General features: G+C 47.6%; 8 protein-coding genes across 30 annotated transcripts in view; 4 read left to right on the top strand and 4 right to left on the bottom strand.

Moving 5' to 3' along the window:
- Window positions 1-16,589, top strand: part of depdc5 (DEP domain containing 5, GATOR1 subcomplex subunit) — a 27,422-nt gene extending 10,833 nt beyond the window's left edge. For 4 of the 11 annotated variants that reach the window (XM_063462982.1, XM_063462978.1, XM_063462980.1 and 1 more), the window contains 19 exons: window positions 349-408; window positions 1,180-1,363; window positions 2,234-2,394; window positions 2,913-3,033; window positions 3,700-3,867; window positions 3,985-4,207; window positions 4,650-4,786; window positions 4,936-5,026; window positions 5,224-5,286; window positions 6,619-6,716; window positions 6,947-7,027; window positions 7,334-7,466; window positions 11,075-11,174; window positions 11,252-11,506; window positions 14,250-14,419; window positions 15,067-15,238; window positions 15,315-15,375; window positions 16,040-16,122; window positions 16,196-16,589. In XM_063462982.1, the coding sequence (XP_063319052.1) occupies window positions 349-408; window positions 1,180-1,363; window positions 2,234-2,394; window positions 2,913-3,033; window positions 3,700-3,867; window positions 3,985-4,207; window positions 4,650-4,786; window positions 4,936-5,026; window positions 5,224-5,286; window positions 6,619-6,716; window positions 6,947-7,027; window positions 7,334-7,466; window positions 11,075-11,174; window positions 11,252-11,506; window positions 14,250-14,419; window positions 15,067-15,238; window positions 15,315-15,375; window positions 16,040-16,122; window positions 16,196-16,494 (2,660 nt within the window). In that variant the 3' untranslated portion in view covers window positions 16,495-16,589. Of the gene's footprint in view, window positions 1-348; window positions 409-1,179; window positions 1,364-2,233; window positions 2,395-2,912; window positions 3,034-3,699; window positions 3,868-3,984; window positions 4,208-4,649; window positions 4,787-4,935; window positions 5,027-5,223; window positions 5,287-6,618; window positions 6,717-6,946; window positions 7,028-7,333; window positions 7,467-11,074; window positions 11,175-11,251; window positions 11,631-14,249; window positions 14,420-15,066; window positions 15,239-15,314; window positions 15,376-16,039; window positions 16,123-16,195 lie in introns of those variants that run through there. The other 7 variants (XM_063462981.1, XM_063462986.1, XM_063462983.1 and 4 more) reach the window with 6 other exon arrangements.
- Window positions 16,590-17,992: 1,403 nt separating this feature from the next.
- Window positions 17,993-27,191, bottom strand: LOC134617659 (major facilitator superfamily domain-containing protein 12-like). Of its 5 annotated transcripts, XM_063462988.1 has the most exons (12): window positions 26,977-27,024; window positions 26,297-26,706; window positions 25,600-25,719; window positions 23,521-23,731; window positions 23,043-23,166; window positions 21,735-21,929; window positions 21,456-21,548; window positions 21,266-21,358; window positions 20,802-20,972; window positions 20,629-20,723; window positions 19,545-19,675; window positions 17,993-19,408 (listed from the first exon to the last, which is right to left on the bottom strand). In XM_063462988.1, exons 2-12 carry the CDS (start codon window positions 26,442-26,444, stop codon window positions 19,365-19,367), a joined length of 1,425 nt encoding a protein of 474 aa, XP_063319058.1. In that variant the 5' UTR covers window positions 26,445-26,706; window positions 26,977-27,024; the 3' UTR covers window positions 17,993-19,364. The 5 variants fall into 5 exon arrangements, 4 of the variants coding, with proteins under 4 accessions (XP_063319058.1, XP_063319060.1, XP_063319057.1 ...); XR_010091564.1 differs by lacking the exon at window positions 26,977-27,024 and having other exon boundaries at window positions 19,545-19,743; window positions 26,297-26,970; XM_063462990.1 differs by lacking the exon at window positions 26,297-26,706 and having other exon boundaries at window positions 26,977-27,191.
- A 1,447-nt stretch (window positions 27,192-28,638) lies between these two features.
- LOC134617660 (casein kinase I-like) lies at window positions 28,639-51,807 on the bottom strand. 4 transcript variants are annotated; one of them, XM_063462992.1, is made up of 12 exons: window positions 51,675-51,807; window positions 46,795-47,614; window positions 46,353-46,422; window positions 44,332-44,480; window positions 44,005-44,239; window positions 43,506-43,591; window positions 43,298-43,382; window positions 43,070-43,218; window positions 41,467-41,547; window positions 34,778-34,879; window positions 33,333-33,439; window positions 28,639-29,634 (listed from the first exon to the last, which is right to left on the bottom strand). In XM_063462992.1, exons 2-12 carry the CDS (start codon window positions 47,068-47,070, stop codon window positions 29,580-29,582), a joined length of 1,395 nt encoding a protein of 464 aa, XP_063319062.1. In that variant the 5' UTR covers window positions 47,071-47,614; window positions 51,675-51,807; the 3' UTR covers window positions 28,639-29,579. The 4 variants fall into 4 exon arrangements, with proteins under 4 accessions (XP_063319062.1, XP_065325664.1, XP_065325666.1 ...); XM_065469592.1 differs by lacking the exon at window positions 51,675-51,807 and having other exon boundaries at window positions 28,640-29,634; window positions 43,070-43,215; window positions 46,795-46,987; XM_065469594.1 differs by lacking the exons at window positions 34,778-34,879; window positions 51,675-51,807 and having other exon boundaries at window positions 28,640-29,634; window positions 43,070-43,215; window positions 46,795-46,987.
- Window positions 51,808-67,401: 15,594 nt separating this feature from the next.
- mrpl37 (mitochondrial ribosomal protein L37) lies at window positions 67,402-72,425 on the top strand. Its single transcript, XM_063462812.1, has 8 exons — window positions 67,402-67,896; window positions 68,243-68,426; window positions 69,754-69,869; window positions 69,948-70,136; window positions 70,239-70,393; window positions 70,481-70,612; window positions 71,747-71,821; window positions 72,117-72,425. The coding sequence occupies exons 1-8, from the start codon at window positions 67,527-67,529 to the stop codon at window positions 72,192-72,194; spliced, it is 1,299 nt and encodes a 432-aa protein (XP_063318882.1). The 5' UTR covers window positions 67,402-67,526; the 3' UTR covers window positions 72,195-72,425.
- Window positions 72,426-80,026: 7,601 nt separating this feature from the next.
- LOC134617090 (acyl-coenzyme A thioesterase 11) lies at window positions 80,027-99,032 on the top strand. Of its 6 annotated transcripts, none has more exons than XM_063462267.1 (19): window positions 80,069-80,129; window positions 80,381-80,515; window positions 84,087-84,278; window positions 84,363-84,432; window positions 84,512-84,572; window positions 85,014-85,118; window positions 86,040-86,175; window positions 87,009-87,100; window positions 87,647-87,708; window positions 87,914-88,033; window positions 88,147-88,285; window positions 88,494-88,541; window positions 89,328-89,383; window positions 89,480-89,546; window positions 92,046-92,129; window positions 92,204-92,337; window positions 97,885-98,052; window positions 98,126-98,249; window positions 98,517-99,032. In XM_063462267.1, the coding sequence occupies exons 3-19, from the start codon at window positions 84,095-84,097 to the stop codon at window positions 98,643-98,645; spliced, it is 1,779 nt and encodes a 592-aa protein (XP_063318337.1). In that variant the 5' UTR covers window positions 80,069-80,129; window positions 80,381-80,515; window positions 84,087-84,094; the 3' UTR covers window positions 98,646-99,032. The 6 variants fall into 6 exon arrangements, with proteins under 6 accessions (XP_063318332.1, XP_063318336.1, XP_063318337.1 ...); XM_063462265.1 differs by having other exon boundaries at window positions 80,072-80,129; window positions 80,381-80,457; XM_063462262.1 differs by lacking the exon at window positions 80,381-80,515 and having other exon boundaries at window positions 80,027-80,129.
- Window positions 93,484-97,863, bottom strand: LOC135932178 (collagen alpha-1(I) chain-like). Its single transcript, XM_065469539.1, has one exon. It carries the CDS (start codon window positions 97,498-97,500, stop codon window positions 93,484-93,486), a length of 4,017 nt encoding a protein of 1,338 aa, XP_065325611.1. The 5' UTR covers window positions 97,501-97,863.
- Window positions 99,033-99,489: 457 nt separating the features above from the next.
- Window positions 99,490-107,275, bottom strand: fam151a (family with sequence similarity 151 member A). The gene is made up of 12 exons (XM_063462363.1): window positions 107,119-107,275; window positions 104,880-105,020; window positions 104,615-104,764; window positions 104,382-104,544; window positions 103,996-104,053; window positions 102,372-102,461; window positions 102,161-102,237; window positions 101,901-102,037; window positions 101,482-101,628; window positions 100,577-100,683; window positions 100,322-100,501; window positions 99,490-99,843 (listed from the first exon to the last, which is right to left on the bottom strand). Exons 1-12 carry the CDS (start codon window positions 107,273-107,275, stop codon window positions 99,508-99,510), a joined length of 1,743 nt encoding a protein of 580 aa, XP_063318433.1. The 3' UTR covers window positions 99,490-99,507.
- Window positions 107,276-109,905: 2,630 nt separating this feature from the next.
- On the top strand, window positions 109,906-138,781 carry dnai4 (dynein axonemal intermediate chain 4). The gene is made up of 18 exons (XM_063462209.1): window positions 109,906-110,066; window positions 111,571-111,775; window positions 111,857-112,022; window positions 112,618-112,772; window positions 113,367-113,467; window positions 113,692-113,848; window positions 113,932-114,071; window positions 115,082-115,246; window positions 115,376-115,555; window positions 131,748-131,896; window positions 132,512-132,598; window positions 132,686-132,840; window positions 132,937-133,097; window positions 133,621-133,745; window positions 134,216-134,314; window positions 135,284-135,510; window positions 138,368-138,521; window positions 138,677-138,781. Exons 2-18 carry the CDS (start codon window positions 111,717-111,719, stop codon window positions 138,719-138,721), a joined length of 2,325 nt encoding a protein of 774 aa, XP_063318279.1. The 5' UTR covers window positions 109,906-110,066; window positions 111,571-111,716; the 3' UTR covers window positions 138,722-138,781.
- Window positions 138,782-139,310: the final 529 nt, after the last annotated feature.

The raw sequence follows: 139,310 nt of genomic DNA, 5'->3' as shown, positions 1-139,310 counted from the left end.
TACATTTATAGATTCAACCCGCTCTCGTGCCTCTGAGAGCGTAACATACGGGCGATGTGTCACACGGCGTCGGCGTGTTACGTGTTGGGATCAAAGGTGTATGTGAGCGGTGAGGTTTAGTCACGTGTCACAGTAAAGATCGATGCTCGGTGTGGCTGACAGCTTTTCCTCTCTGTATGTGTTTGTAGTTTACATTTGAATCTCACTCGGATGATTTTTTCCGTAGAGTTTCTTTTAATGAGCGACTGCACGAATGTGTGCAGCCACGTCTTCATGCTGCTGTGTGTGTGTTGGTGTTTTCACGTGCAGGCAGTAAGGATAACACTGCTGTGTCTTTGTTGTGCACAGGAACTTTCACCAACCGCAGCTCCTCATTTCAAGACTTCTCTGCCACTGGTGCCGATCCCAGTAAGTTCCAGTTGACTTTATAGAAATGAAATGGGACCAGTTGATGAGTATCACAAATTGTTTGAAAACTGCAGGTAGACTTTGGGATCATAATGGCGTTCTGATATTTGAAATCACCAAACTGCCACTAAAGCCTGAGTTCCCTGCGAGGGCTTTGGCGTCTCTCCGGGGTTGGCAGATATAACCGACGCTCACAGGTCACGTGGCTCCGGGTCACCCTCTCTCCCTGTCCTGCTGTTTTCCAGCTTTCTCTCAATACTTTCTGATGACGTAGCTGAAATTAATTCACCCTCCTGTCGTCTTCAAACACCACGACCTACTTGCTCTCTGCAGCCGTGTGTGTCTGTGCTGTTGTTGCATGGCAGTGCAGAGCTTTTGAATCCAGGGTGTTGTTTGCATGAAGGGATAACTTCACGCCTTTGCTAAGAACACATTTTTCACTTTCTTGTGCGCGATGCCAATCACAGCCTGACCGTCACATGACCACAATCTGCATGTGTGATCACTGCTGCACACCATCAGGCCCTCGGGAGGATCAGGCCACTGAAAGTAACACATCTCTTGTTTTTTCTTCCCCTCTTTTCCACTCTGTTTTGTCGTTTGCACCTCCTCCTCTATGCTTTCTTGTCCATCCTTGTCTTCACCCCACCATGCTCCCTGATCCTTGCCCCCACATTTGTACCACTCCACTCTGGGTACCTGCATTTGTCTGTGCTGCGGGGATTTGTTTTTTTGCTCTGTGTGCGTGCGTGTGTGTGTGCGCGTGTGAAGGCCTGCTGCTATCTGCACCCCCCACAGTGCCCAGCTTCTGCTGCACAGTGGGAGTGGACTGGAAGTCCCTGACCACACCGGCGTGCCTCCCGCTTACCACGGACTACTTCCCTGACCGGCAGACGCTGCAGAACGACTACACCGAGGGGTGCTACGATCTGCTGCCGCACAGCGACCTGGACAGGTAGGCTCCGTCCCGTCTGCAGGCTGTAGGCTGGGTTTGTCCCGCTCTCTTTTACGTTTCAGGTTATGACCCGAACGAGCCAGAAACAGCTTCACTGGTTTACAGTGTGTACAGTTAACAGGGTGGATGTTTAAGTAGAGATAATACGCAAACGCTCTGTGGAGAGTGCGCAGGAGGAATTTGTCTGGGCCTGCTGTTCTCACGCTCCTAACAGGCTGTCTGTGTTTTTCCTGTCCATGTTTGCAAGAACAAAGCAGGTAGTCTTGATGTTAGCTATCGACTCAGCCAGCTGTGGGGATGGCTGTAGCTCAGGAGGTAGAGCAGGTCACCTACTGATCGGAAGGTTTGTGGTTCGATCCCTGGCTCCTCCAGTCTGCATGTGGGCAAGACACTAACCCCGAGTTGCTCTCCGACGCATCCATCGGAGCGTGAATGTTGTTTGAAAAGCACTGAGTTTAGAGTCAGTTGTTGGGGAGAATGGGTGTGAGTGGATTAATGTGGCATGTGTAGAGTAGAAAAGCGCTATCTAAGAATCAGTCCATTTACCACTAATATGAGTGTCCAGTCCACACAGACGTGGGTCTAAACCACAGTTGGTATAAAATAATAACTGTGTGACTGAGATTATCGCTGCTACCTGAGTTTTTCTTCCTCGCCTCTGTCAGTGCGCCCCAGGGCAGCTGTGGCTACAATGTAGCTGCCATCACCAGTGTGTGAATGTAGTGTGAAGCGCTTTGGGGTCCTTAGGGACTAAGTAAAGCGCTATACAAATACAGGCCATTTACCATTTTTCTGGTTAAAGAAAAACTTGCTGGTCTACAATCATATTTATGAAACTAGATACGACCTCCGTCTTTGTTCTCCTGTCAGGCGTGAAGATGACGTTCCCGTGATGAGTGCATCTCAGGTGTTTGAGGAGTTCATCTGTCAGAGGTTGATGCAGGGCTACCAGATCATCGTCCAGCCCAATAACAGGAAACAGCAGCCCGTTGTGGCCACGCCCCTTGGCAGCAGTCCCCTGTACTCCAGAGGTGAAAGAACTCTTTGTAATCTATTACATCATCATCATCATCATTAGTTTGAAGAAACACAGAGGATGAATAAGCAGAAACAAATAAAGCAGCTGCAACCGTGTACTTCGTAGTATTCTTCAGAGTATTTGTTTAACAGTGTTTACAGTTGAAAACTGAATTTAAAAGTATTGTTTTTTTCAGTTCTTAGAAGAAGGCTGGCTCGAGGTATGTGACAGTACGAGTTCTGTTTTGAATCACTGGATGGTGGGCGCACGCAGTGATGTTGAATATTGTTCTTTCCAGTTGCACATGAGGAAGAAAACTGTTGTCACAGGTTCAGTCCAGAGGCAGTCTGTAAATGAACTGCGTCTTCTCTTTGGGCTACAGCTGCAGCTGGTTATCTGTCAACACTCCACCTTCAGTCATAATAATCGTATAACAGATGTCAGTGTGCCAGCTGTGGTGTCTGGCTCTTCTTAAAGAGAAACACCAGATGTTTGTCACCACACGTGACCTGATTCTTCTCGTGTCTTCAGGCCTGGTGTCTCTGCGTCGAACAGAGGAGGAGGAGACCGTTTACTGGCTCAGCATGGGCCGCACCTTCCACAAAGTCTGCCTCAAAGACAAGATCATAACTGTTACTCGCTACCTGCCAAAGTGAGTGCACCCGACCCAAATACACCAACACAAGAACCAGCAGCCGTGTCCTGTCAGAGCAGGGCTCTTAGTCCTGTGTAGGCCTGCCGGTGCTAACCTGCCCCCCCTCTGAGGAACCAAACTGTGACACACTGACGTGCAGAAACAGACGGAAGCAGCAGCAGCTTTTATTAATAAGTAATGAGATAAAAATAATAATTGTTTGGCTAAAATCCAACTTTACTTTTTTGTAGATTGATAGCTTAAAGCAGTATTTGGAATTACTAAGTAGAAAAGTAATCCATTACTAGTAAAAGTAACGGATTAAGTGGTTGAAATGAACTGAATGTAATTGTTGGCTGAAGCCAGTGATCACATTTGTTATGTACGATGGAGGTGATGGAGGTGATGGAGGTGATGGAGCTGTCTGAAACAGAGCGCGCGTGATGAAAAACAAAAGTAATAAATCAGTAAAAGTAGAAAAACAGAACTGGTTTAACTGGTGGCTGTGACTCGAGGACTCTGTGTCTGAAGTGAGCAGTTGTGAATGAAATGAAAGAGACAAAGAATCGTTGGCTGATGTGATGCGTGGAGACATAAGTGAACTGTTGTGTTTCTCCATGTTAGCATGAACACTGTGTAGCAAAAGGAGACGCTGGGAACCAACAGCAGCTGCGTGTGTTTCAGGTACCCGTGTGAGTCGGCTCAGATCCAGTACAGCTACAGCCTGTGTCCTCCGCACTCTGACGCTCAGTTTGTTTGCTGCTGGGTAGAGTTTGGACACGAGAGACTGGAGGAATACAAGTGGAACTACCTGGACCAGTACATCTGCTCTGGTGGCTCGGAGGACTTCAGGTAGCAGTGCTGTCACTGACAGCACACTTTACTGTCCTTTTTACTGTAGAAGCATTTGCATAACTTCATATTGTGTATGTAATATGCACACGTCAGTCACTTCCTCTGCCTCCCCAGTTTGATTGACTCGCTCAAGTTCTGGAGAACTCGCTTCCTCCTGCTTCCGGCCGGAGGGGCTCGTCGGGTGGCGGATGGGGAGGGACACTGGGACGTTTATGGGGAGGGAGCGGGTGCTGGAGCGGGTAACAGCGGGGACTGGGTCCTGTTGGACGGCTTCATTCGTTTCCTGGAGGGTCTCAACCGTATTCGGCGCCGGCACCGCTCTGACAGGATCATCAGGGTGAGGTTTCCAGGCTGCCATCACACCGCAGTCGTGTCGTTGGTCCTCTGTCATCTGCGTACATCGTCTAATCACTGATTCCTATTTCACACTCCTCTGATTTACCTCAAGTCTCAGAAACGACAGCGATCACAGTACTTTATCCTGATGATTACTGCCGTGGAGTATTTCTGTCTGCCGTGGGTCTGCCACACTAAATATTTAAAGCTTACAGACTGTGGGGCTCTAGTTTGTTTTATTGCACGATGTGTGACATCCAAACACATCAAAGTGGAGCTCATTACAAACCACTGATCTGTGTTTAACCCAGTGTGAGGATCAGAAGTGAGAATGAGCCCAGAAGGACACGTGAATGCTTTTACTGTGAAGTTATTGAAGACTTCCTGACTGAGTCCAGTGTGTTGGCACTGACGCATCGTTTTCTTATCTGTGCAATATGCAGCAGAAGAGTGCGCCCCTCAAAGGGCTCCAGGTGACCAGCCCGCTCTCTCCATACCCCACTGAGCCTGTGGCGCCACCGCAGGGCAAGAAAGGCACGTCAGCCTTATCAGCCCTGCTGGAGATGGAGCAGAACCAGAAGTGAGTCCTCCCCTGGGACATGTCTGAACCTTGTATTATGTTCATGGTTCTTCACAGAACTTTAGGATTGGACTATATAATTATTCTGTTAGTGGTTTGATGTGGTGGAGCGTGTCGGTCTTTATAAATGTTGTTGTGCTTCGTGTCAGGACACTGGAGGAGCAGGCGAAGCCCTCAGCAGCCGTCAGCGACCCTGCAAGTGTGACCGCAGCTCCCACATATGTAGACAGTCCCCGCAAGGTGAGGATGCTGTGTGCGCCCGGCAGAACACGTCCTTTTGCTTCAGCGCTGAGCTTTTGCAGACACGTGTGCGTTTATGGTGCTTTGGTGTGGAGCTCTTGTTTTCTCTCCTTCCATGTGCTTCCTGACATAATCTGTTTGGTTCCTGTTGCTTTGGGTGTTTGATCCTGGGTTGTGTTCTTCCTGTATGCTGACAGGACGCTGCCTTTATTTTGGATTTTATACGTAGCCCTCGTTCCTCCTACATCTGTCACTCTCAGGTTAGTATCGGGGTTGCTGGGTGTGCATGTGTGTGTCGTTTGCTGTGTGTGGCTGCCTGAGAATGCTTTGCAGCAGTGCTCGTTCACATGTTTGAGACACCCTCGCACTGGGATCACGTTTGTTTGCATGTTTTATAGCTGCTTATTGCTAAAGCATTGACTCTAGTATAAGATTAGTAATAATCCAGTGCAGTATTGTTTCTACTGGTTTTCTGTCACAGAGTTGGTTCTGCACGGTCCCAGCATCACTAACATCTTCAGTTTCTCAGCCTGTCCTGTTTCCATGCATGATCAGGGCGGGCCTCACATGTGGTGCCTGTACATGCAGATGTTTGATAGTGTGCACATGTCTGTGTTATACCTGACCACATCTGTCCATGTGTTGTCCTAACGCTGGTCCATTAATGATGACTGTATAAACACAGAGAGACCAGGACAAAATACAAACTATAGAGCAGGGGTGTCAAACTCGTGGCCCGGGGGCCACTTGGGGCCCATATATTGACATGTAGAAATTAGGGCTGTCAACGTTAACGTGTTAACACGTGTTCATCCGTCGTCACGGTTAACGCAATTCAAATTTTCAACACAATGAACCCGTCCGGAGCGCAGAATGACCCAAAATCCCTGAAATGTCTCTGTCAATGCATTTCAAGCAGTTTGTATAAAGTGTGTCCATTCTGCGCTCCAGACAGGTTCAAACGACTTTTTCGTTTGATGTTTTTGTTAATGTTCAGATAAGTTCTTGAAATGATTTAATATTAGGACACCATGAGCCGAGAGCACAAACATGCTGAGCGATTGGCTGTTCAAAAAAAGGTTTGTGTTGTTATACAATATTTGACATTTAAAAAAACAAAACTACATTTTAGCCAAGCTTGTATCAAAGTTCAGTTTTCATCTCAACTCTTGTTTCCAGCTTAGGAAAGCAGAAAACTGTCATTTAGGCCACAGCTTAGGATGAGGCAACGTCGGCCACACGAGCTCTAAACATTTTATTATCTACAGTGTTGTTGTTGGAAATCGACTCAATACCTGCAACCACAGCGTGCTACTGTGACCTGTGAGCTTGTTTACTGCTTTCTCAGTACCTGAACACAAAGGTAGCTTTCCATCAGCCACTGAAACACACTGGGAATGACATCCTGTCTTGTCCCGTCATGGGAACAGATGATTTTGTGTTAAACGGCTCATTGCTGTGCAGATCCACACGCGTCCTTCGTGTCGGTGTGGCAGAGGCTGAAACCGTCTGCATGTGCAGATACCACCAGAGTGACAAACAGTGTGTAATGTGGGAAACCTTTGTGACATGACACGTGTGCGACTGTGTAGCTGGCGGCTGAAACGAGCGAGGCTGCAGACAGAGGAGTTCAGCCCGGAGCGGCAGCGCAGCCTACTGGAGAAGCTGCAGCCTGCAGCACAGACGTCAGGTGATTTGCTCTTTTATGTACTCGGATACTTTTGAAACATTAAGCTCATCCAAGTTTTCATGAGGTGACTTTAAAAGTCAACACTTGTGGACAGAAAAACAGTTTGTAGAATATTTGTGGTTAAACTGAGATCGTTGCTTTTAGTGGCTCGTGTAGAGGAAACGCCCACGTTATTTTGTATCGTGACTTGAGTGCACGGAGCTGATAAATACTCACTGATGTGTTCACAGTGGGCAGTCTGCAGCAGGAGTCCTCTCTCTGTCCTCGTCCTCCACACTCATGGAGATGCTGGAAGCGATCAAACATCCCACGTAAGATTCCTTTTTAATGTCTCCTGATTTGTTTGGGACCAATGAGTCGGTACGATAACCGAGTAAAAACATAAGCACATATATCTCCCCGTGGGCCACAGCGAGCAGGAATGGCCAAAACTAACGTGCTCAGATAAAACAGGTATAACATACTTCAGGGTTCATGTGGTCCCTGGATATCTCCAGGTGAGATAAGAAGAACATTTCTAACAATCTGAACTTCCAAATGAAAAGTGCCACTGTGGTTTCAGTCGGTATGTTACCGTCTGCTCTCTGCAGCGATTTGTCTGTGTGGTTGTATTACAGGACGGGCGTACAGCTTCTCCCAGAGCAGAAGGGCCTGCCGCTCAACTGCTTTATCAGCGCAGAAGTGGTTCATTGGCTGGTCACTAACGTGGAGGGTGTGGCCACACAGGGCATGGCTGTGGATATCATGCAGGTAGGACTTCCACGTGCCAACTTTGATTCAATGTGACGAGATGGAGGATGTTTGTTGCTGCTGATTAGAGTGTGAGTCATAACTGCAGTGTAGGCCACGCTGTTAGTTTGCAGCCTGTATGTGGCTCCAATAGTCAGATACAATGTAGCAAAGCTGTTTGTTGATCGAGGATCTGCATCAGGAAGGAAAGCCCCGCCGTGTTGGGGGCAGCGCTGAGCCCCCATCGTGTTAGCTCAGCCAGGCTGTGAAGACGAGCCACGAGACCTAAGCTGCTGCTTGAACCCTTGTTGTCCAAAAGAAATCTTTTGCCATCAAAAATGTGTTTTTTTTTTATTCATCAAATGGTCTGAAAATAACAGGAGTTATTCAGTACTATGCTATACATGATTGGAATAAGTTTTAAGTAATTTGATTTATTTATGGGGTTTTTATTGGATTTTATAACACCTGTGGTCCTCAGGGGTCAAAAACGACCCCAAAGTGTTGCAAATGGCCACATTGTCACAGCATACTGCTTTCAAACATCTTTGATCTTGGATCACTGATGTGTGGGGTCAAGCAATGACAACAACAATGACAACAACAACAACAAGAACACAATTTGTTTTTATACAGCGCCAAATCACAACAACAGTCGCCTCAAGGTGCTTCATATTGTAAGGTAGACCCTACAGTAATACGTACACAGAAAGTATGAAAAAGTAAAAAAATTTTACCATGTTGTGCAAAGCAATGACCAGTAGGACAAAGCACATATTGTCCTCTAGTATAATGAGGAGGGAGAATCAATGTTCAGGAAGATCCAGGGTTAGAAGATACAGAAAATATTGTCAATATTTAGAGCACATGCTACCCTTTCTCTGAAAAAGCTCATCACCCACCTGCAGAAGTGGAAGAAGGCTATGAAGTGAAGGAAAGTGATGAAGAATCTGAACTATGTTCAAGTAGGTTCTCAGGCATCCAGGACATGGTAGTCTGAGGAGTTTGGAAAGAAAGTGACTGGGCTTCTGGAAGTTTCTTGAGTTTTCAGAATGTGAAACTGAAATAGAAGATGTGTCAGAGGACTACACGTCTTCCATTTCAATTATGATGAAGACAAAGAATCAAGCAGGAAAGAGGAGTCAGCTGAGACAGAGGAATATTTGCAGTAATGTGAGGAAACATTGATCTGGTCTTCTATCCTTCCCAGTGACAGACGATGCATGACTCTCTCATGCGTCACAGAGAAAGATATTCTATCACAGTCCAAGCACATATGCCAGGTCCCATACTCCTTCAGTTACTTTTCTACTCGAGTACTGAAAGCATTACACACAGTGTATTCTGCTTGTATTCTGCTTTTTAACGTTCACATGCCAATGGATGCATCAGAGACCAAGTTGGGGTTCAGTAACTTGCCCAAGGACACCTTGGTAAGAACTCCAGACTAGAGCACACAGAGATTGAACCAACAACCATCCAATTAGCAGATGACCTGCTCTACAGCCAACTCAATGACAAACAAGGAGGGAAAACGAGAGAGGAAGAAAAATGGATCGAATGCAGCTGTAGTCATACAGTGGCTTGCAAAAGTATTCGGCCCCCTTGAACTTTCCCACATTTTGTCACATTACAGCCACAAACATGAATCAGTGTTATTGGAATTCCACGTGAATCTGAAAATTCATGTGGAATTTGAAAACTGCTGTTCACAAACGCTGTCCATCTAATCTGACTGAGCTGGAGCTGTTTTGCAAAGAAGAATGGGCAAAGATTTCAGTCTGTAGATGTGCAAAGCTGGTAGAGACATAGCCTAAAAGACTGGCAGCTGTAACTGCAGCAAAAGGTGGTTCTACAAAGTATTGACTCAGGGGGCTGAATAATTACGCACACCCCACTTTGCAGTTATTTATTTGTAAAAAATGTTTGGAATCATGTCTCATTTTCGTTCCACTTCTCACGTGTGCACCACTTTGTGTTGGTCTTTCACGTGGAATTCCAATAAAATTGATTCATGTTTGTGGCTGTAATGTGACAAAATGTGGAAAAGTTCAAGGGGGCCGAATACTTTTGCAAGCTAGTGTGTGTGGGTGTGTTGATTCTTACTGCCGTGCATCCAGTAGAGTCGCTACGGCCAGTTTATGACATCCTGAGTCTGGTAGAGAAGTTTTCATGCAGACACAAGATTAATCACAGAATCCCAAAAGTGATATAATCTCTTGATAGAGACACAATAGATGATCATCGTTCATGACACAAACGTGCTCCCATGAGGTGTATGGAACAAGTGTGTGTTTCTCCTGCTGTGATGTGAGATCCTGGTACTGATGTGACTGTATGAGCACCAAGTTCCCTTCAGAGGACTCTGTCTATTCCAACAGAACATCCCAGGTAAACCGGGAACTATGAGATAAAAACATGGGCAGTATGTGATGCAGGTCCAGCTGTACATGGAACATGCTAGTGTACGATGGCAAACCGTCTGGCCTGCAGTCAGGACACGCGAGTTGTCCCTAACATTGCAGGTTTCCAAAAGGAAACAATCACCTGTAACAACTTGTTTACTGAATATGACCCTTGACCTGCAACTGCAGAAAGAAAGCTGTCCATGATGGGACCAGTACAGAGGAATAAACCTGAGCTTCCTCCTGCACTTGTGTCAAATATGGACATGAAAGTTTGCCTTCACTCAGACCCATGCCCTGGTGTCCTACCATGCCAAAATATAGAAACATGTCAGGTAATGAGTTGGAATAAAGATGAATAAAACCTTGAAACACAGAGATGGATGATATTTTATACTTATTGCTTTATAAACAGTCAAAGCAAACAGGGTCATTTTTGAGCCCAGAGGACAACAGATGTGATTATTTGCTGTCAGTAAAAAACTTGAAGTAGTTTAAAAACAGCTTTCTAAATTAACTTTGACATAAACCCGTCTGTGATCATCTGTTAAAGCAACCGACTCTGGTTGTGAAACGATAATCACAATAACTGATGATTTGATTTATTATTTACCTGAAAACAAAGAAACATTTTGTATAAATGAGGTTTTATCAGACTTACATTTGAAATGGAAAAAAGAAATGGTGTCAAAATGTTTGAATTAAGTTTAAATTAAAAGTGGGGGGAAAATCCACTTCATATTAATTATCAATCAAACCAGACGTGGTCATTTTTGACCCCTGAGGACCACAGGTGTGATTATGTGCTGCCATTTAAAATTTATAAATGCTTCAAAAAAACTTTCTCACTAAAGTTCAACATACAGCACTCTGTAGTTCGTCAGATAGTCAAAATTATCTGAACATTTAAATATTTTATTGTCTCGTTTTATTTTTGCTCAAAAACAGACGATACTTTATGTAAACAAGGTCTGGTGGCCCTAAAATGCAAAATGAAAGGTAAATTTTGTGGTGATGTGTTGGTCTTAAGTTAAACTAAGGTGTAACACTGAATTGATTGACAATTTATACTGAGTGATTTTTTGCCCCCTGAGGACCACAGGTGTGTGGAAATCTGGAGGACATTATGAGGGTCAAGCTTGCAGCCACACCCACTCTCCTCTTTCCATGTTATCTATGAATGTATGTTGTGTGGCGTCTACTCAGCAACTGACTTTTATGTAGAAAATGTTGGATGAAGGTTTGGTGACCCACGCCTCAGGAGAAGCCATGCGCACCTTTGTCTACGGCTTCTACTTCTACAGGATAGTGGGAGAGAAGGACGGTGAGTGGACAGGCACACGGACAAACATCGTTTTAACTTTGTGAATACATTTTAAACATGTGGTTATTCTCATACAGCCGTTTCCCCTGTAGGCGCCACCGCCCCGCTCTCCACCGCTGCAGGCGGGGGCTGGTCCACTGCAGCACTAGAGGATTTTTCCCTGTTCCAAAGAAAGTGGTTCGAGGTGGCCTTCGTGCTGGAGGAGCGGCGCCCCTGCGACCTCCCGGCCTTCCTCCTGCCCTGGCTGCCCAGCCGGCCAGCTTCCTACGCAAGTAGGCACAGCTCCTTCAGCCGCAGCTTTGGAGGACGCAGCCAGGCCGCTGCACTGCTAGGTACACCCAGCCCGACCCACACCGCAGAGGAGCCGTGCCCTCCTGTCTAATGCGGTCTGATGCAGATCATACTCCAGCCTGCCTCAGGGGGCCGGCTGAGCCCAGCATCCAAGTGTCACCGAAGGTGAACAGGCTGCATTTATTTAGGGATGTTGGTCCAGTGCTTCAGAAGCCAAAGGGCAAATCCTGAGTGACTCTGATAGTTCTTTAGAATTTGGTTATGGCTGTAGAGTATCACGGGCCAACATCTGCTCAACTCTGCACCCTCAAGCTTTTGGCCTTGGATGCATCAACACACATTGTTTTCAGTTTGTACACATTTTCTTTGTTCCTTCAGTTTTTGTAGCAGCAGTCCTCACACAACATAGACAACTGTAGCACAACAACGAATCGATGTGTGCAGGTGACTGTATGAAATCAGTGGCCCTGGTACACAGTGTGCTTCTGTAACACAGTTTCTTCTTTGCATGTATTGAAAGTTTTAGTAGATTAACAGAGTATCATATGATGCTGTTGATTTGGAGCACCCCAAACTGAAAGCAATGAGCCAACATATAAAACCCACAGACACAAACCTCATTTACCATCATTCATATTTGTCCCTGACATCGTCCTCACCCTGCACCCTCACTGACACAGAGATGCAGGGCTCAGCTGGCCTCACAGTGGCCTGCAGATCTGCATGGGACAGCTGGTGGTGTGTTCTCCAGTGCATGCACAGTACCTGTAGTTATAATAGTATTCATGTGATCAAATAGCCCCCTCAGTGCATGCTGTGTGGTTAGTGCATAAGCAGCATTAGTTGTACTGGTGGTGTGGTGTCTCAGTGCACGCTGTGGTGTCAGTGGCTGTGGTTTACTAGTGCTGTGGTGTGCATTGTCCTCCCCTGTCCCTCTGCTGCCTGCACTCATGCTTGTTTCTTGCTTCCTGCAGCCATTAAATGCATCATTTGTTAAAACATTGCTGTTTTGCAGCTGGACTGGCTTAAATTTTGCATCCAGGAGCTGGAATAATGCACTCGTACCTGGAAACATGAATGATGGTGTTAGCACAGTGATAAAGCTGGTCTGAAGTAGAAAACAAAGGCTTGATGTTTAATGACAGGTGCCAGTTTGCAGTCACAGCCTCAGATGTTCTGGTTCCTGTATCTGTGCAGCCGTGTGCACTAAACAGTCCACATCTGGAGGTTCAGTCTTACATATAATTATTCAGAATTAATAAAGAAAAATAATATATCAATACATTAGTTGGTAATTAGCGCTGGCTCACCGGACTGTATATGAATACTCAGTAGCGGTTTTAGATACGGGCGACACGGGCGGTTGCCCGGGGCGGCATCGTGGTGGGGGGCGGCATCACGGGCATCGGAAAAAAAAAATGCTCGTACTCATGCTGCCAGCGCATATTGGGAATGGCATAGGCACCGATCGGTTTTCTATCGCCCATTTGCTGGGAGTAAGGGCGCCCTCCGTTTGCGAGGTGCGCCTGCTGCTTGCAGCACAGGGAGGAGAGGGCGGGGCGGCGGGGGATTCTCTGGCTGGCTGGAGCAGCGTCTAATAACCCAAAATAAAACAAAATAAAAACAAACCAACAAACACGAAAACAGCAGACATTATGATACAGACTTATAATTTGCACCGATGTTTTTTCGAAATTCTATACGCGAAAAGTGAGCGCGAGAGCCCTCGGTGCGCCTGCGCGCTGCTGAAGTCAAAGTAAACTTTATTGTCATCTCCGCTACATACAGTCCAGTATATAGAGAGACGAGACGACGAGGCTCCAGTTACAGCAGTGCAAGTAAACAAACAATAAATATAAGAAGAGTAAGAAAATAAATATACACTTTAGGACCAGGGGTAAAGGGATCAATAACAATTTAAAATGTATATTTTAAACTTTGTTGATTTAAAGTCTCACACACAACCCGTTTTTAAAGTTTAAAAAAAGAGAAAAGAAGAGGAGGAGTGTAGCGACTTCCACAGTCGCTAGAGGCCGGGGACTGAGCCTATTTGCCTGACGCGCTGTCAACTGTACGCAATAATGCGAGAGGTGGAATTGCTTGCTTGTTTATTAAAGTGCTTGAAAAGTTTACAGAGCAATGTGATCGGCTCGCGATTCAAACTCTTAAAACATCACAGCTCTAATGCAACAAGGGGAAACTCGTTGTGCTGCGGTCAACAAAAACTACGGCTACCCAGCCCTCCTCTCTGTCAAAATCAAACCAGTGAAAGACAGACTGACAACGGCCTCTTAATGTCACCGCTAGCACCCACGTGACTCCCGTTACACATCACCATAGCAACCAAACAAATGAAAACCCAGTGATCATTAAAATTCAATACATTTAATTATGGCTCCTACAAGGAGAAACGAGCAAAAGATACAGGTAAGCAGATGTGTCATTGGATAATGGCAGGTCATGTATCCTAAAACATTAAGAATCAGAATACTTTCTTAATCCCTAAGGAAATTATGTGGATTACCAGAGGGAGTGTTCGCCCAGGGTGCCAAACAGGCTAGGACCGCCACTGTGAATACTTATTCAAAGCTAGTGTGAATATAGAAAACAAAGACAGTGTTTCTTCTAAATCCCTGAGTGTCAGTCAATGTAGATCCAACCTTTGAGGATCTTCCATGAAGCCGTCAGCAGCTGTGCTCTTCATCACGCCCTCAGCCTCTCCTTTTCTTTGCTGCTTTGTCTCCCGTCTTCCTGTTTTCCCACCCTTGTCCACGTGTTCTGTAGCTGCTACAGTTCCAGAGCAGAAGACGGTCACTCTAGACGTGGACGTCAATAACCGCAGTGACCGAACTGAGTGGTGCAGCTGTTATTACCACGGCAACTTCTCCCTCAACGCTGCCTTTGAGATCAAGCTGCACTGGATGGCTGTCACTGCTGCAGTGCTCTTTGAAATGGTAAGCACGTGTCCTGGTTCAAACCAGCACTGCAGTCAAAGCCAGTGTGTCCATCCTTCTAACGTCCAGGAGAACATTCCTGCAGTACAAACTGTGTAGCACAGCTCTGGTTAATGCATCGTGTGCACAGAGGGAGAGTATACATACAGTATCTATATGTCCTGTTGTTGTATCCATCATGCAGAATAGTTTGAATGCTGCGTGAGAGCACAGACACATGTTTATGTTTTGGCTGTGGGAGTCAGGACCAGAGACAGAGTGTCACTTTGTGTGCATTATGTGATGAACCACACCGAGGGGGAAACCAGGCCGAGTTTGCTTCAAACGGGTAAAGTGACTCGTTTGTGTGGCTGTGAACACAGTGACGCACTCGGCTGTGGACCAGGACAGCCTCTCTGTGGGCCGACCTCCATCAGAACAGCTGCCAGCTGTAGGTTGTAGTTTGAGCTCCACAGAGAACAGCTACAAACACACCCGCTGCACTGGAGCACAGTACATGAACTGCAGTGATGTGACAGATTTACTGCTGTGCTTTGAGAGTGTGAAAAATAAAGTCATCATTTTAAGAGCCGTCAGGCAGCCGTAATCTTTATATGAACCCAGAGGAAGTATCTGATTCACAGGTTTTAACGGTCCCTGTCCATCAGGTCCAAGGCTGGCACAGGAAAGCGGCGTCCTGTGGTTTCCTGTTGGTCCCGGTGCTGGAAGTTCCCTTCGCTCTGACGTCCTGCCTGTACGGAGACCCGCTGAGAGCGCAGCTCTTCATTCCTCTGAACATCCACTGCCTGCTGAAGAATGGCAGCGACAACCTTTTTGAAGGTTCCCACCTCTCTGAGCGAGTCTTTCATGTGTGTCCACGTGGCTCAGTGACAGCATGTGTCATGTCATCAAACAGGGTTTGAACCGGAGACGTACTGGGACAGGATGCAGCTCTTTCAGGAGGCCGTCCTCTACAGGTTGTAGTCCCTGTTTGCACTGTGCTGTCAGTTACACAGAGCTGCGTTACTCTTTTGTTGCTTCTAGTTTCATGACACGGTTCCCACGCAGGCTTCTGTGATCTGTTAGAAACACTTCACATTCACAGCTTTAGATTCATCTCTGCCTCATAAATGTTCTGTTTGTTTCAGCCCATTTCAATTTTGCTTTTATTTCCTGTTATTCTATCGATCTATGGCTTTATCTTGTTTGAATCTCACTTGTAAACTTTGGTTAACCCTGCTGCTAACTTGACATTGACGTTGGATACAAGCCGATTAGCTTTAGCTGCTAACTCTAAACATGGTTACTTATGGCTCTAGAATAACAGATAGCCATGAAGCTAAATGGACAGACGTGAGTAAACAAGAACACGTGATGGGGCTGCTTCCATCTTTTGGATACAGTCTATGGCGAAAACACAGGTGATGAAACGATCAGAAGCTGTGGAAGAAAGAGACGAGGCGCTTCCTTCGTGTTATTTTACTGGGAGGTTTGTGCTCCAACGTGAAGCCAGCACTCATCGTGTCATTCTACATTTACAACTCTTTCCTGAAATCACACTTTGAGTGTAAGATTTTCAGTTTAAACTTCTCCATCATGCTTCACAGGACGTTTATGTGAACACTGTACTCTTTCTACCAGGTTTGGCTTTGTGCACGACAAGTTTTCTGCTTCCACCTTTAATTTCCCGTCTGAGAACAAGCCTCAGTACATCCACGTCACAGGTTAGTCACGTCACAACGTAAAGACACGCTCTGTTTGTCGGAAGCTGACCGGTTTCACCGCCTTGTGTTTCAGGCACCGTGTTCCTGCAGCTGCCGTACGCTAAGAGGAAGTATTCGAGCGGGCAGCAGCGCCGCCGTAGAAACTCCACCACCTCCAACAGCCAGGGCCCGTTCGGAGGAGAGGAGAGGGTGGGCTACTACTGGGCCTACAACACCATGCTGACCAAAGCGTGGAGAACCGGAGTGCTGGGCGACGAGCGGCTGGCAGACCGGCTGCTCAGAGACTTCACCGACTTCTGCAGCAACAAAGACAACAGACTTCAGAGCTTCTGGGACAGCTGCCAGGAGAAGATGAACGCCAGCGCTCCCTGACAGCAGCGCTGTGTCTGCTGAGAGCTGCTCATTACTGCTGTAGCTCTGCAGCCTCACACAACAGCAATAAAACTACACAATTCAAAGCAGGTGTAAAAAGCTTCGTGTTGTTTATTGTTCTCACAGATTTCATTTCACATTAACCTTTTTGTTTGTTTGTTTTTACATTTAATCGTTTAGTTTTCCCCATTTTCACACTTTTACCTCCGTCTTTCACATTTCGTTTGTGGACGTGATTCATTCCTTTATTGTGGGATTTCGTTCCCATGTTTAAAGACAGCACCTCTGTCATACAGATCTCATCTATAAAGAGCTCAGCAGGAGCGGCTACATGTCTCTGTCGCTGATGGAGGGCGGTCAGCATCTGTGGTGACACTGGAGAGAAACACAGAGAAAGCACACCAGAGCCGTTTGAGTGTTGATGGAGAAGTACAGTAACTGCACCGTCTACAGAGAAAACACAGGATTGGAGCTACGAGAGGAGCTGTGCTCTGCAGTGACAGAAGCTTGTGAAGGTGTTAGGCACAGTGAGACGGTGCTGAGGTCTACAGTCAAAGGTTTTAAGGTGGAGGTGGGCTCATTTCTGGACAGCTTGGGTAGGAGTTTCTGTGAACTATTAGGTGAGACTAAGGACCTGCAGAGGTGGAGGGACAGAACGACAAAGGAAGGTCAGCAGAAACAGGATACGTGTGTGTGAAGGTGGAACAAGAACAACAGCAACAGTTCAGGCTGCACATGTGCGGAGGAGGGATGGAGCATACGGAGCTACCAGTCAGAGCAGAAACCGGGTGCATGGATGTAGGGAAGGACGTGCGTGCCACTCATAGATGGTCCACGCTGCACCATGTTGGTGATGTGAATAAGTGTGTTTGGTGCTGGGACACGGGAAGAGAGACTCAAAGCTATGATCACGGCTGGTGGGGAGTTGGCTCCAGTCCCCCACTGTGGTAAATCTATGACCCGTATAACCTTCCACGCCTTTCAGGCGTTGCGGGCTGCGTGTGGTTGCATGTGTTGGGAGGTGCAGGTTTCCGGTTGCATCTTGAGTGATGATGAAGTTTAAATCAGACGGAGTGGGAGTGGGTGACAATATCAGTAGTTACACCAGAGGTGTCCAGCTCCAGGCTGGAGGGCTGGAGTCCTGCAGGTTTTAGATGTGTCCTTGATCACAGCTGATTTAAATGGCTAAATGACCTCAACATGTCCTGAAGTTCTCCAGAGGCCTGGGAATGAACTATGTGATTCAGGTGTGCTGACCCAGGGTCAGATCTAAAACCTGCAGGACACCGGCCCTCCAGGCCTGGAGCTGGACACCCCTGAGTTACACAGTAAGCTCTGTTACAGTCGATGGGTCACAGCTTTGCTGCTGCGACGATAAAACTGGCTCTAATTAGAAGCAGCTGTTTCATACTGTACAGTATGAATATTATAATCTGCCAGCTTTTGTTCGGGGACAGAAGTCTGTAGCAACTGTTCAAAGCTAAGAAGAAGAACGTAGTAGAGAAATGAATCCCGTTTAATAAGGGAGTTATCACACAGGTAGAAGAGACAAAGTAAACAAAGTTCTCCTGCTGGACATGAAGGCTGATCATTACAACACAGCTCTGGTCCAACACCATGTTCCCTTTATGTACACATCAAATACACAGATTAGAGCTTTTGATCCCTTTGAAGCGTTTAAATATCAGACACAGCTCTGCTCATTAATTACAAACGTGTGATTCACCTTCCATTTGATTCCAGTTTACATAACAGTCATTTCATGAGGGACAAAATCCAGGACAGCACAAATAGAAATAAGCCAGTGAAGCTCAGCAGGGACTTCCTCTGACTGAGGCGTCACTGAGCGAGTCCAGTCAAACGTCTTCGAGGTAAACGCTTGTATTAGTGTCGTCTGTGCATCATCCTCCTCACCATCAGCCTGCACGCTGTACAGACGGCCTTCGTGTGTCCAATTGTAGTGGCTTATCAGTTTATGAGAGGGGGAGGGAGGGGGGAGAGATAGTGGAATGACTCTTAGTGAAACCTGGGGAAGATTTTACTGCTGAGGACACTGAACATCATTCATGTTCACATCCTCCTCCTCTGGTTCCCTTCGTCCTCCTCCGAGCAGGGACTCTGTTCCCTTTGTCATCCAGGACATTAATGCGACATGCAGCCAGCCCTGCTCTCCTGCACAGTGCACGTGTGAAACAACATGTTTGATGTCTATTTAAGGAGCACAACTGTTTTCTCATCATTTTCCAAACTCTGTGTAGTGGCTTCATTCACATTTAGGGAATTTCAGGCTGACCCTGTGTAGTAAAAGGAAATAAGTGCTGCAGAGCAGCATGTGCACAGTGAGAATGATGAGGGGGGCAGAGGTGAAAGGAAATCAGGCTGCAGCCACTGTGCTCAGGCTGCAGCAGCTTGGAGACGATGCCCTGTGACATGTGCCGGCTTTGTGGCCTCCAGCACTGTTACACTAATCTAACAGTGTGAGCCCACAAAGCAGCTAACAGACTGCAAACCCAACGACTAGCAGACGGTCCGGTTTACTGTCTCGATGCTTTGATCATGAGGAAAGTTCAAAATATATCATCAGAACAAATTCATTACAAAATAGCTTATTGTGTGATTCAATTCTTTAAATCAGTGCAGGTGGAGGTGTGCAGGTGTTTGCTGGCCTGTAGTCCGACATCAGCCTGGATTTTAGATCGAGTTTTGTTGGAAAATGAAGACAAAACAAGGTTATAAAAGGATGCAAATCTCAGTTTAAAAACAGAAAGGCTTCTTGGTTTCAGCAGCGAGGCAGGAAATCCCACAGGAAACTGCCGTTTCCCTGAAACAGGAAGTTCCCCGTGGTGAGATGATGTGTGGGAGGAGCCCGGTCAGTTGATTCCATTTGCTTCACTGGAGATGATTGGCAAAGCACCTGCAAACACACACAGTGAAAAGGTGAAGACGCACAGGCAACACGCTGTGTGTGTGTGTGCGTGTGTGTGTGTGTGTGTGTGTGTGTGTGTGTGTGTGTGTGTGTGTGTGTGTGTGTGTGTGTGTGAGAGACTTACGCCCTCTGATCTTGATTGGCCAGATGAGGATGGAGCAAAGGGCCAAAGCTGCGACGATGGAAACACCTCCCGTTACAATGACCATGACGTAATGGTAGAACCACACACAGGCAGGACAGCACACCACAGTGCTGACACACACACACACACACACACACACACACACACACACACACACACACACACACAGAAGGGTTTACTGTCAGGAATACACACAGACAGATGACAAGGTGAACACACGTGTGTGTCCTAACAGCACAGTCATGTAACTGTTTAACAAACTGCAGTTTTGACTGTTTTAAATACAGGAAACAGGTTTGAAATGTTTACTGTTTGTTTTTATCTGACGCCGTTCATCAGAACAGGTAAGTAACCAAGTCAAAACTTGTTGCTTGGACAAAGTCAACCAAACTGACACTGATCACATCTGCTGAATAGTTTTAGTTTACTGACATTAAGGTTTTTATTGTTAATTAAAGCAAAATTAAAAACCCATAAAACTAATGATTCTCAGCAGACTGTCACCGAGACAGAGAGGCCACAGTGGTGCAGTGTTCACACTCCGGTATCAGGATGGAGGACACACACACTCTGCCAGAGTCTAACAAATTTATAATCTGTGTGTGTGTGTGTGTGTGTGTGTGTGTGTGTGTGTGTGTGTGTGTGTGTGTGTGTGTGTGTGTGTGTGTGTGTGTGTGTGTGTGTGTGTGTGTGTACGGGTTCGTACTATCCTGGTGGGGACCAAAATCTGACTTTTACTATCCTGGTGGGGACTTTCTGCACCGTGGGGACCAAAATCCAGGTCCCCTCGGGGTTGAAAGCAATTTTCACACTCAAAATGCGGTTTTACTGTCAGGGTTACAATTAGGTTATGGTTAGGTTTAGGGTAAGGGTTAGGCATTCATTTTTAATGGTTAGGGTTAGGGTAAGGGGCTAGGGAAAGCATTATGTCAATGGGATGTCCCCACGAGGATAGCAAACCAGACATGTGTGTGTGTGTGTGTGTGTGTGTGTGTGTGTGTGTGTGTGTGTGTGTGTGTGTGTGTGTGTGTGTGTGTGTGTGTGTGTGTGTGTGTGGACTAACTGGCAGGGATGCAGGGCCTGAATGATCATCACTGCCAGTCCATTGGCCACCTTGTCAGTGAAGCTCATGGCTCCGTACACGAACGCTCCGCTTTGCTGCAAACAAGATGAAAACATTGGCTCAAACAACAGGATCCCTTCGTCCTCCGTCTCGGCCTTTCACACACGTCTTACCGTCTGATCTGCGATGAGCTCCGCGGTCATGGCGAGCGATATGACCAGGATGGTGGCGGACCCGGCCCCCAGCAGCACGGCCGCCCCGTACACCTGCTGACCCATGGTGACGTCCAGCAGCACCCAATACGAGAACGCCATGATCAGCAGCAGGCCAACGAAGTATGTAAGCTGGACCAATCAGAGGACAGAAGACACATGACAGTGACCCACTTCTGCCTTTTTGATGAGTGCAGATACAGAAGCAATCACATCCTGTTACTGTAAAAACAGCACAGGCTCCACCTTCCCCATTTCTGGCATGCAACAGTGTCAGTGTGACTGAAAAGAACAAATATGACCTATTATAATAAAAACATTTGTTTTATAAAAGTACAGAAAGGACAGAGTCAGTCCCTCAGAGCCACTCGTGCTGCTTTCAGACTCGTCTCAGCGAGTAAGGAAACCTGACCTGGTTTACTTACACATTTCCCAATGAGTTTGCTGACAGGCTTCATGATGAAGGAGGACAGGAAGCCGCTCACGTACATCACCAATGGGATGGTAGCTATGAACTTCTGTTGGAAGGAAAAAACAAGCAGAAGAAGAAAATGAGCGCGAGTGCGTGACGACAACCCAACGTGTTATGGGTGAACTGGAAGATTTCCCCGTCACCTTTGGCAGCCCCAGAGTGTTGATGAGATACATGGAGATGTACGTCTGAGACAGGTTGACGATCAGCCTGGTGGACATGTAGAGTACGGCCACCTGCAGAGACGCAGCGAGCAGGTCTGTTGATGCATCTACGATATCAAAATCCTACATCGCAAGCTGAACGGGTGCTGACGCCCGCCCAGCCTTTGAAGCGGTTCCTGTCTCATTCTGAAGAGGTTCAGGTGGAGGTCGCGTCAGTGCGTTTGTTCACAGTGGTTTAAGTTATTCAAAGCTCCATACCTGGTAGAAAGAAGGCTGTCGCAGCCAGCATTTCCACTGCAGGAGAGACGAGAAGGTGTTGGAGCGCGGCAGCAGTGGCCTCCGCTCCCCCTCTGCCTCCACCGACTCCTCGCTTGTTCCATTGTTCTCTTTTGTTCCCACGTGGAAAACGACGGAGAAGACGACACCGATCCCCAAAACAATTAGTGACAGATTCTGTAATTACACACAGCGTGGCACACCTCATCATCCGCTGCTACAAACAAGCTCCTGCTGCCCTGAGATAACCAGAGGACACAGTGGGCGGAGTTATCAAACCCCGGGATCACATTTTAGGGACAGTTTATATCGACTGTGGAAACCAGGAGCTGTTTATTTCTGTCCCACCTGTCAGCCCAACAGCTTCTGCTGCAGCCGGCTAGCTTTGTCTCCCCTCTTTAAAAAGCTGATCTACAGAGTAAATATCATCCAGACGCAGCCGAGGCCACCATCTTTATATGCTGAGTGCAAAAGTATCATTGATGGCTTTATGTCGTCTGTACAGTCGTCACCATATAAATACAATACAAAAAAGAAAAGTACACAACTTTGCTGTCACACTGTTACTGCCTGTTCCTGTGTACAAATGCAGGTAATTAGGTTCAAGAAGGCTTTGTTCTATAACAGAGGTAAACCTGGATAATCAACTCAAAGCTTCTTAATCTTGTGACTGCATCGAGGAGGCAGCATTCAGAGAAAGCCAAGTGAATAATGAATCAAACCTGAGGGAGCAAATCTTTGCGTCACAGCCCTGCACAGAGTGTTCTACTAAAGCATGTTTGTCCCTGTACAGCAGGAGGATGTGCTGTGTAGCTCATACAGCAGTGTTTGTGTTTAAAGCTGCCACAAACCCAGGAGAAACTTCACCACTGTCGTGTACACAGAAAACTGCAGGTGGGAGCACAGCAGGGGAGTGTTGGCACTAAGCACAAACATAACATTAACAACAAACACATTTTGGGGTATTTTGAACAAGAATGGAGATCCTGGGTCGTTATTTTCTGCTTGAATAAAAACTAATAGAAGCTTGCACCTTTCTGCAAAAACAAGTGTAGTAAGAGACATTTACAGTTTGGGTTTTTTCCCACAGAACAAATCTACATTCACAGAGTCTTACAGAGTATGCTGACAGAGCCAGAGGCTTTAACTCCAACAGCTTTCAGTCCCACTCTGATGCTGCTACATCAGCAGCAGCCAGAGTCATGCTACAGAACCTCAGCTAGGTTTGTCTGAAGTCTAAAGTCACACCGCGCTGTGCTCGCAGCTATGCCCACGCGTCAGCCTGCTCACCCTGAAGATGGTGATATCTGCTGGTCCTAGTGAATTAGGGTCTTCATCCTCTCCAGCCTGGACGTGAAACAGCAGGTAAGCCACTCCATACACGGTGATGTTGGCGATCACTGTGAACGCATACCTGCTCCCACACACAAAGGACAGAGTGTACATTCACACCTTGATACACGTTCAACCATCCAGGTAAGGAAACATGAAAAGGGTGATTCTGTTCATCTGGACGTTTTCAGTGGGAGAAACATTTCATCATCATCAGCTGACTTCCTCAGTCTCAGCTGACTGCAGGTTTCAACCTTATAAACAGGACATGACTGAATGAACACTGGGCTGTGAGGTCAGTTCCTGGATCTGAAGAAGTCACCTGCACGTTTTCAGTTTCTGCCACTGAAAACATCCAGATGAACAGCATCAACCTTTGGGATGTGCATCTATCTTTTTATTCTCGTCATGTAAAGCATGCGTGTATTAACCATACCTGTACGCGGTGAGCTCTACTTTAGCATGCTCACAAGTGACCAGCTCTGGAATGAGGGACAGGTGAGAGATCTGCGTGGCGGCCCAGCCGAACTGAAAGATGATGATGAATGGGACGAAGTAGATTAAACTGGCCCACTGAGGGGTGAGGGAGCTGCAGCCCACACACTGGTTAAAGATGAAGGCAAAGGAAAGCACTACGCTCAGTGTACCTGGATTTAAACACATACAGAAGCAAAGAGATGACACAACACTATTTTTTTTAAACAGATGCATGTATTATTGGTTTTTAATTTACCCCCCTCCCATTAACTAGTACCAGATGACCACAGTCATAGAGGAACATAATGAGAACACAGAGCTCTTCACAGCTGACCTCAGTGGCTAACAGGGGTTTGGTTTCACCTCATCTGCCTTCTACATGCATCAGGACTATTTCAGCAGATGTTGCACAACAGCTTGGCAACCAGATGACGTGGTCGCCCAACGAGAACTCTGGGGAAACTTACATACCATTCATACGGTTCAGCACCACTGAACCGTATGAATGGTATGTGCATATATACATATATATACACACACACATGTATATATACATGTATATATGCACAGCAGACTGACTGTGGTTAATCAGTGCAAACTTACCTTGACCTTTTAGTTCATATGGCAGACTTTCCTGGAAAGTAGCACGGTAAAATTAAAGTCATGAGACAGGGCAATATCCGCGCACATGTTTTACTTTAGCCCTAAATTTTTATAAGTGCATTTTAAGTCTCACCAACCACTCACATTTAACTGAACCGAGTTGATGTACTGAAAATCCTGGGAGTAATAAACAACTTAACGGCTGTTATCATCAAACTAAACAATATCCAACTTGAATGAAGATGATTTAATTTTCCAGGGATGTCATATCCAGCAGTTTGAATATTTTCCTTTCCGTGTGTTGTGGTGGGATTGAAGCGTTTAAAGCAAACTTTGTCTAAACTGAATGTTTTTGATGTTTGGTCTCCAGCAGCCACCACAGCTGGGATTATGCACTTGAAATGGGAACGGTGGGAATGTCGATCTCTGTCTGACATTTAGTCACGAGAGTTTACACACCAACCCTAAAAAGCAGAGCTTTCAGATTTCGCAGTAAATGCGATCTGCTCACAACCCTTTTCCCTACATGCTAAGCTGATTTGTTTTGGGCTCAGAAACAATCAGCTTTTATTTCCACTCAGTAAAAACTCTGACGGATAAAGATTCAGCTTATCTTCAAAAACATCACTATTTCCCAGTATGGCTATCACTGCCATAAAAATACACAAACTCTGTGCATATGCTGCCTACACAGACAGCATCTCACAGTATGTTACCCATAGCACGTGTTAGTAACTATGACCAGAGGACTGACTGGTGTCTTAGGTCCACAAGGCCCTAAAACAAAACGACACCCAAAATAAAAAAATTAAAAATTAACACATCACTCAAACGTAAGTTAATGACTCTCAGGGCACATGACTGCAGCGCGCCCTCTGAAAGAATTACACACTGATTCTGACATTTATGTGCACAATGACGACTCAAACCTGCCCTCTGGTCACGATGACAGCGGTGACCGTATAGTTCCTATTCCTACACACAGCTCCATCACATTATTTATAAATATCTCAGTTATTATTCATGCTCATAGGTTAGCAACAGTCACATGAGGAAAAAGAACTGAGAATGATCTAATGTGTTCATTTATAGGATAAACAGTGGTGTTTGACAGGCGTCGCTGGTTGCTACCAGAGCTGGGGGTCAATGTGTGTGTTGTGCTGCAGTGGACCTGCCCACTGTGGTGTTTCATGGTGAATGCCAGTCAGGCTTTTAGGAGGAGAAGAAAATGTCTGCAGCAGCATTCGTGTTCAGGGGTTGTCTCAGTGTTGCACATGGATTTAATGTCATTAACACCAAAGCAGCTGAAACTTAACCTCTGCTGAACACTGTTTATCTGACTGAGACGTATCCATCCGGATATATAGATGTATTTATATTTGAGACAGACAAAGGGCTCTGCTTTTTCCTTTAACTTATCACTTTGTGTACTTACCAACTAAATGCCACGTCTTCCTCTTGCCGTAGTTTCTACAGCCGGGGCTTCGGTCGGACTCGTAGCCAATAAGAGGCGTACAGATACCATCAGCTATCTGCCCGACCAGCAAAAGCACACCTGCACCAAAGGAGACATTCACAGTTCTGTGACACACTGCAACAATCACTGAGAACAGACAACAACAGCAAGGACACAGTCACTTATATCTCTCTGCATTTAGGTGTTGCTGCAGTACTGTACGCTGAAACTCACTCTACGTCCTCACTGAACTGTAAGAACAACTGCGAATGCTCAGATTATTCCTCACAGACCATTTAAATGAGGACTGATGTGTAGAGACAAAGACATCACGCTCAGCTGGGCTCAGGAAAAGACCTCCAGCGTGTGTGGACAAAGACATGAAACATAGTCGTGGTGGTGAAGTCAGAGTGTGAACTTCATCTAGTGATGGCGTCACGAAGACTTCAGAAGTGAAACTTTAAAGATGTTAAGCAGCACATGTTACACTGGGTGACATAATGACTCCCACAGCACTGCTGTGAAGATCGTCAGAGAAAAATGAAAGCCTGGCGGTGTAACACCGCACCTCTCAGTGATGTGCAGGCTAAAGAAGGGACACACCCAAACATGACCTGCGACCTTTGGTGCAGCTAGTATCGGCTGCTCTGAGGACGACACACGGACACGGACTAACCTGCACTCGTGTTTTGGAATCCCAGCACCGAATGGTAGAAAACGAGCAGATATGTGAACCACATGGAGGCACACAGGTCATTGAGAAAGTGCCCCACCGCATAGCTGAGCCTCTTCAGCAGAGGAAGAGAACCGTCCGTGTCCGACATCACGGCTGGAGGAAGCCCAAAGCCCAGTTTACACGGAAGCTTCGGCTAGCTTTTTCCACGTCTGGGGGAAGGAGGCTCAGTGTCGACAGCCCCGTTCTCGGTTCCCCTTTTTACGACTGATCTTCTTTATACGGTTTTACCATCCGGTTTAGTAAGGGCATGTGTCGCAACTTAACCAGCTAGTTAGTCCCTTTAATTCAGGTGCCAGTTTCCTCTTGAAATCAGGTGACATGTAGCGATGCGGCCAAGCCAGGAGGAGCGTCTGAGAGGAAGGAAAACCGAAACAGAACCACATCAGTGGGCGAAGGGGATTTTCACCGCCGCGCAGCTCCACTTACATCACATTACAACAGCCAGCGAATGAAAAGTCATCCGAGGACATGTCACGGTACAAAGATGAAGAAAAAAACCGGAGACTGTAATGAATGTAACGAGGGGACTCACAGTTCCAACACGTAACAGGTAAATTTAGCTGTTACATGTTGGAACTGCGAGTCTTTACTAAATACAGAAGCGCAGCTCCTCCGCTTACCTTCAGCTAACCGGCTACAAACCTGCAAAATCAGATGTAAACAAGAACGCAGACCGGCGAAGATGACGTAGTAGAAACTGCCCAATGGGGAAGCCGTCATGCTCCTTTCAGCCAATAGCTGGAGCCCGCAGAGTTACCTTGTTCACGTGACGGCACACTTCAGACCTCGTGATGATGTTAGCGTTTGATTAAAGAGCACAGAGACAGGACGATGATATATTTAACAGCGTTAGCTTCAATCAAAATGAATGATTATTTTAAACGCACACGAAAGTAAAGCTCGTCTAACAGCACGACCACAGCCGAGTCATCTAGGAAACAACCATCCAGCAAGTGTGAGCAGTTTTTCCATGAATGCGACGCGGACAAAGTCAAGCTGTATAACGATACTACTTTTATCCATCCGAGCCCAAACTCCGGACATTTATCTGGACAGTTACTTTGAGCAGCTGCAAAAATAACTTCTTATTTTATCAAACTTTTTTAAGAGTCCTGGAAATGCTACCTCCGTCTTTGCTGTCGCAGAAATCCCCTACAGACTGCAACTAAGGATTTCTGAGTGCCTCAGTGTCCTGGTGCAAACACACATTAATTAGGGAAGTTACTAAAGTTCATCCGTCAGAGCTGCGGGGATACATCAGCTGTTAGTATCAATGTCAGCCACACTTCCTCTTCCTTCTCTGAGCCTGACATTAACTGCCCCGCTGAAGCCGACTCCAGAAATCCCCGAAGTGTAAATTCAACAACAACGACTAACCCACCGAGTGGGCCACAGCTGTGCCCTCTCACCTGGCCTGTAACATTTGCATATGTTAAACATGAGCTTAAATTAGATGAACGAATGGTAGAGTTTCCTCTGTTTACTTCATTAGAACAGTTTCAGCCATTAATGAAGGACACCAGGGAACACCTCAGGATGGATTACAGTAAGCTGGTACTTTACTCTAGCACCATCTTCAGGTACTTGTTAAATACTGTGGTTTATTACTAGAAACAGCCACACAGCTCAACTTGAACTTTTTGCTTTGTCAGGAAATGTAAGTATGGTAACAGGTAACCAGGATGGACTTTACACACATTATCAGCCCACTGGACCCTGTTCACACCACTTTCACAGCTTCCATGCCTGCCTCAGTCTAAACTGAGTCTAATGCCACTTCAGTAACTGCTAAAAATGTAAATGAATGGTTGACCAATCATTTTTACAGTTCAATCATACATTCTCATGTCAGGACTGTCAAAGCACAGGCAGCCTGTACTGTATTTGTGTTTATGAATACAAAGAAATCTATTGTGCTGTTACCGTAGTGACTGCACTTATTTTTTTACTTCCTTATTAAAACTATTTTGACTTCTCCTTGTGTACATGGAGCTGATGAGAGCATCACATAAACCTGAGGGACGAGCTGATGAACACTGTCCTGCCGTTTGTCTTAAACTCTGCAAATGTAGCGGCCCCCCAGCAGAGAGTCTGTAGAACAGACCCAGAACACGACAGAGGCAGTCGTGTTCTGGGTCTAGTCTTGGCTGGCTTGGGAACACCTCAACATTTCCCAGGAGAGGCTGAATGTAAGAGGACTGGACTCTGGACTGCCAGCACTGTTTGTGAGAGGTAGAAAAAACATGAATGGACAGATTATGGGTCACACCCTGAATGAAGCTCGGTTTTAAAGTTGTTTGGTTGTTTTTTAATGGAGTTATCTGACGTTCCATCCCCCAACCCAGAGCGGAAGAGGGGGAAAAAGAAAAAAAAGAAAATTAAAAAGTTATTTAGGAAAAAAAAACATTTTGAGGAACACACTAGAAACTACAAAACACAAAGTTTCTGAACAACTGAAATCATGGGGAAAAACAGGATGAAAATAGAACAGTCTTTTCTGTTTTTAGTTACAAATTAAAACAGGAAACAAAGCATCGATTTTACATAAACTTCTTTTTAAACTTTTGATTCTGGTGGTCGTGGGGTTTTTCCTCTGAAAGGGATTCAGGAATTCACCGAGCCTGGTCCATTTCAGGAAATAGTCCAGTCCACTCACAGTGCTCTTCCTCTGACCCTAAGGAATAAAAACTATGTGCGCGAGCTGCATCTCTTTGTCCATGAAATCGATTTGCAATGAGCTCCAGAAAAGTGTGCAGTGGGTGTGTTTGTGTGTTGGCTGTGCACGTGTGACTCATTGCACCCTTGTATTTGGAGTCCTCTCTCATATATCCTCACAAACACACTCGTCTCTCTGAACCACTCAGTAACGGGAAAGGGGGGGAAAAAAGTGAGAAGTAGCCAGTCGGCCAGGAAAGCAGCTGAGTCCAGTCGTCAACTTGTTTTTCAGTCCATCAGCTGTATTCTTACGGCCACATGTTTCCCTGCAGCAGTCTGTGCTGCTCTGGTTTCACTTCAGTCTTTGGCCATAAATACACAAGGGGATCGTTGCTGGTAGAGGCAGCAAACGCTCTCTTCACTGCTCAGTCCAGACCAGTAGAAACCAGTATACCAGCTGAGCCAAGGTGGACACCCGTTAGCAGAGGTGAGGAAGAGGAGAGGGGTGAGAGAAAGAAAGACAAAGAACAGATGTGAAGAGGAGAGCCACAGGTTCCCTTGTTTGTCTTCATTTGTGTCTCTGGAGAGCTTTCCTCTTCCTCCTCTTGAAGAAACAGCAGCACCTGCAACACACAAGCTGCTGTTAACAGCCTCACACAGTCTTTCATTTACATGTCCTGTGTATCTGTGCACAGCAGCAGCCACAGCAGCCACGGTGACGCTGCCATACCTCACCACATGCTCGTATGTGGTGCACGCATGTGGTGCATGCACGGTGTCACCGAGCCCCTTCATTTGTTCTGCCAGGCTGCTGTGGCAGCGTTTTAAGACTTCCTACAGGGGGCGATACTGCAATAGGTACAAATAAAAAGGTGTGTAGCACCCAAAAAACACCCAGTAGCTCCTGCAGTGAAAGAGGCCTATGACAGAGATTGAAAATGTGACATCATTCCCGGGGTAAAACCGCAAAGGATTGTGGGTACGAGTGGCAAGCGGTACTAGGGCACGCAGGCTTTCACAAGAAAACAGTCACACAGCGATAAAAAGAAACACAAAAAATGGCAAGAAGCTGTTGTATTATTAACTGCATTAGCCGGTCGCATGACAGCCACAGGAAGCCGACGGGTAAAGAGATCGGTTTTTAGCGGATTCCGTCGTGGAAGAGAAATCATTCAAGCCGTGTTTCCGAAGTAACAAAGAGCCGACGGATGGCCTGGATTGCAGCCATTCAAAGACCAAATATAACGTCCCAGAACACTCCAGCTCACATGTTAGTCTGCTCCAAGCATTTCCACAAAGATCAGTGTTCTGTTGTAGTTATTACGTAATTTATCATAACATAATTGTTGATGTAGGTTACAAATAAGTCTTGTATTGATTTGAATTGAATTCGTTGCGCTATGCTGCTTTGTTCACTGTGGCTTTGCGGGCTAATGTTTGTTGTGTTTTGTAGGAAAACCAGCCTACAAAATGCAGGAATGTGATCCAGACTGGGCACCCTCTATCAACCTGGGTCAGACCGAGTTTAAAGCTGCTACCACAGCCAGATTTGATCGGTTAAGAGAGAGAGCGATATCAAAACAGCCACGAAGAGTCCCGCATATATGTGCCCAAGTGTTGTATTGAAGCAAGCGAGTGATGAATAACTGTTTTCCACTATGTTGTTTTGATATGGGTTTTTTGTTTTTTTTGTTGCATTGTTGATTTGTTTTTCACCGAAGCAGCTAATAAAGCATAATGGAATACAATTTTGCCTCTTTCTTGTAAGATTCTATAATAGAATGAAATAATAATGCCAGTTATAAATAAAGACAATAATTGAATGAATTACGAAACACTTATTTTATTTCTATTAGATCTGAAAATGTTGTGTAATACTACAACCTGAAAAGACAAATAGATTGCGTTGGCCTGTACAGGGGTCCGTTCGTCGTACCTCGCTTACTACGTCCAAGATCAAATGACACATCCAAGATCAAATCATCGCGCTAACCTTGAGCTCGCTAATCCGGTTCTCCGAACACACCTGTTGTTGACGATTAGCATAGCTGGATGAAGTAATGTGAGATCACTGGGTGGCTTAAAAGGGGCTACGCATCGATAGTAGAAACATTGATCGGCAACCCTGTGATTGGTCGGCGAAGATGTCGAAGGAGCGCGCTCAGTATTTCACGGCAGCAGAGCAAGAACTCTTGATTGAGGGATATCAGGAGTTTCAGAGTCTAATTAAAACGCAAGGGAACACTGCAAAGGCTGCAAAAGCAAGGAGAGAGGAATGGCAGAAAGTTGCTGACAAATTAAACTCGTAAGTAATTTATTATATTACATTATATCATGTGATATTATATTATACCACATTATATTATATTACATCATATCCTCTTCCACATTAGAGCCACAACAGGACCCACTAGAACATGGGAACAAGTAAAAGTGAAATATAAGAATATTCTACAGAATGGTAATATTTATCACTTATATTGCTTTTAGTCTCTTGAAAAGAGACCCTGCAATAACCTGTTTGTTTGTTCATAACAGCAACCAAGAAAAGGGCAGAGCAAATAAAGACAGGTGGTGGTCCTGCACCCCCTCGTCACACCCCGGCTTTTTGTACTGTGACATTTATTGACATTGTGGATTTTTTGTGTGTAGTTTTACATAACACTCCATCACTTTTACTTGTTCCCATGCAAGGGGTGACTGAAGCATGCACAGTAAGTTGGGAAATATATATATATCTATATATCTAGAGAGAGAGAGAGAGAGAGAAAGAAAGAAAATAATACCCTCACGGGAGAATCGATATCTCTCTATGAGCACACTGTCGCTCTGAGCTAAAGGATCCTGTCTATCCCGCAATATACGCTGAATTCTGAAAACCCTTCTTATCAATCTTGCACCTTCCGCAATGGGTTGCTCGTGTACAAACAGACAGGACATGGCTGCGACAGACTTCCCAAATCCACCTTCGCTTTCATAGCCGTGGTCTCTCATCTTGATTACACGAAGTCATTTACTATTACTACTCTAAAATATGAATTACATCTGACATGATCTACTACATGACATAGAATGGTTAATAGTACATTTCCCTTTTTTTCGGAAATGACCTGTATGTATCTGTATGAAATCAATAAAAGAATGCTGCATTATATTTAGTTACATTGATAATATTTATTTATGGAGAAACAGTGGTGAAATATCGCTGTTGCTTTCATATAACTGCAGCGGACATACCTGAGTGGCCGCGATCTAATCCTGTTTACATAAAGTAAGCCTGCTCCTGAGCAGGTTTACGCTTACGGATCTGTTGCTATGACAGCAAGTCCCAGATGAGCTTCGGAGAACCGAACGATCCAAGATCACGCGAAATCGTCAACATTCAAATCCGGCTAACTTACTTAGCGAGGTATGAAGAACGGACCCCAGGAGATAAAGAAAAAAACAACAGCTGTGAAATGGAATAGACCAAATCACCACAGTAAACTGGACCTGGGCTTGTTGCAGGGATCTGAAGTTACTAAACATTTTGTGAGTGTACGCACTCACACTTAGGACCATATGATAATAAATATGTGCGTGATGAAAGTTGGGCAGCACGCTAACGTCCTTACTCCACTCTGTATGCTCGTATGGGTCTGACCCTTTCACTCCTTTGATTTTTTCCTCCTACTTTTTGTTGCCTCTTCATCACGTCTGTCTTTGTACGAACCTGCCGAGTTCTCCTTCGTTTTGGACATAACTGTTTTTGGGGCAAATAAAATGCAAGTAGGGATTAAAACCGCAGAATTAATGATTAGCGGTGCTGGAAATGCTAGCGCTTGATGCAGTGTTTTGATTTTGTTGCCACTCGTACCCACAATGCAACGCGCGAAAGTCACGTGGTCTGTCGATCTCTATAGCCTCCTGTGTGTCCCATCGTCTGCTGCTCCATCACTGCTGATTACATTATTAATATTTAATCTTCCAAAAACAGTTATTACTGTGTTATCCCCAAAGATGGACTCAGCCTGTGCAGTGGCTGAGAGGCACACAGCTAGCTGATGATACAATCACACAGTGTGTTTAAAGAGCACAGCACTGTGACAGATTTGTCAACATACAGTGAATGCAGAGTCAGCACTTCCTGAAGCAGGAATTTTCAGAGTAAAAGTCTACTGATTTAGTGTGTGTGTGAAGCAGTGATGCTGGGTGTGAGTGTGTTACAGCACCACTCACAGGAACGTCCCTCGTTTCCTCAGTTTAAATCTGAGCTGAAAGAAAAAACTGAACCCACACTGAAATGAAAAATAAAAACAGATTGTAATTCTTGAATTCTTACTTGGTATCGTCAGCGACTTCAACCTCTGGGTTGGCTGTGATTGGTGCATTGGAGTGTCCTGCAGTGGGGTCATCCGTATTTAGCTCACCGTTGGTTGAACTCATCACCTGAAGGACAGAATTGGAGAAGCGTGATGAGCATAGAGGTCACAATTCTGAAATTTGGTTGAACAAAGAAAAGAAAGCAAAAAAGTCGACATTATGTCCACATTAAGTCAGATCCAACTGTTGGTGTTTGAAAGCTTGTTTCCACCCAGGTGGAGTTTGGGGTCAATTTGGGGGTTTTTCATTAAACACTAAAACTCTTCATCAGCACAGACGAGAGGATGAATTTCACCTTGATGTGGACACAACAGCTCTGCACACACGGGCACGTCCACATGTTTTATTGCCATGCATCACACACAGCACGTCTGCTTGATTTGTTTCACGTGGTTTCTACAGCTGATGAAAATGTTTGCTTTTTCGTTTCTTTGAAATCTTCCTGAAAGCTCTCACACGTCAGAGAAAAGTGACGAGAACGAGGCTGAACGTGCGTCTGACCAAAGCTGCTAACGCTTTGTGTTAAAAACACGTCACCGCCATTCCAAACGCTCACAGGTCACCAGTGGGGACACGTGTTTAGTAACATGACAGCAGACTCGTTTATGCAAATAATCTTTGCTTTGTTTATTATATACAATATTTATATTTCTTTCACAGTACTACACATGCTGCTGTGAAGCTCTCTGTGTGTGTCAGCCTTAAAAACAACATGTGCTTCCACACCTGCAGAAATCACAGACCATACATTTGATTGATTTGATTTGATGTCGGCGCACGTTTGCTGGGCACAAAGAGAAACTCAACGCAGCACGACACTGCTGCCAGATAAAGTGTTTGACGTCATGACGCTGTTACCACATGGATTATGTCACATGTATTCACACCACATCTACCTCACCACATGTAGCAGCTGATATTTGTTCATGGGCAATTGGAAAAGGTGTAACTTGTACACACAAACGATCAACAACATGTTTGAGTAATCTGGATACTTGACTAAACGTTTCATCAGCAGAGCCACAAGTTCCACTTTTGGTTTTTTACTCTTGGTTTCAGCAATAATTAATCTGCTAATTATGAACTGATCGTCCTGCTTTGTCACTGATGTGTTCAAACATCATCACGTGACCTTTATAACCTCTTCTCCATCTACAGAGGAGCCCCCCCCCCCTCCCATTACTCTAAAGCTGACAGTAACAGAAGGGTGAAGACATAAATACTGCCAAATTAATGTAGGACACCTATACGCTGTGCAAACATGATGTGGGTAAGAACTGGTCCCACGAGTGGGGATATTTCAGCTTTGTAACAGACTTGAGATCAGCTCTTCTGCAGAGACAGAGGAAGTCATGCAGACAGACAGATAGACAGACAGACAGAGCCAACCCTTCCTCTCAGTACCTGGACAGACCCGCCCAGCCTATCAGCAGTGAGATGGGAGCCCAGAAGCTCTCGATTGGTCACTGGAGTGGGCTGGGACTCGCTGCCTTTCCCCTCTGGAGACTAGAGGAGCCGATCACAGGAGAAACAGGAAGGGTGGAGGTAGAGAAGAGGAAAGGTGAATTGGTGATGGGAAAGGAGGGCCGCAGAGGTGAGGTGGAACAGTATTTGGGAGATGGAAAGAGGAGGTGGCGGGAGCAGAAAGGCAGATGGAGCAGAGGATCGGGTGAGGAGAGATGAGAATGGAGAAAGAGTGGAAAAGGAAACAGAAAAGAAACAGTCAGTATTTGGTGGAGGTGCAACATGAAGGTGAGCACTCAAGTGTGCAGTAGCATTAGAGTGCACAGGCAAGTGCACACGAGAGGAGACCCCCACACAAAAAGGATCCTTCAGCCTCACCTACCATGAGGACTAACTGCTAAACCACAGTTCAAGGCTGGCTCATCACAGAACATTAAACTGAGCGTGAACTACATGAAAAACATGCATGTTTCCTCTGCTGAGTCTGCATGTGCGAGCAAAAACACCGCCAGCAGAACAAAGGCAGTCTTCTTATATGATTACTATGGAAACAGCATCAAAGGTCTCACACTGGCGTGGCTGTAACCATCTCCCACAGCGCGAGCTGTACAAAACTAATCATTCAAAGCACACATTTCAATATAGGTGCTCATTTTTATTTTTAGTGTGAAACAGCTACGCTTTGATTTCTTTGCACATTTCCAAGTACGTGTAATAATGAGAAATGACACAGGAATCAAGTACTGAACACATGAAGACGTGCACAAAGGCATGGCACCACACAGTCCAGAAGGTTCTGGGTCATTCTAGCAGCTTTAGTTTGTTTCTCTGAAACTAACCCAGTTTGTTGGCTGTGTTTGGCATCAGTGTCCCCCTCGTTTCATCTTCATCATCCTGGTAGGTGGCAGCAGGTTTTTATCAAGACATTTTTCCATTCATCCTTCCTTCAATTATTTGTAAGACACAGTGCTGTGTGCTGAAAAACAGCTCCACGTCATTTGGTGTTTTGGGGGTGATGTGCAGTGCCGTTCACCTCCAAACATGGGGTGTATTCTGGCATCCAGAGAGTTCAGTTTTGGTCTCATGTGACCAGACTCTACTCTCCCAGTGTTTCACAAGTTTGTCTAAACGTTGTTCAGCAAACTTTAAATGTACCTCATTATGTTTGTGCTTCAGCTATGAAGTCTTGTGTGGTAAGCGTGCATACGAGTGCATTACTTATCGTTTACTTTGAAACAACTGTACCTGCTGATTCAGGACTTGGTTCTCTGATAAGTCGTTTCACTCGTCTGTGTCTGAAACCTTGCAGGGAGCACCTGGTTGTGGCCCGCTTACAGTGAAATGATGTCTTTCCCACTTCTGGATTATTATTAACAGAGCTCACTGGAAGCTTCAGTAGTCCAGTAAAGCTTCTGTAACCAGTGCCAACAGAGGTCACATCATGACATCATGAGAGGTTTCAGGGTGAAACTCTTTTTATAGGCCTCTGGTTGGGCCTTAACCAGCTGGTATTAATGTGCACTTAGGCTACGTTCACACTGCAGGTCTTAATGCTCAATTCCGATTTTTTGATCAAATCTGATTTTTCTGTCTGCTCGTTCACACTACAAATAAAATGCGACAGCAAACGCGCTCTAGTGTGAACCCTCAAAGCGGCCCGCATGCGCAAAAGAAGACGTCACACACGACGTGCGCTGTTTAGACCCAGACCAAACAATATTGTTTGACTGATGGCCTTAATATAAAGACTTGTTTCAGACTTTATGTTTCCCAATTTTGCTTTAAGTTATAAAGTTATTGTGTTATTCACATATGGCCTAATAATGATCCTTATTGCTGTTTTACAGAGGAGCGGTGCTTCAAAGGATAGTTGCAGATTTCTGTCAGAATCTGCAGATTATACAGTACAAATAAAATGTTCACGTTTCTCCAACGTTGTCTTCCCAACAGTTTCACTGACATCTACACGGCATGGACAGGAAGCGTTCACGATGTCTTCTCCGGAGCTGATAATTGGCGCTTCTGGATGTCTGGAGTTTTGATCTCCTCCATACCTGCTTCATGCCCTGGAGGACGGGGCAGTGGCCCCCCACACCCTCTAGCAGATCATTACATTAAGGAACCTTTTAAATACAAGCGCGCTCATGCTCACAGGTGTACACACGGGTGATCACACACACAAACTACACCCTTTTTGGCTCCTACCTCAAAGCACACTGTGCGCTCTCGATCTTACGTGCTGCACAATAATGTTTAATATTTAGTATTTACTGTTATATTCCCATATATCATCGTGATGTTGTTTATTCTATTGCTCTCGTTTTCTTCTGCTTGTTTTCTTTTTTCTTTCTCAACGGGTGATTGATATATGCATTTTTTGTCTGCTTATTTTGTTGGTTTTTGTTTTTGGCCCTTTATCACCGTCCCCCTTCTCCGCTGTTTTTTCCCCCTCTTTCTTTCTCCCTTTTCTTTTCCTCATTCAAGTCTGTCCCGTATCTAGCAAGTGAAAATAAAAAATAAAATAAACAATAAAAGGTGAATCAAATAGACCATTACGGCAAGGCTGGGATGGTCCATTTGGTAAAGTAAATCCGTTGGGCATCTTTCTTCGCCTTTAGACAATAATTCTGATGGCAAAAGAGCCAAACGGGACAGGCAACAACAACAACAACAAAAAAAAAGATAATTGGCGTCTGTCTGTTGTCAGTGACGTAAAAGACGGATTTAATGCGACATGACCATTCAAACAGCAGTTGCTTTCTAAAACATCAGATATGTATCGGATTCAGTACCACATACGAAAGTGACCCAGGTCGGATTTGAAGATATCGGATTTGTGCCATTCACACTGTCATACCATGATCGGATATGCATAGGGTCAAAAAAGTCGGATTTGATGCGCTTTCGCCTGCAGTGTGAACGTAGCCTTAGTGGCAGGATCACTTTTTAATTACTGAGAGACTTCAGCTGGTGTTAGGACGTCCACACAGTCTTCATGTGTTCACTACTTTTTCTCTGTGTCATTTCCTGTGTTGTTATCAACATCTAGTGAGAAGTTCATGCCATTTACAAATATATTTATTTAGAAAACGAATGTGTTCAATATTTATTTTACCTGCTGTAAATAACAAGAAAGCAGTAACAGTGGGCTTATAATGACAAATAACAGGTATGTGCTGAAGGTGTCTGTCAGTGTAAAACTGCACACAGGATCTTTAAGAATAGAAATCTGTGTGTGTAAGAGACAAGGCTGGAAAACACAACACTGATCTTCACTTCATCAAAAATAAAACACTCGGCAGTGGACGAGTAAAACACTGGTGAGAGAGAAGAAAACAAATGCTTTCTAAAAAAGTGAAGAGGCGACGCAATCCCACAGTAAACATGTCCCAGTGAGCCTGAAACATGTTGCTACCACTAACTAAGCCATCAAGGTGGAACAGCAGCCTGCAGGTTAAAACAGACTAAAGTGTCACTATACACAGACTGAATATACCCTGAAAAGAAATCATAATGCAGCACTCTCCACAAGACCATACGTGACATCATACATGACATCACACATGACATCACTACTCTCAACTCGAATCTTCAACATGGTTATAAACAAAACTACCCATAGCCATAAGCATAAATACATTTGGTGTGGTTCTGGATGTTTCATTATTCTGCCAACCATAACCATGACCCAACCATTACCATAACCATGACCCAACCATAACCATGACCCAACCATAACCATGACCATGACCCAACCATAACCATGACCCAACCATAACCATAACCATGACCATGACCCAACCATAACCATGACCATGACCCAACCATAACCATGACCATGACCCAACCATAACCATGACCATAACCCAACCATAACCAGTGTGTGAATGTGTGTGTGAATGGGTGGATGTCTGGATATGTAAAGTGCTTTGGGGTCCTTAGGGACTAGTAAAGCGCTATATAAATACAGGCCATTTACCATAACCATGACCCAACCATAACCATAACCATGACCATGACCCAACCATAACCATGACCCAACCATAACCATAACCATGACCATGACCCAACCATAACCATGACCCAACCATAACCATAACCATGACCCAACCATAACCATGACCATAACCCAACCATAACCATAACCGTGACCCAACCATAACCATGACCCAACCATAACCATAACCGTGACCCAACCATTACCATGACTAGGGCTGCCACAAACGATTATTTTGATAGTCGACTAGTCACCGATTATTTTTGCGATTAGTCGACTAATCAGATCATGCATCCGTTGAACGTAAAACGTACAGCTTATTGCACCAGCATGCATCTGCTCTTATATAACTATCATTAGCTTACAGCTTTAAGTGTTTAAGGTATGTGCTAACTAAAAATAAAGACAAGATGATAGTTTATTAAATTTTAATGAAATTTGCAGATTGTTTCTGTGGAGTTTAATAAACTCAGCCGTCTGCTCCTTGCTATCTAATATATAACAGGACACCAGAGTATATTCTCCAGCATCTCACGCTTCTGATAATCAGTTTTCTGTTTGACGTTTATTCAGCTGTGTAAAAACTATAACTTTAATCTCAGCCAAACCGATTTACTCAGGAACAAATAAAATACTGAAAAAAGCCAAACAATAACATTTTTAAGTTATCTAAGTGACTTATATATCATGTTTAACCTGAGTAGCGAAAGACGGCGGTGGGTTTGAAAACGATTTGCCGGGAGTCCGGTGTTCTCACGGGCTCTAGTGAGCCTTGAACCCCGGCTAGCTATCGAGCTAGTGGGTAACAGATGTCTCCGAAAAACGTCGGAGCGTTTTTGAAAATATGTGGTGTCTTGATAAACTGAGCAGATATTTGAGGTTTACACAGCTACATTCTCGCCTGAAAATATGTTAAACGTTTATTTTGTCACCCAGAAAGAATAATAAGAGTAATATTAAAACTAACTAGCGGCCGCCATTGGTGGAAACTGAGCAGGGCCGCGCTATGAATTCTGGGACACAGCTTCTTCTTCTTCGGGGTTTAACGGCAGCTGGCATCCTTCTTCATGCAGTGCTGCCATCTTCTGTTTCAGTCCGTTATTACACTCTTAAATCCTACTACTTATTCCTGCGTCTTCTGGGATCTTACAAACCTTCAAACGACGCGTCGACAAATAAATTGGTCGTCGACAATTTTGATAGTCGACGTAATCGTGACTAGTCGACTAATCGTGGCAGCCCTAACCATGACCCAACCATAACCATGACCATGACCCAACCATAACCATGACCCAACCATAACCATAACCGTGACCCAACCATAACCATAACCATGACCCAACCATAACCGTGACCCAACCATAACCATAACCATGACCCAACCATAACCATAACCATGACCCAACCATAACCATAACCGTGACCCAACCATAACCGTGACCCAACCATAACCGTGACCCAACCATAACCGTGACCATGACCCAACCATAACCATGACCCAACCATAACCATGACCCAACCATAACCATGACCATGACCCAACCATAACCATGACCCAACCATAACCATAACCATGACCCAACCATAACCATAACCATGACCCAACCATAACCATAACCCAACCATAACCATAACCGTGACCCAACCATAACCATAACCGTGACAGAACCATAACCGTGACCCAACCATAACCGTGACCCAACCATTACCATAACCGTGACCCAACCATAACCATGACCCAACCATTACCATGACCCAACCATTACCATGACCCAACCATAACCATAACCATGACCCAACCATTACCATGACCCAACCATAACCCAACCATAACCATGACCATAACCCAACCATAACCATGACCCAACCATGACCATGACCCAACCATAACCATAACCATGACCCAACCATAACCATGACCCAACCATCACCATGACCATAACCCAACCATAACCATGACCCAACCATAACCATAACCATGACCCAACCATAACCATGACCCAACCATAACCGTGACCCAACCATAACCGTGACCCAACCATAACCATTACCATGACCCAACCATTACCATGACCCAACCATAACCATGACCCAACCATAACCATGACCATGACCCAACCATAACCATGACCCAACCATAACCATAACCATGACCCAACCATAACCATGACCCAACCATAACCATAACCCAACCCAAAAGACAAAGTTCTATAATCAAAGTGCAATTCTTGTGGTGCCTTCATTATGAACACTTATGGGGAAAGACATGCCTCACCTTAGTTCTTTAAGCCATGCACAGTAAAACAGGCTTCAACATCCCACCCATATGACTGATCCATATGATATCACTAAAATATTTGTAATCATGGTACTTTCGTAGTACAAAAATAGAAGAATAAGAATGAATAATTTATTCTGTTTATCGTGTTCAGCCTTAACTGGGTATTCCTGCTATGGTTTGTTGTTACAGAGGGAACCCCTGAAGAAAGAGCCCCCATTGTCCATTAGAGATGAAAAGACAGAGGAGCAACATGTAGCCAGGTATGTGTTTCCTTTGTACAGTGAAAAGTGTGTATGTGAGTGCCAACACTAACGAGGACATGCTCCACGTTTGTCTATAATCAGTGCGTACCTGGTTTTTGGTTTGTGGTGCTTTATCTCGGTTGCTCGTCTGAAGTGGAGTCTCGCTGGCCACCGGACCAATCGGAGTGGGCTAAGCACAAAACAAAGGGTTAACACAGAAAATGTACACAGCTAATAACACAGGTGTTCTATCAGACGTTTCCTTATTTGGGCTTACACTGGAGTCAATCGACATGTCACATTAATATTACTGAGGAAACATCAGTGTGGAACACTCCATTTACCCACCAACACAGTCGCAGCGGGGCACATGGCGCAGTCGCAGCGGGACACACGGCGCAGTCGCAGCGGGACACAGTCGCAGCGGGACGCACCGCGCAGTCGCAGCGGAACACACGACACAGTCGCAGCGGAACACACGACACAGTCGCAGCGGAACACACGACACAGTCGCAGCGGAACAAACGACACAGTCGCAGCGGAACACACGACACAGTCGCAGCGGGACACAGTCGCAGCGGGACACAGGCGCAGCGGGACACAGGCGCAGCGGGACACAGGCGCAGCGGGACACACGGCGCAGCGGGACACACGGCGCAGCGGGACACACGGCGCAGCGGGACACACGGCGCAGCGGGGCACACGGCGCAGTCGCAGCGGGGCACACGGCGCAGCGGGACACAGTCGCAGCGGGGCACACGGCGAAGCGGGACACAGTCGCAGCGGGGCACACGGCGCAGTCGCAGTGGAGCACACGGCACAGTCACACGGCGCAGTCACAGCGGGACACAGTCGCACAGACACAGCTTGTTCTCAGAGTCACAGTGAACCATGGAGGGAGACACCAGACTGTTTTTACCTCTCCAAGCAGTTAAACTGTTTTTATAAACTTTGTTGTTTTAACATACTTGGGGATGCAGCTCAGTGCTCCCATTTTTTGCAGCTGTTCCTCACTGAAAATTGCTGTTGGCTTTCAGTTGTTCCAACACATATTATAGGATATCACACTCCCACGTGCCCTGGCTGGAGACACCTCTAGTCAAGCATTCAAACTGGATCACCAGTGATATCTGAGGCCCCGCCTGCACGTATACAGCCCTGTAATCACAGTCATCCCTTAGTTTAAACCCTTTTCACTAAGATGTGAACCACTCCTGCTGCCCACAGAGCCCATACACTGTTAGCTCTGCTGTCTACCAACTTTCAAACAGCTTAAATACTGCTGCTGGTCCCACTGCTCCGTTGGTGGGTAAGCTGCCTGCAGAGGGAGTCCTTCCCCTGTTAAAGGTGTCTCCCTCTCTTCTGTTATGGTGCAGTGTGTTCTGTTTCTAATAACCACCCATGTTCAGGGCCATCAGAACCTGTGGCCTGACCCTTGGTGACAGACTGGACGGGCACCCTTTGGTTTGTGATTTCTGGCACCCTCGCTCCAGCCGTTCATATAAAATGCTGCATAATGAAGAATACATGAGGAACTGCGTCTGTGCGGAGGACAGGATCTAAACTGATGCAGTTTCAGTTCCTGTAAACACAGCCCATCAATCACTTCATCATGTACTGAGCCAACCATAGCTCTGAGCCTGCAACAAGCCACAACGTGCGTTCAACACACACACACACACACACACACACACACACACACACACACTAACCAGTGGCTTCCCAGTCCAGTCGTACTGGTAATCAAAGATGTATCCATTTCTGTCAAAGAGGTCTGTGAAGAGTTTCCTCAGATAGTCGTAGTCCGGCTTCTCAAAGAAGTCGAGCCGACGCACATACCGCAAGTAGGTGGCCATCTCTTCTGTTACATACACACAGACAGGTATGAGACCACACAGGCGCACACATGAAATAGGCTTTTCTAAAGAGTCAATACAAACCTGGGAAGTTCTCACAGAGGACCTCTATTGGGGTGTCTCGTTTTGTGTCTCCTATCTTCTGATAACGTTCTTTCAGAGTGTCAGCCTAATGAAGAGACACACAGTGAGCCATCTGTATGCAGAGTGACTAAAGACAAGTCCGAACATGAGAGGAAGGCGAAGAAAACAAGAAGGGGCTGGACCGATTGAAAGCTGCCCGTCTCCTCACCTTGAGTCCCTGCCAGGGCAAGCTGCCTCGCAGGAAGTACATGAACATGTGGCCCAGAGCTTCCAGGTCATCCCGCCGGCTTTGCTCTGAAACAACACGAGAGACCAGGCTTAGACGGCATGGCTGGATCATAACAACATGACACAGTCTGCTACAGACAGCCCCAGAATGGTAAATGTGTCATATCAAACAGTCTTTGACCACATCATCACTTCGTTACAAAGTCAGGCTGAACACGTGACGCTCAGCTCCTCTCTTCACATGACTCTCTTCAGAGTTTCACGTGTTGAAGCACCAGCTGCAATTTCAGTCCTTCACCAGCACTTAGTACTGTGTCTGAATGCATCCTGTCTAACTAAGGCGAATACTGTAAATATCACATATGTTAAAATAAGTTTATTTGAATTATCAGCTGGCACAGTGGGCACACAATGCAAGAGCTGCTGTCATATATGGGCACCTGCCATGTGTAAATATATGACAGGAAGAAGACGCTCACCTTTCCCTAGATGTGTATTTATGCTCATGTATCTAGCAGTGCCAGTTAGACTCTTGTGTTCTCTGTAAGGGATGTGCGTCTTGGTCTCTGGGTCAATGTATTCTTTCGCCAGGCCAAAGTCGATGATGTGGATCGTGTGCTGCCTCTTGGAACCCGGTCGGCCAACCAGGAAGTTCTCGGGTTTCACATCTCTATAGATCAGGCTTCTGGTGTGGACAAACTCCATGCGAGTTATCTAGGGGACAAGACGAGAGCAGAACCGATTCAGCGACTCGGTAAACTACCGGTGGTTAACGTCTGAACATTCAAATGTGAACACTGACTTACCAGCTGTATGGCTATCATAAGTACAGTCTTTAGAGAGAAAGTCCTGTCACAGAGGTCAAACAGATCTTCTAAGCTGGGTCCCAGTAGCTCCAGAACCATAGCATTGTATTTACCACATGGTCCAAAGTAAAACACCTGGGGTACACCCTCTGGGTGTCCAATGGAAGAACAAAGCATAGTTGATGGACTGTGATCACTCCTCATTTTCAAAGATAATAACATGTAGGGCTGTGCGATATGATGAAACATCTATCGTCTCATATTAGACGCCATCGTTTGTTTTATGGTTTCGCAAAATCCACTGTTTACGACGATACTTTCTCATGGTTTGGATGCAGGCGCAGGAAATCCCAGCATGGCCGGTGAAGATGAGGCCAGGTAGCTCGAAACAAACCGAGGACCTTATTCCTAAATGAGGGGCGGCCTCTGCAGCACGGACACGGTTTGGTCATGGAAAGCCTGACACGCACCAGAAAACTGTACTATGCAAGTTATGCTGCAAACTAGAGCAGGGCGATATGACCAAAAATATTTATCATGATATACATTTGAAAATTTGTGATAACGATATAACTGACGATATAATTGACACTAAACAAAATACTTTACAACTCACAACTTTATTAGTGCACAAAAAAAACCATCAATGTATTTTCACTTAAACAAGCAGCTGTTTTTTATGTGCATTAAAGTTATATAAAACTGTAACAGTGCAAATGCAAATTCCTCGCTGACAGTTTAACCAAAAGGCATTTCCAGTGGAAACTGGCCGACATATCCTCAGCGTAACCATGTATAATATCCACAACACTTAAAAAGAGGTTATACACACACAATACGGTAATATTATGTTGAAGCACAGTACGTATCACTCCGCGAGGCTCCTGCCTACGATAGCCGTAATGCTCCGAGAATCCATCAAGCGGTGCGGCTTCGTAGCTTAGCAAAGTCGTACTAAAACATTTGACAGATTTTCGAGCGCCGTGTAGCACATAAAATCGTTTCGAGGTCAGTAAACACAACCAGAATTCATACATAAGGCACACGGGATTATAAGGGGCACTGTCGATTTTCAGAAAAATCAAAGGATTGATTTTAAGTGTGCCGTATTTTCCAAAACACACGGTAATAACGACAGCCTGCTAGCATGCTCTACCAAAAATAGTGCTTTGTTGTGTATCTGACGGACGAAAGCTAAACCAGTTCCACACCACTGAAGTTGCAGCATTTTTACAAACCAGTTCTGATTCATCCGTTTCATTCAACGATCCGCTTTCGCCCTTCTCATTCTCCGTCGCCGCCATGCTTTTTCCACCATGTGCGTATGAAAACAAAGGCACTGCGCATGCGTGTTTTACCCATATTCTATCGCCATATTTCATTTTCTTATCCTTGCCCAACATTATACCGGTGTTACCGTGAACGGTATGATATGGCCCAGCCCTACTGCAAACCGCTCCCACCACAGACAAAATGCACTCATTTGCAAAGGATGCCGTAAAACTATTGCTGCAAAAGGCAGCAGTACCACGAATTTATTCCACCAGCTGAAAGGTCATCCACTGCAAAATGAAGTGTTTTAAACTCAGCGTGTCAGCGTCTCCCCACGCCCCAAAGAACATACCTGTGACTGCTCTACGTCAGTCGCGGTCTGCACTTTTGTTTCTGTAATTTGAGGTCATCACATTTTTTAATCTTACAATTTTTATATGTTATAAGCACAAAGGAGCACATTTTTAATTTCAACTGTTTTATTCTGTCTCCTGAACTCTGCGGCACTGTATGGCTGAAAATGACATTTGTATATCGCGTATGGTGATATGAGATGTTCCTCATATCGCCCAGCCCTAAGAACGTATGCAAGTGGCTGACAGCTCAGGACTAAACACTAAAAAGCTATTTAAGACAATTCCACAGTCACTAATGCAGCTCATTCGTAGCATTCATCCAGCACTTGGGCTGGTGTCCGTCTCAGCTGACACTGGGTCCAATGGGGAGGGGGGTAAGCACAGAGACCTCACCTGAACTTCCCAGTTGTTTGTAGAAGCGATATTCTAGATGGAGTTGTGGCGCTCGTGACTTAATTGGTTCCTACAAAAGAGAATAATGTTAATTTAGACAAACTCCTAGAATTAACCTCACAGCGATGAGCTCATCAGAACACCATGGATTTGAATCTGAGTGCAGGCCTTTAAAAAAAACGTGTTTTAATCGACTGACTAACATCAGGACGAGAGGTGTTCGACATGCTTAGAGCCACAGAGTTCCCCACCTGGTCACACTGATCAACAACAACAACAACAGGAGGTGACCAGTAAGCTGATGGTGTCTGTGCAGCGGTCCCTGAGCTCAAGGCAGACGTCAGCCTAACCATGCGTATGTATCCTATGATGTATCCTTGTTAAACCAACCAAATGTGTTGCTACAGTTCTACAATGTTAATAAACAGAAATGTATGTTTACCAGTTTGATGGCCACATATTCATTGGTGTAGAGGTTCTTTCCAAGCCGAAGCTCTCCAAAGTTCCCACAGCCAATCTTCTTTCCAACCCGGAAGTTTGGGCCGACCATCAGAACCCCAGAGTTGGAGCCAGCTCCCCGCCCGTGCCCTGGGCGGCTCCCAGTCTTCCCAGACATCCTCTTCGCATCATCTGTCTCCCCCTTACCTCCACCTCCTCCGCCACCACCTCCGCCTCCTCCCCCGCCCCCTCCCCCGACTCCTCGCTTGTCAAAGTCCATCAGTTTGTGGTAGCCTGGCCTCTCCACGATTAAGCCGATTCCATACAACCAAAATAACCACCAAAACAAAAGCCTAGCAGTTAGCCTATCAGACTATCTGAGCTGAGGCAGCTTGGTTTTAGCTGATTTTAGTTAGCAGAGACGGTACGGTGAGATGGGGCAGAGTTGATGTGGATGAGTGAATGAATGAGAAATGAAAAGATGAAGGGGTGAGGGGGGACCACCACGAATGACTGTAAACCCCCTTGTAGGGGCCAGAGATGCTAATGGGAAGGATGAGGTTAAAGGCCTGTATTTAACCATATGCTAACATGCTATTATGGACGTGGAAGCTATACCAGCTTCAGGTTCAGACATGACAGCAGACAGGAAGAGTCGGGAGGTTTTTCCACATCTGACACTCAGGTAATACTTTAGTGACACAGGTGTAAGCTAGCTGGCTTTAGTGCACGTGTCCCACACAGACAACCCGGCTGCTTGTTCCTATAACACGACAGGTGAAGCTTTGACCCCTGGGTGAGAGCAATGCCACGTGTTGAACCGCCTAAGGGGAAAAAAAACAGAAAAAAATGAATATCAAATATTTCAGTGCCGCCATTTTCACTGTGTGAACTATAGAGCACATGGACCAGAGAGTTTCCTCATTAGAAGAGTGTCTAACTGGTTTATCTGAGAGCGCTGAACTCAAATTACATTAAAGGACTACTCGGATAACAAGCAGCAATGAAACTCTGTGAGAGAGCTTCAGGCTTGAGACAGGAAAGAAACCCACAGCTGATAGTTGTGCTGCAGCCATTATAAGGCAGAGGAGCAGCCGACTGCCCCTTTTTAAATCTAACAACGTTTCATGGAGCAAGATTCTGGAGTTTCAAACGTGTCACAGACATCACAGGATGGCAACAGAAAACCAGAGCACATGTCCCTTCAGGAGGCCCAGTTTGTGTTTGGCTCCTCTGATAGGAACACCCATCCTGGATACTCCAATTCCTTCATTTCCTGCTCAGTTTTCCTCTCACTCCATTCGTTCCTTCACATCCCTGTTATTCTATTCCAGGCTCCTTTTTCTCTTCCTGCTTACTGAGGTCCAAGCATGAAGTAAGAATGACTTCAAGTCAAACTTGTAGATATTTTATGGGCCGAGGTTCACGTGGGTTCATGAGTCAGAAGCCAAGCTAAACAACAACAAACTTGAAGTTTAGCACGTCAGAATAACGTTTCCCACTCACACTGGTATAAAAGCTCAACTGTCAGTCAGACTTGTGCTGTGTTGATGTGAGGTTCACTTCACGGTAATGATGTGAAGGGCACCGAGAGAAGGACCAACGAGGGAGACAGCAGCGAGTTCCTCTGACGCCGCTAACAGGAAACACTGAGCCGTGATCCCACTGAAGCAGAACAACGGGTGATCCGTGACCGGAAGGAAAATCATTTCAGTAAAGGCTACCGAGTTTTAATAAGCATTATTATGATGTCAGAAATCTAAATGTACCTTCATTCAGTTTAGTGAAATACAAGAACGTTGACCTAGAGGGACATTACAGTTTACAGAAACATAAAACACTGAAGCTCAGCAGACATCAGCTCTATGCCCACTGTTACAGCTGATAACGCTGAAAGTCATAAAAGCAAAGGGGACACGGGACAAACATCATCACGTTATGAGCGTTGATGTTTGTGCACCACGGTGCACTCTGCAACTTCCCTTTGGACACACGTGTGTTTTAAATACCACAAACACAAAGACCAGCTAATCTCAGCATAACCAGACAAACTGTTAATGAGCTCTGTGTGCTTCATGTTTCTGAAATAAAACAGAATCAGTAGTAACAGGCAGTCGGAGTGTTTCAGCCATCCTAAACCGAGACCTCGTAGTAACTCTGATGTGTACGAGGCCAACTTTGTTCAGGTGAGGGAAGCTCGGTGCTCCCGACATCACACAGTATCAGTGCAGGACGGGAGGAAGCAAAGAGAAGAGCGTTTCCAGAATGGTGCGCTCCGATTGGTGACTGTACACGAGTCTGCTGCCTCAGTCGACACAGTAAGTTTGAGCGCAGCAAGGATTAACGTGATGCGACTCGCACCATTGCTGCCGCTTGGAAACTTTTCTCTTAACTACACACAGACCCGTGATTCATTTCAGCAACAAGTGTGGGCACTGCATTCAAGACGAACGAGAAACGAACGAAGCAGAAACCCGTCGACGGGACAAGCGCTTGTTCGTCCAGACTTCCACATGCATCCATCCCAACACACAACGACGTGTACCCACACTGATAAAGTGACAGCTGAATGCCAATCTACAAGAATAACATTTACCAAATGAGAGGCTGCCGCTGCCACCGGCTCTGACAAAATGAACTGATTTATTTTAATCACGTCAAGTTCTCCAAATGAGGGAATTAGGCTACTTAACAAAAAGGCTCGTCACATTAGACTCCGTTATAAAACGTTGCTCTGTTACGATCCACTGCAACAGCAGGGCTTCTGTAGCCTCACACAGAGCTCTTGGTCAGGTTGAGCAGCTCACAGGGAAAAACGACAGATAAATAACCTCAACTACACAAAATTACAGCTTCATTAGGGCTTCCACAAGGAATACCAATATCCATGCTAGACTGGAAAACATGCATCCATAATGCATATTACACAACACAGGCCAGCTCCTTTCTGTATGGAGTTTGAATGTGACTTCGAGCAGTCCAAAGACATGCGGTCAGCAGGGTTACGTTAACTTTTACATTGCCCAAAGGCGAGAGTGCAAATGGCCGTCTGTCTGTGTTAGCCCTGCCAGAGACGGGCAACCTGTTCAGGTGTGCCCCCCTCTCTGGGACAGGCTCCACTCCCCGACAACCCTGAACTGGATAAGCTTAAGAAAATGGATAAAGCAGTCAAAGGATGTAACAAATATCTATGAAGCCCTGAAATCTACACATGTGTCTTGATCTTAAGTGCTGAACTTTTATCTGCACTGAAACCACACTTACAACAAACCTGACACAGGTTTTTAAGCTGTTTTTGTGACTTTGCTGGAGAGTGAACATCTGTGTGGTGTATGCAGGACAAATCTTTAATACAATCTATAAGATGAACAGAAATGCACACTGCTAAAGCTCAGAAACAGCTTGTACCTAATCTTTGAGTGGGTAACGTCAGGTGTGGGCGGATTATGAAAAACAGAATAACAAGCCTGATCACTTGATTCTGAACAAAAAGATGAACTCCAACGTTGCTAGGTATTACCAGCGACCTGAAGGTTACAGGTTAATGAGACCAGAGTAGCGGGGCATACACAGCCCTACATCGGACTCACAGCACCACAATATGAGACCTTGATGTGATTCTGCACATGTTTGTATTTGGATGGTGGTTTCAGAATATTTACATTCTCAATTTGTAATAATGAGCAATGAAAACTTAAAGGCTGGTTCCAACATTTGTATTGGGCTTTTTAGTGAGTAAAAACATACATCTGCCCTGTCAGGTTTGTGTGAAGCCTGAGCAAACACAAAGAACATCCTCCTCTGCCAGCTGACCACAGTTTGGAGGCACTGCTTACTAAGTACTTCCTGCGTGCACTTCCCGAGAGGTGATTTAAAAACAATACTACTGGCCTCATCTTAGCCATCATGGTCTCAGCCTGCACCAGGCTCCCTTACACTGCTGAGCCAATCAGTGTATGACAGTATATTACCATCCCTGCTCTTTGTTCACCTGCTGTTATAGCAGACCATATCTGAAATGCATCTATCCTGATTGTCAGATATGTGTGTATCAATTAGCTCACCGTATTAAAACCTACTGAGCGCCTGTCGTGCAGCTGTAAACAAACAAAAAGACATTACTCCGTTCATTTTAACCAACTGTTAGCAGACAGAAATGACTTCTTGAGGTCTGTAGGAGAAACACAGCATATCTAAATGCATCGCCGTGGCCTCGTCTCGCCACCCACACTCCACAGTTCTTACTCATTTCTGAGTCTCTGTAATAGTACATACTTCAAAGCTAAGCTAAAGGAGTACAAACCATAGCTTTGTTCACTGGTTCCGCGGGCTGTCAACGTTTTACAGTTACAGACAGAAAGCTTTAGGCTGACCTGAGAAGCTCTGCTAACGGTTAGCTGATCGGACTGTAGCACGTCTCAGGACGGCGAGAAGCCACTGTGTAGTCTGATAACTAAACACCTGCATTTATTACACGACGTTAGCTGCTAGCTAGAGCTGGGAATTATTATGGTGTTACTGTTCGTCAACTCTCAATCAAGCTAGGTAGCGCAGGAAGTTAGATTTAGGCCACATTAGTTTGTGTGTGGTTGGCCCATAGACTGCAGCTTGAGAATGTCAGCTTCATTGAAACAAATTTAAAGTGGCTAACTGCAGACAGTGCTACAGTAAACGGAGCAAAGCCATATAAAATGACTCCCAAGGTAATCACACGACAGTGAACACTTAGAGGATTCGGCTAGCGCAGCTAAGCACTGCCTGTCAGAAGCTAACGCTGGCTAGCATGATAAGCAGCCAGCTAAATAGCCAATGTTGGCTAACGCCGAATTTGTGCTCATACACAAACACGGTTAGCTCGTTTACAGACAGAGCTCACGTACGTACCCGCTCTCGATGTTTCTACGCTGACCTTTGGTCTCTGTTTTTCTAACTTGTTATAAGCTGTTCGCGTTTTCTTCGTCTCGCTTTCCTGCTCATCTCTTTTCTATGGATGTTTGGCTAACCAGCTGAAAAGGCTCGCCAGTGAACCTGAACGCAATTTGCGTGGATGTAGACGAGAGCTACGCAGTAAACGAAGGGAACTAGCGCAGGGCCCTTTGAAGAATACCCACAGCAACGCTTCTTGTGCGTGTCTGCGCCTGTACGTGAGAGGGGGCCACGCACACTTCAGTTTGTGCAGAAAAGTTTAAATATTAACTTTCACCACTACTTTCTGACACTCTCACCGTCCGTGTTTTATGCAAAGCTGTATGAACGTTTTTGTGTGCAGTTCAGCATATTTTTCTCAAATGTATGTGGACAAAATATAGACAAAAAGACAAATGGCACAAAAACATAACAATCGGCCTTCTCATTAAACACACAGTCCACACTCTTTAAATTAAACACATATACCCACGTGCTCCATAAAACCCTCAGCCTGGTTAAAACAACGTTATTATTGTTTGCACAGTCTGGCCAAACGGAGGCACGCTAGTTTTTGTTTAGTTTGTTTCAACCTGTTGTTGATAGAAATCATCACAGGCATCAATATGACGCTATTTTATTATAATGATTGTAAAAACAAGAACCCGACTGACAAATTAGGATTGATTATGTTCTCTAATCCACACAGGGTCCAGTATATATGCTATACATTATACACTGCCCTAAATCTTTGAATGAGTGGTGCTGAGGGTTCTGTAGTCTCTTTTGATTTGACAGCAGTGATCATGATTGGCTACAACTGCTCGTTTCTCTTCCCAGGACTCTTTGGACTGGCCTATTCTCTGAACAATCAGAAGGTTCAAGCACTCAATGAAGGAAAACTGTAGATGTAAATACTTTGGGAAGGTCTCTTGGAGGCTGTCCCTGCTCCAACACTTTCAAGCTTGACTGAAATTTGCAGCTGCCCACATGAACACGCCAAACGCCTTCTGGAGACACGGTTTCTAATCAAATGTTGAGCTAGTTGGCCATGATGACAAAAGATGACTTCTCCACACATAAGAACACAACTGTCAAGCATGCTGTTAGCATCGAACCCTGAGGCTGTACCGTTACACTTCACAAAGTGGATGGAATCGAACTTTTCATCAAATCAACAATTACACCTTTGGCACAGTTATGTGATCTAACACGGTAACGACCTCCAACACACATCAGAACTGGTTTTGGAATAGATAATGCTAACATTTAGCAAAGCCCCAACCCTGTTGAAGCTTATGGATTATGCTTGAATGTGGGTGCATCCAGGTTCATTTCACCAATCCTGCCAAGAACAGTGCTCAAACATCCAACCAGAATTATACCAGGAGCTCGCTGATGGCTACCAAAGCATTTGGCTGAGGCGCAACATGCTAAGGGACATTTAACCATATGTTAGTGTGGCTGTATCCATATGAGCCTGTATAGAAAATCCAAAATAAATTCAAACTTGTGCACCTAACGCATGTTTTTTAAAGTCATTAGAGTTGTATGCTGTACATCAGTTCAAAGCAATCATTAAACGTTTCTATGACATTCATGTCCACGATGAAAACCTCTGACCACAACTTTCCTGTGGAATCGTCCCCTCAGTGATTCTTACATGAACCAAACTGCAGCTTTATTCCTCTTCATATAACATTTAATAACCTTTTTTTTCATTAATTTATAGAACAACATTTTTAAAAATCCAGATGTTTCTAAATATTTAGGCAAATTAGCACACAGTTAATAGGCTAATGCTACATTTGCATACGTAAACATGCAATTGTAGAATATTTGCAATACAAATAGTTGTCTGAATGTAAGTAATCAGCTGGAAAGTCAACCTGCAAATAACGTGTTGTGACAAAAAGCTGAGAGACTGGAAGGTTAGCCCGGGTTAGCGAGCTATCTTCAGCTTCTCCTGGCCGCCCATGCCAGCCTGGTCCTCAGGCTCGTTTCCCCTCAGCCAGCTCTCCACCTCCCCGGTTCAGCCGTTCTGGACGTTTGATTAAAGCAAGGGTTCTGGACTAGGGGATGACCCTACTGGGTGTTCGGGGGGGGCATGTGTGGTGGACCACTGGAGGGCTCCACTCACACCCAGTTCTCAGGAAGTGTTGTTGCTATGTTTTGGAGGGAAAAGTGTTCAGTTGTGTGGTGATGAGAATAAACGAGGAGTGTTAATCGAGAGCTCTCGTGTCGTATGTGTTTACCTCCACAGACTAACCATTTAAAAAACAAAACTAACATTTGGTGTTAGTTAGGCCATGCAACAGATATGAATTTTTAAACTTACGTTGGTAACTGCATTTGACAAAAGATCAACATGGTATTTAAGGCTGCTTGTGGTAAAAAAGAAAAGAAGGAATCATCTGGGATATATTTCTGTGGTGGTGGTGGGAGGGGCTAATGGCCCATTTTGAGGCCAGGTTCTTGTCATTTGCAGCTCCTAGACTGCCTCGTTCTCGAGCTATTGATTCACAAGGATTTCAGAACCTCTGACCTTATAGACAGACCTATGGTATCAGTTTGAAGCTCCTATGGAGTTATGGCATCCACAAACTGTTCACGCTGCCCGCCTGCCTTTAACCACCAACATGTATTAAAAAGCTGAAGGCAACAGGTTTGGTTTCAATCAGCTTTGCAGTAGCAAACTCAAACCATGCTAGGTTAAATGTTGATGCAGAGGTCAGTGGGGTTGGTGGGGGCACTCGTGGTAACCATCAGAAACACTTGCACAGCAGAGATGTTGTTGTTTCTTGGCTGCTTTGTGTCCAAGCTGCATTGTCACACACAGTCTGGGTTTTTCTTTTAACATCACTGATACAAATCTTTGATTAAACTCTGGCTTAGCTTTCATTCCAATTATATGCAAATATGTATATTTTATGGAGCTATTTTAATGTTTAGTGGACACAAAGTGAAGGGAAATAAATCAAATATTGATGAGGGTCAAAGTGTGGTGACTGAGCAGTGAGAGGCCTCCAGTTTTAGCTACCACAGAGTACTTCCTTTCTTTCTCTACGCTCTTTTGATCTTTTTGTAGGTGAGAAGCAGATTTCAGCAGCCGTTGGATTGTTGCTCCTGATGACAGGCAGATATTATCTCCAAGTGAGACCTTGTCCTGTTGGTGTCAACACAGAAACAACCCAATATCCTGTATTTGTGCTCGACAGCACGTGTGGGGATTTTTCTTCTGAACAAAGTACGAAGATTAAAGACGGTCGAATGATGCTGTTATGTTCAGTTTTATCACTGTTCCTGCTCTGGCTACCACAGCCTCCTTCTGCTTGAGACGCAGAGGTGTACATCCTGTCTGGGACTCACGTCAGCCGATTGTATCTTCCAGTCCTTATACGCACGTATTTCCTGTGAAATATAGCCGGCACTGAAACCAGAGGTGTCCAGATGCTGGCAGTGAGAGGCAGGTGACAGACACACAGGCAGGATGAAAGCAGAGCTGTTGGTTCTGGTGGTGAGTTTGCTGTGCTGGACTGAAGCTGAAGGTGAGCCGCTAAATGACAACTTCACAAAAGTCAATGATGATAACAGACATTTTAATTACAAGCAACTAGTTTAAGTCTCTATCAATGTTATTGTAGTTACTAAACTCAAACTGGATGTCAACATCTTTGGACATTACATATGAGCAGGCTTTGGTCATAGACACTGGGCGTGGCTACAGTATTATAAGTTTCTGAAAGTCTGAATCTGACAAATACTTTATTATTATTTTTAAAAAAATTAAACTGAAAAATAAAGCTATTTTAAAGTGATTGGCACTAATACTCCTTTGTGACATCGTGTTTTAGTTTTTGTGCAAAATCCCGACTCAGTGTGTAATCTGTGACATGAGGATGGATTTTTATTACGTCCTGTAAAACCACAAAACTGACAGACGGTGTACTTTCTTCTTCTTCTATTATCTAGTATCACTATACTGATAGTGTTGTAAAAGCTGTACTCTTGTAGTTTGTCCTTTACAGAAGCCAGCCTGTGTCATGTAACCTACAACTGTTTGCATTTAGAAAAGAGTCGACACTCGTCTTATCTCTGAGGGTTATCTGTGTGAAACGCACAAATGTCCCAGACAAATGAAGAACAAAGCTGATTCAGTAACACTTCCCTTACACACACACACACACACACACACGCACACATACACACACACACACATACACACACATGCACACAGATGCACACACGCATACATACACACACACACACACACACACGCATACATACACACACACACACATACACACACATGCACACAGATGCACACACGCATACATACACACACACACACACACATACACACACATGCACACACGCATACATACACACACACACAAACTTACTGTGAAGTAGATGTTGCTGCTTCAGTGCACATGTTTTACTGCTCATCCTCGGGTCGTACCTTCATGTAAACTGTAGTTGTTGGGACAGATATGGAGCCTGTTTCTGAGAGCAGAGGAACTGAAAGCTCACTGGCAGGACAAATACATACTGAACAAATGAAACACGAGTAAAAGTTAAACATGGATGTAAAAAATTGGGTGTAGGTTTTTAAAATCAGTCTTTCTGTTCATAGATGATTGCGACCAAGCTGGAGTGAATACCTCTGGAGACATGGTGCTCTCACCTGGAGAAGCCTTCAGGCTGAACTGTACTTTCATATGTTTAAAAACCAGCCACGTTGCACAGCTGTGGAAGGTATACAAGTCTCAGATATTATTATACATTTAGTATTATACCAGGGGTGTCCAACTCCAGGCCTCGAGGGCCGGTGTCCTGCAGGTTTAGATCTGACCCTGGGTCAGCACACCTGAATCACATGACTTCATTACCAGGCCTCTGGAGAACTTCAGGACATGTTCAGGAGGTCATTTAGCCATTTGAATCAGCTGTGTTGGACCAAGGACACAAAACCTGCAGGACACCGGCCCTCGAGGCCTGGAGCTGGACACCTCTGTATTATACTTTGATATCATGTATTAAAATACTGATACTCATAGCAATGTGATGCATGAGCTGCTGACTAACATGGCTATGTTTACCACATTGTCTGAAGCATTCATATGATAGGCTAACATTGTAACATGGCTGTGATGTTTGTCAGGTTAACATAACTGCAGTAACTGTTTTATCTTCCAGAACAACGAGTCTCTTGTCAACATTTCCTCTGCATTACCCAATGTGACCCTGGTCCTGAATGTCCAGTCTTTTACAAAGGCACACACTGGTCAATACCAATGCAAGACCTACCCACCCCATACCATTAGTCCTACTTTTAGTATTCATATAGCAGGTAAGGACTAATTATTATTATTACTACATCTTTATTGGCTTGTATTTCATTGTGGAATTTTCCAGATGACACTTTTATTTTTCATGCCTTCAAATGACGTCTTGCTGGGTCACACCTTTCCTCTTAAAGCTCACAATCACATTTATCTCAAGTGTGCAGTGCCCTACTCACCTGACTCTAGCACCACACCAAAGATGGATAAATTATCAGTTAGTATTAGTCAAAAAATCAGAGAACAGCAGTTGAGCAGAGAACTGACAGCAGCTGAAAGGAAAGCCCTGCGAGACAGTGTTACTGTGCCACGTGTGTAATGAGCACATCACTGTTATTTCTGCAATGATTTCTGAGTGGAAATTTGACTAAAACTCAAAAGCGCAGTACAAACCATCAGCTCACTGTTCCTAAAAATCGATATCGATATTAGTTTAGGATGAGGAATATGTGGTTCTCTGTTCTAACCATCCAGTGTGATCACTCTAATGAGTTAGACCACAAAGCCAAATGAGAACAGTAAAAAAAGACAGAGCCAGAAAGTAAACCTAACCCCGTTAACGTTAAGCTGAACAAGGATGCATAACAGTTACATTTGTTGTTGTTGTTTTTTTTAAATCTAACGCAGCTAATGCATTTCCAACTTAATCAACAAAGTATTAACATTTAGTTTTCCTGGTTTTTCCTTCCCACTGTCGCCAAAGTGCTTGCTCATAGGGGGTTATATGATTGTTGGGTTTTTCTCTGTATGTATTATTGTAGGGTCGACCTTATAATATAAAGCACTTTGAGGCGACTGTTGTTGGGATTTGGCGCTGTGTAAATCAAACTGAATTGAATTGAATGTCTCATGTTACCATAGACTGAACATTAAAGATGGAAGTATAGCTTCCAGGTCTGAAGAGTGAAGTCAGTGTGGAAATGCTTTAAAACTTGCCAGCTCTGTGGGAACCCATGAGCCTGGTTGTACAGAAGGATATAGGGGGGATGCTCTCTGCATGTGTGATGTCAGTAAACACTTTGCTAATGAGTTAATGGTCTTATATCCAACATGAACATCATTTAGTAAAAGATAGTCCTGTTTAGAGTACAAATGGAGTAAAAGTACTGTAGTCTTTACCCAAGAGGCAATCTGAAAAATTACGCCAACATGGAGTTGCCGAAAACTGCAGTTCTTCTAGTTGTCACTAGAGGAGAGCAGATTGATATTCCATCCATCCATCCATCTTCTTCCGCTTTATCCGGGGCCAGGTCGCGGGGGCAGCAGCCTAAGCAGAGAAGCCCACCCCTCCCTCTCCCCAGCCACCTCCTCTAGCTTATCCGGGGGAACACCAAGGCGTTCCCAGGCCAGCCGAGAGATATAATCTCTCCAGCGTGTCCTGGGTCTGTCCCGGGGCCTCCTCCCGGTGGGACATGCCCGGAACACCTCACCCACGAGGCACCCAGGAGGCATCCTTGTCAGATGCCCGAACCACCTCAGCTGGCTCCTTTTGATGTGGAGGAGCAGCGGCTCTACTCTGAGCCCCTCCCGGATGGCTGAACTTCTCACCCTATCTCTAAGGGAGAGGCCAGCCACCCTTCTGAGGAAGCTCATTTCCGCCACTTGTATCCACAATCTCGTTCTTTCGGTCACTACCCACAGCTCGTGGCAATCGGTGAGGGTAGGGACGTAGATCGACCGGTAAATTGAGACCTTCGCTTTTACACTCAGCTCTCTCTTCACCACAACAGACTGGTGCAGCGTCCGCATCACTGCGGCCGCAGCACCAATCCGTCTGTCGATCTCCGGCTCCCTTCTCCCATCACTCGCGAACACGACCCCAAGATACTTGAACTCCTCCACTTGGGGCAGGAACTCATCCCCGACCCGGAGTGGGCACTCCACCCCTTTCCGGCTGAGAACCATGGCCTCAGATTTGGAGGTGCTGATCCTCATTCCCGCTGCTTCACACTCGGCTGTGAACCGTTCCAGTGCGAGCTGGAGGCCTTCACCCGATGAAGCCAACAGAACCACATAATCCGCGAAAAGCAGAGATGAGATTCTGAGACCACTGAAGTGAAAGCCCTCCGCCACTTGGCTGCACCTAGAAATCCTGTCCATAAAAATTATGAACAGAATCGGTGACAAAGGGCAGCCCTGGCGGAGCCCATCACCCACCGGGAACGAGTCCGACTTATTGCCGGCAATGCGAACCAAGCTCTTGCGGTTGTATAGGGATCGAATGGCCCGTAGCAATGGGCCAGACACCCCATACTCCCGTAGCACCTCCCACAGGACACCCCAGGGACACGGTCGAATGCCTTCTCCAAGTCCGCAAAACACATGTAGACTGGTTGGGCAAACTCCCATGCGCCCTCAAGTATCCTTGAGAGGATAAAGAGCTGGTCCAGTGTTCCGCGACCAGGACGAAAACCGCATTGTTCCTCCTGTATCTGAGGTTCAACTAGCGGACGAGGAGCGTTAATCAGACCAGGAATAAGTCATGATAGCCTAAAAAAAGTAATACCTGGCATAGACTTTCCCAGGGAGGCTGAGGAGTGTGATACCCCTATAGTTGGAACACACCCTCCGGTCCCCCTTCTTAAAGATGGGGACCACCACCCCGGTCTGCCAGTCCAGGGGTACTGCCCCTGATCTCCACGCAACATTGTAGAGGCGTGTCAACCAGGACAGCCCTACAACGTCCAGAGCCTTCAGGAACTCGGGGCGGACCTCATCCACACCAGGGGCTCTGCCACCAAGGAGTTGTTTAACTGCCTCAGTGACCTTGCCCCCGGAAATTGGCAGGTCATCCCCCTCATCCCCAGACTCTACTTCCTCCTCGGAAGACGTGTCAGTGGGATTAAGGAGGTCCTCGAAGTATTCCTTCCACCGCCCGACAATTTTCTCAGTCGAAGTCAGCAGCGCTCCGCCAGCACTATACACAATGCAGGTAGAGCACCGTTTTCCCCTCCTGAGATGCCTGACGGTTTGCCAGAATCTCTTCGAGGCTGTCCGAAAGTTTTTTTCCATGGCCTCTCCGAACTCCTCCCACACCCGAGTTTTTGCTTCAGCCACTGCCCGAGCCGCATTCCGCTTGGCCTGTCGGTACCTGTCAGGTGCCTCCGAAGTCCCACAGGCTAACCAAGCCCGATAGGACTCCTTCTTCAGCCTGGTGGCTCCCTTCACCTCTGGTGTCCACCATTTGGCAGGGGGATTACCACCATGACAGGCACCAACCACCTTGCGGCCGCAGCTCAATACAGCAGCTTCGGCAATGGAGATGCTGAACATGGTCCATTCAGACTCAATGTCCCCAGTCTCCCTCGGAATGCTGTTGAAGCTCTGCCGGAGGTGTGCGTTGAAGATCTCACGGACTGGCGCCTCTGCTAGGCATTCCCAGCACACCCTCATTACGCGTTTAGGTGCACCGGGTCTGTCCAGCGTCCTCCCCCACCACTTGATCCAACTCACCACCAGGTGGTGATCAGTTGACAGCTCAGCCCCTCTGTTTACCCGAGTGTCCAGAAGATATGGTCGCAGGTCTGGTGATACGATTACAAAATTGATCATCGACCTGTGGCCTAGAGCGTCCTGGTGCCACGTGCACTTATGGACACTCTTATGTTCGAACAAGGTGTTCATTATGCCCAAACTGTGATTTGCACAGAAGTCCAATAACAAAACACCACTCGGGTTCAGATCAGGGAGGCCGTTCCTCCCAATCACGCCCCTCCAGATCTCGCTGTCGTTACCCACGTGAGCATTGAAGTCTCCCAGTAGGACAACAGAGTCTCCAGGTGGAGCACCTTCCAGCACCCCACCCAGGAACTCTAAGAAGGCTGGGTACTGAACTGCCACTCGGCGCATAAGCAGGTGACAGTCAGGACCGGTTCCCTGACCCTAAGGCACAGGGAACAAACCCTCTCATCCACCGGGAAGAACCCCAACGTACCGGCAGCAAGCCGAGGGGATATTAGAATACCCACCCCGGCCCGCCGCCTCTCACCAGGGGCAACTCCAGACTGAGACAGAGTCCAGCCCCTCTCCAGGAGACTGGTTCCAGAGCCCAAGCCATGCGTAGAGGTGAGCCTGACTATATCTAGCCGGTATCTCTCAACCTCACACACTAGCTCAGGCTCCTTCCCCATCAGAGAGGTGACATTCCATGTCCCAATTGCCAGTCTTGGTAGCCGGGGATCAGTCTTTCAGGGCCTCCACTCCTGGCCGCCGCCCGGCACACAATGCACCCGACCCCTACAGCGCCTCCTGCGGGTGGTGGGCCCGCGGGAGGATGGGCCCATGTCCCCTTTTCGGGCTGTGCCCGGCCGGGCCCCATGGACTAAGGCCCGGCCACCAGACGCTCGCCCTTGGGCACCCTGCTCGGGCCTGGCTCCAAGGCGGGGCCCCGGTAACCCTATCCCGGGCAGGGTAAACTGTTCCCTCGATGTTGTCCTCATAAGGGTCTTCTGAATTGCTCTTTGTCTGGTCCCTCGCCCAGGACCAATTTGCCATGGGAGACCCTACCAGGGGGCAAAAGCCCCCAGACAACATAGCCCCTGGGATCCCTGGGACACAAACCCCTCCACCACGATAAGGTAGCAATTCACGGAGAGGATCGCGTGAGAGAGATTGATATTTCACTGATGATTTCTCCTTCAGTACGCCCCTCCTGTTTAATCAGAAAGCAGAGATGACTGTGCAAACAGTGATCCTATCATACCTGGCATGTACTCTCTGCTCCTTCCCTCCTCTGATGAGTTTTGTTGTAGTACCATGACCTGCCAGCAGAGGTCTTTCAGAGAGGCAATAAAAACCCAGGTAGCTCAGTGTTTCTGTCACCTCACATCAGATCTTCAGCAGTATTAAAGTTAATTTTCAGTGTTGTTGGTCATCATAGTTGCTATTTTAACAGACGGGTTATATATAGGCTAACATGCTTCAGCCCACTGAAGCATGTTAGATTAATATTAATATTTTATTAAATGATCATTGAAAAAGGCAGACTGTAATAACACTTTTGTGTGAACTGTAAAGTGAATTTATTTATAGATCCCATTTAGAACAACAGAGGTTGATCCAAAGTGTTTTCCAGGAAAGTGCATTCACATTCCAGCTTTCCAGAAAACCCAGTTTGGAACATGTGAACAGTGAACTGACATGTGTATTACTTTTTTTAGGCTATCATGACTTATTCCTGGTCTGATTAACGCTCCTCTGTCCAGATAACTTCACAGGAAAACCATCTTCCTTGACCACCAGCAGCCCAAAGTGTAACTGCACCCAGCAGACCCACAATGCAACAGGTGAGCGCTCACAAGCATGTTATCAGTTTGATGTCACTGATTGTGCTCATCAGAGTCAGGACTTTAGTAATATGTTATAACGTATGATTGAAAGTCTTACACGGAGCAGGATTTCCACAGTAGCTGCTGTTTCTTTATTTTTAGTGCTGATTTTTTCAGTCTTATTTCAGTTTTTTACAGTTTCCAAAGAGCAGTGCAGAGGCTCAGACTTCTCTCCCAGTAGAAATGTGTTGGCTTTTCCCCCTCTCCCTCCCTGGGGGTTCACACTTCACTATCCATTCCAACCCCTGCACAGGAAAACACACTCAGACTGAGAGATGAGGAGAAAGTCAAATGTTTCCTTCATGTCTGTGTGCTATACATGCTAATCTATCGCTCCCCTCTAAATGCGGCTCCTCTCTGCGTGCGCTCCTTAGCTTCTGAGGGATTTTATGTAACCCAGTGTGCATTCATCTGTGTCTACGCAGGTCTGAAGGGTCAGATGTGGTTCTGGGTGCTTCTGGGAAAAACTACCATCCTGCTCCTGAGCCTGGCCTCGCTGGCTGTAAAACACAAGACAGGATGAGATCAGATGGACACCCATATCTCCTCTCAGCATTGCTTTGTTTGTATTATTCAGTTTTAAGATATAGCCTCTTTTATTCTGTCTTCTTTTAAATTTAAGCTCTGCATTATTTAGTCTGCAATTAACACGCATGCACACACACATTTGACTAAATACCCACTGCAAGCAACAATCAGTTTATACTGGGGCTCACTCATTTGCAGTAAATTTGTTTTTTTGTAGTGTCTGATTTGCTGAAGCTTTGCTCTTTAAATTAACACCAGGATCCATGATTTTGCAAATTATTTTCATCATGATTTGCTTAAAATAATAATTAAAACATGTCAATGGTGTTTTTAAAACAACTCGAGACATTAAAACAGTAAATAATTCACTTATTAACTCCCCAATAGTTTGCTCTGAGGCTGCATAACCAACACCAGATTATGTCGACTCCTTCAGTGGATGGACGGGAACATGATAGTATTCTTCAGTATTATTGTCTGCACATAGAGAGGGCTAGATGAACATGGGGCACTGGTTTAGGTCACTGTTGTGATCTACATCCTGAAAGGCTAATGATGCAGAGGCCCCTGAGCTGTTTGCTGCTCCTCTTTGTCCCAGCTTTCTTCTGTTCTCTTCACTGTCATACTGCTAAATAAATGCAACAAATAAAAAAATGGTCTTGTGTGTACTTGTTTTAGATATTATTTTGGAAAAAATTTAGAGAGGGCTTGTTTAAACATATTAAGATCATGACATTTGAATATCTAGCAGTTAGCACAAGGGCCTAAAATAACAGTAATGTAACTGTGTGCCTGATCCCGGCTGACAGAGATGATGACAGTTTGGAATATCGTCCAGGTTTATCTGTATTATCATATGTACTGCTCAACCATCCAGGAAAGTGTAGCCAAGTACAGGATAGGGTAGGGGAAGTTAAAGTAAGATGGAAAGAATGGGCCAATAGCTAGATTCGCAGGAGGGTCATGGTGAGTTGCGTGCAGAAGAATGACTGGAGCCACAGGTAAAGTTGCTTTGAATTGTATTGAATTATATAGCAACAATTAAACAGCACTTCATAAACAGGAATGAAACATTAAATAAGATACAACAACAGCAATAATAATAGTAACCAGAATCCTATCTGAGCTCAGATATGTCAGTCTTGCCGGCTTAATAGTCCGTGTTCAGGTCAAAAGTCTGTGATTGGTGCGATTTCATCCTACCGCACTGTTGCAATTGTTCGTGAGAGAAGAGCAACCTGCCCTTCTGGGCCAACTCGGAATGGCTGTGGTTCGGTTCAAAGGGAAAAGCTCGCCATGTTCCTCGTCAGGAAGAAATCCAGGTCTCACGATCCCACAAAAAAAAGCTAGCATGCTTCTAATGTTCAACTCTCAGAGAGGATCTTGTCCGCTTCATCCACCCCCATGCAGATCGCGATGGTTCCAAAGTCCAGAGTGTTCAAAACAAATCAGGTCCGGTTCTCCAAGGTCCATGCAGATCTCCGGTATGGATATTTGCTCAATTTATCAAGTTTACAGTTATTTTCCAGCAACAAGCTTGGCGGTGAAAATCAGCGATGGTCTCGTGCACCTCCGTCTCTCTCTGTGTCTGAGCACATGTGACCGTACAGAGCAGGGGAAGGCGGGGCTTGTTCCTTCCTAACCGGCAGGGGTGTTAAATATACTCTCTGGGGTTTTATTCTAATATTTATATTATTTATCTTTTATTATTGATTTACTTTAGCTCAACTCAGTGATTAACAGAGTAATGAAGCACAATTAACAATAACAATGTTGTAGTGCATTACAGAGTCGTGTAAACCCACTGGGTTACACAAGGACCTCCCAGAGAGTTGGTTCTTCTGGTGTGGGTGCTGGGTTTTCAGTGGAGGAAACATGTCCTCATCCATGCATGTGACCTCCTGAGTCTGACTGAAGCTTTTAAACAGTACATCTGGATACTGGTCAAAACTAGCACCATTACTAAGAATGGAGTATGGGTTCAGTTTACTGGTCCTTAATTATTATAACCACTGATCAATGGCCATTTACAGAGAGCTGGGGACCGGCTGCAATCATAGTACCCACCCAACCAAACACACGACTCCACTGGCTCACTGAAAACGTCTCGTCAGAGGATGGTTGCAGATGTGCTCTACACATGATCCCCACTGCCAGTATCACTAAAAACAATGAGGTCATATATGCAAATGCCACAGTAATACTAAAAGCACTTGGGTATAAGACTGTAAAGAGTAAGCTCCACACAGAGAAGAAGGCAGGAAGCCAAAATCAGTGAAGTCAGTGAACAGAGGTGCAGATAGACACCATGAGAAACATGTCCTGGGTGAAAAAGAAGCACTACAAGATGTCCGTAACTACAAAACAAAGGCTCACAGCTCAGCCCAGTACACTGAAGAGATATAGTAGAAAAGAAGAGGTCCAGAAAAAAATGGCTTGTTCTCCAGAGCTCCATGCTGTGAGGGGAAAGGGGAAATAGCACAAGCACAGACCCACTCATAGCTGAAATTGAGCAATACTGAAAGAACATCGTGGTGAAAGCAGCGTCACATAAGGTAGTCGGTGAACCGAAGACCACAACAATCTCACAGAGCAAGAGCCAGTCAACATCTCAAAGGCAGACATCTAATAATGTGTCTTCAGAATGAAGAGTTGGACGGTGCCAAGACCTGACATTATCTATGACTACTGGCTGAAGAGGCCAGTGGCCCTCGGTGATCAGCTGGCTGCACAAATATGGGTGCTGTTAACAGCAGGTACTCAGAGCTAGCTAACACAGGGCAGACCTTCCTCCCTTCACCCCAACCGGTCATTGCAGATGGCCCCGCCCCTCCCTGAGCCTGGTCCTGCCGGAGGTTTCTTCCTGTTAAAAAGGAGTTTTTCCTTCCCACTGTCGCCAAAGTCATTGCTCATATGATTGTTGGGTTATTCTCTGTATGTAGTATTGTAGGGTCTACCTTATAAAATAAAGCGCCTTGAGGCGACTGTTGTTGTGATTTGGTGCTGTATAAATAAAACTGAATTGCATAGACCAGTTCTGAATGCAAACAATCCCTACAATGGAAAAACACCCTTAAACTCCCGGCTAATTACCTGCCTCTCCATAACATGGAAGCTCCTCTCAAGTATTGTAGTAACCAAGCTGAGAAAGACATGAGGGGCTTCTGTAGCTGGAATGGCTCAGGAGGTAGAGCATGTCATCTACTATGGTTCATATAGAGTCCAGAACTGGTGACTACATCTTGACTGCATCCGTCTTTTCGCCAGTCTCTTTAGCCTGTCACGAGTAGCCTACTTTGCACATTTACTGCCAAACAGTCAGAGAAGAAGTCAGCGGTCATCAGATACAGGAATGGGCTAGAATGGCCTGTTTTAACATATACAGAAATCACAATGCTGTTTTAAAATAACAGCTTCATAATCTCCAAAATGCGGGAGCGGGATCAAGATTATAAACACGTAACAGCAGGCTAGTGATGTTCGATTCGTGAACGAATCGTTCGATACTCGAGAATCACTTTACTGACTCGTGAATCATGATTCACAAGCACAACTGACTCACTGACTCATCCCTGTTGCTGTTAGCAAACTAATTCCATTAGCAGAAATATATCTAGCTTATAATTAAAACTGTGAGGAAAAAAACAACAGCCAGTTTCTTAACAAAAACATTCCTGCTCTGAACTGGAAGAAAAAACCCTGAGTAGAAGCTCACATCAAGACAATAGCTCCTCGGTTCACAGTAGCATCGCTCAGCTAACATGCTAACAGCACATTTGAGTTACTCACTCCCTCCCTTGCTGTGCTGAATCGTAGGTAAGCGAATCACTCAGGACTGACTAACCCCCTCCCTCCTGGCTCACAGCTCAAAGGAGTTGAACGAATCACCGACTCACTCACCCCCTCCCTTGCTGTGCTGAATCATAGCATAAGTGAATCACTCAGGACTCACTAACCCCCTCCCTCCTGGCTCACAGCTCAAAGGAGTTGAACGAATCACCGACTCACTCACCCCCTCCCTTGCTGTGCTGAATCATAGCATAAGCGAATCACTCACTCACTCACCCCCTCCCTCCTGGCTCACAGCTTCTTCTTCTTCTTGGTTGGCAACCAATGTTAAGGCGCATTACTGCCCCCTGGCGCACAGCTCAGTGGACATTTAGATGAGAAAATATATATTTGACACATTTAAGGAAAATACTAATAAAATAAAATAAAAATAAATAAACGTTCCCTTTAGAATTTTTTTTGCTCTTTTTTGCTCTATAAAATAGTTGTTTTCTTTTACAATCATTCATCTTAGCAGTAGGATTTACATGAAAAGAGAAACAAATTAAGTTTGAGTGAAAATGTACATTTTTGCACTCTCCGGTCAACTGACTCAGTGACTCAAATGACTCAAGAAACCCGATTCACTTTGGTGAGTGACTCATTAAAACTCGATTCAGTAAAAAGAATCGAATTTACCATCACTACAGCAGGCGGCGCTATGCTCCCCCGCTTACAGTTCAACACAAATTAAAAGAAGAAGAAGTGTCATGGCGTTGTCCCACAGCACGGTTACAGACAAGCAATGAGTCAGGTCAGAGTTTGTTGTTAAAGGCTCAACGAGAAGAACAACGGGAGGAGAAATGTTTCCTGAAACGGCTCAGCGTTTAAAAACGGCGGCTCCGCTCTTCTCTCACACCGCCTTTTTGACGGATTTGAGGCGGTTGTCGGCACATGGAGGGGCCCGGAGACACCTCACTGTCGGCCGCTGCCTTACAGCCAAGGTCCCCCCTCCGCGGAAACCTAGGGAGAGGGTCGAAATCCCGGGACTGGAGATGGTCACATACGGAGAGAGGATGCACTATGTCCCGGGGCTGGCGAAACCTGCTACCCAGCACTGGGAGAGGGACTACAAGGACCCGCGATATTACAAGTCTCCCCCTGCCCACGAGATGCTGCTGTACAAGGACAAGCCGTGTTATATGTTCAACCAGAGGACCAGCGCGCTGGAAGGTAACGGCTGTGTCACACTGAGCACCCCGCTGCCCGGTGGTCGCTGCCCGGGGTTCATTAGACACACATGAGCATTATTATCGAAGTCTACGGGAGTGCAAGAGATGCTTGGCTGACTGACAGGCCTCATCAGAAATCACTCATATGATGCTTGTTTATGTGCACCATAATCAAGATTTTAATAAATAGGCGCAAAAGGAGCTTTACTCTGAGAGAAGTTTATTTTGAAAGTCTTTATAGCTAAAGGTAGACCCACGTGATCACGCAGATTTGATTCATTTTAAAAAGCTTTTATTTGAAATCTTCAGTTTTATTTATATAGAAATTTTGCCTGTCGGTCTCTCAGGTGTGCGTCAGGCTGCCTGGCTGACCAAAACCCAGGTGATCCCAGGTCTCCCTGCACAGCTCCTCTCCCTCGCAGAGAACCCTGAAAATCAGATCCCAGATCAGGATGAGCGTGTACAGAATGCCATCAAACACGCGCGCTTCTGGGACACGACAGAGGATCGACCGCGTAAAGAGAAATACAGGTTGGGTGACATCTATACTTACACTTATGGTGTGGCTGTAGTTCAGGAGGTAGAGCAGGTCACCTACTGACCGGAAAGTTGGTGGTTCGATCCCTGGCTCCTCCAGTCTACATGTCAAGTATCCTTGGGTACTAACCCCAAGTTGCTCTCCGATGCATCCATCGGAGTGTGAATGTGTGTGAATGTAGTTAGAAACCACTAAGTACAGAGGAAGTGCTTGGGAGAATGGGTGTGACTGGGTGATTGAGATGTGGTATAGAGTGCTTTAGGTACTCCGGGAGAGTAGAAAAGTGCTATATAAGAATCAGTCCACCATGCAGTGTGGACTTCCACAGACACACTCGACTACAATGCAACATTTCCTTAGGGATTAATAAAGTATTCTGATAACAGGAATCACTGCTATTCCACTGTGTCTGAAGCAGACTTTGTCCACGATTTAGACTTCTACACATGTGGATGTGTGTGTGGTGTGAATGAGACACGGTGGGTCCATGGGTCAGTGTTTTGAGCCATTTTATTGATTTCACATCACACCACGACACACCAACCCCTGATTCCCCGTGTTTTTAACTCGGCGGGCGTGATTAAGGATGCCGTGCAGGTGCGTCCGCCCTCCCTGCACGGCACCGCAGACCACGCCCCACCACAGTGTGTTTGCAAACCCACGATTCACGACTGTTATTAAGGAAGCAGGCTTAATTTACAGATCTGACATCATTTGAATACAGTCTGTTTAGGGCTGTGACACATGTGTACTGTTTACTGCAATATTTTTTCATTGCTTTAGTTGATGGTTTGCATTGGTCCCCATGGCACCACCGGAGGACCAGCCAAAACAACCTGAGGGGGTTGTTTGGAAACGAGGGGCTGCCTCTGTATGTTCAGAAAACAAGCTGGTCCCCGACAGAGACACCAACACACAAGTGACAGCGCATGGAGAGAGTTTATGAATGAGAAGCAAACATGCTGCCAGCTGCTCCAAATAAGCCACAGAGTCAAACGCTGGATCAGGCTTTTGTCTGCGGCACACCACATAATAAAGACTGACGAACATAAGAGCTGCCATTACAACTCATATCTATGCTTTGGTCCAAACACTCGACTCCAGGTATACAGTGGAGTTAACGCATGAATACAGTGACCTGTCCCTTCATGAGCTTAACGGTGCACTTCATCAGAGACTGGACAGGGTTGATGTTTTCAGACGTTCCACACAGGAGCAGTAATGATAGGCGGAGTCATAATAATGCTCATATTATTTTTTTTATTTAAATGTAAAAAAGAATCGTATAAACTAACTGTCCCTTTGTTGCTTGTTCCTCAGCAACACTCTGCTGCTCAACCTGCTGCACCTGTGTGCGACTCTACAGTCCAGCCACCCGGCCGTCGGGAGGAGGATGCTTGCGGAGAACTACTCGCTGGCAACCACGTGGAAAAGAGGTATCGTACCCTCGTGCTCAGCAGGATCATTTTGACTGCGAGTCGTGACTAATACGATCAAACGTGTTTGTGTGTCAGGTGAGGATCTCCTCCAGATAAGAGGTCAGAACGGTTTACTGCTGAACAGCATGGATCCTCTCCCAGAGGTGTCTGGTAAACAGGAGGTGGCCGACACAGCGGATCACGTCCTGGACACCTTCTATCCCGTCTCCCCGACTATCGACCTCCAGAAAGTGCACGTGTACAAAGAGGAGGTAAACCACACAGGTGAGAGGTTAGCCAGCTGTCATCCTTTCTGTAACGGAGGTCTGCTGTGTGCTTCTGTCTGCTCCTCACGCTCAGTGACAGAAGTCTGTCATGTCCACTCAGGTTTCAGAGATGACTACCCTTACCCTCACGCCCACACGCTGTACTTCCTGGAGTCAGCTGATCCTCGTTGTAAGCTCCGCCCAGAGCAGTTTAGAACCAAGATGACCATGTTTACCTTTGGAAACGCGCTGGCCCGTGCACACAAGCTCTATGGGGTAAGCATGCATGCAAACGAACAGCAACGCTTTAACTCAGTTTGAACAATGTTGTGTTTCTTAATTATCCCTCTTCATGTGCGTCAGACTCGTCCCCAGCGACTCTTAGACCGTCCTGTGACCGTGCAGTCAGTCGGGACCAATGGTAGGATTTTCCAGTTCATGGTTTTCCAGCTGAATACCACGGAGCTCTCAGGAGACAATGGAATTAAAAACCAGGTGAGCTGTATGTGAGGAGTCCTGGGCTGAAGCCTGCACACACTCGTGGGCATGAATGGTAACGTGTTTCTCTCCTTAAATGTGTTTTCTCTAAACGTATATGTGCAGATTCCAACATATAAGTGGTGCTGATGGCTCTGCAGCGTCAAGGCTAAAATGCATCAACCTGTCATAAGTGATCATGGAGGAGTGTCAGGTGTAGTTTCCATTTACACAGTTACATACAAAGGATTCCTTTGATAGTACTCAGTTACTGACCAGTTCTGGTCAGAAGGTGTCATGTTGCAGTTTCCACGATCATCAGTTCAAACAGTTGTTTAACTTATTCAGATGAGCTCCCTCCCATCAGAGGACACTGGTTAGGATGTTCAGGAACAGCCCAGGGGCCTCTAGGTGTCCTCACACCTGCACTGTGTGCTCTCTGCTCCAAATCAGTTGATGACTTTATAAACTTGTAGCTTTTCTTCATGGTTTGTTTTGTTTTTACATGGAGAAAAATCAGAGTGAAGCTTTCAAACCAGCCACTTCAAATGAACTCTACAACTCAGCAAAGAAGAGCGGACGAATAATCTGCCAGCATCCAGTCAGATTACAGCGTGTTAACCTGTGTGGATTATTTATGCTGTGAAATCATTCAGCCTTGGAAAAAGAAAGTACAGGATGCTGACATCACGCCCATGATAAGTGTGTAGGGAAATATCACGGCTGTAAATGCAGTCCATTTACAATTCAGTGCAAGGATTTTACTATAGATTTGCAGATTCAGTGCACGCTGTATTGTTCACCATGACTTTCTTCTTACAGCTCGTGCTATGTTGTGCTAAGTATCACTCCAAAACCTGTCAGTGTGGCACAAAGGCACGACTCATTCCTCGCCAGTATGTAAATACTATGTATGTCTTGGTGCTTCCTTGTGTTATTGAGGGTTTGTAATAACTCCACAACTTACCAGCCCAGTTTAGCCCACAAACATAAGATGCTGTGAAGATCCTGGAACAGTGGCTACGTCTCTGATGGCCTCAGTAAACCTGTGGTTGCTCAGCATTAAGAAAGGAAGCTTATGGATGTGTCAACAAAAGTTGTTCTTTGTCCTCCAGCAGTCTGTTTTAGCTGTTCCGTTTTGTCCGTTTGCAGATGTGGCTGGAAGAAGACGTTGAACTGTATGATTTTGCAAAAGTTCGACCACTTATTAAAAAGAAGCAAGTCAAGGTACAGTTTCTGTTTGAGGGGAGGCGTGGCTTTCCCTAACTTTATTTATCTGTGTAGCTATCACCCTTTCTGTGTCAGTGCGCAGTAACTGCGCTCTGCAGTAACCGCGCAGTAACTGCGCTCTGCAGTAATGCAGTCTGCATGGATTTTTAGCTGCAACATTTTTGATGCATAGTTAAACACACTGAGTGAAAACTGTTACAGACGTATTGCGCATGCTTCCTTTTGACTGTGTGATGGGAGGAGCCACAGTGAAAATGTAATGGTTCTGATTGGTTGCTTTGTGTCTCCACAGATACCAGCTGGTCTGGCCGGATACAAGCCTGAGGCGTTCAGCAAGTTCCTGGCACTGTACCTGCATGGAGCTGTGTAGGACTGCATACCTCATACATCTGTTGTGTGTTTGTGTGAGCGATGCGCTGTCAGCAGTCAGTTGCCTGTGAAGTCTGTGTGTGTCTGTGTGTGTCTGTGATCTAAAACAGCATCTTATCAAAACTCCTGATTTTCTTTCAGTCAGTAACAGCGTCCGGGTGTTTCATGGAACTGCACCCACACTTCATCTACATCTTTATGATAACTTCTGAATAAAGGCTGCTTTTCTCAACACTTTGTTTATTCTTTCTTTCTCATTAGGTTTATCAAGCTGTTCATATGTAAATTCTTATACTCAAAGCTAAGGCTAAGTCCTGAAGCATGTCAGTACCCAACACGTGTTCGTTGGGTTGCTATTCTATGTTAAATGTGTAGACATACTTTTCCTTCCTCATCGAAAAGCAAATGAGTGGTTTTACTGTTCAGTGACTATATTTATGCTCATGTTAGGAGATGGCCTCTGGCCTAGGGCGATCTGAATACTTATACAACAACCACAAATGACACATTTGGTGGGTTTGCACGATTATCTTCTGTAGTTTAACATACCATTATTATCAAGGTAAACCACACCAGGCTCAGGCTGAAGAAGTCAGTATTAGTCTTCCACATCCTAAACAGAACAAATACATCCTGAATGAAGCTCACAAGTAATGGGAGTTTAGCAGTTTGAGGAAACTTACAGCACACAGTGGGGAGCTAAGAAAAAACAACGGGTAATTCAGTGGATTAATCACGGCGTGTTGCTTTCAGATATCTAAAGCTCATGTTAAAACTGTAGTTCTGACAAAATGCTAAAGACACAAATGCTCATAGAAGTCTCAACAGTATTAAAAGTGGCAGTGCTGACCTGAAATCTACAGCAAGGATTGTGATTTTATTCTTACTTTAAAATCTTACTTCTCACATACAAGTGTATCCATAAATCTGCTCCTTCCTCTTTGTGTGACCTGCTTCATATCACCACTGTTTCCTGCTCTCAGATCCTCATCTGCTATTCATCTTACTGTTCCTTCTGCTCGTCTCATCACTGTGGGGAACAGGGCCTTCAGTCGCTCTGCTCCTCGGCTCTGGAACTCTCTTCCTCCAGCCATAAGAAATATTGACTCCCTTTCCGTATTTAAGTCACAGCTCAAAACACATCTGTTCAAACTGGCTTATTTGCTTTAGTGCTGATTTGATCTGTTGTCAAGCTCTGTTTTGCTATTTTAACTTATTTTATGTATTTTATAACTATTGCCCCTTTTATTTTTTTCTTTTGTAAGGTGACCTTGGGTTTCTGAAAGGCACCTTCAAATAAAATGTATCATTATTATTATTATTATCATCATTATCATTATTATTATTATTACTTCCAAGGGAAACCAGTTTCTATATGTGGTAACCACTGAGATGATTCGGAATTTATGGTAATAGCCAGTGGCTCACGATAATAGTAAAAAAGTGAGGGTTGAGATGTCACTCATGGACTCCTGGGACCCCATAGTGAGAGGCGCTGCTCCCACCCTAGGGGAGGAAGTGGACCCCGGCCACATCTGTGCTACAGGCCAAATCCGCTCTTCAGCATCGTGACGTGGTGGGTCACGTCCAACAGGACAGAGGAGGATTTGGTCTTGGAGCAGTAACACCTCGGTGGCAACAGGCATCTGTAACCGAACGTTGAAAAATGGTGGTAGAGGAGGTGCAGCGACAGGAGGAAACAGCCAGACATGCCAGAGCCGTGGCACTGGCCAAGCAGGGTCGCTGGATGAATTGGGAGGAAAAGAGGAAACTCTCATGGAGTGAAATCTGGGGAATGGAGTCTAATAGACTAAGTTTCATCATCCGAGCGACATACGATGTGCTACCTTCCCCAATAAATCTGCAGCTGTGGTTTGGAAAGGACCCAGCCTGCCCCCTGTATACAGTCACAGCAACATCTTGGTTGGTTGTAGGACTAGCCTTACTCAGGGCAGATACACATGGAGACACAACCAGGTCCTCAGGTGTCTAGTCGAGAAAGTTGAGCGCAAAATAAAATCCATCAACGCTCAAACCTCCACGAACCAAGAGGATCGTCGGCTTCCATCAACATTTGTCCGGGAGGGAGACAAGCCGAGGACGAGCCCCTCAACCCCGGACCTGGGCCCGCTGAAGGTCACCAGGGACTGGCAGATGCAAGTGGACTTAGATCAGAGGCTAATTTTTCCCACAGAGATCGTAACAACTACTCTGCGACCAGACCTCGTATTTGGTCTAACTCCCAAAAACTTGCGTACGTCATTGAGCTGACGGTACCATGGGAGGAAGCAATTGAGGAAGCATTTGAGCGTAAGAAGCTGCGGTATACCAACTTGGCAGCTGAGGCAGAGGATAGAGGCTGGAAGATCAAGGTGCGCCCGGTGGAAGTGGGGTGCAGGGGCTTTGTTGCCAGCACAACAGCAAAACTGCTTAGAGAGCTTGGGATCAGAGGACAGGCGCAACGGCAGGCTATAAGAGAGCTAGCTAACATTGCTGAGAGGACCAATCACTGGCTATGGCTAAAAAGGGCTGACATCACTTTGGCAGCTAAGGGCAGTCAGCCAACCGCGAGACACGCCCAGGATTGATCGAGGGTAAAACATAACATTAGAAATTTTGCTGGTTGACTGCTACAGCTGTCTCAGGGCCTCCTGGGGGCTGTGCACTTAACCTCATGGTAGTGAAACTAAAAGGAGGAATGAAAAATGTTCCTCTCTTCTCCCCACTGCTCTTCTTCCCTTTTCTGGGAGGCAGTGGGGAGGTAGAGCGTACAGCCCCATCCAGCGGGGAGGTGTGGGAAGCCAGATCAGACACCCCCCTTCCGTCTCTCCTCTCTGCTCTCTCGTCCCTTTTGTGTTACTTCTCTCTATCACCTTTTCTATCCCTTTGAAGAAGTGAGGCTCAATAAATGTTAAAGAGGTAAGAATTATTTCTCAGTTGCAGTGAATAGATAGGAGAAAATAAACTGTAGAAAACTAAACAGAAGAAAGAAGAAGAGAAATAACAATTTAACATAAACCAATGACACACTCCAGGGCCTGATCAACCCTGGCAGGGCCTCCTTGAATGAGGGTGTCTAGTGATAATGGCCGAAACACCCGATGAATCCAAGGTCCACTACTGATGATGTGTCCCAAATTTTAATAATTTAGATCACATCTCTAATCCCTAAACCAAGGAAGGAAAAATGGCAGATTAGCCTGGGTAAAAGACCGAACGTTGTGTGCTGCTGGTAAAGTTTCTGGGCTGCCTTTGCTCATAACAGCCGTCCCTCAAAATTTTCTCAATTTAAAGCAGTGCATAATCAGGGACTGTAACATCTAGTCCTTTTACTGAAACACACATCAAAATAAACGCCCAAATACACTGCCAGAACAACCCAAGTTTTAAAGTTTTTTATGGATAATTATGCCGTTTAATGTTTCGTTGCACTCTGAAATAAAAGCATAGTACAAATAAGAAATTGGAATTAAAAAAGAAATCATGGAATCAATTTATAGACCAAAGTGTATTCTGAACTTCTACTCATGGCATTCTTTCTACAATAGAAATCTAATATTCTCCCATATCTGTAGCAGAAGTTCCCATAAACGTGGACCTTGTAGGTTGCTTTGCCTTCACTCTTCTGTCCAGTTCAAACCAGCTCGATGGGGTTTGAGTCTGGAGACTGTGCTGGACACTCTCTTGTTCTATTTTCCTGAGGTAGTTCTGGCATAGCTTGAACTCATGTTTTGGGTCATTATCTTGCTGTAGGATGAAGCCCTGACCCCAGAGGGTCCTGCATGGTGCTGCAGAATGCTGTGGTAGCTGTTTTGGTTCAGTGAGCCTCTCACTCTGTACAAATCACCGACTCTGGATCCAGCAAACAGCCCCAGACCATCACACTTCCTCCTGCATGTTTGACAGTTGATGCCACACACTGTGGAACCATCCTTTACCTACTCAACGCCGTACAAAGATCCTGCGTGATGATCCATCAGTCCATAATACCTTCTTCCAGTCTGCAGCAGTCCAGTGTCAGTGTTTCATGGCCCAGACGAGCCTCTTTGTCTTATTCTGACGTCTGGCTTTCTTTCTGCAACTCGTCCTGTCAAACCTGCAGCTCGAAGTTTTCTCTTCACAGCTGAAACTGAGATTTTCTTACTACGACCAATATGAAGCTGCTTGAAGCTGTTGTCCTGTGAGCTGCCATCACACAGCTGTTAACTCTCAGAAACTTGTCCTCTGATTCAGTCGTGTCTGCAGGGTCTGCAGACCTCTTCCTGTCACAGTTTGTTTCTGAGCCTTTGGATGCTGCAGGAAACTGGACTCACTGACACTTTGACTTTCTTTGCAGTTTTTCTGTAGGACAGACCGACTGTAACAGGGCGGCTGGAAACACAGTGAGATGGACCAAGACAAGTGTAGTGGAACAGAAAGGATTTATTTGCCATACAGCCCTCCTTACAACAATCCACTCGTCGAGCTTCTTCACAGCACAATCAACTCTCTAATGACAACCGGCAGCCTTAAATATGTTCAGCTGTCACAGACTAAACCATTCTTCCACTCTCAGGTAAATTCTTAAATCCCATCCTTCCACCACAGTATACAATATACCAATTTGAATAAATAAATACATTTCACATTTTTATATTAATAAATATTTCACACTTTAATTTTACACCAAACCCAATATTATAAAAACCCAAAAACCCAAGCACAAAAAGATTCACCACACTCTCTTAACCTGTGGTCTCTCCCAGAACCTTTAAATGGTGTCTGGACCCCCGGTAAACATTTGTCCAAACACCTTGAAGAGGACACAGGCAAGAAAGGTGAGTAATCATATCTTACAAACACTTATTCACGCCACTTTTATTCCTAGATTTCCCACACGCACGCGCGCATTAGTTTTCCTTACTGGTAAACCTTAATCACAATCTCAGTCACCATTCTTCTCTCCTCACAGACAACCACCACATCCCTTGATGAGGAGCAGCTGTGCAGGATCTGAAACAAGGCTACCAACTGATTTTAAAATTCACAATAAATAGTCAATAATTAAGCTTCTTGTGTGGAAATGTTTTACTGTGCAAATCCATGCTTAAATTGCGATGCTAAATAAAGTGCTTGAAAAGGTGCTTTTAATAAAGTGAAAGGTGTGCTCCAAAGTGCTATTCAGATAATATAATATAAATAAATGTAGTAAGGGAGTCCTCTTCCTTACACCAACATTTATAAGTGTTATGTTGGTCTGTCTCTCTTCCATTGTTAAACTCACGATTTTGTACCAACACACTACTCTCTGCAGTATAATACTGTTCAAGTGATGCTGACGAGGTACCACAGTGTGTTCCAACACTGCTTTATGCAGACAGGCCTGCCTGAAGCTGACGCTCCGGCGCATGTGTCAAAAACCCCCCACACTGCTTCAGAAGCACTGGCTGTGTCCCAATTCAGGGTATGCACGCTTGAAGTACGCACACTACGCGTACTACGGACGGTGCGTACTATAAGTACGGGAAGTGCGGAAGTGAGAGGCTTGTGAAATGGGACGGTTCAGGTTGCCTAGCAACCATGATACTAACCGCGAGAAACGTGTCATACAGCAGTGTGTGACAGAAATGAAGGAGAACAAATGTTTTGTTGGTCCTTCATTTTTGTCATGACATCACTTTGATTAGTTGAGTATCTGAGGCTGAGACCACAGGACTGTAAAACATGATTGTTGGGCTTCATTTCTGTACTGAACAGTCATTTAAGATTAGTTAGTAAATAACAATCAGCTAATGTTGTTCATGAGACTAAAGTCATCTCACTGTGGTAATGTAAATATAATATGGCCAATATTATATGTATTGTCAGATTATTATGGTATATATATATATTACAGGATATATTACAGCAGTGAGCTTGAACTCTGGGTCAAAGATTTAAGTTGCAGTTATTTATGTCCTATCACCTTAAATCTTCACTCAAAGACAAGTATCTTTGACAGTGTATATATAGATGTATTATATATATATAAGAGACAAATATTGTTTTTAATATGTTGGCATTATTACATTTGGCTCAATGCTTACATATATGTGTAAAAAGCAAATGTATGAGCTGTGATAACTGTTGCTGACAGAATGAAGAGTAGACTGATATATGAAATATTCCTTTATTGGGTGAGAAAATCAGACCATGTCATAACTGCTTTAAGTCATACAGAATAGATATCAGAGCCTTAAACAGGCTGACTTCTGCTAAATGGGTCAAACTGGGCAGAAAGTATACAAACACATAACATCCTTATAGAATATGATGTAACACTATAGATCAACTTACCTCAGAATATATAAAGCATATAAACAATTACAGCAATATGATGCAACAAACACAGCAGTGCTACTAATCCAAAATACTCAAAGCTTCATAGAACTGAAACAAACATTTATTTTTAGCTCCATTCTGCTGCTGATACATACTTTAGGTTTCTGAATATTAAACTTGTTGCTGCCTTTCATAGTGTGTAACTTGAAGACCTTGAGTACTTTCTCCCACACTGAAAACACTGGAATGATAACATTATTTGAACATTACCTAATAAGACTGATTCAGGACAGACAATTAGTTATTTTAAACTTTTCTAGCAGTCCTTCACAAACAGGGAACAGTCTGTCTATTCTCTCCATCTGTCAGCTGCTGCTGGCTCTTCCTCCTCCTCTTCCTCACACACTGCTGAGTTTGTCCTGGTGGATCATCAGGGGTGCAAAGCCTCACAGATGATGTGCAGCAGTGGGTCCCTCAGTCTGTCCTCACTCTGGACACTTGCAGTTGTCACACATGGAAATCAAATGTGTGATAAGCTGCAGGATTCAAACACAAGTGTAACTTATAAATACATGTTCATACTTTTATTCCACAATCAGAGAGAAAGAAACAGAGAGAGAGTGCAGGACAGACAGACAGGTGACAGTCTCAGGTGTATACACTGCTACAAAACAGCACAAGAGAAGGAGGATTTAGTGTTTGTGTTATTACGAGTGCTAAACAAGAAGAGTTCCCAGATGGTACAGTGGACACATGTGTGACTCCTGTGATTAAAGCATCTTTCTTTCAGCTTAACGAGTGAACCGTCAGCTCGTTCAAACACACGTTAAAGTCCGTTTGGCTCGACACCACCAAACAGAGGCAGCAATATAACATAGCTAACATTAACAGTGCAGTGAATCCTGCTTGTGCCGTGATATTCAGGACTGCAAACCGAGCAGCATCACTGACTTTCAGCTTGTTGTGTTTGTGGATATATGACTGACTTTAATTATCCATAAATCACATTCTCTGTAAGATTAAGGTCGACTATATATATATGTTTAGAAGTAAAGGCTTTAAAACCAAGTTAACGCTGAAAGTTCAAACATCACTAATGTCACATAACTTTGCCGACATGTGACCAACAGTAATGTTTTAATGTTCTTCATTATTAAACATTCGCACATAAATAAGTGACATCATATTCAGTACTTACTTTTGACAGTTCATTCTTCAGCCGCTCCCTTCTGCCGTATTTTGCGGCAAAATTATCCACACCCACTGCCGCGCTATGAATTGTGAGATATACGGGACCACGAAGCGTGCACCGGACCACGCTTGATATTTGGGGAAATCGACGGCGCATTTGGAGTATGCATTTTAAGTACACTTTGAATTGGGACAGCCGTCGTCGCGTGGCGGTGACGTATTCGCACTTGAAATGCGTACTTCAAGCGTGCATACCCTGAATTGGGACACATCCACTGTGTCGAGGCTTGATTCATTTGGCCAGAGTCACGTGATCAGTGACGTCCGAATCCCGTGAATGACTCAGGGGATTCGGACGTCATTCATTCTATTGAGAGATACGGAGCCAGCGAGGAAGAGAGGACCTGTCGTGTGGGAGTATTTAGAGCTGATTTAGGTCGATCGGGTGGGTTTGCTAAGTCTCTGTTCTTGTTGTTTGCTTTTGTTTTGTGCGTGTTTATTTTCTCTGAAAACATGAAAAACTGTTTTAACAAAACAAAAATCTGCTTTTCATAATACAAATGTCATTAAATAACTTTAGAAAGACTTCATTTTACTCTTTACATTTAATAAAATAAAATATATATTTTATTTTTAAAATAATCTTAATGTTATTCTACAAAATGTGCAGCACTTTAATGTGTTTATTCTCTTTAGCTGATAGTCTGTGGGACCAGGAAGAGCGTACACCTGGATCTCTACAGTTTCTGTGCTCTCCAGCCTCTTCTGTTCATGTGAGAGGATTTCCTCTGAGGCAGGAGAAATCATCTCCACTTCACAATCAATTCAAAGGCAGGACCTCACAGCAGAAGCATACTCCATACTGTGTTGTACATTAGTATATGTATTTTTCATCTATTGTATTTACCAACATAAAGGAAAGAGAACACACCATGGCACATGTTTAAAGAAGGAAACTTTATTAATCAAATGTATTTATTAAACAAACAGACATAATTATTTCATGTTGAAAGCAACACAAGTGTGGCCCAGTATCCACTCTGTGGTGGGCAGTCTTAATGAAGAAGAGCGCTTTAAATTCAAGCTGCGCTTCATATTTTTGGCCACCAGATGTCACCAGAGAGGACTGCGCTGAAACGCTTGGAGTAATGAACCGTTTTTAACACAAGCTTCGTTTGGCCATCATTACCTGTAGGAATTGGTAGCAGCAGCTTTCAAGGCTCAGCCTCCATCGCTGCAGAACAGCTTTAAGTTGTTAACCCTGAAAAAGCCTTTTTGTATAAATCTGAAATGTACATTATTTTTCAGACTTCATTGGACTTGAAGGACTAATTGCAATAAATAACTGGAAGAACTGGGCTGATCTAAAACTTTTGACCGGTAGTGCACACACGTTGACTTTGTAAAAATTCGCTTTTCCCTGTTCTCTTAAAAAAATCATTTTCTCAGCTTATTATCCAGGAGCTAAATGTTGCACATGTACAGCACATGGTTGGTAAAAATCAGCAAATCGACGCACATAAGCGAGCCAGACTATGTGTGTGGCTTTTATTTTGAAAGGTACTGGCGAAATCCGTGTTGGTCGTTGTGTTTCGTGAGTCTGTGGAGCTGGGCTGTGTGAGTGGCCGACCTCAGGTTTGTTCCTCTAATGTAGACTAACATGTAGGTAATGGTCTCGGTGCGGGTTTAAGCTCGGCTCGGCTCGGCTCTAACTGGAAACCAGGCTGGCTCACAGGCGCAGTTTGTGGGACTAGTAGGACGCGCAAACCTGTGAACTGGGAGCTGCTGGGCAGAAACTGGTGGTTAGACTAGGCGTCACCGTCAGTCACTGTGAGTCTGTTGTGTGCACAGTCCAGGAGGACACCGGTCGACAGTCACTGCTGTTTGTTTTAGAGCTACAGACCACAGGTATGTAACCTGGTGCCAAACCAGGACAACATCTGTACTGGGACTGAGCAGACCAGTCGCTGTGTGAGAAGCTTGTTGGTACAAACCTTTGAGGTCCAAAGCTGAATGAAGTATCGTTCAAGAAACTGTTGCCGTTAATGTGTCGCCACCACGAGCTGTGTCATGAACATGAGTCACGGCCACAGTCTGTGAAAGTTAATCTCGAGGTTTCCGTGTGAAACTGCGACGTGTTTACAGCACGCAGTCATCTCCTCACCTGTGTGTGCGCTGAGCCCAAACAGGAAACTGATGGAGTCATTTTCTTTACTGAGCAGAAACCTTAGTCCAGGTGCTTTACAACAATGCTGAGATCGTATGAAGCAGACTGTGGTTTGTGAGGCCGTGAGTGTTGTGAAAGCGGATGAGTGGTAGTTGTTAGAGCCTCATTAGTCAGCCTTTCTGATAGAATGACTTTATTTTGAATTCAGTGTTGCTTATGAAGAGTGACTGAGGTTACAAACGTTTTCACTGCGCTGAAGGCAGAAAGCTGTTTTTCTGTAGACTAGCTGCAGGCGTTTTTGCAGCCAAAGGCAGCGCCCCCTGGTGGCATTCAAAAGAAAGGCATTTTACTTATCAGGCCCGTGTTGGCTGTGGAGGCCCTGAAATGTCTGTCAGTGTTATATTCATCCAGTCTTCATGTAGTCAACGGTTCTTATGTCGAGCTTTTACTCTACTTGAGCCCTCAAAGTGCTTTAAACAGCAGATCTCGTTCACCTGTGTGTGTACACTTTGCTTTGTATCCACTTTGAGTTTTATTGAATTTTCTGTTTGGTTTTTGTTGTTGTTGTTCTCGTTACCATGCTTTAATGGTACCACCGCCTCTATCCTAGCCTAGCCCACTTTAATAACGATACAAAAGATCAGTTGTAACAAGTGAGAACAAGTCTGGCTCTGCATGTTTCACATACTGTGTTTTTACAGTCAGTAACCTGTGGTTACCTCAGCTTCCTGGGTAGATTTGCCTGTTAGGTTATTCTAAATGCTCATTCTATGTTAGCCTTTGACATGAGCTCCACTGAAGTACACATAACATACTGTTTTTGGCACCATCCCATTTGTAACAGTAACTACAGGTTAATATTTATAATAATATAATAATAAAATTATAATAATGTTTTTGTATAGTCTGTATCCAAAACAACATTGCAAACTGCTGTACAGCTAACCTATATGTAGCACAACAACATAGAGTATCTGTGTATTTATACATACGTGCTGTGACAAAACAAATTTCCCACGTGTGGGACTAATAAAGGTTATCTTATCTTATCTTATGTGCATAAGCACATAAATGAATACAATGAAAACAAAGAACAATCAATGAAATATCAAACTATGGCAGTATTAGAACCTGAACTATAGGATACAATAAAAAGAAAATCTGATGCATTAAGAACAAAAACCAACCTACTGTGTTCTGGAACATGCAGCGTAGACAAAGCTGTGAAGGCGTACAGTGACCAACAGAACCAAGCAATCAGCCGTCACAGCTGTCACGTGTCCTCTAGAGTCTTAGTGATATGCAGCTCCACCATAGATCCCACCGAGCTTTAGCTGTCAAACAGATGGCCTCACAGCTGACTCTGGACTCCTGTGGTGTACAGAGGAGTTCGTGGTGTGCCGGATCCTGTGGCTGCAAAGCAAATGTAAAGAATCACCATCATGTTTGACCGTTCATATGAGGAGGTCTGGTGTGGCGTTGTGCATTATAGCTAAACTTGTGTTCACTTCGTTCCAGGACTCTTCATGTGTGTTATTTAGGTGCATCTTTACAAACCTCAGCTGTGCTGCATGTTCTTTTCCACTGATAATGTGCTGACGTGGATCCATCGACTGACACTTACACAGTCGGTTACCTAATGAATGTTTGGGTGGGAAGCAGACTGGGAATGCTGAGCAGTAGCTCCTCAGTCAGTTTACAGTTGGTTCTTTGCTAAATTGTCTGTTGTGTGTAGACGCACTGGTTCACCTCCTGAGTTAGGTGCCTTTTCTCACCCCAACCAATCACAGCAGATGGCCCCGCCCCTCCCTGAGCCTGGTTCTGCTGGAGGTTTCTTCCTGTTCAAAGGGAGTTTTTCCTTCCCACTGTCGCCAAAGTGCTTGCTCATAGGGGGTCACATGATTGTTGGGTTTTTCTTTGTATGTGTTATTGTAGGGTCTACCTCACAATATAAAGCACCTTGAGGCGACTGTTGTTGTGATTTGGCGCTGTGTAAATAAAACTGAATTGAATTGAATGCTTCAAAAAGATTCATTGGTCAGTTTTAAGTGACTGAACAAACAAAAAGACATTCATCTGAAAATGGACCAGAGCAAAACTATTGTTCAGTATCAGGTTTAAAAATGATTACAAAGTCTGGCTCTTTGGGGGCAAAATAAAAGAAAATGAGGTGTGACTCGAGACTTTTGCACAGTACTGTAGCTTCAGTGTCTTTCCTTTAATTTGTTTCCCCAGCTTTCCAAATGAGTTCCAGAACATCAGGTTGTTTGGAGGAAGAGGATGGAGAAGAAGAGGAAGAAGAAGAAAACTACAACCCGACAGAGGTGAAAATGAGTCAGATCGTGATGCCCTGTCACAGCAACCATCGGCAGGAGCTCAGCGTGGGTCAGCTGCTCAAATGGATCGACTCCACTGCCTGCCTCTCTGGTGAGCTTTGTGTGTCACAGGTGTGTGTTGGAAGCTGTGAGCGTGTAGCGCATGTTGTAATGACCTAACTGTTCGACCGTGCAGCTGAGAGGCACGCTGGGAGTCCCTGCGTCACCGCTTCGATGGATGACATCCACTTTGAGCATACCATCAGGTGAGAGGAGGCGTGTGTGTGAGTGTGTATAGAAGGGTTGGTCCGAAGGTAGTAACTCCGCCTTTCCATCTTTCTTCAGCGTGGGTCAGGTGGTGAATATCAGGGCAAAGGTCAACAGAGCCTTTAACACCAGCATGGAGGTCAGTGAACTTCACGCTGCTGTTCTTTGTCCCTTTCGTTGTTTTTGAAATCAGGCATGAAATCATTGCTTGTAAATGGAAAAATCACAAAGTGCGTGCTGGCAGATTTGGGGTGTTTTGCACCCCTCCATCGTCAGCAGGTTGAATAAAGTGAAACAGTCCGTGAGTGTGGACTTGTAAAGCAAACTCAAAGATCAGAGCTGCCCACTGGGCTGTGGGGGGGCATGCTGATTTCCACCACAACATGTTGAATCACATAAGTTGATAACAATATGATGATACAGAATAAAAAGCCTAATGCTTTTTCTTTGTGCATAGCGGTGTGACATGAATGAACACTGTGAGCTATAAGCACACTAATTCAACATCCTGCGTTTGCTTTTCTCACGGGTACAGCAATGTGTGTTTACCTTAACGTATTGTCCCGTACTTCCCCCTCAGGTGGGCATACAGGTAAACTGTGAGGACCTGTTCTCTGATCGTCATTGGAGGGTTTGTCATGCCTACGCCACCTTTGTTACCCAGCGCACAAGCACAGGACAAAAGGTGCGGGGAGTGTAATGCACGATTACGACACTCTGGAGAGTGTGTGGACGTTTGCCATATTACTGATAACTAGATGAATATCATAATTTAAAAGCATGTTGTTTATGTGTTGTTGCATCTCAAAGGAAATTTAGTACGTAACCTAGTAACCATTCAAGATAAACATCACAAAATGCTTCACAACAATGCCAGGACATAAAAACAAAGGTTGACCAAATGCAGGTCTGAAAAGAGTTTTTAGTTGTTGTTTTTCAATTCAGTGTTATTTACACAAATCACAACAACAGTCACCTCAAGATGCTTTATACTGTACAGTAGACCCTACAGTGATACATGCAGAGAAGAACCCAGCAATCATATGACCCCCTATGAGCAGCACTTTGGCGACAGTGGGAATGAAAAACTCCCTTTTAACAGGAAGAAACCTCCGACAGAACCAGGCTCAGGGAGGGGCGGGGCCATCTGCTGTGATTGGTTGGGGAGGGGGGTGGGGGGGAGAGCTCAGAGTCTGGGGGCTGCTGTTCGTGTGTCTGCTTTAGTTTTCAGCATCGTATGATGCACAGCGAGCACACACTGATCACGTGACCTCGGGGACGTGCTGGGGACACATAGCTGACGTTTGTCCATGTAGAGCTCCAAAGGTCAAAATCCTAAAGTGGACTCTGAGTTTGATGGTGTGACAGTTTCCTTGACCTTAGTCAGGACTTTTGTTGTTTTTCTTTATTAAGTCAGAGGAAGCTGTGACACATCCAACGTTAGAGTCTCAGCACTTATACGGATCTTTATGACAGTGAGACAAACTTCAGCCGGCAGCACCAAAGACAGACACAGGCACCAGAGTCATGCCTTTTAGTGCTGCCGTGGTCTGACCTGTGTGTGTGTGTGTGTGTGTCTGGTACCTCCTGACCCCGAACCTCACAGGTGACCTTGAAGCCCATTGTTCCTCACACGCAGAAGGAGCAGGTTGAATACAGCGTGGCCGCTGAAAGGCGGAGGGTCCGAATGGTGCACGATGACATCATCAAGGATTTGCTTTCCAATGAGTCTGTGCAGCAGGGTGAGTGTGATGCACCCGGCCACGTCCCGGCAGGCAGCAAAGTATTTTCACTTCACTGCGTCTTTGTGCATCTAGAAAACACAGGATAGAAGAGAGGAGCTGTGGTTTTACATGAGAATGTCAGAAGTGCTGGAGAGGTATGTGAGGCTGGTGCATGACATGGTGAGGTGTCTGGAAGGACTGACAGATGGATTCAAGCTGGGATTACATCAGGGATCTGCTCTCAGCCCCTTCTGTGAACGGTGAGGTTTGCAGATGATGTGACCTGCAGGGAGAGCAGGGAGGGTGTAGGTCATAGGAAGGAGTTTAAATACCTGGGCTCAACCATCCAGAGCAACAGACAGTGCACAGGTGAAGAAAAGAGCAGGCAGAGACAGTTTCAGGGTTGATATGTGACAGAGGATTGAAACGATGGTAGTGAGACCTGCTGTCATGATTTGGAGGCAGTGGCACTAACAAAAACAAGAGGCCGAGCTGGAGGAGTTAAGATGTTGGGGTTTTCACTGGGAGTGACCACTGTGGACATGAAATGAGGATATGAGAGGAACGACTCAAGTTAAGACAAGCTTAGGGAGGCAAGGCTGCGATGGTCTGGGCATCACTGAGGAGGACAAAGGAAGCTCGGGCAGGAGGAGAACCTGGCGAAGCTGAGAGAAGAACATTTGAACTGACCACAGACTTGATGACCTGATATTTACTTTAGCCTATGGCTTCCATGGATGTAGTCTGCTGTGCTCACTAACAAAGACAACAGTCTGGCAGTAAATGACTATCAAACTTGAAATGAGTACTTTCTTCACATAGAGGGACGACTTGACTTGTTTCTGTATCAGTTGACAGCTCAGTGGGACACGATGCAGTGGCAGCAGAGAGGACTCGGGTGGAGAGTGTGGAGCTGGTTCTGCCTCCACATGCAAACCATCAGGTCAGTTCATTTCTGCACATGTGTGTTTCCCATCTGAACTAGAGTGGACTCGGCAGTTTCTCGCTGGTCTGTGTCTCGTACTGTTACAACGTGGAATATTTGAAGGAGGCTGAATTTGAACCTGTTGTTACCAGAAACACCTGCGTGGCCTCGTTTCTTACTGTTGGGTACGAACAAAACATTTGGCTTTTATTTAATACGATGAAGTGAAGATGCAGTAGGATTTTATTTCTTTTACTCCTTTTTTGGTTCAAAACATCAGCTCATGGCCTCCAAACACTGACTACATCTGAGCGTAAACTGAGGCGTGCTGCCTGCTGCTGTGGGTCAGAGCGATTTCTGAAACAACACGAAACACAAATAGCTGAACTTGTGTCTAAACATCTAACTTTGAACTTTTTGTATGGATCCTACACACAGGTTTGTAAATGAGGCCCAGCTGTTTGATATATGCAAATATATTTGACTGTTCAGTGCATCAGTGTGTCATCATACCGTTGAGACATTTGACTGTCAGATCATGCAGGAGTTGTGTTTGAATCCCAGGTAAATACATTTGGAGGGCAGATCATGGCCTGGATGGTGAATGTAGCTACAATCGCTGCCAGGTACAGTCACAAACACTTCTTTCCTTCATATTTTTACCTAAAAGTAGGATGCATCATTGTGACCTTTGACCTCCATATTCTGATCAGTGTAGTTCAGTCCTGGTGCCAGATTAAAGGATCTGTCCAGCTGTATATGTATGAGTAACCTGTACACGGCGAGCGTGTTTGAGGTCGTGGCCTATTGTCCTTGTGCTCTTGCATGCAGTCGTCTGTCTCAGGCTCATCCCACCCTTCGAGCCATTGACATGTTCACCTTCAGAGGACCTTCTCAGGTTGGAGACAGATTGCTGCTGAAGGCTATAGTGAACAACGCCTTCAGAAACAGGTATCCCAGAACACTCGCGGAGACTCGATGTGCGGTGCTAACAGCTCAGCATTGCAGCTGTGCAGCAGACAGAGAACCACTGGTTGCATACTGACGTGGTGTCCTTACTGCAGCATGGAGGTGGGCGTGCGTGCGGAGGCCTACCATGAGGAGGGGCCTAACCGACACATAAACTCCGCCTTCATGACCTTTGAGGTGCTCGATGATGGCGGGAAGCCACGCACATTACCACGGATTCGACCTGAACCCCTGGTGAGTTAAGCTAACGCTCACAAACAGCTTGTTAGCGTGCTGCATCCATAAAGTGTCTGGATGTGACGCGGCTGTCTGTGATTGGCTAATACTGACTGAAAGACATGAAATCTGTTTTGCTTCAGAATTTGTGGTATGAAACTGCACTCTGATTGGCTGACAAGATGTCAGTCACAAGACATCAGCCTATGAACGTTTGATTTCACAGCCAGACTCACCTTTCCTGATAACAGCTGATCTTCTGCAGCCATCCAAGGTGAGCTCAGAGAAACCAGTGGGTGGCGTCAGTGTAGCTGGGTCAGTCTTTTACACCGCCCGCGGTGCTGATGGATGGATGACTCCGAAGCAGGAAACTTGACCTCTGTGTGCGTTTTCTTTCCTTTGTTTCTGGTGGAAGCGTCACAGCGTCTGTGGCTCACAGGGCTGAGCACGTCCACGTGCCCCAGCATCACTGTGAACTCTGTTATTATTAACTCGATTAAAATGTTAAAAACATGTATTAAATTACTATGATTATTACATATTATACACATGTAGAAAAGCACAGTCAGGGGAAAGCGAGTGTGTGCTGGTGGTGTTGTTAAAAAGTCATGTGACTGTGGAGCAGTAGATTCATAGGATAATGTTTGTGTCGGCTTCATTCACACTTCATCTGAAAAGTGGTGAAAGCAGTTTGTGGAGATTGTCCTGTAGAATAAAACATGAGAGTATCAGAAACACTCGATTAACCATTAATTAGATTTTGTTTTGGAGATGAGCCGTGGTGAAGGCTGAGCAAAGATCAGAGCTGTGAACTTCAAATAATGTTATCAGTCATAAATCCGTCTGACGGAGCGAGCTTGGTGTCGACTGCAGCGTGGTTACAGGCTGCAGGGCGCCCCGCTGTAGTCGTAGATCCTTATCAGCATAAACAAACACAGGCAGCCATCACTCCACTCAGTTTGTACTACAGATCAGTGTACTGGTCATAAACTGGTGCTGGGAATCTGCCTGCTGGGTTACACACTGGTGCCCTCTGCCTGTGTGTCTGTCTCATTTACAGGAAGGACAAAGGAGGTTTCAGGAGGCAACAGCCAGGAAAAAGATCAGGCTGGACAGGTATGTGTCGTCTGCTCTGAACAGCACCGTCTCTGCATTTACATCAGCTTTTGTTGTGCAGGTTGTGCACAGACCCACAGTGTAACTGTGTTTTAGGAAGTACATCATTTCCCGCACGCAGGGTGAGGTGCCTCTGTCTGTTCCCTGGGATCCCACCAACCAGGTGAGGAGAAGCTCCACACGTTAGTCCACGTGGACTCACGGGAGAGAATCAAACTTTCTTTATATACATATATATATATTACTGTATTACAAATACAGTTGTGGTCAAAAGTTTACATACACTTGTAAAGAATATAATATAATGGCTCTACCGAGTGTCCCGTTATTTCTAAAACTCTGATTTTTCTCTGATAGAGTGATTGGAACAGATACTTCTTTGTCACAAAAAACATTCATGAAGTTTGGTTCTTTTATGACTTTATTATGGGTTAACAGAAAAAAGTGATCACATTTGCTGGGTCAAAAATATACATACAGCAACATGAATTAGCAATTTTGGTGACTTAGAAAGTTGTCAGTGAACTGAGCTTCATAGCATGGCCTCTTAACTTCTTGTGAGTGATTATGAGTGACTACAGCTGGTGACTTCTCTTAGGCCAGTTAAATAGGGCTCATTGGATACAAACGCCCACAAACGCTACAATGGGAAAGTCAAAGGAGCTCAGCATGGATCTGAAAAAGTGAATTATTGACTTGAACAAGTCAGGAAAGTCACTTGGGGCCATTTCAAAGCAGCTGCATGTCCCAAGAGCAACAGTGCAAACAATTGTAAGTATAATGTGCATGGCACTGTTTCATCACTGCCAAGATCAGGAAGAAAACGCAAGCTATCACCTGCTGCTGAGAGAAAATTGGTCAGGAGGGTAAAGAGTCAACCAAGAATCACCAAAAAGCAGATCTGCCAAGAATTAGAAGCTGCTGGAACACAGGTGTCATTGTCCACAGTCAAACGTGTTTTGCATCTCCATGGACTGAGAGGCTGCCGTGCAAGAAGGAAGCCCTTGCTCCAAAAGCGGCACCTTAAGGCTCGACTGAAGTTTGCTGCTGATCACATGGACAAAGGTAAGACCTTCTGGAGGAAGGTTCTGTGGTCAGACGAAACAAAAATCGAACTTTTTGGCCACAATGCCCAGCAATATGTTTGGAGGAGAAAAGGTGAGGCCTTTAACCCCAAGAACACCATGCCTACAATCAAGCATGGTGGTGGGAGTATTATGCTGTGGGGCTGTTTTGCTGCCAATGGAACTGGTGCTTTACAGAGAGTAAATGGGATAATGAAGAAGGAGGATTACCTTCACATTCTTCAACATAACCTAAAATCATCAGCACGAAGGATGGGTCTTGGGCGCAGTTGGGTGTTCCAACAGGACAATGACCCCAAACACACATCAAAAGTGGTAAAGGAATGGCTAAATCAGGCTAGAATAAGGGTTTTAGAATGGCCTTCCCAAAGTCCTGACTTAAACCGCATTGAAAACATGTGGACAATGCTGAAAAAACAAGTCCATGTCAGAAAGCCATCAAATTTAACTGAACTGCACCAATTCTGTCAAGAGGTGTGGTCAAAGAGTCAACCAGAAGCTTGCCAGAAGCTTGTGGATGGCTACCAAAAGCGCCTAATTGAAGTGAAAATGGCTAAGGGACATGTAACCAAATATTAGCACTGCTGTATGTATATTTTTGACCCAACAGATGTGATCACTTTTTTCTGTTAACCCATAATAAAGTCATAAAAGAACCAAACTTCATGAATGTTTTTTGTGACAAAGAAGTATCTGTTCCAATCACTCTATCAGAGAAAAATCAGAGTTTTAGAAACAATGGGACACTCGGTAGAGCCATTATATTATATTCTTTACAAGTGTATGTAAACTTTTGACCACAACTGTAACAGACAACTTGGCAAAGCACTGATTGTGTAGGCACCTTGTTACTAGCAGCTTGTCACAAAAACATATCATTAGTTCTCATTTCTGTAGCTGAATCTATAAATACCGGACATAAAACAGTATTTTTGCACCAATAAGGTGATTTCCACAGAGCTGTTATCCAAAAACCTGACAGCTGCTCATCTGCTGCAGATGAGCAGCTGTCAGGTGTCACTGATGATGATGCTGTCATAGCCTGTGCTTGAGCTGGACACAGTAAACGTTTAATAGGCTCATTTTCTCAGCTGAGTCTCTTTTCAGCCACATCAGCGTCTCAGCTGTGTGTCGGTGGTGCGTTGTCATGACTTTTGGGACATTATTTCTGTTTCTTTCTTAAAGGATGTTCAGTGATTGTATTTGTTTGTTCCACTGCAGTTTATATTGCAGTGTATGATCTGAGGTCGCTTCAGTTAGGACCGAGCAAACCTCGCCTCAGCGTGTTTATGTCGTCCCACTTAGCTCCAAACCTGAACCACAGCCAGACTCTCACCGTGCCTGCAGACTGATTTAGTCGACTGAACCTCTGACAGGCCGACGTGCTCAGTCGCACCGCTGTGCTTCACCTTGACTGCAGATGAGAAATAGTGCTGCAGCACTGTTGTCTTCATTTTGCACCCTGAATACTTACGCTGTTAGACGGCACTGATTCATATATAATAAGTTGTATTTGAATGGCGGGAGGCGGCCTGCTAACGCTGAGTTTGTGGTGTTTCCTGTATTTGTGCTTCCAGGTGTATCTGAGCTATAACAATGTCTCAGCTCTGAAGATGCTGGCAGCCAGAAGCAGCTGGCGCCTCAGCTGTGAGAAGGACCAGGTATGTGCTTCTCATTAATGAGCTGTTTGTTTGTGTGGGTCTGCCCCCATCTGTGCTTTATGTTGTGTTCACAGGTTCAGCTTTACACCCTGGAGCAGAAGTCCATGCTGAGTTTCAAGATTGAATGTGAGGTGGATGTTCCTGCTCACAGAGCCTTTGATTTACTCGCTGAGCTGAGCAACAGGCCGAGCTGGGACTCGCATTATAAGTAAGACTCTGGGACTCGTCTGTTTGACCTTTGCTGCGACTCAGCACAGGCGGTTTCTGCACGTGGCTTCACAGCAGCAGCAGTCGCTCGGTCCTGTTTCTACTCGCTGCCTCGGTATTGTTCTCTGATTCCAATGATGGACTTTTCTGAGGTTCAGGGTTAAAAATAAGCCATGTGTGGTTCATGCTGCTCACTTTGCACTGAGGCTGACATGTTATCAGTTAAGGTTAAAGTGACATTAACTGTGAGGGCCTAGTCTGTCTCTTTATTCTCACGTTTAAATAAAAGGGGAACAGTGACTCTCCCCCAGCCGAGCCAGCCTGCAGATGAAACTCATAGCTGCTTAGATTTGCAGCCTTACCCTGTGCATTGATCTCATGACCAGCAGGTGGTGGAAAGAACATGGTGAGCAGCTCTTGAACCCAAAATCCCCTTGTCTGTGGAGGAGGCGGAGCTTTGTCTCAGATGCTGTCAACACCGTGGGCCTGTGCTGGTGGAGCAGACCACTGTGTGAAATCCCAGTTTTAAAACAATAACTGGATGTTGTGGACCGGTCACTGAGGTATCACAGTGCTCAGCCTCCCCTGGAAAGTTATTTTTCACAGAGCTGAAAAGGAGGCGTTAACTCACTGTTGAGAAGTTCTGGGCCCCCATTCCATCCTGGCTGTGGGACACCGGACCAGATCTTCACCCTCTCAGGACGTCTGGAGAGAAGTGTGACCATCCAGTTTATAAATGCTCTGTAGACTCGGACAACCAGGTACCAGGACGGCGTCTGTGGGCTGGATCGCAGCGGTCCATTTAGAAATGGAGTGAAAGCTGTGGCTGCTCCTCAGTAGGAGGCTGGACTCGAGGGTCCGATCCTGTGTGTGATATTCACCAACAGGATCTCAAAGTGTAGCTGATGTGAGGAGGGCAGCTTCCTTGTTTTTGCAGATGATGCAGTCATGTTGGCTTCATCACAGTCTGACCCTTAATAAGGACTGGATGGATGGTTCAGAGGCCGTGGTTCTCCGGTGGAACGTCTGCGTCGGGGAAGGAGTCTGCCCCAAGCGAGCGTTTTTAATACGTTGGATTGTAGGGTGGAGCACGAGCTGTTTATGCAGTGATGTGGAGTTTTGATTTACAGCTCCATCTAATATGCTATCATGGGATCAGGCCGGGGAGTTTACATGTTCTCCCCGCGTCCCCCTGGGTTCTCCCCACGTCTCCCTGCGTCCCCCTGGGTTCTCCCCGCGTCTCCCTGGGTTCTCCCCGCGTCTCCCTGGGTTCTCCCCGCGTCTCCCCGCGTCCCCCTGTGTTCTCCCCGTGTCTCCCTGGGTTCTCCCCGCGTCTCCCTGGGTTCTCCCCGCGTCTCCCTGGGTTCTCCCCACGTCTCCCCGCGTCCCCCTGGGTTCTCCCCACGTCTCCCCGGGTTCTCCCCACGTCTCCCCGCGTCCCCCTGGGTTCTCCCCACGTCTCCCCGCGTCTCCCTGGGTTCTCCCCACGTCTCCCCGCGACCCCCTGGGTTCTCCCCACGTCTCCCCGCGTCTCCCTGGGTTCTCCCCGCGTCTCCCTGGGTTCTCCCCGCGTCCCCCTGGGTTCTCCCCACGTCTCCCCGCGTCTCCCTGGGTTCTCCCCACGTCTCCCTGCGTCCCCCTGGGTTCTCCCCGCGTCTCCCTGGGTTCTCCCCACGTCTCCCCGGGTTCTCCCCACGTCTCTCCGCGTCCCCCTGGGTTCTCCCCACGTCTCCCCGCGTCTCCCTAGGTTCTCCCCGCGTCTCTCCGCGTCCCCCTGGGTTCTCCCCATGTCTCCCTGCGTCTCCCTGGGTTCTCCCCGCGTCTCCCTGGGTTCTCCCCGCGTCTCCCTGGGTTCTCCCCACGTCTCCCCGGGTTCTCCCCACGTCTCTCCGCGTCCCCCTGGGTTCTCCCCACGTCTCCCCGCGTCTCCCCGGGTTCTCCCCACGTCTCTCCGCGTCCCCCTGGGTTCTCCCCACGTCTCCCCGCGTCTCCCCGGGTTCTCCCCACGTCTCTCCGCGTCCCCCTGGGTTCTCCCCACGTCTCCCCGCGTCCCCCCGGGTTCTCCCCGCGTCTCCCCGCGTCCCCCCGGGTTCTCCCCGCGTCCCCCCGGGTTCTCCCCACGTCTCCCCGCGTCCCCCCGGGTTCTCCCCGCGTCCCCCCGGGTTCTCCCCACGTCTCCCCGCGTCCCCCCGGGTTCTCCCCACGTCTCCCCGCGTCCCCCCGGGTTCTCCCCGCGTCCCCCCGGGTTCTCCCCGCGTCTCCCCGGGTTCTCCCCGCGTCCCCCCGGGTTCTCCCCGCGTCCCCCCGGGTTCTCCCCGCGTCTCCCCGGGTTCTCCCCGCGTCCCCCTGGGTTCTCCCCGCGTCTCCCCGCGTCCCCCTGGGTTCTCCCCGCGTCCCCCTGGGTTCTCCCCGCGTCTCCCTGGGTTCTCCCCCTGGGTTCTCCCCGTGTCTCCCTGTGTTCTCCCTGCGTCCCCCTGGGTTCTCCCCGCATCTCCGCGTCCCCCTGTGTTCTCCCCGCGTCCCCCTGTGTTCTCCCCGCGTCCCCCTGTGTTCTCCCCGCGTCTCCCTGGGTTCTCCCCACGTCTCCCTGCGTCCCCCTGGGTTCTCCCCACGTCTCCCTGCGTCCCCCTGTGTTCTCCCCGCGTCTCCCTGTGTTCTCCCCGCGTCCCCCCGGGTTCTCCCCGCGTCTCCCCGGGTTCTCCCCGCGTCCCCCCGTGTTCTCCCCGCGTCCCCCTAGGTTCTCCCCGCGTCTCCCCGTGTTCTCTCCGCGTCCCCCTGGGTTCTCCCCGCGTCCCCCTGGGTTCTCCCCGCGTCTCCCTGTGTTCTCCCTGCGTCCCCCTGGGTTCTCCCCGCATCTCCGCGTCCCCCTGTGTTCTCCCCGCGTCCCCCTGTGTTCTCCCCGCGTCTCCCTGGGTTCTCCCCACGTCTCCCTGCGTCCCCCTGTGTTCTCCCCGCGTCTCCCTGCGTCCCCCTGTGTTCTCCCCGCGTCTCCCTGTGTTCTCCCCGCGTCCCCCTGGGTTCTCCCCGCGTCTCCCTGTGTTCTCCCCGCGTCCCCCTGGGTTCTCCCCGCGTCTCCCCGGGTTCTCCCCGCGTCCCCCCGGGTTCTCCCCGCGTCTCCCCTGGGTTCTCCCAGCGTCTCCCCGCGTCCCCCTGTGTTTTCCCGCGTCCCCCTGGGTTCTCCCCGCGTCCCCCTGGGTTCTCCCCGCGTCTCCCTGTGTTCTCCCCGCGTCCCCCTGGGTTCTCCCCGCGTCTCCCTGTGTTCTCCCTGCGTCCCCCTGGGTTCTCCCCGCATCTCCGCGTCCCCCTGTGTTCTCCCCGCGTCCCCCTGTGTTCTCCCCGCGTCCCCCTGTGTTCTCCCCGCGTCTCCCTGGGTTCTCCCCACGTCTCCCTGCGTCCCCCTGTGTTCTCCCCGCGTCTCCCTGCGTCCCCCTGTGTTCTCCCCGCGTCTCCCTGTGTTCTCCCCGCGTCCCCCTGGGTTCTCCCCGCGTCTCCCTGGGTTCTCCCCGCGTCCCCCTGGGTTCTCCCCGCGTCTCCCCGGGTTCTCCCCGCGTCTCCCCGGGTTCTCCCCGCGTCCCCCCGGGTTCTCCCCGCGTCTCCCCGGGTTCTCCCAGCGTCTCCCCGCGTCCCCCTGTGTTTTCCCGCGTCCCCCTGGGTTCTCCCCGCGTCCCCCTGGGTTCTCCCCGCGTCTCCCTGTGTTCTCCCCGCGTCCCCCCGGGTTCTCCCCGCGTCTCCCCGGGTTCTCCCCGCGTCCCCCTGGGTTCTCCCCGCGTCCCCCTGGGTTCTCCCCGCGTCCCCCTGGGTTCTCCCCGCGTCTCCCTGGGTTCTCCCCCTGGGTTCTCCCCGTGTCTCCCTGTGTTCTCCCTGCGTCCCCCTGGGTTCTCCCCGCATCTCCGCGTCCCCCTGTGTTCTCCCCGCGTCCCCCTGTGTTCTCCCCGCGTCCCCCTGTGTTCTCCCCGCGTCTCCCTGGGTTCTCCCCACGTCTCCCTGCGTCCCCCTGGGTTCTCCCCACGTCTCCCTGCGTCCCCCTGTGTTCTCCCCGCGTCTCCCTGTGTTCTCCCCGCGTCCCCCCGGGTTCTCCCCGCGTCTCCCCGGGTTCTCCCCGCGTCCCCCCGTGTTCTCCCCGCGTCCCCCTAGGTTCTCCCCGCGTCTCCCCGTGTTCTCTCCGCGTCCCCCTGGGTTCTCCCCGCGTCCCCCTGGGTTCTCCCCGCGTCTCCCTGTGTTCTCCCTGCGTCCCCCTGGGTTCTCCCCGCATCTCCGCGTCCCCCTGTGTTCTCCCCGCGTCCCCCTGTGTTCTCCCCGCGTCTCCCTGGGTTCTCCCCACGTCTCCCTGCGTCCCCCTGTGTTCTCCCCGCGTCTCCCTGTGTTCTCCCCGCGTCCCCCTGGGTTCTCCCCGCGTCTCCCTGTGTTCTCCCCGCGTCCCCCTGGGTTCTCCCCGCGTCTCCCCGGGTTCTCCCCGCGTCTCCCCGGGTTCTCCCCGCGTCCCCCCGGGTTCTCCCCGCGTCTCCCCTGGGTTCTCCCAGCGTCTCCCCGCGTCCCCCTGTGTTTTCCCGCGTCCCCCTGGGTTCTCCCCGCGTCCCCCTGGGTTCTCCCCGCGTCTCCCTGTGTTCTCCCCGCGTCCCCCTGGGTTCTCCCCGCGTCTCCCTGTGTTCTCCCTGCGTCCCCCTGGGTTCTCCCCGCATCTCCGCGTCCCCCTGTGTTCTCCCCGCGTCCCCCTGTGTTCTCCCCGCGTCTCCCTGGGTTCTCCCCACGTCTCCCTGCGTCCCCCTGTGTTCTCCCCGCGTCTCCCTGCGTCCCCCTGTGTTCTCCCCGCGTCTCCCTGTGTTCTCCCCGCGTCCCCCTGGGTTCTCCCCGCGTCTCCCTGTGTTCTCCCCGCGTCCCCCTGGGTTCTCCCCGCGTCTCCCCGGGTTCTCCCCGCGTCTCCCCGGGTTCTCCCCGCGTCCCCCCGGGTTCTCCCCGCGTCCCCCCGGGTTCTCCCCGCGTCTCCCCGGGTTCTCCCAGCGTCTCCCCGCGTCCCCCTGTGTTTTCCCGCGTCCCCCTGGGTTCTCCCCGCGTCCCCCTGGGTTCTCCCCGCGTCTCCCTGTGTTCTCCCCGCGTCCCCCTGGGTTCTCCCGCGTCCCCCTGGGTTCTCCCCTGTACTCCAGCTTCCTCCACAGTCCAAAGACATGCAGTTAGTGGGTTAGGTTAACTGGAAACTCTCACATAGGTGTGAATGGTTGTCTTTAGCCCTGCGACAGACTGGTGATCTGTCCAGTGTGTACCCTGCCTCTAAGACAGCTGGGATAGGCTCCACCCCCTGTGACCCTGAGAAGGATTAGCAGCAGAGATGGATGGAGATCTGTGTGATGTCATCACCCGGGCCCTTTGTTATGTAGTTTTTCCCTTCAGTTCCCTAACCACGATCTCCACCCCTCAGCTGGTGAAGCACAGAAGCAGCTGTGGTCTGTCAGATGCCTCTGCCGTGGATACACGTGGAGTAAACTGCAGCCTTAGTCTTTAAACAGTGCTGTCAGTCACCTTTTTAACAGTGTGTATGTGTTTCCTCAAACAGGAAGTGCGAGCTGATTCAGCTGGTCGATGATGATGACTTCATATATCGTGTGGTGACTCCATCGGTGCGTCATGGCGCGATGGGATCTCCCACTGCAGCCAATAAGGCAGAAGGGATTCTCCAGGACTTCATCCTGTTGGCCTCCAAAAGGAAGCCATGTGGCAGCGGGTCAGTAGAACCAGATCCATCCACCTGTGTCCTGCAGGATTTACTGATGCGTTCCCTTTCTGTTTTCCTTCAGAGACCCATATGTCATCGCCCTACGCTCAGTGTCCCTGCCCACTCACCCTCCCACTGAAGGCTATAACAGAGGAGAGGTTCTGTGTGCTGGATTCACCATACTGGAGACCAAAGACAAGTCGCTGGTGAGAAAAACAGCAGTCGTACATATACTCTTATCAAAGCTGGCTGTTATTAGTATGTTATCTTTTTTTTTTTTATACCTTGCTCAGTTTTTATATTTGCTTTTATACTTTTATGACTGTTTGTCTAAATTTTATCTACCATGTTTGCTATATGTACATTTTTCTTATGTTTTTTATGGTATTGTTTACGTGTTACTGTAAGGTGACCTTGAGGGTCTGAAAGGCGCCTATAAATAAAATGTATTATTATTATCATCTTTCTATCAGATCAGTTACTTTAACCAGGCGTCTCCGGAGGTCCTTCCCTACATCTCCACAGATATTGCCGGCCTGTCCTCCTCTTTCTACCACACCTTCTGCTCCTGCAGCCAGTACTTGACCAGGAACAGACTGTGACAGTGGCAGCAGCCTGTCAGAGGCTCTCCTCAGCACCAGACACTCACTGTAGGGACAGCCTGCTTGGTTTATATGGTGGGAAAACTTTTCATGGATTGATACAAAAGTCATTAGCAGTAAAAATCTACTTGTTAAGTGAGTAAAATCAGCCGCTGTGTCAGTTACTGTGTTGTTAAGCTGCTGTTCATGTTTGTAAGTTAAAGGTACATGACTGTAACAGCTGTACAGGTGTGGGCTTGTACTTAATGCAGGTTCATTTGAACACTATAACTGTTTGCTGCAGTTAGTTCAACATAACATGCTGGTTTGAAAAACATAAATATTCACTTTTTCCACTGAACTACAATAAAGTATTGTGTTGTATTTTTTCTTGTTTTAATCGAGTGATGGATGATTTTGGATTTCTTTGTTGTAAACATTCAAAAATCACCATTAAAAGTACCAAGTGAGACTCTGAGCACTGATGGCAGCAGCGATGTGAGCCACTGTGACACTTTAAAGACACATTTATGGATGCAAATAAATGCAGTGCTGCAGTTAGTAAGAGAGGCGGGCTGCATGTGAAATGTTGACTATAACAGGAGAGTGTTTCATACGTGTGCGCTGTGTACAGCTGCTGCTGTAGCCAATCACAAGCCTCGGACTAGCTAACACAGGCTAAGAGGCTAATTCTGGTTTTGGACTTGGTTTCTTTAATAGAATTTATTATGAATTTTATAATAATCATTGAATCATATATATTGTATACAGTATAATGATGTTAACTTCAATAACCCAAAGCAGCAGGATTTATATACAGACTGAGACACAAACTGAGGCCTCTGTGGTGACTTTGAATATAAAAGCACATTTAAACCTGCTGTCAGCCCCACACGTGCTCTGTGATGCTGCTCACTGAGGGTTGCTGAGGTAGAATATACAGGCTTCTGTTTGCTCTCCCTGCACGCTGTGCACTGAGCTCCTTCACCGCAGTGACAGCTTCACCACCTTTCTTTGTGTCCACCTCAATTATAAAGTCGTATTTGTCCATCATTCCCAGTAAAGCATGAAGCTGCTCCTGTCCCGTGGGCAGCGATGCTGCATTCAGGTGTAGAGCCACCCTCTGTGACACCGCCGCTGGGATCCGAGGAGGCCATTTGTCCTCAGCCTGGACTACAGTGACGTATGGAAACAGGCGCTCGACTGTGGACACAAAGACCTGGAGCAAAGAGAAGGAAGACTATGAAAGGATACTGAAACAGCAAGAACACCCCAACGCCTACAAATGACACTTTCCCATCGTCTCTAACTGGATCAGTACTGGACATTGTTGGATTGGTAGGTAACTTGAGTTCTGCTGACCAAGCCTGAGCAGCTAAAAAGCCTTTATGAAGAACAAAGGATTGCATTTGCTTGGGGACCGTCTGACAAACATGGCAGCTTATACAACTCAAGCTTGCTACAATTCCAACATTAATTTCAAATAACTGTTCTCTTTCTGTGGGGGGGTGATGAGTTTCCCAGCCAGGGTGGACCCTCAAAAGGAGGCTCCAACATTTACACCTGCTCGAAGCCTCAATTCTAGTTTGATGGATTTCCAGCCAGGTGTGTTAAACGTTACATGCGTCTGCTCGGTTCTGTTATTTATTAACGTATTGTCTGCAGACACTGCTTCAGGTGGGATCAGATGTACTTACTGCTGTGCTGTCGCTGCTCTGTGAGCCCTCCATGCTGATCCACACAGGCCTGTAGAGCTCGTCAGCCCTGTAGGCTGACTGCAGCAGGTTAAGAGAAGCCTCCAGAAGCTGCTGACTATGGACCCTCAGGTAAATTCCCCAGGAGGTATCAGCAGTCTGCCCAAGGGTCTGAATAACATCCTGAGAACACACACATAATTGGCCTTAATAAAAATGTAACCAAGCTGGTGGTTGGCTGGTGATCTACAGATATACCTGCAGTGCGAGGGGTTCTGAGCTCCTTCCAGAACCTTCTACCAGAAGGACTCCAGGTCGACTGCTGTCAGAGGTCACACGAACGACCAGCATCCCGCTGCCCCCACCTGTTAGTGAAACAGACAGGTTACTCTCAGTGTGACTTTAAGGTGGTGTGACAGCAGCATGTGCAGGTTTACAGTTTGACATCATCAGGATGTCCTGAACACCTGAAAGCAGGCAGAGAACAGCTGATCTGTGACATGGTGCAATATCATGAGGTGATTAGGAGATCGTAGCTATGAAGGGACGGACAGGCTGTGACACTCAGACCACGACTGATGTTTGCCGCACCTCTGCACTGGCAGCAGTCACTTCGCCACTGTCCAACACGCCGCCTCTGTCCACGGCTTCAAACACTGATTTCTGATCAAGCAGCTGTGCTCTGCATTCTCTGCTCAGCACAGCTGTAAACACTTCTGTCGCTTTCATTTCTATCAAAACAACAGTTTTCGTTTTTCACAATTGTTACTGTAACTGTCAAAATCCCAGGACATCAGCAGTTTCAGACATTTTTCAAACCAGCTTTTCTGCCACCAAGAGTCACTAAGACCATTTTGCCTCATCCTGATGACCGATGTGAACACAAAGGTCCAGCTGCCACATGACTTCAGTACATACATCAAGTTCACTTTAAAAAATACCTTGAGAAAAAACTCATGAGGGATTTCTGAATGCTTCGTGGCATCTTTCAAATGAGGCAGTTTCTTGGCGTTTCTCGCAACAGTGCCACACTGTCATTCATAATGTCACCACCAGATGTCGCTAGCATATGTAAAGTACAACTTGGAGCGCGTGCTTTGCCCGGGCGTTTCAGTCTGGCACGTTATAAACCCTGAGGTGTAAAAAGTTTTGTGTCAACCTGCCTGAAAGCTGATGGAGCAGGGAGGCCCGACCGGTGACGGGAAGCAAAGGCACAGCCAGGCTGTTCATGAGGTCTGAGCTGGAACCTGGGTGAAGAAACTCCATCAGATCTCCTCCAGGATAGAACCTCCTCACGCTCTTCTTCTTACCTGTGAACACACACAATGAACGCAGGAAGAGCTAAACAGAAGCAAACTCTTCTTCATCTCATAAGAAGCTTAAAAAAATACACACAATGAGCAATAAGTTTAGTTTTCAATGATTTTTCATGTTTCATGTAGTTTTCTAATAATGTTTTTATTTATTTTTCAACAACAATCACAAAACAATCAGAAAGAACTCACTGAAAACAAATCTGTTGATTTGAATAAATCACACAAACATAATCTGTGTAAATCTGTTCCATATAAACGCTCCTCACCTACAGCCTCCTTAAATTCTGACAGCGTGGGTTCATATATGTCATAGTAGACTTGCCACGGGTGGGTGTTGTCACGGACAAACAGCAGGTCGCTAACGCTGGGGTTAACAGAACCCTGCCACAAAGTCAGGCTGAACCTAGACACAAAACATCATAACAGTCAGTCTGTGGCGCTCATGGACAGAGAGCAGCCCCCGGTTACTGGTTTGATTAGCAGATTTTCAGTCATTGCCATAGTAAACTTGGAAGTTATCTGTTACCGTGGTGACTGGTTGAGGAGCCAGCTCAGGTGCTGCCAGCCGCTGCAAACCAACATGGCATGGACTGGGAACGTCACCTAAAGAGATGAAACGTTCATGGTGGTCAAACGTTGAATAGTCAGCTCTGCCTTTCACCGACACCTCAGAGCGTTCTCATCCCAGCACGTGTTGAACACCTACTGGGACGACTGAAATCTGGATTCACACTTACCCTTTGAGGTACGTCTTTGATCATGTTATACATTTCTTCCACCATGGCCCTGGAGTAGGTTTCGTTTGTGAGCTGGTGAATATAGAGTACCTAAAGAAATAAAGCAGGTACAGCTGTTATTCAGTCAAAAATATAAACCATGTGTATACCATCTCCACTGGGTTCAGGTCAGGTGACTGTGGAGGCCTCCATCACTCTCCTTCTTGGTCAAACAGCCCTCACACAGCCTGGAGGTGTGTTTGGGGTCATTGTGCTGTTGAACAATACATGATGGGATGGCATTTTGCTGCAGGATGCTGTGGTAGCCATGCTGGGTCAGTGTGCCTTCAGTTTTGAATAAATCTCCAACAGTGTCACCAGTAAAGCCCCCCCACACCAGCAAACCATCAACTCCATGCTTCACAGTTGGAACCGTGCATGTAGAGACCATCAGTTCACCTTTTCCCCATTTAGAAAAGATATCTATAAATCTGATAAAGTTTGTATCTGTCTTGTGTGAAACTTGTATGAGAAGCATACAAGAGTGAAAACAGATATAAGATCCCTTGAAAAATTATATAAATGAAACTTGTATGTTTTGGATACTTCCTAAAACAATATATGAAAGTAATGAGAAAGTGGCCACTTTCATGAGTAAATCATATAAGCCTTCTATGATTCACTATATGAAGTAGGCCACATCTGATGCAAGTCTTTTATAAGTTTTTTGTATTTCTTTTCCATATGGGTCTGCACAAAGACACGGCGTGTGGAACCAAAGGTCTCAGATGTGGACTCATCAGACCAAAGCACAGATGGTCTAATGTCCACTCCTTGTGTTTCTTGGCCCAAACCAATCTCTTCTTGTTGCTTTTCCTTAGTCGTGGTTTCTTAGCAGCTATTTGACCATAAAGGCCTGATTCACACAGTCTCCGACTGCACTTGGGGACACATTCAAAGTTTTAGCAGTTTTCTGGACTGACTGACCTTCAGTTCTTACAGTAATGATGGGCTGTTGTTTCTCTTTACTTAGCTGATTGGTTCTTGCCATAATATGAATTTCAACAGTTGTCAAATAGGTTGGTACACAGCTAACAGCCCTAACTTCTGCACAACACAGATGATGGTCCCAGCCCCACCAATGAACCCTGACAGGCACAGCTGTGAGGTGAAACCATCTCAGGTGACGACATCACGAAGCTCACTGAGAGAAGGCCGAGGGTTTGCAGCAGGGTGGCTACTTTCAGGAATCTAAAATACATTTAGAGTTATTCATCATTTTTTCTTTGCTACATAATTCCATATATCTTGCTTTGATGTCTTCAGTATCTACAGTGTAGAAAGTAGTAGAAATAAAGAAAACCATTAAGTACCCTTGATGGGTAGTGTATGTCAACATTAATTAAACTGTCGGTAATTTTAGGGATCACAAGAACATAAAAGCTGTTTTGTCTACTTTAGCTTTTTTTTGAAGCTCAAAGTTAAAATTCTTCTTCCAGCTTTGAATTCTCTCATAAATGTCAGTTCAGGATTCCTCGAGTGTCACGTCTCTTCCTGTTTCTGACAGGAACATTCCCAGCACCTCGTCACATGCCTGGTACAATGGTTCAATGGGATTCTTACTCAGACTGTGAGCATGCTATACCTTCCATCCAGGAGACAAAGTCACATCTGGAAACTTGTCCTGAATGAGTTCCAAAAATCTGAAAAAGAGGGAGACATGAACATTGACTGTTTACCTTCTTTGGTAAATGGACTGATTCTTATATAGCGCTTTTCTGCTCCCCCAAGTACTCCACACCACACTCACCCAGTCACTTTCTTCTAAGCTTTTTAGTGCTTCCTAACTACATTCATACTGAGATCGGAGAGCAACCTGGGGCTAGTATCATGCCCAGGGACACTTGGCATGCAGACTGGAGGAGCCAGGGATCAAACCACCAACCTTCCGATCAGTCTTTAGAGGTTAGACATTTTCCCTTCCTAATTCTGAACTCTGTCCAAGTGTCCGGTCTAGCTAGGATTTCATACCCGCTTCCATTGACTGGAGCTACAAAGCTTGGGACGTTGGGGCCTCTGAGGATGTCTGCATTCAGCCACACAGGTCTGTTTATTCCCTTGTTGCTTTCCTTTTGTTTAAGCAGGTCCAGTGACAAACCCACTGATTCCAGAGCCTTAAAGTCCAACTTGATGCCTGCAAACAAACACGCCTTTAAAAACTGATCTGATGGATGTTCTGTGGACAGTTCTGATCTGTTCTGTACCTTTTCCAGAAGCCAGTACAGCATCTAACCATTCGTCGAGAGTGTTGTCACTATCTATGTCAGGAGGGTGTGCCATGATCGGGACTGGCTTTTCATCAGGGGTCCCATAACCCATGAGAGTGACATCAGCTTCCAAGATCATGGCGTCACCTGAAAAGATGACAGGAGGGGGTGCATGTTTTGTCTGTACCTGACTATAGGTTCAGGCACCAACACCATCAAATAATGCAGTGTTGTCTGTGTGTGTGAGTTTGGGTGTTTTTACCCATGAGCGCTTTGTACATGTCCTCCTTGCTGTTGGCTCGGTGAAACCACGTAGCCAAAAGGCCGTCCGCTTCACTAATGTTCCCCGTCTGCACCAAGTACTCCAGCATGTCTCCACCAGAAAACGAGGCAGAAGAAGGAGCTGAGGAACATGATTGGACAGCAAGACAATGACAGAGTCATAGGTACGTAGTCCCTGTCACAGCAGAACTAGGAGCCTTCAACTGAAACAGCCGACGGTGTGTTTTTGGGAAGCGTGCTCTTTGTTGGGAGAGCAGTTTGTTTAAAGGTTCATTCATTTCTTCAGCTTAAAGATTCTGTTTAAACCCATCCCTGTCACAGTCACACAGTCACTAGACTCCAGGGTCTCTACATATAATTATATTGTTTCTCTTTTGTTTGTTGCCCAATAAAGAAGTCGAAATGCTGCTTTGTGGCAAAACTGGTGGCAGACTTGAATTTTGATGGTTTATGTATAAAATGTTAACTCTTTCTTTGAATGACATCAACCCCAGATTCAGAAAAAGTGTAAGTGGACATTGTCTCAGTGTTTTTGAATATGACAGTAACAGCCCTGATTGTGACGTCATTTAGCCATCAGCAGGTTATCAGGTTCATATGGATATAGGTCCAAGTGCAAAACACCCATGTTTTATTATTTTTACATCAATATATTCATTCTACAAGATAATAGCTACAGTAGCCACCCCTTATTTCTTTATGTTTTCCTAGGAAAATACAAAATGGGAGCAATGTATGAAACATGCAGCCTGTACAGTTCTAAGAAGCTTTAAAGATTTGGTCCAAACACTTTCATCTAACCTGAAGCTCCAGGTCCAGTGTGGCCAGTCCACAACAATGACCCACTGTGTGTTTTTCTATCATGATGTGCTTTTACTGCACTGACAGTGTGTTTGGGATTGTCACCATGCTGAAGCCATTGTGAGACAGATGGGATTTGAAAGTCTGACCATAGCTTTCTGCATTGGCAAGCTCCCCACCACCAACACATGACAGAGGTCTGCCCTGGTTTATGAAGAACGCTGCAGATACTCATCAATGCTTTTTTCTTAGTGTCTTTTTTAAAGACGCTACTGTCACATATTACTCAAAGAGACCAAGGTCTAATAGCACAAAACACATTGTGTAACATTATCTTTGTTACACAATGTTTGTCTACATTTCATGTCAATTGATTCAAAAGTCACACAGTTCAAAGCAGCCGTGTACTTTTTGTCCACATGACTATGGTCCTTTGCTGTCATAAGAACAGAAGCCAAGTGATGAGTACTCATGCATCGTGGCATTTAAATGAGCTGCAGTATGATATCAAATGAACTTTGATCACTGTAAACAAAAAAAGATTTTAGCAACAGCAATATAAAGTTATGATGCTGACACAGCGAGTATTTAAGTGTTAAGTTGGGAGAAGGCACACTGCTGGAGGCTGCAGCACCCTGTGAAAACCCTGCAACACTGTTTCACCTGTGCAAAGACAGCAGGAAATGGGGAATCCCATTATCTCATCTTACTGTCACTGGATACTCAGGTGAACTCTACATGCAGTAGGTATGTATGTCACAACACTGCCAGTCGTGAACTTTGAGCTTCCATTCTACTTTTAGAACCACGGCTAAGCCTACAGTCTGCGTTTGGCCTTATCAGACAGACACAGTGAAGAGGAAAGAGAGGGGGACACACGCAGCAAAGGGCCGCGGGTCGGACTCAAACCATGCTGCATGTGGTCGCCTGATCATCCAACTAAAGCAGCGCCCTGGTCTTTGAGATACAGTGAAACGTGGTGGATGACTGTACCAGATACAACCTGGACTGTTAGGTAAAAGCAGTAATGTCACAGTTTACTGATGGCATACATGACAGCAGTTAAAAAAATCCTGAACTGAAATATTTGGAAGAACTATGGTGCAAATAGAAAACAAGAAACTAGCAAAGCTTTGGCACGTCTGCTCAGATTTGACTGTTGTTCAGATCCAATGCAGAGAAAATGCTTTGAAGAAAGGCACAGGTGGGTAAGAGGCTGCTGCACTCAGCTCCAGCTGCACTCTGATATTATTGGAGTTGTACATAATACAGTATATAAGTACAAAGTACTGTGAAATTTACCTCTGGTGATGAGTAATAAATGAATACATTTACCCAGGTGCTTTTCATCATCTGCATTATAAACAAAGTTGCATCATTCTTATATCATTTATATCGTACATATTGTAAAAATGTACCTGACGTTTTAGTGAGCAGCACAACAGTTACAACGATGACAGTCAGCAGTACGATGAGCACAACAGCCACAGATATGATTATCAGGAGTGGTTTGGGCAGCACACCACGCTTCTTTTGACCTCGCTCCACTCGCTGATCGTTGGCCTCGGGCTCCATCCTGTGGAATACGCAATTAATGCTCGTCTGTCTATTCTGTCTTAGAAGCAGCATATGTTTCAGCATGTTGTAGAGGTTTACCTCACCTTACACATGCATGTCTCACAAGTGTACATGCTGCTTCATCTATTTTATAAAAGAGCAACTGATTTGCCTCCAACCTGTTTTGCTTTCTTTCTGGTCCTCCAGCAGTTCGTTCATCTCTCCTTTTATCCTCTCCTGCCATTCTCACACGTCTTTCTCCTCCTGTCTAGGTTCAAATGTCTAACAAGTAGGAGACCTCAGGGAGCGCTCACTCTTCTTTTATACGATCCTTTATCTCAGGTGCAGAGAACAGTTTTCCTTCTGATAAGGCACACACACTCTTCAGTGTCCACTTGCTGCCTGACGAGCTGTAGAGCTGTGCCTCGACTCTTCTGTTATCTAATCTTCACTGCTCTGGGATTAGAACACACCTTGTAACAAATCTCCCTCTACATATTTTGTAACACTTTCTCCCGCGGAAAGGGATCATCTGTTTCAGAAGAAAGCTCTTTTTTAAAAAGCTGTAAGGAGTGTAGGGTAGACACTGTTAGCACTATAACAGTTTCTGCCTGTTGTCCGTGTTTGGAAGAATTGTGCATTACTTCACAGTGCCACACGGAAACATGGGAGGGATTATGGCATGAACGTGAACATTCCACAGGTTCGTGTGTCAGCCATCTGTGTCATTAGTTAGAGCAGTGGTTCCCAAACTTTTTTTGCTGGGCCCCCCTTTGTTTTACAAGAAAAATGTTCGCGCGCGCGCGCACACACATCCTCCAACCACACACACCCATATTTTGCTCCATTGCGGTTTATTTCACACCTCAAACATTTAGTGAACAATTAAGCAAATACAAGTAATCTGCAATAAATTACAGGCAGTAATAAAATAAACGACTAACTCTTTTATGCTACGTCCACACCTACACGCGTATTTTTGAAAAGGCAGCTGTTTCGTCAGCACGTAAACGGCGTTTCGAATCACCGAGAACGGAGATTTTTAAAACTCCTTTTTTGCGTTTACGTGTGGACGAGGAATACAGAGTTCATCACGCAACGTCAAAGGTATGTGCCTTTTTTCACGTCACGCTGTGCGCCACGTTATTGTTTACATGAGATGAATTGCAGACAGTCAGATTAACAGTACTTAGTCTCTATCTGCAGGTTTTACACGCTTACATACACACACGCAGTTACTGTCCCTCCATTTACAAAGGCAGAGGCGTCACGGTGTAATTATTTTACTGTAGTTGTTTTTTTCCTGTGTAATTATATTCAACATTGCTATCAATACATTTTTCAAAAAAAAAAAAATGCCTCTCTGTGAAAAATGGGTTAAAAAACATAAACAGCTGTGCGATACTGTTTGTCCGGGATTTGGAGAGCCCAAATCACGGGGCAAATCACGGGGCTCTCCCTCTTCGCGTGCTCCCGACGAAGGGAAAACCAATTCTGCAGGGAGACCTACCTCGGCACTTGTGCAGGTGAAGCCAAAGGGCAGATATGCTTCACCATATCTTCTAGTATTTGGCTTAGAATGAAGTTGGTTTGGAAACATATTCAGCGATGCTTCATCTCCTGCTTTGCGTTTGTGTGGGAGCCCCGTGCTAGCAGTGTCCAAGCGTTTTGTTTGCCCCTTTTCATACCGCGCCCCCCCTAGGGGGCGGGCCCCACACTTTGGGAAGGTCTAAGTTAGATTTAGTTCAGCTGTGTTCTGACCTGTGTCTAATAATCATCTCTGTCCATTGTATTTAAGCCCTCAGGTCCCCTCAGTTTCTTGTCGTCGTCTAATCTGTGTCTCTCTTATGTTCTGTTCATCCAATAGAATAAATACCGTCCACATCCTGCCTGCGAGTCCTGCGTTTGGGTCCTCCCTTCTCCACGTCCACACAGCCTGACACAAATAGTATTTTCCCCCTTTTTAGAGAAAAGCATGATTTGAGATGATTTCCTGTCGTCCTCCGCACTGGAAATAATCCTCTCTCCTCCTGTTGCAGTGGATCCAGCCTCTGTGACGTTTGCCTTGGATGCTCCCCGCCTTTGTACCGGCCTCTCTGCCTTTTGACCTCAGGGTTCTGGCAATCAAGACCTTCACCAGAGGAAAAAAACAACAGGCTATTAAAAAGGAATCATTCTTTTCAAGTTCTCCAACATTGTAGTGATGTCTCGAGCATCACCAGTGTGCACTGGAATGGCTGTTTAACGATCATCCCAAATCCGTCACATATTCCTTGCTCCACAGCCCATTTTGCAAAGTCCTTAAAGACGTTGCATGTAATTGTTTAGGAACACCTTCAGTAGTCCAAAACTTCAGGAGTACAAAAGCATTTGCTGTTTCTAACTATCTTATATATTATTATTATACATAATATATAATGTATGTATTAGATATAATCCATCTTGAGTTCTTGCCTATAAATTGGAAAAAGAACCTGTGCTGGACACAGCTGCCTGAGTTGGAACACATGTTTCCTTTTCAGTGGGAGAAACACTTCGTCACTCGCCCAGGTGAACTGACCTCACAGCCCAGTGTTCATTCAGTCAGCTGGTTTCAGTCATTGTGCCAATGTCCTGTTTATAAGGTTGAAACCTGCAGTCAGCTGAGACTGAAGAAGTCAGCTGATGATGACGAAACGTTTCTCCCACTGAAAACATCCAGATGAACAGAATCACCCTTTTCATGTTTCCTGGATGACTGAGCCTGCATCAAGACAATCTTCTCTATAAGCTCGTGCTCTCCTGGAACACCAGAGCCACACAGTCAGCTGTAAGTGTACTGTCTTTTAGTTCTTAACAGCTTGTTTTTTCTTTGTTATCTGCTAAATCAATCACAGGTTTGTCCAGCAATCATTAAAAGAACACACATACCTGTGCAGTTTGCAGGTAAAACAGACCTAATGTGTTTGTCTTCCTCACAATCCCAAAACAGCTGCAATCAGAAAAGCTCTGTTAGCTAAGCTGTAGACATGTAACCAATGAGAATAACCCTATTTTGCCCTAGTATGTACAGTTAGGTGCATAAATATTTGGACAGGGATGACTTTCTCTTAATTTTGCGTCTGTACTTACTCAAATTAATTTAACATGAAACAACTCAGGTGCAGATGAATTCTATGTACTCAGAACTGTGAATGTTATGAATGATATTATTGCAGTTAGACCTCAGTGCAGCGTTCAGTGGTGCTGACCACAATATTTTATTACAGAGATTAGAGCATGCTGTAGGTGTTAAAGGTACTGTGCTGCAGTGGTTTGAGTCATATTTGTCCATGAAGCCAGATAACACACAGCAATGAGTTAAACTGCAGGAATGTCTTAAAGACATAAAGACCTGGATGGCCGCTAACTTTCTGCTTCTTAATTCAGATCAAACTGAGGTTATTGTACTCGGCCCTGAAAATCTTAGAAATATGGTATCTGACCAGATTCTTCCTCTGGATGGCATTACCTTGGCCTCCAGTAACACTGTGAGGAACCTTGGAGTGATTTTTGACCAGGACATGTCCTTCAACGCACATATTAAACAAATATGTAAGACTGCTTTCTTCCATTTGTGCAACATCTCTAAAGTTAGAAATATCCTGTCTCTTGCTAATATTCTGTGCCTCCCTCATACGTCCAGAACGGAATTAAACATTTTCCTCCTCACATACAAGATGTTGAATAATCAGGCTCTGTCCTACTTCCAGGCTGGACTATTGGTAATTCATTATTATCAGGATGTCCTAAAAACTCCCTGAAAGGCCTTCAGTTAGTCCAAAATGCTGCAGTGAGCGTACTGACGGGGACTAGAAAGAGAGAGCAGATTTTGCCCACACTGGCTTCTCTTCCTTTTTGATAAAGCACACAGGGCTGTGTTAGATGACCTTGAATTCTCCGTCAGTTACCCTGGAATAGGCCTGTATTTATACACCGCTCTGTATTTAACCATTAATCTGTGTCTTTGGTCCCGTCCCCTCAGCCCCTCAGCGGTCGGTCAGACTGAGCCTGGTTCTGGTGTTTCTGTTAAAGTTTTTCCGTTGTACTCTTGCCTTGTATGTGCTCATACGGACTTTTCTGATTATTGTTGGGTCTTAATAATGTAAAGTTTTCTGAGGCATAAATGTAATGAGACCCAGTGAGGACGCGTGGTTAAACTGAACAGCGACAGTAGAGATGGTGGTAACCTATTTTTTTAACTGTTGTTTAAAAAACGTTTTTTACTTTATTTTAAGGAAAATGTGAAAATGTTGATATGGTCTGACTGTATACATCTACATGTTAATGTCCAGCACAGTGTAACAGTTACCCTCCAATGGCCACGACTAACGGTGTGAGCATATCGCGCGCTCCCTGTACGCACGAGCACGAGCTCTGGGCATGTCCCGTTGCCATAGCACCGCAGTAGGAAACCCACAACAGCAGGCGCGCTGCAGCGATGTCTGCCACGGGGGGGAAAGAGGACGGAAAGCGGCGATACCCCCTGCTTCTGAGACCGTACGTTAGCCGTTCTCTTTTCACTGCAGCTGTCTGCACGTACACGCAGCCACGGTCACTTGTTGTTTTGCTGCCTTCCAGCTCCTCTCGTACCCTGAACACCTCAGTCTCACACGGAGGCCCACGCGGAGCTCACCAGCGTTCCAGACAAACCACCAGCGTGCTGGGCTGTCACAGCAGGCGGAGCCTCGGGGGCAGCAAAGTCCTGGAGAAGAACGTGGTGCAGACTCCCAGACAGGCTGTTCGGGTACCTGAGCATCACAGTCCGTTGGTCCTCTGACCAGTTTGTAAATGAGAACACCAGTCACAGACTCTAGATTCAGATTAGACGCAGTTTCTCATCAGTTTCACAGAGTAAAGCGTCGTAGACTGTGTTTAATGCATATATACTGACAGTTTAAAGAAGTAGGCTTACATCAAACTCTCCCTGATGTAATGCAGGCTGTAGCCAGACAAAAACACAAGACTTCATTTTGAGGATTTGTTTTCATGACTGATTATTCTGATGCCTCTAAAATTAATTACATTCAACTACCACTCACCAATTTTTCAAAGCAGTTACCTGAGTGCTTTGTGAAAAAGGCAATGAAAGTCACAACAGTATTGTCGTAGCATGATGCACGTACCTCAGAATGATGCGAACAAAAGAAACCTCACAGCAGGTGTGGTAACATATTCTAACTTCTTCTGTTTTTAAAGTAACAAAATGCATTAGAGGAGAGATGCAGGTAGTGGAGTTAAATACCAGGATGTAGCTAACATGTAGTGATGTAGAAGCACCTCCAGTGTGCCCTTGGGTGCAGTACCAAGTTAGCTGTAGCTAGCTTCTGTGTTTCTTGCAGGTGTTTGATGAAGAAAACAATGATGTCACTCCTCAGCCGCTGTACCAGGCTGATCCAGGAGCAGTGCAGCCCATGCTGTTTGTGGATGAAATCTCTGTGGGCTCAGCATCAGACCAGCCAACAGCCACGGGCAGCTTCACTCTGCCTTTCTCCAGGTACCAGAGTCTGAGGTGATGGTTGTGCAGCTGGAGCTGCTCTGTGAGGCTTGAATGTGTGCAGTGCAAATGTTAAAGCATTGCTTGAATTTGAATATGAGCTTTCTCTGCAGGCCTTTCCATGTATTATCTTTTCTAGTAGCCAAGTTCTCATCGTTGTTCCGCCATACCTCACGTGGATCTTATTGAGCTCGGTGACGTCCACGCCGGTGTGGCTTGTCCCTCGCTTGTGTTCTGAGGTTGGGCAGCATTGTGGTTGTAACCTGGGGACCCTTGAACCCTGACCTATCCTCTTTTCTTTTAAAATCTTTGATATGTGAACGTGATTGAATCAGTCAGGGAACTCCCAGTGATACAGGTATGGGTGGAAACCATTTCTAAAGCTTTACATTTAAGCTCAGTAATTATAAAACAGTAGACGTTTGAATTAACCAGGGCTGCTGAAGCACACCTTTTACTAAATTGTGCCACCAGTTGAGCAGGTCCATGGTACAGGGAGGCAGCCACAGCCAAGCACTTCCTGGAGAGAGCGAGGACAAGCTGTCTAAAGTGACTGCAGGTTACACGGTAAAAATGTGCTCGCAATGTTTCCAGATCAGTATTTGGCAGCAGCAGAATATCCAGCCAGTCCACCACAGAGTCCGTGGATGACGAGGACATGTTTTCTAAACGTGACGTTCCCCTCAGTTTTCCAGGTTAATACATTTTAAATGCACGCTGTATGTTTTCCCTTTATCCTTTTGATTACTGCATTCATGGTGTTTGAGCTTGTATGGTGGTTAATGAGCACAGTTAATGCAAACTAAATGGTTTTTTAAATCTCCACATATTACTGTGACTAAAGCTCTCAGTTCTCGGTCACACCTACAACGTATCTTTGTGGTGTTTATAAGAGTTTGTTCATATATTTTCTTGCTAGATGTGAAGGTAAAAAAGGACACGGAGAAAGAACAGGTGACAGAGGACATGTTGAAGGACATCACGGAGGTCTTTATCTCTGAGACAGACACCTTTTCACTGCTGGACATGCCCAGCACCTTTGTGTGTGTGGATGCTGATGAGGCAGAAGCTGCCATGTGGGTGAAGTGTTTCCCATATCTGATTGGTTGAGACCTGAAATGTGCTACTGGCACGTTGTGATTTTACCTCGTTTTCACAGAGCAAGAAACCATCAGTACGAGGAGGTCTGCAGGAACAGAGTGAGCAGGGATAAAAGTGTGGAGCGATCAGTGCAGACGCTGACCGGAACAACAAAAAACAAGCATGTCCAGAGTAACGGGCTGATGGTGGTGGATGCAGGTAAAGCTGTTATTCTAACGGTGACTTTTATAAACGTTTTAAACACACCCAGGTCAATGTACCTAAACATGAAGCTGGACTAACTTGATTTTTGGCAGCTTTATTTAAAACATGGCCTTCTTTCATCTCAAACATCAGTATATTTAAAGTGTGATGAATATTTGGTTCCCAAACTTTGGTGTGTGGAAGTGCGTCGCTGTCTTAGATGTGTAGTGTTCACAGTGTGTTTGTTTTAGCTCACTATGTTTATATCAGAGTAGTTCATTGTTACCTTTTAGTTCACCATTTGAACTATTTATCTGCCATTTTTAGCCAAATGTTCTGGCTAAAAATGGCTAGCTAGAACATTAAGCTAGCCTCTTTCCCAACAATTTATGAACTGCAGATTAGCATTTACCTTTTTATCCACATTAGTGTCTATTTATCTGATGCTGAAGGTGCTGCAGAGGTTTTGGTCTGCATTGACCTGATAGCTTAATGCAGTTGCTGCAGATTAGTCGGCTGCATCGATCATGCAGCTATCTGATTATCCACTCATGTCCCAAAGGCTTCCTTGTGACTGTGGAGACCACTGAAGTACACTCAATTCAATTGTATAATCAGGAAATTCTTTTCAGATTATTTGCAGTTATCAGAGGATGGGTAGGCTGTGGTCAGCAACAATATTCAGCTAAGCATTGAAATGATGCTTGGTGCGAAGGAGGCCCAAAGTGTGCTGGGAAATGATCCCCCACACCATTACACACCCAGCACCAGCTTCACCTGTTGGTATCAGGCAGGATGGAGCTATGCTTTCATATATGTTTACACCAAATTCTGACCCTACCCCACCCTTCTTTTTAGCTTTTTACACACTCTCAATAGTAGAACCCACCGTTCACTATATCCTTATATTGTTCTACTTTCTACTTTAGTTCTACTTTCAGCAGTTCACTTCATCCATAACACAGAGGATGGAGTGTTGAGCTTTTATAAATGCACGGTGTTTTCAGATGTTTGCATGTCCACAGCCACAAATGTTACCATCTGCGACATGTATGAGCCTTTAAGTGATGCTGAGCAGGAGGAAACAGCAGGTATCTGTAACCCAGTGAAGACTGACCACTCAGAGGGTGTGACGGACTCCAGCAGAGGTGCAGACAGGAGTGTGTCAGTGGGCAGCACGGCCACCACAGGTAACAGCACCCACTGTTTCACTGGTTTCATTCAAACAGGGCTCAGGGTTCGTCATCATTCAGAACTGAAGTTTTAACAGTTTCATTCTCTTTACAGTACAGAAACTGTTTTCTTGTATTTGTCTTCAGTCAGTGCCTCTGGTTCACTGAAAGAAGTGGAAGTGAAAGCTTTAAACGCTGAGATGGAGTGGGAGCTCGTCATGCTGTCAGACAGGTTTCAGCTTTGTTTACAAACAGTGGAGAGAAGCATCCTGCAAAACAGCTGGCACCCTCAGCTGGCTGCTTACAGACAGCTGCCTGTGCTGGAAGGTGGTCCTCACAGCACCGTCACAGCACCGTCACAGCACCGTCACAGCACCACAGCACCGTCACAGCACCGTCACAACACCGTCACAGCACCGTCACAACACCGTCACAGCACCACAGCACCGTCACAGCACCACAACACCGTCACAGCACCGTCACAACACCGTCACAGCACCACAGCACCGTCACAGCACCGTCACAACACCGTCACAGCACCACAGCACCGTCACAGCACCGTCACAGCACCGTCACAGCACCGTCACAACACCGTCACAGCACCACAGCACCGTCACAACACCGTCACAACACCGTCACAGCACCGTCACAACACCGTCACAGCACCACAGCACCGTCACAACACCGTCACAGCACCACAGCACCGTCACAGCACCGTCACAGCACCACCACAGCACCGTCACAGCACCGTCACAACACCATCACAGCACCGTCACAGCACCGTCACAGCACCGTCACAGCACCACAGCACCGTCACAACACCACAACACCGTCACAGCACCGTCACAACACCGTCACAGCACCACAGCACCGTCACAGCACCGTCACAACACCGTCACAGCACCGTCACAACACCGTCACAGCACCACAGCACCGTCACAGCACCGTCACAGCACCGTCACAACACCGTCACAGCACCACAGCACCGTCACAGCACCGTCACAGCACCACCACAGCACCGTCACAGCACCGTCACAACACCATCACAGCACCGTCACAGCACCTTCACAGCACCGTCACAGCACCGTCACAGCACCGTCACAGCACCACAGCACCGTCACAACACCACAACACCGTCACAGCACCGTCACAGCACCGTCACAGCACCGTCACAGCACCACAACACCGTCACAGCACCGTCACAACACCGTCACAGCACCACAGCACCGTCACAGCACCGTCACAGCACCACAACACGGTCACAGCACCGTCACAACACCGTCACAGCACCGTCATGCCACCATCACAGCGCCGTCACAGCACCGTCACAGCACCGTCACAGCACCGTCACAGCGCCACAGCACCGTCACAGCACCGTCACAGCACCGTCACAGCGCCACAGCACCATAACAGCACCATAACAGCACCACAGCACCGTCACAGCACCACAGCACCGTCACAGCACCGTCACAGCGTCACAGCACCGTCACAGCACCGTCACAGCACCGTCACAGCACCGTCACAGCGCCACAGCACCGTCACAGCACCGTCACAGCACCGTCACAGCGCCACAGCACCATAACAGCACCATAACAGCACCACAGCACCGTCACAGCACCACAGCACCGTCACAGCACCGTCACAGCACCGTCACAGCACCACAGCACCGTCACAGCACCGTCACAGCGCCACAGCACCATAACAGCACCATAACAGCACCACAGCACCGTCACAGCGCCACAGCACCATAACAGCACCATAACAGCACCACAGCACTGTCACATCACCGTCACAGCGTCACAGCACCGTCACAGCACCGTCACAGCGCCACAGCACCGTCACAGCGCCACAGCACCGTCACAGCACCATAACAGCACCACAGCACCGTCACAGCACCATCACAACACCGTCACAGCACCGTCACAGCACCTTCACAGCACCGTCACAACACCGTCACAGCACCGTCACAGCACCATCACAGCACCACAGCACCGTCACAACACCACAACACCGTCACAGCACCGTCACAGCACCACAGCACCGTCACAGCACCGTCACAGCGCCACAGCACCGTCACAGCGCCACAGCACCGTCACAGCACCGTCACAGCACCACAGCACCGTCACAGCGCCACAGCACCGTCACATCACCGTCACAGCGTCACAGCACCGTCACAGCACCGTCACAGCACCGTCACAGCGCCACAGCACCGTCACAGCACCGTCACAGCACCGTCACAGCGCCACAGCACCGTCACAGCACCGTCACAGCACCATCACAACACCGTCACAGCACCGTCACAGCACCTTCACAGCACCGTCACAACACCGTCACAGCACCGTCACAGCACCATCACAGCACCACAGCACCGTCACAACACCACAACACCGTCACAGCACCGTCACAGCACCACAGCACCGTCACAGCACCGTCACAGCACCGTCACAGCGCCACAGCACCGTCACAGCGCCACAGCACCGTCACAGCACCACAACACCGTCACATCACCGTCACAGCACCGTCACAGCACCACAACACCGTCACATCACCGTCACAGCGCCACAGCACCGTCACAGCACCGTCACAGCACCATAACAGCACCACAGCACCGTCACAACACCATCACAGCACCGTCACAGCACCTTCACAGCACCGTCACAACACCGTCACAGCACCGTCACAGCACCATCACAGCACCACAGCACCGTCACAACACCACAACACCGTCACAGCACCGTCACAGCACCACAGCACCGTCACAGCACCGTCACAGCACCGTCACAGCACCACAACACCGTCACAGCACCGTCACAACACCGTCACAGCACCACAACACCGTCACAGCACCGTCACAGCACCACAACACCGTCACAACACCACAGCACCGTCACAGCACCGTCACAGCACAGTCACAGCACCACAGCACCGTCACAGCACCACAGCACCGTCACAGCACCATAACAGCACCACAGCACCGTCACAGCACTGTCACAGCACCACAGCACCGTCACAGCACCGTCACAGCACCACAACACGGTCACAGCACCGTCACAACACCGTCACAGCACCGTCACGCCACCATCACAGCGCCGTCACAGCACCGTCACAGCACCATCACAGCACCGTCACAGCACCACAACACCGTCACAACACCACAGCACCGTCACAGCACCGTCACAGCACAGTCACAGCACCACAGCACCGTCACAGCACCACAGCACCGTCACAGCACCATAACAGCACCACAGCACCGTCACAGCACTGTCACAGCACAGTCACAGCACCACAGCACCGTCACAGCACCGTCACAGCACAGTCACAGCACCACAGCACCGTCACAGCACCGTCACAGCACAGTCACAGCACCACAGCACCACAGCACCGTCACAGCACCGTCACAGCACCACAACACGGTCACAGCACCGTCACAACACCGTCACAGCACCGTCACGCCACCATCACAGCGCCGTCACAGCACCGTCACAGCACCGTCACAGCACCGTCACAGCGCCACAGCACCGTCACAGCACCGTCACAGCACCGTCACAGCGCCACAGCACCATAACAGCACCATAACAGCACCACAGCACCGTCACAGCACCACAGCACCGTCACAGCACCGTCACAGCACCGTCACATCACCGTCACAGCACCGTCACAACACCGTCACAGCGCCACAGCACCGTCACAGCACCGTCACAGCACCGTCACAGCGCCACAGCACCATAACAGCACCATAACAGCACCACAGCACCGTCACAGCACCACAGCACCGTCACAGCACCGTCACAGCGTCACAGCACCGTCACAGCACCGTCACAGCACCGTCACAGCACCGTCACAGCGCCACAGCACCGTCACAGCACCGTCACAGCACCGTCACAGCGCCACAGCACCATAACAGCACCATAACAGCACCACAGCACCGTCACAGCACCACAGCACCGTCACAGCACCGTCACAGCACCGTCACAGCACCACAGCACCGTCACAGCACCGTCACAGCGCCACAGCACCATAACAGCACCATAACAGCACCACAGCACCGTCACAGCACCGTCACAGCGCCACAGCACCATAACAGCACCATAACAGCACCACAGCACTGTCACATCACCGTCACAGCGTCACAGCACCGTCACAGCACCGTCACAGCGCCACAGCACCGTCACAGCGCCACAGCACCGTCACAGCACCATAACAGCACCACAGCACCGTCACAGCACCATCACAACACCGTCACAGCACCGTCACAGCACCTTCACAGCACCGTCACAACACCGTCACAGCACCGTCACAGCACCATCACAGCACCACAGCACCGTCACAACACCACAACACCGTCACAGCACCGTCACAGCACCACAGCACCGTCACAGCACCGTCACAGCGCCACAGCACCGTCACAGCGCCACAGCACCGTCACAGCACCGTCACAGCACCACAGCACCGTCACAGCGCCACAGCACCGTCACATCACCGTCACAGCGTCACAGCACCGTCACAGCACCGTCACAGCACCGTCACAGCGCCACAGCACCGTCACAGCACCGTCACAGCACCGTCACAGCGCCACAGCACCGTCACAGCACCGTCACAGCACCATCACAACACCGTCACAGCACCGTCACAGCACCTTCACAGCACCGTCACAACACCGTCACAGCACCGTCACAGCACCATCACAGCACCACAGCACCGTCACAACACCACAACACCGTCACAGCACCGTCACAGCACCACAGCACCGTCACAGCACCGTCACAGCACCGTCACAGCGCCACAGCACCGTCACAGCGCCACAGCACCGTCACAGCACCACAACACCGTCACATCACCGTCACAGCACCGTCACAGCACCACAACACCGTCACATCACCGTCACAGCGCCACAGCACCGTCACAGCACCGTCACAGCACCATAACAGCACCACAGCACCGTCACAACACCATCACAGCACCGTCACAGCACCTTCACAGCACCGTCACAACACCGTCACAGCACCGTCACAGCACCATCACAGCACCACAGCACCGTCACAACACCACAACACCGTCACAGCACCGTCACAGCACCACAGCACCGTCACAGCACCGTCACAGCACCGTCACAGCACCACAACACCGTCACAGCACCGTCACAACACCGTCACAGCACCACAACACCGTCACAGCACCGTCACAGCACCACAACACCGTCACAACACCACAGCACCGTCACAGCACCGTCACAGCACAGTCACAGCACCACAGCACCGTCACAGCACCACAGCACCGTCACAGCACCATAACAGCACCACAGCACCGTCACAGCACTGTCACAGCACCACAGCACCGTCACAGCACCGTCACAGCACCACAACACGGTCACAGCACCGTCACAACACCGTCACAGCACCGTCACGCCACCATCACAGCGCCGTCACAGCACCGTCACAGCACCATCACAGCACCGTCACAGCACCACAACACCGTCACAACACCACAGCACCGTCACAGCACCGTCACAGCACAGTCACAGCACCACAGCACCGTCACAGCACCACAGCACCGTCACAGCACCATAACAGCACCACAGCACCGTCACAGCACTGTCACAGCACAGTCACAGCACCACAGCACCGTCACAGCACCGTCACAGCACAGTCACAGCACCACAGCACCGTCACAGCACCGTCACAGCACAGTCACAGCACCACAGCACCACAGCACCGTCACAGCACCGTCACAGCACCACAACACGGTCACAGCACCGTCACAACACCGTCACAGCACCGTCACGCCACCATCACAGCGCCGTCACAGCACCGTCACAGCACCGTCACAGCACCGTCACAGCGCCACAGCACCGTCACAGCACCGTCACAGCACCGTCACAGCGCCACAGCACCATAACAGCACCATAACAGCACCACAGCACCGTCACAGCACCACAGCACCGTCACAGCACCGTCACAGCACCGTCACATCACCGTCACAGCACCGTCACAACACCGTCACAGCACCACAGCACCGTCACAGCACCGTCACAGCACCGTCACAGCACCGTCACAGCGCCACAGCACCATAACAGCACCATAACAGCACCACAGCACCGTCACAGCACCGTCACAGCACCGTCACAGCGCCACAGCACCATAACAGCACCATAACAGCACCACAGCACTGTCACAGCACCGTCACAGCACCACAGCACCGTCACAGCACCGTCACAGCGTCACAGCACCGTCACAGCACCGTCACAGCACCGTCACAGCACCGTCACAGCGCCACAGCACCGTCACAGCACCGTCACATCACCGTCACAGCGCCACAGCACCGTCACAGCACCATAACAGCACCATAACAGCACCGTCACAGCACCGTCACAACACCGTCACAGCACCGTCACAGCACCATCACAGCACCACAGCACCGTCACAACACCACAACACCGTCACAGCACCGTCACAGCACCACAGCACCATCACAGCACCGTCACAGCGCCACAGCACCGTCACAGCGCCACAGCACCGTCACAGCACCACAACACCGTCACATCACCGTCACAGCGTCACAGCGTCACAGCACCGTCACAGCACCGTCACAGCACCACAACACCGTCACATCACCGTCACAGCACCATAACAGCACCACAGCACCGTCACAACACCATCACAGCACCGTCACAGCGCCACAGCACCGTCACAGCACCGTCACAGCACCGTCACAGCGCCACAGCACCGTCACAGCACCACAGCACCGTCACAGCACCACAACACCGTCACATCACCGTCACAGCGTCACAGCGTCACAGCACTGTCACAGCACCGTCACAGCACCACAGCACCGTCACAGCACCGTCACAGCGTCACAGCACCGTCACAGCACCGTCACAGCACCGTCACAGCACCGTCACAGCGCCACAGCACCGTCACAGCACCGTCACATCACCGTCACAGCGCCACAGCACCGTCACAGCACCATAACAGCACCACAGCACCGTCACAGCACCGTCACAACACCGTCACAGCACCTTCACAGCACCGTCACAACACCGTCACAGCACCGTCACAGCACCATCACAGCACCACAGCACCGTCACAACACCACAACACCGTCACAGCACCGTCACAGCACCACAGCACCGTCACAGCACCGTCACAGCGCCACAGCACCGTCACAGCGCCACAGCACCGTCACAGCACCACAGCACCGTCACAGCACCGTCACAGCGTCACAGCGTCACAGCACCGTCACAGCACCGTCACAGCACCACAACACCGTCACATCACCGTCACAGCGCCACAGCACCGTCACAGCACCATAACAGCACCACAGCACCGTCACAACACCATCACAGCACCGTCACAGCACCTTCACAGCACCGTCACAGCACCTTCACAGCACCGTCACAACACCGTCACAGCACCGTCACAACACCGTCACAGCACCGTCACAGCACCATCACAGCACCACAGCACCGTCACAACACCACAACACCGTCACAGCACCGTCACAGCACCACAGCACCGTCACAGCACCACAACACCGTCACAACACCACAGCACCGTCACAGCACCGTCACAGCACAGTCACAGCACCACAGCACCGTCACAGCACCACAGCACCGTCACAGCACCATAACAGCACCACAGCACCGTCACAGCACTGTCACAGCACCACAGCACCGTCACAGCACCGTCACAGCACCACAACACGGTCACAGCACCGTCACAACACCGTCACAGCACCGTCACGCCACCATCACAGCGCCGTCACAGCACCGTCACAGCACCGTCACAGCACCGTCACAGCACCGTCACAGCGCCACAGCACCGTCACAGCACCGTCACAGCACCGTCACAGCGCCACAGCACCATAACAGCACCATAACAGCACCACAGCACCGTCACAGCACCACAGCACCGTCACAGCACCGTCACAGCACCGTCACATCACCGTCACAGCACCGTCACAACACCGTCACAGCACCACAGCACCGTCACAGCACCGTCACAGCACCGTCACAGCACCGTCACAGCGCCACAGCACCATAACAGCACCATAACAGCACCACAGCACCGTCACAGCACCGTCACAGCACCGTCACAGCGCCACAGCACCATAACAGCACCATAACAGCACCACAGCACTGTCACAGCACCGTCACAGCACCACAGCACCGTCACAGCACCGTCACAGCGCCACAGCACCATAACAGCACCATAACAGCACCACAACACCGTCACATCACCGTCACAGCGTCACAGCACCGTCACAGCACCGTCACAGCACCGTCACAGCGCCACAGCACCGTCACAGCACCGTCACATCACCGTCACAGCACCACAGCACCGTCACAGCACCATAACAGCACCACAGCACCGTCACAGCACCGTCACAACACCGTCACAGCACCGTCACAGCACCTTCACAGCACCGTCACAACACCGTCACAGCACCGTCACAGCACCATCACAGCACCACAGCACCGTCACAACACCACAACACCGTCACAGCACCGTCACAGCACCATAACAGCACCGTCACAGCACCGTCACAGCACCGTCACAGCGCCACAGCACCGTCACAGCGCCACAGCACCGTCACAGCACCACAGCACCGTCACAGCACCACAACACCGTCACATCACCGTCACAGCGTCACAGCGTCACAGCACCGTCACAGCACCGTCACAGCACCACAACACCGTCACATCACCGTCACAGCGCCACAGCACCGTCACAGCACCATAACAGCACCACAGCACCGTCACAACACCATCACAGCACCGTCACAGCACCTTCACAGCACCGTCACAGCACCTTCACAGCACCGTCACAACACCGTCACAGCACCGTCACAACACCGTCACAGCACCATCACAGCACCACAGCACCGTCACAACACCACAACACCGTCACAGCACCGTCACAGCACCACAGCACCGTCACAGCACCGTCACAGCACCGTCACAGCACCGTCACAACACCGTCACAGCACCACAACACCGTCACAGCACCACAACACCGTCACAACACCACAGCACCGTCACAGCACCGTCACAGCACCACAGCACCGTCACAGCACCACAGCACCGTCACAGCACCATAACAGCACCACAGCACCGTCACAGCACTGTCACAGCACCACAGCACCGTCACATCACCGTCACAGCACCGTCACAGCACCACAGCACCGTCACAGCACCACAACAGCGTCACAGCACCGTCACAGCGCCACAGCACCGTCACAGCACCGTCACAGCACCACAACACCGTCACATCACCGTCACAGCGCCACAGCACCGTCACAGCACCATAACAGCACCACAGCACCGTCACAGCACCATCACAGCACCGTCACAGCACCTTCACAGCACCGTCACTACACTGTCACAGCACCTTCACAGCACCATCACAGCACCACAGCACCGTCACAACACCACAACACCGTCACAGCACCGTCACAGCGCCACAGCACCATAACAGCACCATAACAGCACCACAGCACCGTCACAACACCGTCACAGCACCGTCACAGCACCTTCACAGCACCGTCACAACACCGTCACCGCACCGTCACAGCACCGTCACAACACCGTCACAGCACCACAGCACCATAACAGCACCGTCACAACACCGTCACAGCACCGTCACAACACCGTCACAGCACCGTCACAGCACCACAACACCGTCACAGCACCGTCACAGCACCACAGCACCGTCACAATACCGTCACAGCACCGTCACAGCACCGTCACAGCACCACAGCACCGTCACAGCACCATCACAGCACCGTCACAGCACCGTCACAGCGCCACAGCACCGTCACAGCACCGTCACAGCACCGTCACAGCGCCACAGCACCATAACAGCACCATAACAGCACCACAGCACCGTCACAGCACCACAGCACCGTCACAGCACCGTCACAGCACCGTCACAGCACCACAGCACCGTCACAGCACCGTCACAGCGCCACAGCACCATAACAGCACCATAACAGCACCACAGCACCGTCACAGCACCGTCACAGCGCCACAGCACCATAACAGCACCATAACAGCACCACAGCACTGTCACATCACCGTCACAGCGTCACAGCACCGTCACAGCACCGTCACAGCGCCACAGCACCGTCACAGCGCCACAGCACCGTCACAGCACCATAACAGCACCACAGCACCGTCACAGCACCATCACAACACCGTCACAGCACCGTCACAGCACCTTCACAGCACCGTCACAACACCGTCACAGCACCGTCACAGCACCATCACAGCACCACAGCACCGTCACAACACCACAACACCGTCACAGCACCGTCACAGCACCACAGCACCGTCACAGCACCGTCACAGCGCCACAGCACCGTCACAGCGCCACAGCACCGTCACAGCACCGTCACAGCACCACAGCACCGTCACAGCGCCACAGCACCGTCACATCACCGTCACAGCGTCACAGCACCGTCACAGCACCGTCACAGCACCGTCACAGCGCCACAGCACCGTCACAGCACCGTCACAGCACCGTCACAGCGCCACAGCACCGTCACAGCACCGTCACAGCACCATCACAACACCGTCACAGCACCGTCACAGCACCTTCACAGCACCGTCACAACACCGTCACAGCACCGTCACAGCACCATCACAGCACCACAGCACCGTCACAACACCACAACACCGTCACAGCACCGTCACAGCACCACAGCACCGTCACAGCACCGTCACAGCACCGTCACAGCGCCACAGCACCGTCACAGCGCCACAGCACCGTCACAGCACCACAGCACCGTCACAGCACCACAACACCGTCACATCACCGTCACAGCACCGTCACAGCACCACAACACCGTCACATCACCGTCACAGCGCCACAGCACCGTCACAGCACCGTCACAGCACCATAACAGCACCACAGCACCGTCACAACACCATCACAGCACCGTCACAGCACCGTCACAGCACCTTCACAGCACCGTCACAACACCGTCACAGCACCGTCACAGCACCATCACAGCACCACAGCACCGTCACAACACCACAACACCGTCACAGCACCGTCACAGCACCACAGCACCGTCACAGCACCGTCACAGCACCGTCACAGCACCACAACACCGTCACAGCACCGTCACAACACCGTCACAGCACCACAACACCGTCACAGCACCGTCACAGCACCACAACACCGTCACAACACCACAGCACCGTCACAGCACCGTCACAGCACAGTCACAGCACCACAGCACCGTCACAGCACCACAGCACCGTCACAGCACCATAACAGCACCACAGCACCGTCACAGCACTGTCACAGCACCACAGCACCGTCACAGCACCGTCACAGCACCACAACACGGTCACAGCACCGTCACAACACCGTCACAGCACCGTCACGCCACCATCACAGCGCCGTCACAGCACCGTCACAGCACCATCACAGCACCGTCACAGCACCACAACACCGTCACAACACCACAGCACCGTCACAGCACCGTCACAGCACAGTCACAGCACCACAGCACCGTCACAGCACCACAGCACCGTCACAGCACCATAACAGCACCACAGCACCGTCACAGCACTGTCACAGCACAGTCACAGCACCACAGCACCGTCACAGCACCGTCACAGCACAGTCACAGCACCACAGCACCGTCACAGCACCGTCACAGCACAGTCACAGCACCACAGCACCACAGCACCGTCACAGCACCGTCACAGCACCACAACACGGTCACAGCACCGTCACAACACCGTCACAGCACCGTCACGCCACCATCACAGCGCCGTCACAGCACCGTCACAGCACCGTCACAGCACCGTCACAGCGCCACAGCACCGTCACAGCACCGTCACAGCACCGTCACAGCGCCACAGCACCATAACAGCACCATAACAGCACCACAGCACCGTCACAGCACCACAGCACCGTCACAGCACCGTCACAGCACCGTCACATCACCGTCACAGCACCGTCACAACACCGTCACAGCACCACAGCACCGTCACAGCACCGTCACAGCACCGTCACAGCACCGTCACAGCGCCACAGCACCATAACAGCACCATAACAGCACCACAGCACCGTCACAGCACCGTCACAGCACCGTCACAGCGCCACAGCACCATAACAGCACCATAACAGCACCACAGCACTGTCACAGCACCGTCACAGCACCACAGCACCGTCACAGCACCGTCACAGCGTCACAGCACCGTCACAGCACCGTCACAGCACCGTCACAGCACCGTCACAGCGCCACAGCACCGTCACAGCACCGTCACATCACCGTCACAGCGCCACAGCACCGTCACAGCACCATAACAGCACCATAACAGCACCGTCACAGCACCGTCACAACACCGTCACAGCACCGTCACAGCACCATCACAGCACCACAGCACCGTCACAACACCACAACACCGTCACAGCACCGTCACAGCACCACAGCACCATCACAGCACCGTCACAGCGCCACAGCACCGTCACAGCGCCACAGCACCGTCACAGCACCACAACACCGTCACATCACCGTCACAGCGTCACACCGTCACAGCACCGTCACAGCACCGTCACAGCACCATAACAGCACCACAGCACCGTCACAACACCATCACAGCACCGTCACAGCGCCACAGCACCGTCACAGCACCGTCACAGCACCGTCACAGCGCCACAGCACCGTCACAGCACCACAGCACCGTCACAGCACCACAACACCGTCACATCACCGTCACAGCGTCACAGCGTCACAGCACTGTCACAGCACCGTCACAGCACCACAGCACCGTCACAGCACCGTCACAGCGTCACAGCACCGTCACAGCACCGTCACAGCACCGTCACAGCACCGTCACAGCACCGTCACAGCGCCACAGCACCGTCACAGCACCGTCACATCACCGTCACAGCGCCACAGCACCGTCACAGCACCATAACAGCACCACAGCACCGTCACAGCACCGTCACAACACCGTCACAGCACCTTCACAGAACCGTCACAACACCGTCACAGCACCGTCACAGCACCATCACAGCACCACAGCACCGTCACAACACCACAACACCGTCACAGCACCGTCACAGCACCACAGCACCGTCACAGCACCGTCACAGCGCCACAGCACCGTCACAGCGCCACAGCACCGTCACAGCACCACAGCACCGTCACAGCACCGTCACAGCGTCACAGCGTCACAGCACCGTCACAGCACCGTCACAGCACCACAACACCGTCACATCACCGTCACAGCGCCACAGCACCGTCACAGCACCATAACAGCACCACAGCACCGTCACAACACCATCACAGCACCGTCACAGCACCTTCACAGCACCGTCACAGCACCTTCACAGCACCGTCACAACACCGTCACAGCACCGTCACAACACCGTCACAGCACCGTCACAGCACCATCACAGCACCACAGCACCGTCACAACACCACAACACCGTCACAGCACCGTCACAGCACCACAGCACCGTCACAGCACCACAACACCGTCACAACACCACAGCACCGTCACAGCACCGTCACAGCACAGTCACAGCACCACAGCACCGTCACAGCACCACAGCACCGTCACAGCACCATAACAGCACCACAGCACCGTCACAGCACTGTCACAGCACCACAGCACCGTCACAGCACCGTCACAGCACCACAACACGGTCACAGCACCGTCACAACACCGTCACAGCACCGTCACGCCACCATCACAGCGCCGTCACAGCACCGTCACAGCACCGTCACAGCACCGTCACAGCACCGTCACAGCGCCACAGCACCGTCACAGCACCGTCACAGCACCGTCACAGCGCCACAGCACCATAACAGCACCATAACAGCACCACAGCACCGTCACAGCACCACAGCACCGTCACAGCACCGTCACAGCACCGTCACATCACCGTCACAGCACCGTCACAACACCGTCACAGCACCACAGCACCGTCACAGCACCGTCACAGCACCGTCACAGCGCCACAGCACCATAACAGCACCATAACAGCACCACAGCACCGTCACAGCACCGTCACAGCACCGTCACAGCGCCACAGCACCATAACAGCACCATAACAGCACCACAGCACTGTCACAGCACCGTCACAGCACCACAGCACCGTCACAGCACCGTCACAGCGCCACAGCACCATAACAGCACCATAACAGCACCACAACACCGTCACATCACCGTCACAGCGTCACAGCACCGTCACAGCACCGTCACAGCACCGTCACAGCGCCACAGCACCGTCACAGCACCGTCACATCACCGTCACAGCACCACAGCACCGTCACAGCACCATAACAGCACCACAGCACCGTCACAGCACCGTCACAACACCGTCACAGCACCGTCACAGCACCTTCACAGCACCGTCACAACACCGTCACAGCACCGTCACAGCACCATCACAGCACCACAGCACCGTCACAACACCACAACACCGTCACAGCACCGTCACAGCACCATAACAGCACCGTCACAGCACCGTCACAGCACCGTCACAGCGCCACAGCACCGTCACAGCGCCACAGCACCGTCACAGCACCACAGCACCGTCACAGCACCACAACACCGTCACATCACCGTCACAGCGTCACAGCGTCACAGCACCGTCACAGCACCGTCACAGCACCACAACACCGTCACATCACCGTCACAGCGCCACAGCACCGTCACAGCACCATAACAGCACCACAGCACCGTCACAACACCATCACAGCACCGTCACAGCACCTTCACAGCACCGTCACAGCACCTTCACAGCACCGTCACAACACCGTCACAGCACCGTCACAACACCGTCACAGCACCATCACAGCACCACAGCACCGTCACAACACCACAACACCGTCACAGCACCGTCACAGCACCACAGCACCGTCACAGCACCGTCACAGCACCGTCACAGCACCGTCACAACACCGTCACAGCACCACAACACCGTCACAGCACCACAACACCGTCACAACACCACAGCACCGTCACAGCACCGTCACAGCACCACAGCACCGTCACAGCACCACAGCACCGTCACAGCACCATAACAGCACCACAGCACCGTCACAGCACTGTCACAGCACCACAGCACCGTCACATCACCGTCACAGCACCGTCACAGCACCACAGCACCGTCACAGCACCACAACAGCGTCACAGCACCGTCACAGCGCCACAGCACCGTCACAGCACCGTCACAGCACCACAACACCGTCACATCACCGTCACAGCGCCACAGCACCGTCACAGCACCATAACAGCACCACAGCACCGTCACAGCACCATCACAGCACCGTCACAGCACCTTCACAGCACCGTCACTACACTGTCACAGCACCTTCACAGCACCATCACAGCACCACAGCACCGTCACAACACCACAACACCGTCACAGCACCGTCACAGCGCCACAGCACCATAACAGCACCATAACAGCACCACAGCACCGTCACAACACCGTCACAGCACCGTCACAGCACCTTCACAGCACCGTCACAACACCGTCACAGCACCGTCACAGCACCGTCACAACACCGTCACAGCACCACAGCACCATAACAGCACCACAGCACCATAACAGCACCGTCACAACACCGTCACAGCACCGTCACAACACCGTCACAGCACCGTCACAGCACCACAACACCGTCACAGCACCGTCACAGCACCACAGCACCGTCACAATACCGTCACAGCACCGTCACAGCACCGTCACAGCACCGTCACAGCACCACAGCACCGTCACAGCACCATCACAGCACCGTCACAGCACCGTCACAGCACCTTCACAGCACCATCACAGCACCACAGCACCGTCACAACACCACAACACCGTCACAGCACCGTCACAGCGCCACAGCACCATAACAGCACCATAACAGCACCACAGCACCGTCACAACACCGTCACAGCACCGTCACAGCACCTTCACAGCACCGTCACAACACCGTCACAGCACCGTCACAGCACCGTCACAACACCGTCACAGCACCACAGCACCATAACAGCACCACAGCACCATAACAGCACCATAACAGCACCGTCACAACACCGTCACAGCACCGTCACAACACCGTCACAGCACCGTCACAGCACCACAACACCGTCACAGCACCGTCACAGCACCACAGCACCGTCACAATACCGTCACAGCACCGTCACAGCACCGTCACAGCACCGTCACAGCACCACAGCACCGTCACAGCACCATCACAACACCGTCACAGCACCACAACACCGTCACAGCACCGTCACAGCACCATAAGAGCACCATAACAGCACCACAGCACCGTCACAGCACCACAACACCGTCACAGCACCGTCACAGCACCATAACAGCACCATAACAGCACCACAGCACCGTCACAGCACCATCACAACACCGTCACAGCACCGTCACAGCACCGTCACAGCACCGTCACACCTTTACATGGCACATGCAGATATACACGTACAGTGGTAACATTACTACTAGATGAAGCATTAACATTGTAATGAGTGAAATCATTTTTTCAGACCCAGAGTGTCCAGTGAAGACTGAGATGGTGGAGCAGAGGACGGGGGGCACGGACGGCGGTCCGTCTCTGCAGTGTCTCTGGGTTTTCAGCTGTGAGCTCAGCAGAGGACGCAGCGTGAGCTGCATGACCTGGAACAGAAAGAATCCGGTAACAGAACAAAGATCAACTCCGACTCACAGAAACTGATTCAAGAGCAAAGGGCTTGGAGTTAGTGTACATTTCTGTCCAACACAAGTCTCTTGTCCTTGTGTCATTCATGTGTGTCACTAATGTTGCTGGACTGTTTTTCAGTCTGAACGGTGACGTCAGAGTGAGCTGGGTTATAAAAATAATCTTTAAATATACAATTCAAAGGTAGTATAATCAAGTACAGTTAGCTAACTGAACATGATTTATTGAGATAGAGAAATGAATGTATTTGGCGATTAGACTGTGGTGACCCATCAAAGCAGTGCCAGGGTTTAGGACAGGACCCCCCACAGCTGAGACTCTGGTGGTGATGATGAAGACGGAGGCTTGAGTAGAGCTCTGGCTGAGGGTGGGGAGGTGGAGGGTTGCACAAAGGAGAATCTGAAAGGAAGAATGACAGAGAGCACACATGTAAACCGTGCAAAGTGGAAGCTGATTGGTTCAAAGAAAGACAGGTGAGAGGATGACCAAAGTATTGACGTCAGCATTGGCAGTCGTGTAGGAAGCAGACTAACACCCAGGAAAGCAGGCAGACGACTGATTACAGATCCTCCTCGTGTGGCTGTCTTCTAGGACCTCCTCGCTGTGGGTCATGGCGAGTTTGACTCTGGGAACCAGAATCCAGGTCTGGTGAGCTGCTGGTCCATCAAAAACCTCAAGGTATGACTTTGCTTTGGACTGGATTTAATCGGCTCCTCTCATCATCATCACACAGATTGTTGAGTGAGGATGTTCTTCCTCCTGCAGTGGCCAGAGCAGGTTATCCACTGTGACAGCGCCGTGACCGCTCTGGATTTCTCTGCTAACAGCCCCAGTCAGCTGGCTGTGGGCACACATGACGGCAGCATAACAATCCACAGTGTGCACAGTCAGGACAACAGGTCACGTGGTGTCAGCAGCCGGTGAGGGGCGTGTGCAGTGGACAGTGCAGGTCTTTTACTACACACTGAAAGTAAACCATGCTACTGCTCTGTCTTTGTTTCATGTGCTCTGTGTAGGGAGAGTCCCAACAGACACCTGGGGCCAGTGTGGCAGCTCAGGTGGACCCAACAACAAGTGAGCTCGACGGGGGAAGAGAAGGTGGAGGCCCTCCTCTCTGTGGGTGCAGACGGCAGAATCAGCAAGTGGTTTTTCTTCAAAGATGGCCTCGACTGCATAGGTACTCAGCAGCCGGCTCAGTGCAGTCAGCTGAGACAGCATACAGGTCGTCGTTGTCTCTCAGGATAGTTCCAGCCTTGGAGAACTTCACCTCTCTCTTTGGGCTTTAAGATTTTAGAAGAAATTCAGGAAAAATGTCCTTTTCTAAGCGAATCTTGGCAGTTGGCAGTAATGTTAAACTCTAATGGGTGAGTATTTTGTCAAAGGTGTGCAGAGGAGAAGCAGAGCTTTTATTTCAATGGTCACAGGAAATGAAAAGTCCAATCTGACAGAAATACTCAACAGATGCTGTGCTAACTCTATAGATACTCTCAGTTAAGAAAAAGTACACAAAATCCAACAACAACCATGGACTAGAACATGAAGACATGCCTGGCACCACAGAGACGAACACAGTGCAGCTCAGACTGACTGTTGCTCTGTGGTGGCACGTGGCAGACAAACAGGCAATGATCAAATAACTCCTTCTCTGCTCTCACCTTGGTGTCAGGTAAATATATAAAATGATCCATTTCTTGCCGTAGACTTGATGAAGCTAAGGCGGATTCAAAATACAGAGACACAGACTGGAGGGAAGAGGACCGAGAAGATGACAGAAAGTGTCCTGACAGCACTGACTCCTGGGCTCTGCTTCGACTTTCATCCCACAGTAAGTTACTGTTGGGTCTTAAAGAGATAGACCCCGCTGACTCAGGGACCAATCACCAATCAGAGCAAGACGACCACAGCGCTCTTTGTCTTTTACTTGCTGCAAGGGGAGTCGTCAGGGTCTTAGAGTTGTGAGCTCTTCACCTGATCTCAGCCAACTCCGAATTCCAGTCTCCCCTCACGGTCCTTTTATTGACAACAGTAGTTACACAAACATCTCGTTAGTCACATATCACACGTGAACATGTGATATGTGACATTGTCTGCTACACCACATATCACTGTGACCTTTCACCAACATCTCCAGTCACCCCACATATGGTGTAACCTTTTAGCATTCTTGCTAAAGATCTAATCATCTTGGCCTTCCTGCACAATGACGACCATATTGATCCACAGTTCTCTAACAGAGATTCATGAAATCCCTGATATGTGACCAATGTATCCCACTGTGTTCCACTGTTCCTGCAGGACTCCAGTATCTACCTGACTGGGACATGGGAAGGTCTCATCCACCAGTGCTCCTGCTCCAACAGTCAGCAGTTCCTTGAAACCTACAGGAAACACTTTGTAAGTTCTTCAGAGTAAAAGCTGCCAAAGACTTCTGGAAAAAAAACATCTGTTTATTCCCCAAAAGCCTTTTTATTCCAAACTGAAACTCCAACTGCAGTATAACGGCTCTGTAGGGACACTTCTTATTTGTCAGTTAACTTCATTTAAAGGAAAACAACAGATAAAGTAAACTGACACCTACCGGTCTGTCTCTGTAAGTCCTCCTGGACTGACTCAGCCATACTGGGATCAGGGGTTTGGTTTTGGACTGGTTTGTAGTCACCTTCATCAATGGTATCGGTCTAATTTTAGGCTTAGGTAAAGTTTTGGACCTGATTTTAGAGTGGATGTGGTTTGATGTGAATTGGGTTGAGACTGGTTTATGTCTCATTGTGGTTTTAGAGTTTCTTTCTGAGGTTTATTGTTTAGATTTTGTGTCAGCATATTCCTTTATTCTTCAGTGAATTAAGCTGCACACACAACTTGGAGTCATTTTCACCAATTCTTTGATTTACAGCATATTTTAAACTTTACAGATTCTTCTCTGGGTGAATGTGATGTTAAGCCTTAAAACGTACTAAGTATTCTTGGTATGTGAAGGCAGCGCTACATTGTTACAGTAATGTATAAATGTTGTCCACATACCAAGAATCCTGATTCAGTCAATGAAATGAATTTCACTTAGATCTGTAAATAAAACACAAACTGCTTCGGAAATGAAAATGTGGTATGAGCCATTTTACACAGTTCCCACAGTTCCCACAGTTCCCAGCTCATGGCAGCAACACTCCAATAAAATAAACGCAGAGAAAGCAGGAGAACATGTATACACACATATGCTGCGATCTTTGTAGTAAGAGTTTGAGTGAGTGAAGTCTGGCAAAATAAGAACTTCACTGTTTGTTACAAACTGCTGTTTTTATGGTGCTGAATCTTCTTCGTGGGTGTGTGATAGACACTCAGACACCTCTTCTTCTTCTTTGTCAGTGTCCTGTAAACTGTGTTGCGTGGTCTCCTTTCAACCCTGATGTGTTCCTGAGCTGCTCATCTGATTGGACCATCCAGCTGTGGAAGCAGCACCACTTGAAGCCTGTGTTGGGTTTCACCTCTGCCCAGAAGGCCGTCTACGACATCAAATGGTCCCCAAAGTGGCCTACTGTATTTGGAGCTGTCACCGAAGGGCAGCTAGAAATCTGGGACCTGAGTTCGAGCATGTGAGTACCTTTGGGTGGCGCTGTCACTCAGTGTTCCTGTTCCAACACACAGTGGTGTGTTTGTGTAGCTTATCTGCCAGTTGAATTGAAAACCTTTAGATAACTTCTTATTTCATAGCAGTAGTGATACATGTAATCAATGTAGCCTATTTGCAGCTCTGAGGGCCAGGATCACTGATTCACCCGTAGCTAGCCAGGCCCCTGTAGCTGATGCAGCCGAAGGTAGCGTAGGCCCTGCTAGCTGTGCCCCGGCAGACCCCAAGCAGCTGGGGAAAGAGGGCGGCTGGGTGACGGTGAGGAGGAAGCATAGTCTTAAACAGAAGCCCCAGGTACACCACCAACCTGTTCATGTGTCTAACCGTTTTTCCCCACTCGGCGACACACCCGCCGGGGGTCAAACTCTAATAATTGGTAATTGGTGATTCTGTTCTCAGACATGTGAAACCTTCTGGAGGAAACCTGGTCTTGTTAGGAGAGACGGCATCCATCCCACTTTGGATGGAGCAGCTCTCATTTCTAGAAATATGGACAAATTTATTAAACCCCCAAAATATGACTATCCAGAGTTGGGACCAGGAAGCAGAGTTGCAGTCTTACACGCCTCTCTGCAGCTTCTCTCCTCCTGCTACCCCCCCAAAAACCCATCTCCATTGAGACTGTGTCAGCTCCCAAACAGACAAAAAACAAACTAAAAACCAGCAACAAACAACTTAAACATAAAAAATCACAAAGAAAGAACAATACAGAATCCACATCTGAACCAAAGAGTAAAACAGTGAAATGTGGATTATTAAATATTAGGTCTCTCTCCTCCAAGTCTCTGTTAGTACATGACTTAATAATTGATCAACAAATCGATTTACTCTGCCTTACAGAAACCTGGTTGCAGCAGGATGATTATGTTAGTTTAAATGAATCAACACCCCCGAGTCATTCTAACTACCAGAAACCTCGAAGCACAGGCCGAGGGGGCGGTGTGGCAGCAATTTTTCACACCAGCCTATTAATCAACCAAAGACCCAGACAGACTTTTAATTCATTTGAAAGCCTGATGCTTAGCCTCGTCCACCCCAGCTGTAAAACTCAGAAACCAGTCTTACTTGAAAACTAAGGCCTCAAATCAGAAGTACCTGGCTCTGTGGTTAATTCTCAAACACGTAGCCTAAAGCAGAAACTCGTAAGCTGGAGAGGAAATGGCGTGTCACAAATTCAGAAGATCATCATTTAGCCTGGAGAAATAGTTTGCTGATTTATAAGAAAGCCCTCCGCAAAGCCAGAACATCTTACTATTCGTCACTGATTGAAGAAAATAAGAACAACCCCAGGTTTCTCTTCAGCACTGTAGCCAGGCTGACAAAAAGTCAGAGCTCTACTGAGCCAACCATCCCTTTAACGTTAACTAGTAATGACTTCATGAACTTCTTCACAAATAAAATTTTAACCATTAGAGAAAAAATTACCAATAATCATCCCACAGATGTAATATTATCTACAGCTGCTTTCAGTACCATTGATATTCATTTAGACTCTTTTTCTCCAATTGATCTTTCTGAGTTAACTTCAATAATTACTTCCTCCAAACCATCAACGTGTCTTTTAGACCCCATTCCTACAACACTGCTTAAAGAAGTCCTGCCATTAATTAATTCTTCAATCTTAAATATGATCAACCTATCTCTAATAATCAGCTATGTACCACAGGCCTTCAAGCTGGCCTTCTTATGAACCTTCCTTTCATATCTTCCTTTCTTATGGCCTCTGACAGTGGACTCATCTCTGTGCTTGTCCTGCTAGACCTCAGTGCAGCGTTCGATACTGTCGACCATAATATCCTATTAGAGCGATTGGAACATGCTGTAGGTATTACAGGTACTGCGCTGCAGTGGTTTGTATCATATCTATCTAATAGACTCCAGTTTGTTCATGTAAATGGAGAGTCCTCTTCACACACTGAGGTCAATTATGGAGTTCCACAGGGTTCAGTGCTAGGACCAATTCTGTTTACATTATACATGCTTCCCTTAGGCAGCATCATTTTCACTGAAAAACTAGTTCATGCATTTATTACTTCCAGGCTGGACGACTGTAATTCTTTATTATCAGGAAGTCCTAAAAACTCCCTGAAAAGCCTTCAGTTAATCCAAAATGCTGCAGCAAGAGTCCTGACAGGGACTAGAAAGAGAGAGCAGATTTCTCCTGTATTGGCTTCCCTTCATTGGCTTCCTGTTAAATACAGAATTCAAAATCCTGCTCCTCACATACAAGGTCTTAAATAATCAGGCCCCATCTTATCTTAATGACCTTGTAGTACCATATCACCCTATTAGAGCACTTCGCTCTCACACTGCAGGCTTACTTGTTGTTCCTAGAGTATTTAAAAGTAGAATGGGAGGCAGAGCCTTCAGTTTTCAGGCCCCTCTTCTGTGGAACCAGCTTCCAGTTTGGATTCAGGAGACAGACACTATCTCTACTTTCAAGATTAGGCTTCAAACTTTCCTTTTTGCTAAAGCATATAGTTAGGGCTGGACCAGGTGACCCTGAATCCTCCCTTAGACGTAGGATGCTGGGGGATTCCCATGATGCACTGGGTGTTTCTTCTTCACTCACTCTGTGTTAATAGACCTCTCTGTACTGAATCATACTTGTTATTAATCTGTCTCTCTTCCACAGCATGTCTTTATCCTGTCTTCCTTCTCTTTACAGTATAAAGCACTTTGAGGTGACCGTTGTTGTGATTTGATGCTGTATAAATAAGATTGAACTGAACTGAATGTGAGTCGGACTCAGAAGGAGACTCCACCTGTGCTGCTGTCTGTATCACCTGTGTCTTGTCCATATATGCACCTCTTTCCTCCAGTCTGGACCCCGTCATTGTGCAGCCTGCAGCCCCTGATGTGAGGATGACGTCCTTGCTGTTTTCCTCTCAGGCTGACTGTGTTGTGGTAGGAGACAGTGATGGTCATGTGACGGTCTACCAGCTGAAGAATCTCAGTGTAGGAGAGCAGAGCCAGGTAACATTAAGCTGGTAGAAAGGACGGGCTGATTGTAGTAGTGGGAAAGAAGCAGTAAGGGAGACGTCTCATTTCAAGCGCTGTCTGCCTGGTGTGTGTTCGATGGCAGAGACAATGACGTGGTTTTAAATTTTGTTCTGGATGTTTTCTTACAGGTGGGTGTTCTGGAAGACCTCATCTGCTCTGCAGCATCTAGATAACTTTATGAAACAAACACATGTATGTCCAATCAGCCCAGCGGAAGTAATCAGTAACTAATTACTGATTACTTCCTCAAAAAAGTAATCCTGTTACTTTACTGATTACTTATTTTCAAAAGTAATTAGTTACTTTTTAAAAACACGATTTACAACCTGAATAGGTAATAAAGAAATAGATCTTTCAGCCCAATTCTACTTTTTCTGCATAATCCATCATATAAAATGTAATCTAATGAAAAAGTCTCTTTTTAAAACTTGTTTTATTAATCTTTTAACTTTATGCATCAAGCAAACATTAAATTATATGCAACAGTCTCTGACTGGAAGAAATTTGTTGAACATTTAAACCTATTTTCTGCACATTCCAGCACATAAAATAAAATATTTTTTTGTGTTTACACTCAGTCTTTCAAATAGATGCAAGTGAAACACAGCAGAAAATAAATAAAATCAAAGACTCAGCGGTCCTGTTGCTCTGTTTTCACCTGTATAGCAGGACTGGGGCAGGCGGAGGTTTGCCCTGGTGCAGGTGTGCCGCAGCGGTCAGTGGAAGGATCCGGCAGTTTCTCTGTGAATGTCACTTTCCCGT

Source organism: Pelmatolapia mariae, linkage group LG18 (assembly GCF_036321145.2).
Source record: "Pelmatolapia mariae isolate MD_Pm_ZW linkage group LG18, Pm_UMD_F_2, whole genome shotgun sequence".
Classification (NCBI taxonomy): domain Eukaryota; kingdom Metazoa; phylum Chordata; class Actinopteri; order Cichliformes; family Cichlidae; genus Pelmatolapia; species Pelmatolapia mariae.
Note: the sequence above shows the minus strand (reverse complement) of the source record. Positions and strands in the feature narration are given on the sequence as shown.

What these genes read in the sequence shown, in the direction of transcription:
- LOC134617659 (XM_063462988.1), bottom strand. Translation starts at nt 26,444, where the DNA reads ATGTCGGACACGGACGGTTCTCTTCCTCTGCTGAAGAGGCTCAGCTAT. An exon ending in GAAGACGTGGCATTTAGTTG is followed by an intron (nt 23,732 to 25,599) that starts GTAAGTACACAA and finishes GTTTAAATCCAG; the next exon opens with GTACACTGAGCGTAGTGCTT. An exon ending in AGCTCATCGCAGATCAGACG is followed by an intron (nt 20,724 to 20,801) that starts GTAAGACGTGTG and finishes TCTTGTTTGCAG; the next exon opens with CAAAGCGGAGCGTTCGTGTA.
- LOC134617660 (XM_063462992.1), bottom strand. Translation starts at nt 47,070, where the DNA reads ATGGACTTTGACAAGCGAGGAGTCGGGGGAGGGGGCGGGGGAGGAGGC. An exon ending in AATATGTGGCCATCAAACTG is followed by an intron (nt 46,423 to 46,794) that starts GTAAACATACAT and finishes TCTCTTTTGTAG; the next exon opens with GAACCAATTAAGTCACGAGC. An exon ending in CACCACAAACCAAAAACCAG is followed by an intron (nt 34,880 to 41,466) that starts GTACGCACTGAT and finishes CGGCTCCTCTAG; the next exon opens with TCTCCAGAGGGGAAAGGCAG.
- mrpl37 (XM_063462812.1), top strand. Translation starts at nt 67,527, where the DNA reads ATGTTTCCTGAAACGGCTCAGCGTTTAAAAACGGCGGCTCCGCTCTTC. An exon ending in GTGCACACAAGCTCTATGGG is followed by an intron (nt 70,394 to 70,480) that starts GTAAGCATGCAT and finishes CATGTGCGTCAG; the next exon opens with ACTCGTCCCCAGCGACTCTT. An exon ending in ACAATGGAATTAAAAACCAG is followed by an intron (nt 70,613 to 71,746) that starts GTGAGCTGTATG and finishes GTCCGTTTGCAG; the next exon opens with ATGTGGCTGGAAGAAGACGT.
- LOC134617090 (XM_063462262.1), top strand. Translation starts at nt 84,095, where the DNA reads ATGAGTTCCAGAACATCAGGTTGTTTGGAGGAAGAGGATGGAGAAGAA. An exon ending in CAATGAGTCTGTGCAGCAGG is followed by an intron (nt 86,176 to 87,008) that starts GTGAGTGTGATG and finishes TTTCTGTATCAG; the next exon opens with TTGACAGCTCAGTGGGACAC. An exon ending in AACAACGCCTTCAGAAACAG is followed by an intron (nt 88,034 to 88,146) that starts GTATCCCAGAAC and finishes TCCTTACTGCAG; the next exon opens with CATGGAGGTGGGCGTGCGTG.
- LOC135932178 (XM_065469539.1), bottom strand. Translation starts at nt 97,500, where the DNA reads ATGTCTTTGGACTGTGGAGGAAGCTGGAGTACAGGGGAGAACCCAGGG.
- fam151a (XM_063462363.1), bottom strand. Translation starts at nt 107,275, where the DNA reads ATGGAGCCCGAGGCCAACGATCAGCGAGTGGAGCGAGGTCAAAAGAAG. An exon ending in TCAAAGACGTACCTCAAAGG is followed by an intron (nt 102,238 to 102,371) that starts GTAAGTGTGAAT and finishes TCATCTCTTTAG; the next exon opens with GTGACGTTCCCAGTCCATGC. An exon ending in CTCCTCAACCAGTCACCACG is followed by an intron (nt 102,038 to 102,160) that starts GTAACAGATAAC and finishes TTTTGTGTCTAG; the next exon opens with GTTCAGCCTGACTTTGTGGC.
- dnai4 (XM_063462209.1), top strand. Translation starts at nt 111,717, where the DNA reads ATGTCTGCCACGGGGGGGAAAGAGGACGGAAAGCGGCGATACCCCCTG. An exon ending in GCTGATGGTGGTGGATGCAG is followed by an intron (nt 114,072 to 115,081) that starts GTAAAGCTGTTA and finishes GCATGTCCACAG; the next exon opens with CCACAAATGTTACCATCTGC. An exon ending in AAACCTACAGGAAACACTTT is followed by an intron (nt 134,315 to 135,283) that starts GTAAGTTCTTCA and finishes CTTCTTTGTCAG; the next exon opens with TGTCCTGTAAACTGTGTTGC.